The sequence below is a fragment of the Phyllobates terribilis genome, unplaced genomic scaffold (assembly GCF_046119375.1).
Source record: "Phyllobates terribilis strain yellow unplaced genomic scaffold, ASM4611937v1 Scaffold_1__5_contigs__length_1240528914, whole genome shotgun sequence".
NCBI lineage: Eukaryota > Metazoa > Chordata > Amphibia > Anura > Dendrobatidae > Phyllobates > Phyllobates terribilis.
Window position 1 is genome coordinate 543,298,684 of NW_027362761.1, and position 144,179 is coordinate 543,442,862.

Here is a 144,179-nt window from a genome sequence, read left to right on the forward strand (position 1 = left end):
CAAATCTACAGATAGCTTGGGAGTAGGGAATAGTTGTGATTGCAGTCCTTTTAAGGACTAGGTTACAGCATTTCCTACGACTTTTATCAGGCAGGTCTGTGCTCTTAAATAGATAGATTGTGGGAGTAAAGACTAATTGTAATTGGAGTCCTTTTCAGGACTAGGTTACATCAGTTCCTATCAGTTTTTGCCAGGCAGGTCTGTGCCAGTGCTGTGCAAGTTTATTTCACAGCATTTGGCTGAATCTAGCAAAGCTAATCCTTTTTGGCCTATTGCAGAGTGTGTTAGTCAGTGGAGTAGCCTATCTGTGTTGCAAGATATACCACCTGTGTATAGAATACCAATTTTTTTACTGCACCTAGTGAAGTAAAATCTTTTGGGCATAGCATCATTCTATTAGTCCATCTATACTGACCTCCTTCAGGTTGAAAATTGAATATAATTTTTTTCTGCATCTAGCTCTGAAAAAATATTGGGCTTCTAGCTGTGTGTGGGACTTGTTGTATTAGTCCATCTATACTGACCTCCATCAGGTTGCAAACTGAATATATTTTTTTCTGCATCTACCTCTGAAAAAATATTGGGCTTCTAGCTGTGTGTGGGACTTGTTCTATTAATCCATCTATACAGACCTCCATCAGGTTGCAAACTGAATATATTTTGTTCTGCATCTACCTCTGAAAAAATATTGGGCTTCTAGCTGTGTGTGGGACTTGTTGTATTAGTCCATCTATACTGACCTCCATCAGGTTGCAAACTGAATATATTTTTTTCTGCATCTACCTCTGAAAAAATATTGGGCTTCTAGCTGTGTGTGGGACTTGTTCTATTAATCCATCTATACAGACCTCCATCAGGTTGCAAACTGAATATATTTTTTTCTGCATCCACCTCTGAAAAAATATTGGGCTTCTAGCTGTGTGTGGGACTTGTTGTATTAATCCATCTATACAGACCTCCATCAGGTTGCAAACTGAATATATTTTTTTCTGCATCTACCTCTGAAAAAATATGTGGCCTTCTAGCAGTGTGTGGGACTTTCTCTATTAGTCCATCTATACTGACCTCCATCAGGTTGCAAATTAAAAATAATTTTTATCTGCATCTACCTCTGAAAAAATATTTGGGCTTCTAGCTGTGTGTGGGACTTGTTCTATTAATCCATCTATACAGACCTCCATCAGGTTGCAAACTGAATATAATTTTTTTCTGCATCTAGCTCTGAAAAAATATTTGGCCTTCTAGCAGTGTGTGGGACTTGTTCTATTAGTCCACCTATACTGACCTCCATCAGGTTGCAAATTCAAAAAAATTTTTTGTCTGCATCTAGCTCTGAAAAAATATTTGGCCTTCTAGCAGTGTGTGGGACTTTCTCTATTAGTCCATCTATACTGACCTCCATCAGGTTGCAAACTGAATATATTTTTTTTCTGCATCTACCTCTGAAAAAATATTGGGCTTGTAGCTGTGTGTGGGACTTGTTCTATTAATCCATCTTTACAGACCTCCATCAGGTTGCAAACTGAATAAAACATTTTTCTGCATCTACCTCTGAAAAAATATTTGGGCTTCTAGCTGTGTGTGGGACTTTCTCTATTAGTCCATCTATACTGACCTCCATCAGGTTGCAAATTAAAAATAATTTTTATCTGCATCTACAGTACCTCTGAAAAAATATTTGGGCTTCTAGCTGTGTGTGGGACTTGTTCTATTAGTCCATCTATACTGACCTCCATCAGGTTGTAAATTGAATATAATTTTTATCTGCATCTAGCTCTGAAAAAATATTTGGCCTTCTAGCAGTGTGTGGAACTTTCTCTATTAGTCCATCTATACTGACCTCCATCAGGTTGCAAATTAAATATAATTTTTATCTGCATCTAGCTCTGAAAAAATATTTGGCCTTCTAGCAGTGTGTGGGACTTTCTCTATTAGTCCATCTATACTGACCTCCATCAGGTTGCAAATTAAAAATAATTTTTATCTGCATCTACCTCTGAAAAAATATTTGGGCTTCTAGCTGTGTGTGGGACTTGTTCTATTACTCCATCTATACTGACCTCCATCAGGTTGCAAACTGAATATATTTTTTTCTGCATCTACCTCTGAAAAAATATTGGGCTTCTAGCTGTGTGTGGGACTTGTTGTATTAGTCCATCTATACTGACCTCCATCAGGTTGCAAATTAAAAATAATTTTTATCTGCATCTACAGTACCTCTGAAAAAATATTTGGGCTTCTAGCTGTGTGTGGGACTTGTTCTATTAGTCCATCTATACTGACCTCCATCAGGTTGCAAATTGAATATAATTTTTACCTGCATCTAGCTCTGAAAAAATATTGGGCTTCTAGCTGTGTGTGGGACTTGTTGTATTAGTCCATCTATACTGACCTCCATCAGGTTGCAAACTGAATATATTTTTTTCTGCATCTACCTCTGAAAAAATATTGGGCTTCTAGCTGTGTGTGGGACTTGTTCTATTAATCCATCTATACAGACCTCCATCAGGTTGCAAACTGAATATATTTTTTTCTGCATCTACCTCTGAAAAAATATTGGGCTTCTAGCTGTGTGTGGGACTTGTTGTATTAGTCCATCTATACTGACCTCCATCAGGTTGCAAACTGAATATATTTTTTTCTGCATCTACCTCTGAAAAAATATTGGGCTTCTAGCTGTGTGTGGGACTTGTTCTATTAATCCATCTATACTGACCTCCATCAGGTTGCAAATTAAAATAATTTTTATCTGCATCTACAGTACCTCTGAAAAAATATTTGGGCTTCTAGCTGTGTGTGGGACTTGTTCTATTAGTCCATCTATACTGACCTCCATCAGGTTGCAAATTGAATATAATTTTTATCTGCATCTAGCTCTGAAAAAATATTTGGCCTTCTAGCAGTGTGTGGGACTTTCTCTATTAGTCCATCTATACTGACCTCCATCAGGTTGCAAATTAAAAATAATTTTTATCTGCATCTAGCTCTGAAAAAATATTTGGCCTTCTAGCAGTGTGTGGGACTTTCTCTATTAGTCCATCTATACTGACCTCCATCAGGTTGCAAATTAAAAATAATTTTTATCTGCATCTACCTCTGAAAAAATATTTGGGCTTCTAGCTGTGTGTGGGACTTGTTCTATTAATCCATCTATACAGACCTCCATCAGGTTGCAAACTGAATATAATTTTTTTCTGCATCTAGCTCTGAAAAAATATTTGGCCTTCTAGCAGTGTGTGGGACTTGTTCTATTAGTCCACCTATACTGACCTCCATCAGGTTGCAAATTCAAAATAATTTTTTGTCTGCATCTAGCTCTGAAAAAATATTTGGCCTTCTAGCAGTGTGTGGGACTTTCTCTATTAGTCCATCTATACTGACCTCCATCAGGTTGCAAACTGAATATATTTTTTTTCTGCATCTACCTCTGAAAAAATATTGGGCTTGTAGCTGTGTGTGGGACTTGTTCTATTAATCCATCTATACAGACCTCCATCAGGTTGCAAACTGAATAAAATTTTTTTCTGCATCTACCTCTGAAAAAATATTTGGGCTTCTAGCTGTGTGTGGGACTTGTTCTATTAGTCCATCTATACTGACCTCCATCAGGTTGCAAATTGAATATAATTTTTTTCTGCATCTAACCCAGCCAATAGTTTTAGCCTAATACCACAGTTTGGCCACTCAGCTCTGCTCGGTTCCCATCCATTGTTTTTTTGTGCAAACAACTCCAGAGTTGTGAATTAGTTAACCACCAAAATGAGTGGAAAAAGGCCTGCTGCTGGTGGAAAGGGGAATAGGCGTGTTGGGAAGGGGAAAAAAGGTTGTGTCCGTGGGGTAGGTGTTAAATCAACAGTAACATCTGCAGAAGAAAGACCATCTTCCAGCCAAACTAAAATGTCTACTTCTTTTAGCGGACAATGTGATAAGATCCCTTTCTTACGGCCACGCCAATCGCTACAAATTCCAGATGAGGCACAAAAACAGCAGGTGCTTCAACGGATATCAAGTGCTCCTTTAAGTGGGCTCTCCTCCACATCAACTTCAACATCACAAATACTCCAGTCCTCAAAGGTGTCACCCCAATCGCACTTGCTTCCTCACAGCTCCCAAATCTCCAGCTGCCCGTCTGAGTATGAGGACGACGGGTGTGATAACGCACAGGGTGATGATGATGAGGTTGGAGATCCCACTTACTGTCAACCCACAGTCAGCCAAGAGATGAGGTCAGCAGAGGAGGTGGAGGAAGATGCTAGTGACGACGAGGTCAGGTTGCGCCTTCCTGGACAGAGACGTAGTACTGGAAGCACGTCAACAACTGCATCCTCAAACACAACTCTGCCTCTCACCACAAGTCGTGGTGGCTCTTCAGGTCGCATGGGTGCTAAGCCTTGCATAGCCTGGGCATTTTTTCAAATCGATAAAGATGACCCAACTCGTGTTATCTGTAACATTTGTCAGCAAAAGCTAAATAGAGGCCAAAAAATACATAGTTTGAGTACTTCATGCATGAACCGGCACATGGACATGAAGCATAAGTTGCAGTGGGAAGCTCAGTGTGCTACAATGCGGCCTAGCCGGCCGGGCCAACCACCGTCTGCCATATCTTGTGCATCCGCGGCCTCTTCATCCTCTGTGATTGGGGGGACAGCAGTCACACCTGTTTTGGGGCGCAGACCTGCCACCTCTTTACCCGCAACAGCCAGCGTGATTGGCAGGTCATCATTTTCTTTGGAGGTGGTAACACCAGCTGGTGTTGAGCGCTGTCCGACATCGATAGCACCACCTTTGGATCAAGGCAACCTAACATGTCCGCCTGCATCTTCCTCACGGACCGGCAGTTTGCCGGGGACACCCTTATCAACCCCGTCTAAGCACAATAGCCAGCCCTCGGTCCCTCAGATGTGGACAAGTAAAAGACCATTTCCTCCTAGCCATGAGAAAGCTAAGAGGTTGAATTTCACCATCTGCAAGCTGTTGGCTACAGAAATGCTGCCTTTCCGCCTGGTGGACACAGAGGATTTTCGAGACCTTATGTCCATCGCAGTGCCCCAGTACCAGATGCCCATTCGGCACTACTTCTCAAAGAAATGTGTGCCTGCACTCCACCAGCATGTTGCACACAACATCACCGCTTCTTTGAGAATCTCTGTGTGTGACAGGGTGCATTTCACCACAGACACTTGGACGAGTAGGCATGGACAGGGGCGTTACATGTCGCTGACTGGGCACTGGGTAACTATGGTGACAGCAGGACGAGGGGCTGCTGTCCAAGTCTTGCCGTCCCCACGAGTTGTGCGTCAATCCTCTTTATGTCAAAGTTCCTCCACTGCTTCTGCCTCCTCAACCTCCTCTCGGTCTTCCACCTGCACCCAAAGCCTGTCTGGTCATGCCACAAGCTTTCTAACTGCGCAGAAGGGATCCTGCACACCTCCTTACTATGCTGGCAGTAGGGCTCAACGTCATCAGGCGGTTTTTACATTGAAATGTCTGGGAAATGTGAGTCACACAGCTGAGGAGTTGTGGTCAGCTCTGGAGAACCAATTTCATGAATGGTTGTCTCCACTGGACCTGAAACCAGGGAAGGCCGTGTGCGACAATGCTGCAAACCTGGGTGCGGCCCTTCGCCGGGGCAATGTCACACACGTGCCTTGTATGGCTCACGTGTTGAACCTGGTTGTCCAGCAATTTTTAGCCCACTATCCCAGACGAGATGGCCTTCTGCAGAGGGCACGGTCGCTGTGTGCTCACTTCCGCCGTTCGCATCCCGCAGCTCAGCAACTTACATCTCTACAGAAGTCGTTGGGCCTGCCACTTCACCGGCTAAAATGCGATGTGCCTACCCGGTGGAATTCAACTCTGCACATGTTGCAGCGACTGTGGCAGCACCGACAAGCCCTGGTGCAATACGTTCTGACGTATAGCCTGGGCCAACGAGATCCAGAGGTGGGGCAAATCACGCTGGAGGAGTGGTCTCAGATCAGGGACCTATGCACCCTTCTGCACAGTTTTGAAATGGCGACGAAGATGTTTAGTGCTGACGATGCCATTATCAGCATGACTATTCCGGTGATTTACATGCTGGAGCACATGTTAAACAGAATTCGGAGTCAGGTGGTGGCACAAGAGGAGGTGGGGGAAGTAGAGGAGGAGGAGTTGTATGCGGAAGGGCTAACATCTGCAAGGTCCAGACGGTCGGCAGCACCAAGGCGGCAGGCATGTGAGGGTGGGGGAGATGGTTTTACCAGGGCGCATGGTAGCAGCCAAACTAGTGAGGAAGGTGCAGGAGCCCAGGAAGAAGTGGAGCACGAACTGATGGAAGACTCATCAGATGAGGGAGACCTTGATCACATTTCTGTTGTGCGAGGTTGGGGGGAGAGGACAGAGGAAGGAAGCATGATTGTTACCTCGCCACCAACACAACAGGGACTTGGTGCTCCTGGATGCGCAACACACATGAGTGCCTTCTTGCTGCACTACCTGCAACATGACCCTCGAATTGTGAGAATTAAAAATAATCCTGACTACTGGGTTGCCACACTGTTAGATCCCCGGTACAAAAGTAAATTTGCAGAAATTATTCCTGCCATAGAAAGGGATGCACGCATGCAGGAGTATCAGCAGAGACTGTTGCAGAATCTTACATGTGCTTTTCCACAAAATACCAGTGGTGCACGTAGTGAATCTCACAGATCCAACTTGCCAACCGTGGGACCGTCAAGTGTTCAGCACTCAAACCGTAACAGAACCACAGTATCTGCTGGTAACATCAATTTTGCGGAATCATTTCACCACTTTTTTAGCCCATCCTTTGCAAGGCCACAGGAGACAAGAAGTCTGACACATAGTCAACGCCTAGAGACGATGGTACAGGAGTATCTCCAAGTAAACATTGAAGCCATGACTGTGTCACTGGACCCTTGCTCTTTTTGGGCTTCCAATCTGGATAAATGGCCGGAGCTAGCCACTTACGCCTTGGAGATCTTGTCATGCCCCGCAGCCAGCGTTTTGTCTGAACGTGTGTTCAGCGCTGCTGGTGGTGTGCTGACAGATAAGCGCACGCGGCTCTCCACTGATAATGTAGACAGACTCACGTTCATAAAGATGAACAAATCATGGATCCGAAACGACTTTTCTACCCCTGTGTCATCCTGGGGAGAGTAAAAGCTTAATGATTGGTTAAAATCACCCTACCAACCGTTTTAAGCTTTCAAATTACTAATCATGTTTATCTGTATCTTGGCTGGAAAATAATTTGGGCTTTGTAGCAGTGTGCAGCACTGATTCTATTAGGCCATCTATAATAAGCTCCACCAGATTTAAAATTACTAATCATGTTTATCTGTATCTTGACTGGAAAATAATTTGGGCTTTGTAGCAGTGTGCAGCACTGATCCTATTAGGCGATCTATACTAAAGCTTCACCAGATTTAAAATTAATAATAATTTTTAGCTGCATCTAGCCCGGAAAATAATTTTGGGGCTCCGAGATGCGTAAGACACATAAGTGCCTTCTTGCTGCACTACCTGCAGCATGACCCTCATATTGTCAAAATTCGAAGTAATCATGACTACTGGGTTGCCACACTCTTAGATCCCCCAAACTTTTCGATCAACCTTTTCATTTTAATAAAGACCAAAAAAATGGTCATTTTTGAAATTATAAGCATTAGCAGGTTGTTAGAAACTGAAATCAAACAGTTTTCAACTCAAAACTTTATTCTAGGTGATGTTACATTTTCACATAGGACCCCTTGTTCGAAAGGAGCTTCTGAACTCTCTCGTCCATTGAATTTGTCAGGTTTGGGATGGTTTCTGCTTCAATTGTTTTGCATGAGGACAGAATACCCTCCCAGAGCTGTTGCTTAGATGTGAACTGCCTCCCGCCATCATAGACACTCCTTTTAATGATGCTCCAAAGGTTCTGAATGGGGTAGAGGTCAGGGGAGCATGGGGGTCACACCATAAGTTTGTCCCCTTTTATGCCCATATCAGCCAGAGATGCAGATGTTTTATGTGCAGCATGAGATGGTGCATTATCATGCAAAAAAATGATCTTGCTGTGAAATACACGGTTCTTCTTCTTGAACCATGGCAGGAAGTGCTGTTTGAGAAAATCCACATACATTATGGAGTTCATCTTTAGCGCCTTCAGGGATCCTAAAGGGGCCGACAATCTCTCTCCCCATGATTCCAGCCCAAAACATTACTCCACCTCCTCCTTGTTGGCGCTGTAGCCGTGTTTGCGTGGGGTGTCCATCAACCAGCCATCCTCCACTCCATCCATCTGGACCATCAAGCGCTGCACGGCACACATCCGTGAACAAAACAGTTTTGAAATCAGTCTTCATGAAATGTTTGGCCCACTGGAGCCGTTTCTGCTTGTGTGAAGTGGATAGAGGAGGTCGACAGGATGGCGTATGCACAGCTGCAAACCTCTGAAGGACCCTGCATCTTGTTGTTCGGGGGACGTTGGAGGCACCAGCAGCTTCAAAAACTTGTCTGCTGCTATGACAAGGCTTTTTTGCCGCTGCTCTTTCAACCTGACGTAATTGCCTGTAGGAAAGAGTCCTCAATTTGCCCTTATCAGCACGCACACGTGTGTACTGTGAATCAGCTACATACTTCTTGATTGCCAAGACACTTCATCCTGATCATCGCACAATGTTGATTGTAGTCATGCCTTGACCTAAACACTCCACAATTTGTTGCTTCTCAGCAGCCGACACATCCTTTTTCTTTCCCATTTTGGCAGAAAATGTAGGCTGCTTAATAATGTGAGACAGCCTTCTTAAGTATTCTTGCCTTTCATTGGACACACCTGCCAAACTAATTAGCACAGGTGTCTGCAATTGCTTACAGTGATATAAAGAGCCCTGACACACATCACCATCAATGAGTTTAACTGACAAACAAACAAATTCTTCCCTTATCACTCCTAAACACTTTTTGCATAATAATTTGGAACACAGTGTACATGTGCTTTTCCACAAAACACCAGTGGTTCACGTAGTGAATCTTACAGTTCTAACTTGCCAACCGTGGTCTGTATGGAGTTGTTCAATAAAGGGCCCAAAATTAAGATAACATAGATGGGAGAGGTCTCTATGAATAGGAATTCCTAAGTATTTGATACCCTGTGAGGGCCAGGCAAAGGGAAAGTTGGGCTGGATGGAATCCTATATGGAATTGGGGAGGGAGACATCGAGGGCCTCAGACTTCGCTGCATTGATTTAAAAATTTGACCATGTAACAAAGTGATCTATTTCAGCCATAACAGCATGGATGGATATATGTGATTGAGTGATATATACTAGGACATCATCAGCAAATAGAGAGCACTTGTACTCGGTGCCTCCCACCTCAATCCACCTAATATTGGGGTTATGGCGAATTGATGAGAGCAGGTGCTCCGTCACTAGGATGTATAAGAGAGGGGACAGAGAACATCCCTGCCTTGTCCCATTGGTGATTGTGAAAGGTGATGAAAATGTTCTGACGCGCCCCCTGGGCCTTGGGACTCCCGGAGCCGGACCCTTTTTGGTGGATGCTGGTGGTTGTAGTCTCCGTGGCGGCGACCCGGTTCCGTGGCTCAGGGCGGTCAAACCAGTGGCGGAACTATTTATGTGGTTTTGATGTTTAAATGTCCGACTACGCCACCCGTGGATTGCGGTCAGAGTGAACCGCCACTCCAGGGCAGACCGCTGAGGCTGGTGTTGTGGGTGCAGCAGAGCGTAGCATAACTCCCCACGGGAGGAGTATAGCCTCAGGGCAGTGTATGCGGAGGATGGGGGTGATGGTGCAGGGCAGCAGCAGTAACGACACGGAGTCAGTGATGCAGTCCAGGGCCTTTACTCACAGTTCTTATTATCCAGACCACGTCTGCAGGTAACGGCTGCCCACGTCGTACTGTGCTCACCAGGTGAGGGGCTCAGACAACTCCCAGATAACTTGGGAGCGCTTCACAGAACCCCCTTTGTGTGTCCTTTGTCTGGCCTTTCTTATCAACCCTTCTGTCCGGCTGCCTCGGGCCTCCTCTTGGTAAACTTGGCGCCAGTTTCCCTGACCCTATGTGGTGCCTTCCTAGCGGGTGTAGCGAGGGGCTGCGCCACATAAAATGTCACAGCCTCCTGTTTCTAGCTGAGGGTCGTTTCCTGCCTCCACTAGTTTCGGGGACCGGTCTCCCCCTTTGGCCTGACCCCTCCACGCAGGTGGATTCGGGCGTGCGGTGGCGACTCGCCCGTCCGCACCCCTGGGATCCCTTCGTTCCTCGTTCCTGGAGCCTTCTCCGCTCCTCTTCCTTCCTTCTCCCTCTTCCAGGCCTGGGCCTCTGTTACTAGGCCCGCCTCCGGAGCAGAGCTCATGCAGAGCCCCTGCTCCCTGCCACTTCTGCTCAGACTTCTCTGCACTGAACTAAGATGGTGCCCACCTTTTATACTCCCTTCTCAATGCACCCAGGAACTGATTCCTCCCTGCTCCTGCACTACAGGGTTCCCCTTCCTCAGTGTTCCCTCCCCCCACTCCAGCCAGGGACAGGGACTGTCGTGCCCATCTCAGGGGCATATTGGTCGCCCTGCCCCACGGCAATGTGGTGTAATGCATGCAGGTGTCAGGTCCTGATCCACACTACATCCTTACCTGAGAGTGAGATATCACACCTCTGGGTGAGGTGCAATACCTCTGTAGCAACCGAGCCCTCAGGGTGCTACAGTTCCATTTATCTTCAGCCTAGGTGACGTATTGCGATACAGGGCCGTGATTTTGGCTATAAAAGGGTCCCCTAGACCCCTACCCCAAGCTTTTTAAGAGAATCATATATGGCGTGCCAGGAGACTCTATGGAATGCTTTCTCAGCATCCAACGAGAGTATCTAATTACAAATTTTTAACTGCATCTAGCCCAGGAAATACTTTGTGCCTAGTAGCAGTGTCTGCTAGTCAGCGGATTATCCCGGCTGTTAAGCAAGCTACACCACCTGTAGTTTGGACACTTAATTTTTTCAAAGGAAATGCTTCGGGACCACGGGATACTCAGTGAAGAGCATCAGGAGGCACCCCAAGGCATAGGGGCTGGGACTGGCAGTAGGATGCCTTGCGGTGGACAGCCGAGCTCGATCCTTATAAAAGCTTTTTAACTGCAGCAGCTTTAGTGGACGCTACTGGAGCTGGAATTACGCGGCTGCTGGCATGAGACTTGCCCTCCAATAGATCCTTGTAAATGGATTTAAAGTGTATTCATTCAAATTAGAGAGACAATTTAAATTAAAAAGCTTAGAGCTGCCTCCACCACAGGGGGGGCTCGCTCGACCCACCAGCGGACAGGCACCAGTATTGGGAGAGGGGGGCTGGCCGTCAGGGTTCACCGCGGCTCTGGCACAAACCCGGTGACGCGGAGGTGGCACGGGCAGGAGCGGACTGAATGTGTCGGCTCTCACTTTTTGGATTTTAGAAGGGCATGACATGCCTATATCTGTGTCTCCCCCTCCTTTTACTCCTCCACCTCTTTTCTTTTCGCATGACTATATGTACTTGTCACTTTTCCATGTGTTAGTTGTGTCTTCTGAGCAGTTTGTCAGCTTTTGGACACCTTTGAAGGTGTTTTCTATGTGTTTCTATGTGTTTTTGTTTGCCTGCCATTGGTTTTAACGGTGTTCGAAGGTGTTCGACGAACAGTTCAACGAACAGTTCGGCGAACACACGGGTGTTCGACGAACCGAACCGAACTCGAACACTACGGGGGTGGCTCAACACTACTGACCAGTCAGGGAGACACTATTACTGTTTTTTTTACGGCAAAAAATGCCAAAAACAGGATAATACAGAGACTTGACCCGTGGAACTGCAAAACCACAGTTATAGTTATGTGGCTTACACCAGAATCTTTCAAACAGATATATTTGTGTCTGAACAGTCAGGGAGACACTATTACAGTTTTTTTTTACGGCAATAAATGCCAAAAGCAGGATAATACAGAGATTTGACCCGTGGAACTGCAAAACCACAGTTATAGTTATGTGGCGTACACCAGAATCTTTCAAACAGATATATTTGTGTCTGAACAGTCAGGGAGACACTATTACAATTTTTTTTACGGCAAAAAATGCCAAAAGCAGGATAATACGGAGATTTGACCCGTGGAACTTCAAAACCACAGTTCTATTTTTCTAGCCTACACCATACTCTTTTAAACAGATATATTGGTGTCTGAACAGTCCGGGAGACACTATTACTGTTTTTTTTTTCTGCAAAAAATGCAAAAAGCAGGATAATACAGAGATTTGACCCGTGGAACTGCAAAACCACAGTTATAGTTATGTGGTGTACACCAGACTCTTTTAAACAGATATATTGGTGTCTGACCAGTCAGGGAGACACTATTACAGTTTTTTTTACGGCAAAAAATGCCAAAAACAGGATAATACAGAGATTTGACCCGTGGAACTGCAAAACCACAGTTATAGTTATGTGGCGTACACCAAAATCTTTTAAACAGATATATTGGTGTCTGACCAGTCAGGGAGACACTATTACAGTTTTTTTTTTACGGCAAAAAATGCCCAAAACAGGATAATACAGAGATTTGACCCATGGAACTGCAAAACCACAGTTATAGTTATGTGGCGTACACCAGACTCTTTTAAACAGATATATTGGTGTCTGACCAGTCAGGGAGACACTATTACAGTTTTTTTTACGGCAAAAAATGCCAAAAACAGGATAATACAGAGATTTGACCCATGGAACTGCAAAACCACAGTTATAGTTATGTGGCGTACACCAGAATCTTTTAAACAGATATATTGGTGTCTGACCAGTCAGGGAGACACTATTACAGTTTTTTTTTTACGGCAAAAAATGCCCAAAACAGGATAATGCAGAGATTTGACCCATGGAACTGCAAAACCACAGTTATAGTTATGTGGCGTACACCAGACTCTTTTAAACAGATATATTGGTGTCTGACCAGTCAGGGAGACACTATTACAGTTTTTTTTTACGGCAAAAAATGCCTAAAACAGGATAATACAGAGATTGAGCCGTGGAACTGCAAAACCACAGTTCTATTTTGCTGGCCTACACCAGACTCTTTTAAACAGATATATTGGTGTCTGACCAGTCAGGGAGACACTATTACTGTTTTTTTTACGGCAAAAATGTCAAAAACAGGATAATGCAGAGATTTGACCTGTGCAACTGCAAAACCACAGTTATAGTTATGTGGCGTACACCAGACTCTTTTAAACAGATATATTGGTGTCTGACCAGTCAGGGAGACACTATTACAGTTTTTTTTTACGGCAAAAATTGCCCAAAACAGGATAATACAGAGATTTGACCCATGGAACTGCAAAACCACAGTTATAGTTATGTGGCGTACACCAGAATCTTTTAAACAGATATATTGGTGTCTGAACAGTCAGGGAGACACTATTACAGTTTTTTTTTTACGCCAAAAAATGCCCAAAACAGGATAATACAGAGATTTGACCCATGGAACTGCAAAACCACAGTTATAGTTATGTGGCGTACACCAGACTCTTTTAAACAGATATATTTGTGTCTGAACAGTCAGGGAGACACTATTACTGTTTTTTTTACGGCAAATTATGCAAAAAGCAGGATAATGCAGAGATTTGACCCGTGGAACTGCAAAACCACAGTTATAGTTGTGTGGCATACACCAGACTCTTTTAAACAGATATATTGGTGTCTGACCAGTCAGGGAGACACTATTACTGTTTTTTTTACGGCAAAAATGACAAAAACAGGATAATGCAGAGATTTGACCCGTGCAACTGCAAAACCACAGTTATAGTTATGTGGCGTACACCAGACTCTTTTAAATAGATATATTGGTGTCTGACCAGTCAGGGAGACACTATTACAGTTTTTTTTTACGGCAAAAAATGCCCAAAACAGGATAATACAGAGATTGACCCGTGGAACTGCAAAACCACAGTTCTATTTTGCTGGCCTACACCAGACTCTTTTAAACAGATATATTGGTGTCTGACCAGTCAGGGAGACACTATTACTGTTTTTTTTACGGCAAAAATGCCAAAAACAGGATAATGCAGAGATTTGACCCGTGCAACTGCAAAACCACAGTTATAGTTATGTGGCGTACACCAGAATCTTTTAAACAGATATATTGGTGTCTGACCAGTCAGGGAGACACTATTACAGTTTTTTTTTTACGGCAAAAAATGCCCAAAACAGGATAATACAGAGATTTGACCCATGGAACAGCAAAACCACAGTTATAGTTATGTGGCATACACCAGACTCTTTTAAACAGATATATTGGTGTCTGACCAGTCAGGGAGACACTATTACTGTTTTTTTTTACGGCAAATTATGCAAAAAGCAGGATAATACAGAGATTTGACCCGTGGAACTGCAAAACCACAGTTATAGTTGTGTGGCGTACACCAGACTCTTTTAAACAGATATATTGGTGTCTGACCAGTCAGGGAGACACTATTACTGTTTTTTTTACGGCAAAAATGACAAAAACAGGATAATGCAGAGATTTGACCCGTGCAACTGCAAAACCTCAGTTATAGTTATGTGGCGTACACCAGACTCTTTTAAACAGATATATTGGTGTCTGACCAGTCAGGGAGACACTATTACTGTTTTTTTTACGGCAAAAAATGCCAAAAACAGGATAATACAGAGACTTGACCCGTGGAACTGCAAAACCACAGTTATAGTTATGTGGCGTACACCAGAATCTTTCAAACAGATATATTTGTGTCTCAACAGTCAGGGAGACACTATTACAGTTTTTTTTTACGGCAAAAAATGCCAAAAGCTGGATAATACAGAGATTTGACCCGTGGAACTGCAAAACCACAGTTATAGTTATGTGGCGTACACCAGAATCTTTCAAACAGATATATTTGTGTCTGAACAGTCAGGGAGACACTATTACAGTTTTTTTTACGGCAAAAAATGCCAAAAACAGGATAATACAGAGATTTGACCCGTGGAACTGCAAAACCACAGTTACAGTTATGTGGCGTACACCAAAATCTTTTAAACAGATATATTGGTGTCTGACCAGTCAGGGAGACACTATTACAGTTTTTTTTTTATGGCAAAAAATGCCCAAAACAGGATAATACAGAGATTTGACCCATGGAACTGCAAAACCACAGTTATAGTTATGTGGCGTACACCAGACTCTTTTAAACAGATATATTGGTGTCTGACCAGTCAGGGAGACACTATTACAGTTTTTTTTTTACGGCAAAAAATGCCAAAAACAGGATAATACAGAGATTTGACCCATGGAACTGCAAAACCACAGTTATAGTTATGTGGCGTACAGCAGAATCTTTTAAACAGATATATTGGTGTCTGACCAGTCAGGGAAACACTATTACAGTTTTTTTTTTACGGCAAAAAATGCCCAAAACAGGATAATACAGAGATTTGACCCATGCAACTGCAAAACCACAGTTATAGTTATGTGACGTACACCTGACTCTTTTAAACAGATATATTGGTGTCTGACCAGTCAGGGAGACACTATTACAGTTTTTTTTACTGCAAAAAATGCCCAAAACAGGATAATACAGAGATTTGACCCGTGGAACTGCAAAACCACAGTTCTATTTTTCTGGCCTACACCAGACTCTTTTAAACAGATATATTGGTGTCTGACCAGTCAGGGAGACACTATTACAGTTTTTTTTTTACGGGAAAAAATCCCCAAAACAGGATAATACAGAGATTTGATCCGTGCAACTGCAAAACCACAGTTATAGTTATGTGGCGTACACCAGATTCTTTTAAACAGATATATTGGTGTCTGACCAGTCAGGGAGACACTATTACAGTTTTTTTTTACGGCAAAAAATGCCCAAAACAGGATAATACAGAGATTTGACCCATGGAACTGCAAAACCACAGTTATAGTTATGTGGCGTACACCAGAATCTTTTAAACAGATATATTGGTGTCTGACCAGTCAGGGAGACACTATTACACTTTTTTTTTTACGGGAAAAAATGCCCAAAACAGGATAATACAGAGATTTGACCCATGGAACTGCAAAACCACAGTTATAGTTATGTGGCGTACACCAAACTCTTTTAAACAGATATATTGGTGTCTGACCAGTCAGGGAGACACTATTACTGTTTTTTTTTACGGCAAATTATGCAAAAAGCAGGATAATACAGAGATTTGACCCGTGGAACTGCAAAACCACAATTATAGTTGTGTGGCGTACACCAGACTCTTTTAAACAGATATATGTGTGTCTGACCAGTCAGGGAGACACTATTACTGTTTTTTTTACGGCAAAAATGACAAAAACAGGATAATGCAGAGATTTGACCTGTGCAACTGCAAAACCACAGTTATAGTTATGTGGCAAACACCAGACTCTTTTAAACAGATATATTGGTGTCTGACCAGTCAGGGAGACACTATTACTGTTTTTTTTATGGCAAAAAATGCCAAAAACAGGATAATACAGAGACTTGACCCGTGGAACTGCAAAACCACAGTTATAGTTATGTGGCGTACACCAGAATCTTTCAAACAGATATATTTGTGTCTGAACAGTCAGGGAGACACTATTACAGTTTTTTTTTACGGCAAAAAATGCCAAAAGCAGGATAATACAGAGATTTGACCCATGGAACTGCAAAAAAACAGTTCTATTTCTCTGGCCTACACCAGACTCTTTTAAACAGATATATTGGTGTCTGAACAGTCAGGGAGACACTATTACTGTTTTTTTTTTTACGGCAAAAAATGCCAAAAGCAGGATAATACAGAAATTTGACCCATGGAACTGCAAAATCACAGTTATAGTTATGTGGCGTACACCAGAATCTTTTAAACAGATATGTTGGTGTCTGACTAGTCAGGGAGACACTATTACAGTTTTTTTTTACGGCAAAAAATGCCAAAAACAGGATAATACAGAGATTTGACCCAAGGAACTGCAAAACCACAGTTATAGTTATGTGGCGTACACCAGACTCTTTTAAACAGATATATTGGTGTCTGACCAGTCAGGGAGACACTATTACTGTTTTTTTTACGGCAAAAAATGCCAAAAACAGGATAATACAGAGACTTGACCCGTGGAACTGCAAAACCACAGTTATAGTTATGTGGCGAACACCAGTATCTTTCAAACAGTTATATTTGTGTCTCAACAGTCAGGGAGACACTATTACAGTTTTTTTTTTACGGCAAAAAATGCCAAAAGCTGGATAATACAGAGATTTGACCCGTGGAACTGCAAAACCACAGTTATAGTTATGTGGCGTACACCAAAATCTTTCAAACAGATATATTTGTGTCTGAACAGTCAGGGAGACACTATTACAGTTTTTTTACGGCAAAAAATGCCAAAAGCAGGATAATACGGAGATTTGACCCGTGAAACTTCAAAACCACAGTTCTATTTTTCTGGCCTACACCATACTCTTTTAAACAGATATATTGGTGTCTGAACAGTCCGGGAGACACTATTACTGTTTTTTTTTTCTGCAAAAAATGCAAAAAGCAAGATAATACAGAGATTTGACCCGTGGAACTGCAAAACCACAGTTATAGTTATGTGGTGTACATCAGACTCTTTTAAACAGATATATTGGTGTCTGACCAGTCAGGGAGACACTATTACAGTTTTTTTTTACGGCAAAAAATGCCAAAAACAGGATAATACAGAGATTTGACCCGTGGAACTGCAAAACCACAGTTATAGTTATGTGGCGTACACCAAAATCTTTTAAACAGATATATTGGTGTCTGACCAGTCAGGGAGACACTATTACAGTTTTTTTTTTACGGCAAAAAATGCCCAAAACAGGATAATACAGAGATTTGACCCATGCAACTGCAAAACCACAGTTATAGTTATGTGGCGTACACCAGACTCTTTTAAACAGATATATTGGTGTCTGACCAGTCAGGGAGACACTATTACAGTTTTTTTTACTGCAAAAAATGCCCAAAACAGGATAATACAGAGATTGACCCGTGGAACTGCAAAACCAAAGTTCTATTTTTCTGGCCTACACCAGACTCTTTTAAACAGATATATTGGTGTCTGACCAGTCAGGGAGACACTATTACTGTTTTTTCTACGGCAAAATGCCAAAAACAGGATAATGCAGAGATTTGACCCGTGCAACAGCAAAACCACAGTTATAGTTATGTGGCGTACACCAGATTCTTTTAAACAGATATATTGGTGTCTGACCAGTCAGGGAGACACTATTACAGTTTTTTTTTTACGGCAAAAAATGCCCAAAACAGGATAATACAGATATTTGACCCATGGAACTGCAAAACCACAGTTGTAGTTATGTGGCGTACACCAGAATCTTTTAAACAGATATATTGGTGTCTGAACAGTCAGGGAGACAATATTACAGTTTTTTTTTTACGGCAAAAAATGCCCAAAACAGGATAATACAGAGATTTGACCCATGGAACTGCAAAACCACAGTTATAGTTATGTGGCGTACACCAGGCTCTTTTAAACAGATATATTGGTGTCTGACCAGTCAGGGAGACACTATTACTGTTTTTTTTTACGGCAAATTATGCAAAAAGCAGGATAATACAGAGATTTGACCCGTGGAACTGCAAAACCACAGTTATAGTTGTGTGGCGTACACCAGACTCTTTTAAACAGATATATTTGTGTCTGACCAGTCAGGGAGACACTATTACTGTTTTTTTTTTACGGCAAAAATGACAAAAACAGGATAATGCAGAGGTTTGACCTGTGCAACTGCAAAACTACAGTTATAGTTATGTGGCGTACACCAGACTCTTTTAAACAGATATATTGGTGTCTGACCAGTCAGGGAGACACTATTACTGTTTTTTTTACGGCAAAAAATGCCAAAAACAGGATAATACAGAGACTTGACCCGTGGAACTGCAAAACCACAGTTATAGTTATGTGGCGTACACCAGAATCTTTCAAACAGATATATTTGTGTCTGAACAGTCAGGGAGACACTATTACAGTTTTTTTTTACGGCAAAAAATGCCAAAAGCAGGATAATACAGAGATTTGACCCATGGAACTGCAAAAAAACAGTTCTATTTCTCTGGCCTACACCAGACTCTTTTAAACAGATATATTGGTGTCTGAACAGTCAGGGAGACACTATTACTGTTTTTTTTTTTACGGCAAAAAATGCCAAAAGCAGGATAATACAGAGATTTGACCCATGGAACTGCAAAATCACAGTTATAGTTATGTGGCGTACACCAGAATCTTTTAAACAGATATATTGGTGTCTGACCAGTCAGGGAGACACTATTACAGTTTTTTTTTACGGCAAAAAATGCCAAAAACAAGATAATACAGAGATTTGACCCATGGAACTGCAAAACCACAGTTATAGTTATGTGGCGTACACCAGACTCTTTTAAACAGATATATTGGTGTCTGACCAGTCAGGGAGACACTATTACAGTTTTTTTTTTATGGCAAAAAATGCCCAAAACAGGATAATTCAGAGATTTGACCCATGGAACTGCAAAACCACAGTTATAGTTACGTGGCGTACACCAGACTCTTTTAAACAGATATATTGGTGTCTGACCAGTCAGGGAGACACTATTACAGTTTTTTTTTACCTCAAAAAATGCCCAAAACAGGATAATACATAGATTGACCCGTGCAACTGCAAAACCACAGTTCTATTTTTCTGGCCTACACCAGACTCTTTTAAACAGATATATTGGTGTGTGAACAGTCAGGGAGACACTATTACTGTTTTTTTTTAAGGCAAAATATGCAAAAAGCAGGATAATACAGAGATTTGACCCGTGGAACTGCAAAACCACAGTTATAGTTGTGTGGCATACACCAGACTCTTTTAAACAAATATATTGGTGTCTGACCAGTCAGGGAGACACTATTACTGTTTTTTTTACGGCAAAAATGCCAAAAACAGGATAATACAGAGACTTGACCCGTGGAACTGCAAAACCACAGTTATAGTTATGTGGCGTACACCAGAATCTTTCAAACAGATATATTTGTGTCTGAACAGTCAGGGAGACACTATTACAGTTTTTTTTTACGGCAAAAAATGCCAAAAGCAGGATAATACGGAGATTTGACCCATGGAACTGCAAAACCACAGTTCTATTTTTCTGGCCTACACCAGACTCTTTTAAACAGATATATTGGTGTCTGAACAGTCAGGGAGACACTATTACTGTTTTTTTTTTTACGGCAAAAAATGCCAAAAGCAGGATAATACAGAGATTTGACCCATGGAACTGCAAAATCACAGTTATAGTTATGTGGCGTACACCAGAATCTTTTAAACAGATATATTGGTGTCTGACCAGTCAGGGAGACACTGTTACAGTTTTTTTTACGGCAAAAAATGCCAAAAACAGGATAATACAGAGATTTGACCCATGGAACTGCAAAATCACAGTTATAGTTATGTGGCGTACACCAGACTCTTTTAAACAGATATATTGGTGTCTGACCAGTCAGGGAGACACTATTACAGTTTTTTTTTACGGCAAAAAATGCCAAAAGCAGTATAATACGGAGATTTGACCCATGGAACTGCAAAACCACAGTTCTATTTTTCTGGCCTACACCAGACTCTTTTAAACAGATATATTGGTGTCTGAACAGTCAGGGAGACACTATTACTGTTTTTTTTTTTATGGCAAAAAATGCCAAAAGCAGGATAATACAGAGATTTGACCCATGGAACTGCAAAATCACAGTTATAGATATGTGGCGTACACCAGAATCTTTTAAACAGATATATTGGTGTCTGACCAGTCAGGGAGACACTATTACAGTTTTTTTTTACGGCAAAAAATGCCAAAAACAGGATAATACAGAGATTTGACCCATGGAACTGCAAAATCACAGTTATAGTTATGTGGCGTACACCAGAATCTTTTAAACAGATATATTGGTGTCTGACCAGTCAGGGAGACACTATTACAGTTTTTTTTTACGGCAAAAAATGCCCAAAACAGGAAAATACAGAGATTTGACCCGTGGAACTGCAAAACCACAGTTCTATTTTTCTGGCCTACACCAGACTCTTTTAACAGATATGTTGGTGTCTGAACAGTCAGGGAGACACTATTACTGTTTTTTTTTACGGCAAATTATGCAAAAAGCAGGATAATACGGAGGTTTGACCCGTGGAACTGCAAAACCACAGTTATAGTTATGTGGCGTACACCAGACTCTTTTAAACAGATATATTGTTGTCTGACCAGTCAGGGAGACACTATTACTGTTTTTTTTTACGGCAAAAAATGCCAAAAGCAGGATATTACAGAGATTTGATCTATGGCACTGCAAAACCACAGTTATAGTTATGTAGCGTACACCAGAATCTTTTAAACAGATATATTGGTGTCTGACCAGTCAGGGAGACACTATTACTGTTTTTTTTACGGCAAAAAGTGCCAAAAGCAGGATAATACACAGATTTGACCCGTGGAACTTCAAAACCACAGTTATAGTTATGTGGCGTACACCAGAATCTTTTAAACAGATATATTGGTGTCTAATCAGTCAGGGAGACACTATTACAGTTTTTTTTTTACAGCAAAAAATGCCCAAAACAGGATAATACAGAGATTTAACCCTTGGAACTGCAAAACCACAGTTATATTTTTCTGGCCTACACCAGACTCTTTTAAACAGATATATTGGTGTCTGAACTGTCACAGACACACTCAATTTATTTTTTTTTTGCTGGGGGGGGGGATACCAAAAGGTTAATAAGACGCGTATTTGGACAGTCTGACTGAGGAAAAAAAAAATACAGGATTTAGTTGAAAAAAAAAAAATTTTTCCTGGCCCCTGAAACCGGGGTGATAAGTCTAGCAATTTGAGCAGTGGTAGCACACAGGACTGTAATGCAGCGTTTGCTGGTATAACCACTGCGTCTCCTTTACAGCCTGCCTGCCTGATATCTGGGATGGATATTAGACCTGAGAAGGACTGTTTGTTTGATTTGGCAGGCTTTACAGACCCTACACTACCTATTTCGCACTATATATCTCTCCCTAACTCACCAGCACTGACCCTACACTGGCTGATCCGTGGCGACTGTGTCAAAGATGGCGGCGCCCGGTTTTAAATACTCGAAGTGACGCTGTGCGGCCAGCGAATCACTGTAATGCCCACAAACAACATGGCTGCGGCATTACAGTGACTGGCTGGCAATCCCTGCATGTTCATTGGCTCTGTAAAGAGCGCCAAACATGCAGGGCGGAGACCCGAGCTTCCACCCGAGTAACCCGGAAATGCTCGGTGCTCACCGAATATCCCGAGTAGCGTGATGCTCGGGCGAGTAACGAGCAGTGTCGAGCACGCTCGCTCAACACTAGTGATAACCACAACTCCCAGGAGTTAATGGCAGCAATATGTACAGTCTAATTTATTTTAGAGATGTTAATGTTTATGTCAGTCCTCCTAGCTGCGGCCATGTTTCCCTTGTCATTAAGGGTGCTAAATCATTCAGTAGTCTCCCTTTTTAAAACCGTTCATTGTGTGCAGAGGCGTAGCTAGGGTTTTGGTTCAGGGGTGGCAAAACTTCTGAGTGGCCCCTAACCAGGTAACCCTGATTACAACTATAGTGGCGCTCCCAGATAATGGATGTAGGAGAACCTCAGCAGATGACCACGCTGTTACTAAAAATAATCTCTATACAAAGACCAGCACTGATATTACCGCCATATGGTGACATATATTGATAGATGCAAGTCCTGCAGAACATATGAGAGATCACAGCACAGTTATATATAGTATCTTACAGCTGACGTTCTTTCTGATTAAATTGTTCACTTTTCCCGTCTTTTCCATCTGGCCCAGACCGACACAACAACTTATATCAGCTCCTACAGTTTATTGCACTGTTATGTTCGCAAAACAGGGACGCAGAGTCACTAAACAATGATGTTTGCTAATATGTTGATTATGCCTTATACCAGCCCATGCAGCTTGTTGACTTGCATTGCTTGGGTATTTATAGTTTGCAAGTCAACATGGGGGGAAGAACTGCGTATGCTCAAGCAATCCTAGGTAATATCAATACCCCTTTCTCTTGATCTGTGAATGTGTAATAGTGGGGAAGGACGTAGCCTTCCTTTTGGCACTGAAGTAGTTAAAGGGAGTGTTCCTGTAGTTAAACCTCTCAGAACTGTTGGTAGGCCAAGCTAAGAGGTTAGCATCAGTGGTCCAGTCAGTAGAGTAGAGGGGGAACTTAGTGCCCTGACCAAAGCTTGAGTGTTGTAGAGCTTGGTCCCGGCCTAATGCCTTGTGGGCTGCAGTACCTGTAATCAGCCACAAGATGCCACTGTCCTGCGTGCAGATGTTAGGTTGAGTCTGCTACCAGTGTTGCAGACAGTGATGGGGTTAATGCTGTGTGATGACAGTCCACAGAGGGTGGGCACATTAGTAAAGTCTCTGCTTATTTTCCAGAAGCAGGAAGTGATGAGTAGTAAGTGATAGGACAGTGAACTGTACGGGCAGCCTGACTATATGGTGGCTGCTAGGGTAGACGGAAGCTCCATACCCTCAGACAGTGGGATCACCAGTGTAAAAGTCTCCCAAAGCAAGAGTCCTGTTAGCCGGCTGGAGAAACTCAACAGAGGTATTGAGGACCCGGGGCACTTCTAGTCTGCAGGAAGCAGAGGAAGATAAATAGGACTCCAGGCTAAGACGTGGGGGAGATATTGGATCCGGAACACTGTTGGTATTGCAGAAGATTCTCTTGGGCCAGAGATTAGAGTCACAGAGATGCTTCACTTAAAGAGGGAACCAGGGCTGAAGATGTTGCCAGCGCCTGTGAGGGAGATAATAACCTGTCGGGCCTTATCCATTATATCTGCCTGTAAATATTGTACATATTCCTCTTCCCCAAGTAAAGTCCAAGTTCTGGTTAAGAACCTCGTGTCCTCTGAATTTATTGCTGCCCTGGTCCCAGAAGAGAAATGCCTGGAGACAGCCGCGATCGGATGGTTTGAAGTAAGTGGAGAGCACCACATACACAGCCACACATCAGAGAGAGGACACGTATTGTCTGTAGGGTGCCAGAGCGAGCAGGGGCTACAGCTCGCCCACGACTACCTCGCTGGGGCACCTTACAAATGTTGGCTTGAATGACAGTTGTGGACTATAAAAAAGGGGATCTGCTTCTGTTCCAAGTGACTCTACAGGATGTCAGCTTAAGGGACCACGGCTACAACTGGAGGAATACAGATCTGATCCATTGACGATTGCTGAATTCTGAGACGTTTTGATGAAATACATGTTAGGACAATGATGTCACCTGGTCACGTACCTCCATGGTCTGTAAACCTCCTAAGCTAAAGTGGGGTGCCACTGGTAGTCACCCCTGGAAGCCCCAAAATCGCAGCGGCTTTAATCCCGGCTGTGAGACCGTGTAATGTTGTACCATCTTGGGTATTATACTGTGGCGCCCCTGCTGTGCATCAGTGCCACAGATCCTAGAGGGGTGCATGAACGGATTTCTCCACAAGAGGCCCCCACAGCATACACACACTTCCACCTTCCACCTCAGACCACCAAAGGGAGCCCGGATAGGGAGGGTGGAGTTAGGCAGTTCAGTTCCTAGCCTGCTAGAGTACAGAGCAGCTAGGGAGTTCCTGCTCAGACACAGAAGGAGTCAGTGCAGTCAAGCCAGAGCCTAGCAGTTCCTGCAGAAAGAGTTCAGTACAGTCTGTAGAGTGAGTCCAGACTACAACTCACAGAGCTCAGGATAGAGAGCTAGGAGTGTGCCAACACTCTGCGAGCGGCGAAGAAGAGCAGCGTCCCGTGTGTGTAGCCTAGTGAGGGCCCGAGTGGGGCCGAAGGCAAGTGGAAGGAAGTAACATAGGGGGCAGAGGAGCTTTACAAGCTCACCCCAGAAGCATATACCGGACACCGGGTCCGAGTCTACGTGTATCTTCATGACCAGTAGAAAACAACCGGAACCCCTGGCGAACTACATGTCCCAGGATCACCAAAAGCTGATACATACCAGGGTCAGGAATCACGGAGGCCCCGCAAGCTGGGAGTGCGTACTCCAAGAGAAGGCCCTACCACAAAGTCAGCCGGTGCAGGACAGAGACAAAGTTAGGCCTAGCTCCAGGCAGGTCAGAAACTTACTACACAAAGGCAAGAAACAGGAGGCCCTATACCCGCTCACTGGGGACGATCCTGATATGCACCCTTCACCCTACAGTACTCCGGATTGTGCCTTGAATAACATCAGTAAAAGGTACTGAAGTGACTATCGTGTCTGTCCCTGTTCTTGCTCTGACCTGGCTGGGTCACCTCTGTCCTGCATCCCTGCATCCCTTCTCCTACGCTGCCCTGAGGCATAGCTCCACCTGTGGGGAGCTATACCACCCAAGCTGCCTTAACACCGGCCTCAGTGGGTTGCCGCAGCGCTGGTGAGCCTCACGAGACACCACAGGTGGCGTCACGAACTTTGACATTTCTATTCCTCTTTTTCCTATTCCCTATCCATCTAACTACCCCCCTTTTAGTTGACCGCCCTGGGCCACGGGCCGGGCCAGCCACCGTGATACCCCCCAAACTTCTGAAGGCCCGGTGCCGAGTACCCCACGGCCCCGGGGGCGCGACAACTTCTGGCGTCATGAACAGGATTGCGTGCCCGCTGCAATGACGGAGTGTTATGCCCGTTGCCACCGGGTACTGTGCGCCTTTAATCAAAAACTGTTTATTAAACTGTGGCGAAGGATGCCGCCATTGTTGGGCCGCTGAGCGGGAAGAAGGGCGTAACTGCGGGAAACTGAGGGGCGTACCTGCAAAAGCGCGCAAAGTCTCGGACACGCCCCACGCCTCGATGTCAAACCAGGAAGCGCCAGATCCTGGAAGGAGCGTCGCTGAACGCTCTGACGTGGAACGCAAGCGACGCAAGGTCCTGAAGAAGACCGTCACCTGCGGGGCTGCGGCCTACCGGAAGAAAAGAAAAGAAGGTAGGCCACGGTTCGCTAGGGGGGCGCCAGGATGTCGGAAGGGCAGCCCAACGCCGGAGCCCCGGTGAACAGCCCCGATGCTCCACCCGCGCCCAGTGCTGAGCAGGCCCAGGCAGCCGCTCCACCAGTGGGGCCTGTCACCTCAGTCATACCCATGGCCCTACCATATATGCCGGGAGCAAAGTGACTCCCCCCGTACCGCGGCAAACCGGATACCCTGTCGGGGTTTAAGCGGAAGATCTGCGGTATGATGGACATGTACTCTATGACCGGCAGACACAGAGCCGCCGTTGTACTGGGACAAATGACTGGTGCTGCGGAGAGAGAATAGAGAGACTCTGTCTGTGTAAATAGTTGCCCTGGGGCATATATTGTGCATTTTCATGAATATTTATTTCTTAATTTGTGTTTTTGCCTTACAAATGGACATTTTCTTATTTCCAGTTACCCATAAGGGTCTATATACATGAACTCTGTGGCTGAGGACTTTGAGCAGCCCAAAGACTTTTCCCTGTAAATATTTGCGTTCCCTGGAGTGCCCCATTGAGCAACCTCTCCGGAAGAGACTTGGACTTTTGAGGTTGCTTATTGCCATGTATTATATGATGTATACATTGTAATGTTTAAGAAGGTGCCTCCCATAAAGGGAAGATTGTTATTGTTCATGTTTATTCAAAATTTACTTCAGCCCGGGAGTGCTGAGCTTTGCTAGGGGGGAATGTGGCGCCCCTGCTGTGCATCTGTAGCGCCCCGAGGGTTCGGTCGCTACAGAGGTATTGCATCTCAACCAGATGTGCGATATCTCACTTCCAGGTAAGGATGGAGTGTGGATCAGGACCCTGACACCTGCATGCATTACACCACATTTCCGGGGGGCAGGGCGACCGATATGCTCCAAGTAGAGCACGACAGTCCCTGTCCCTGGCTGGAGTGGGGGGAGGGAGCACCGAGGAAGGGGGACCCTGTAGTGCATAGGAGGGAGAGGGCAGTTCCTGGGTGCACTGAGAAGGAGGTATAAAAGGTGGGCACCATCTTAGTTCTGTGTTCAGTCAGAGAGAAGAAGTGACAGAGTAAGGGCCTCTGCATGGGGCTCTGCTCCGGAGGCGGGCCTAGCCTGTGAGGCCCAGCCAGCACTGAAAGAGCAAGGAGAGAGGGTTGAGAGTAAGAGGAGAAGACAGGGAGCAGAGGCTCAGACCGAGCTCAGCTTCGCAGGCAGGCCTGAGAGAACGGCCGGAGCCTGGAGGAAGGAGAAGGAGGGAAGAGGAGCGGAGGAGGCTCCAGGAACAAGAAGACTGAAGGGACCCCAGGGGTGTGGACCAGCGAGTCACCACCGCACGCCCGAATCTACCTGCATAGGGGGGTCAGGCCAAAGGGGGAGACTGGTTCCCGAAACTAGTGGAGGCAGGGAACTACCCTCAGCTAGAAACCGGAGGCTGTGACATTTTATGTGGCGCAGCCCCTCGCTACACCCGCTAGGAAGGCACCACATAGGGTCAGGGAAACGGCACCAACGTTTACTCGAGAAGGCCCGAGGCAGCCGGACAGAAGCGAGGTCACTGGCGGGGTATGACAGGCCAGAGAAAGGACACACAAAGGGGGTCCTGTGAAACGCTCCAAAGTTATATGAGAGTAGGCCGAGCCCCTCACCTGGTGAACACAGTGCGACGTGGGACGTTATGACCAGCTGTAGTAACGTGGATAAAGAACTGTGAGTAAATACCCTGGACTGCATTACAGGACTCTGTGTCGTTACCACTGCTCCCGCGCGCCATCACCTCCAACATCCACACTTGCTGCCCTGAGGCTATACTCCTCCCGTGGGGAGTTATACTATCCTCTGCTGCACCCACAATACCAGCCTCAGCGGTCTGCCCTGCAGCGGCGGTTCAATCTGACCGCAATCCACGGGTGGCGTAGTCGGACATTCAGCATATAGACTGCCATTTGGTTTGACCGCCCTGGGCCCGGACTGGGTCGCCGCCACAGAGACTACAACCCCCAGCATCCACAAGAGGTCCTGTTCTGGGTATCCCAACACACACACGGCCCAGGGGGCGCGTCACATCAGTGCCACAGATCCTAGAGGGGTGCATGAACGGATTTCTCCACAAGAGGCCCCCACAGCATACACACACCTTCACCTTCCACCTCAGACCACCAGAGGGAGCCCGGATAGGGACATATATAGGCAGGTTGGAGTTAGGCAGTTCAGTTCCTAGCCTGCTAGAGTACAGAGCAGCTAAGGAGTTCCTGCTCAGACACAGAAGGAGTCAGTGCAGTCGAGCCAGAGCAAGAGTTCAGTACAGTCTGTAGAGTGAGTCCAGAGCTCAGGATAGAGAGCTAGGAGTGTGCCAACACTCTGAGAGCGGCGAAGAAGAGCAGCGTCCCGGCTGCAGTGTGTGTAGCCTAGTGAGGGCCCGAGCAGGGCCGAAGGCAAGTGGAAGGAAGTAACATAGGGGGCAGAGGAGCTTTACAAGCTCATCCCAGAAGCATATACCGGACACCGGGTCCGAGTTTACGTGGATCTTCATGACCAGTAGAAAACAACCGGGACCCCTGGCGAACTACATGTCCCAGGATCACCAAAAGCTGATACGTACCAGGGTCAGGAATCACGGAGGCCCCGCAAGCTGGGAGTGCGTACTCCAAGAGAAGGCCCTACCTCAAAGTCAGCCGGTGCAGGACAGAGACAAAGTTAGGCCTAGCTCCAGGCAGGTCAGAAACTTACTACACAAAGGCAAGAAACAGGAGGCCCTATACCCGCTCACTGGGGACGATCCTGATATGCACCCTTCACCCTACAGTGCTCCGGATTGTGCCTTGAATAACATCAGTAAAAGGTACTGAAGTGACTATCGTGTCTGTCCCTGCTCTTGCTCTGACCTCTGTCCTGCATCCCTGCATCCCTTCTCCTATGCTGCCCTGAGGCATAGCTCCACCTGTGGGGAGCTATACCACCCAAGCTGCCTTAACACCGGCCTCAGTGGGCTGCCGCAGCGCTGGTGAGCCTCACCAGACACCACAGGTGGCGTCACGAACTTTGACATTTCTATTCCCCTTTTTCCTATTCCCTATCCATCTAACTACCCCCCTTTTAGTTGACCGCCCTGGGCCACGGGCCGGGCCATCCACCGTGATACCGCCCAAGCTTCTGAAGACCTGGTGCCGAGTACCACACGGCCCTGGGGGCGCGACAGATTTAATCCCGGCGAGCCAGCAGAAGGGTGAGACTGTGTAATGTTGTACAATCTTGGGTATTATGTGACATACAGGAGTAGTGCTGTTACAGAGTGTGACATGCAGAAGTAGTGCTGTTGCTTTAAAAGCATTCAGCAACTATCAGAAGTAACACAAGCACATGAGACAGGAAGTATTGTGCTCCAGAATCATCCAGCAACTAGAAGGGTTAACACAGTCACAGGAGAAGGGGAGTGTTTTAGCAGAGCCCCAGGGGGGTTGTGGGGAAGTTGTTTACTGTCTGGCTGGAGCCGAAGAGAAAGGTGGTGTGTGTGTGTGTTCTGTATCTCACAGAAGCGACCCCACAAGTAAAAAGGATTCAAGTCAGGAGTGAAGCTAAGCACAGGTCAGGTAGAGTTCCTGAACTAGCAGTGCAGAGTATTGTCAAGTAGAAAGATAAGGACTGTAAGAAATGGTGTCAAAGGGATCATCTCCCTCAGCAAACCCTCCCCCCTCCTCCATCTCACTGTGCTGTAAAGAATGCTGTGTTCATTAATGTGTCTTTGCATTAGAACTGTGCTGTCCTGTACTACTGGGAAGCCTGTGAACTGCTGTGCTTCTAAGGAAACTGTACTGTTTGTCACTGGAGCCTGTTGCTCATAATACTTAACTTGCACTGGCTGTGCGGCTTCTTATTAAATGCTACTGTTCTACAGTTTAATATGTAAAAAAGAGAGAGAACAGGGCGCAATGGGTGACTCAGTAATAAAATTTGTAGGGGGGTGTGGGAATGGCTACTAACCTTATGGAGTTGTGCACCTCTGCACAAACCCCAGTGTAAAGCTCCTCAAGCTCCACACCGTTCGTGGCTGTCATAAGCTTTCAGCGGCGTTCACAGATCCTGATCTCGCGATGGTGGGTCACGTGGTCAGGTTAGTTGCGCTTACCGCCGAGATGGACGCCCAGCTTCACCACCACTCCCGGCAGCGTTCCGGAGGGGTTAGGGCAGTGCAGCTTGGAAACCAAAGTAGTGACTACTTAATTATCTTCATCCCACAGGTGGATGAACAGGTAAAAGGAGGCAGCTCTATCGCACCCCAAACAGGGGAAAAAAACAATCAGTGAATGTGAATAGCGGTATCAGAGCGCCAATAACAGGGCAAAAATTAAATTAAAATAACTGGTTTATTAACACACTTTTGGGTAAAAAATAAAAATAAGGGACTTTAAATTTTTTAATGTCTGAAATGGATTTTTCTAGGGCCTCAGAATTCTAGATGACTCAAACTATTATATGAAATTGGAAACAGACCCATCTGTAACCATTTTTTTGGAGTACAGAGGGCTTGTAGCCAGGGCCTCTACAGCTGGCTTCCTCAATAAAAAAGAAAAATTCTTTTTAGACATTAAAAAATTGAAAGTCCCTTATTTTTCTTTTTTTCCCAAAAGTGTGTTAATAAACCAGTTATTTTAATTTAATTTTTGCCCTGTTATTGGCGCTCTGATACCGCTATTCACATTCACTGACTGTTCTACAGTTTGAGGACTCTTGTCAAGTGTGTCTGGTCAGCAAGTGAAACAACCTACGTGTCTGTGCCTGAGGGTCAATACCCTTGTGTGCCTGAGAGAAGCTGCAGCACATGGTCTATGGTCGACCTGAGTAACGGTTCCCCCAGGATTCCAAAGAATTTATGTAACCTGTCTCGCCCCTATCTGAACCTAGCGGCGTGCATATAACACTGGTGGCCCGTACGGGGAGTCCTGAGCAGGAATTAGCGTGTAGAGGGACAAGAGGAAAAGTGTCTGGAAAAATACAGCAGCACCGCTCCTCAACTCAACTCTGCTACACCAGTTAAAGGGGACCAGCCCTAAAGAAAACTCACTGGCAACAATGGATGTGGAAATACAAATGGACACAATTAGTGAGTTGCTTCTGTTAACCTGTGAAGAATTGAGAACAGTAGCAGAACATATAAAGATGTCAGAAGAACAGATTTCTAAAGCACACAACTGCAGGCAACTGTTAGCTGCCATTAATGCAAAAATGGATGAGCTGGGGGAGAAAGAAGCTGAAGACATCATGGGGACATTCCTCCAAGAACTAGCACAGTTTCTAACCAGGTTGAAGTTGGAGGATGGAGGGGCGGCACCAATTACCAAAAGCGGGAATCTCCGTCCACAGACTGAACTACAGTAATTGAAAGAAAAATTCACAGCCCTAACAACAGCCCTGCAGGAATCAACCAAAACCTCTGAACGGGTGACAGACTCAGACAGGAACTTTAACCTGCTCGAGTTAGATAAATCAGAGAGACAATCCTCTAATACCACAAATCACCATAAGGAAAGAATTCAAGATCCTGGGACAGATTGGAGAGTGTGAACAGAAAGAGAGACTGTCTTATATTAACTTGTTGCACCAGATCGATGCAGGCTTACAGAAAGGCTACCAGCCAGATGAGATAGTTGAGGGGGTGGTGAAAGCGATCAGCCCAGGACTGAACCTCCGTAGTATGCTAGAAATGAAAAGTCAATTGACCTTGCAACAGCTGAAGATGATTTTAAAGGAGCACTATAAAGAAGAGAGTACTTCAGAATTGTTCCACCGACTCATTAACCTCTCAAAGAAAAATAATGAAGAACCCCAAAGTTTCTTGTTCAGAGCAATTGAACTGAAGGATAGACTGTTGTTTGCATCCAGAGATGTAGAAGCGAAAGAGAAGTTTGATGCTGGACTACTCCAGAAGAAGTTCTTGAGATCATTGGGAACGGGGTTAATCAGCAAAGACATCAAGTTGCAGCTGAAACAGTACCTAGAAGACCCTGGCATTCTGGACGAAGTCCTAATTGAAAAAATGAATGAGGCAGCTAGTTTGGAGTCAGAGAGCGAACAGAAGTTAAAGAAAGGCTCTGCTCCTAAAATCACCAAAATGAGTCAGCTGAAGTTGGAGACCCCCAGTGGCCAGTTCGAAGATCATCATGGAGACCCTCCAGTGCCGCCCCCGAGAGGGAACCTTAAATCACCAACAAAAGAAAGAACCGCCAACGCTGACTGGGAGGAAGTAATAGGAGAACTGTGAGCCGAGTTGATTGAGGTGAAAAAGTTGATTCGTTCCAGGCCAGAACTTGTATCCCTCAGACCCAGGAGTGGGTTCCAAAACAGAAGATACCCGACTTGTGAAGCGTGCTGTTCATCAAATCAGAGTACGGTGTGTGTCCACTGTCTAAGATGTGGTGAGGAAGGACATTATGCCTAGGAATGCCAATGGTCATGGCCGTTTGGGTTAAAAGACAGGAGGTTGCCAGTGCGGGGCTACTAGTAACTGCGACACGGAGGAGGCCCTAGAAGCAAATCCAAATCTCACCAAACCCCAGAATGGCGCATGAGGTGTAACGGCTGCGTCAGTACTATCCCCAAGTGTGTTCCCATCTACAACAGCTGCAAGAGAGACAGGGGCATCAGTTACTTAATGCCCAGTGTGGAGGTCAAACGATGTACTCCTGGGAGGAGGATTCCTCGGTCAGTAAAGATAGCCTCATCAGCCTAATCGGTGAAAGGTGCTTTATACAGTGCCAGCTAGATGGACTCCTGGTAAAAGCACTGTGGGATACAGGAGCCCAAGCAAGCCTTTTAAATTAAGAATGGAGAAGGCCCTACCTGCCACATACCTGCCTTCGGTCGCTAAAAGAACTCTTAGGACCATTGGAACTCCATGACAAAGCTGTCAACCAGACCGAAATCCCTTTCATAGGCTGGGTGGAAGTGACTTTCCAACTGAGGGCCACGAAGACCGGAAACACCATTGAGCTTTTGGTACCTTTTCTTGTGACCAGTGATCAGAACATGGCAGAGGATCCTATCCTGGGTTATAATGTAATCAGTGAGGTCATCATGAAACACAAGTCTGGGACACTGGTGGTGGATGCAATTGCCACATCACTTGCCATACCCAATGCCTTGGCGGAAAATGTGATTCACAGAGTAAAGAAAGCACAGAATACAATGGACCTAAAAGAAGTCAAGGTAGGCTGGCGCCCAGCCATCATCCCTGCAAACCAAATGGTGGGGGTGAGGTATGGAGTCCGGGTAGAACCGGGAAGAAAAGTCCTGAAAAGACTGTTCGTGCCAAAAGACTCCTCAGAACTTCCGGAAGGCCTAGTTCGAGGTGAGACTGTGCTTACAATTCCTACTGGTGGGTTTGTTCGAATGACAGTACCGGTGATGAATACTACGAAACACAAAACTACACTGGATCCAAAGACTCTGTTATGTCACATTGAAACCATTAAAACGGTATATCCAGCCAGTGTGAGACCCACCCAGGGGTCTAAAGTGAATTCAGTCTCCCCACCAAGGAGCAGGAGTTGCCCAGGGGAAGAAATTGTATGACCCACCTCTGAGTCCTGGGATCCCCCAGTACCCCTGGAACACTTGTGTGCTGAAGATCGAGCGGTAGCAAAACAGATGCTGAGAGAAGAGTGTCATGCATTCTCCAAAGATGACTCTGATATAGGCGGTATCCCATCGTTGCAGTTGAAAATCAATATGAAAGACACGACCTCAGTAACTAGAAGATATGTGTCTGTGCCGAAACCATTACACAGTGAAGTGAAAGAGTATTTACAAGACCTAATCAACAGAGGTTCGGTCCAAAAGTCAAAGCGTCTTATTCCTCTCCTATTGTTTGTGTTAGGAAGAAGGACGGTACGTTGAGACTCTGCTGTGATTACCGGGAACTAAACCGAAAGTCAGTACCTGATCGGCACCCAATACCAAAGATACAAGATATGCTGGATAGACTGTCAGGAAATACCTAGTTCTCTGTCCTCGATCAGGGTAAGGCATACCAGCAAGGGTTTGTCGAAGAGCCCAGTAGACAACCTTGACAGTATTCATCACACCGTGGGGATTATATGAGTGGATTCGTATACCGTTTGGGCTCAGTTCAGCTCCAGCGGAATTCCAGAGGAGGATGGAGACATGCTTAGAAGGATTGAGGGACAATATCTGCCAGCCATACGTGGATGACAATGTGGTACACAGCAAAACCTTCCGTGAGCATGTTGAACACGTGAGGACCGTATTACAACCGATTACAATGGACCCAGCAGAAATTGCTCCTGTACTGGCCTTAAAAGACAAGCGGCCCTCTACCGTCGGGGAGTTGAGGCAGATATTAGGATTCCTCTCCTACTATCATACTTACATTCGGAACTTCTCCAGGATTGCCGCTCCACTATACCTCCTCTTGGGGGAGGACGACAGAGATGACAACACCCACGGAGAAAAAGAAGAACGCGGGTAGAACCGGGCTTAAAAGAAACAACACTGTTTCGTCCCATCAGCCCATTCTCTGGACAGCAGACCACCAGGAAGTATTGGAAGAACTAGTAGACTACCTGGTAAAACCACCCATCTTGGGATATTCTGATTTCAATTTACCATTTGTTCTTCATTGTGATGCTTCTCAAGTTGGACTGGGAGCTGCCCTGTATCAACATCAAGATGGAAAATTGAGAGTTATCGGTTACGGTTCTAGAACATTGACAGATGCCGAGAAGAATTACCATCTACATTCCGGAAAATTGGAGTTCCTGGCACTTTAATGGGCTATCTGTGAACGATTTAGAGATTATCTCTACTACAGCAAAAAGTTTGAGGTATACACTGACAACAACCCTTTGACCTATGTCCTTACTACAGCCATACAGAATGCAATGGGTCAGAGATGGGTCGCTGAACTCTCTGACTTCAATTTTAGCATTAAGTACAGGCCAGGAAAATGCAATGCAGATACTGACAGATTGTCAAGAATGCCACTAGAGCCTGAGGAGTTCATGCAAGAATGCTCAGAGGAAGTCAGTCTGGAAGCATTTGAGAGCACTACCCAAGCAGTACAAGCTTATCAAGAGGAACACACACCATGGTGATGTCCCTTGACGGTGGAAACCACCATAAAAGCTAGAGAACAAAATCATCCCCGGTCAATTCAACAACTACCAAAAGGGAAAATCCGTAGAGCACAACAGGAAGATCAGATAATTGGTAGAATACTACTTTGTGGCCCAAAATCAGTTTCCAAGTAAACAGGAGAGAGACAATGAGTCACCAGCAGTGTCTGTTTTAATTAAAGAATGGACGAAGCTCTATCTCAGTGAAGACGGTATCCTGTATCGTAAAGGAGGACAAAACCGGCAGTTGGTACTACCCAGAGTATTCCGTAGGTTGATCTTCAAAGAACTCCATGAAAACATGGGACACCTGGGAGTGGAAACGACAACCAACTTGATCCGTGAACGTTTCTTCTGGCCGTACATGCAGAGAGATATTGAGAGGTAATTGACCAGGGAATGTGGGTCTCTGAAAGATAAACGTCCCAACACATCAACCCGGGCACCAATGGGCAACATCCAAACTACGTATCCATTTAAGATGGTCTCAATAGACTTTCTACATCTCGAGACGTGCAAGGGTGGTTAGGAATACATCTTGGTGGTGATGGACCATTTCACTCGATTTGCTCAAGCATACGCCACCCCCAATAAATCAGGTCGAACAGCGGCAGAGAAGATCTTCAATGATTTTGCTTTGAAGTTTGGGTTCCCTACGAGGTTACACCTTGACCAAGGAAGAGAATTTGAGTACCAGCTCTTTGCCAAACTAGGAAAGTACTATAGAATTCAGAGATCGCACACAACGCCCTATCACCCAGAGGGTAATGGACAAGTGGAACGTTTTAACCGGACATTATTGTCAATATTGCGCACTTTAACAGCTGATGAGAAGAAAGACTGGAAGAGTTCTCTGTCAAAAGTGGTACATGCCTATAACTCAGTGGTTCTCAACTCCAGTCCTCAAGACCCACCAACAGATCATGTTTTCAGGATTTCCTTAGTATTGCACAGGTGATGGAGCAGAATTGCCCCGTCTCATGCTGCACATAACACAACTGCATCTCTGGCTGCTATGGGCATAAAATGGGACAAACTTATGGTGTGGCACCCATGCTCCCCTGACCTCAACCCCCTTGACAACCTCTGGAGCATCATCAAAACGAGTGTCTATGATGGCGGGAGGCAGTTCACATCTAAGCAACAGCTCTGGGAGGGTATTCTGTCCTCATGCAAAACAATTAAAGCAGAAACCATCCAAAACCTGACAAATTCAATGGATGAGAGAGTTCAGAAGCTACTTTCGAACAAGGGGTCCTATGTGCAAATGTAACATCACCTAGAATAAAGTTTTGAGTTGAAAACTGTTTGATTTCAGTTTGTAATAACCTGCTAATGCTTATAATTTCAAAAATGACCATTTTCTGTTCTTTATTAAAATGAAAAGGTTGAAAACTCTGCTGTGCATAATAATTTGGAACATGCATTTTGAGTGCAGTTTGAGTTTTTTATTTTTTAAAAAAATATACTGTTATCATAGGCAGTTTGTACAAAAACCTTTCAATTGTACTCTAATAGTTATTTGACTGGAAAATTACAATGACTGGAATTCATATAGGTAATTTGGGAAAATCTGAGAAAATATTATTTGCATAATAATTTGGAACACAGTGTAATATTGCATGGTGAAAGGTGTAATAAAAAAAATGCACAATTGCTGTTTGTTTTTTTTCCATTTCCAGATAAGAAGATAATAAAAATTTATCAATAAGTTATAAGTAACCTGAAATAGTGTCATTGAAAAAGAAAACTCATCCTGCAAAGAAAACCCGTCATTTATAGTAGTCAACAGAATAAAATCAACTTTTGGAAGGCCAAAGTGACAAACAAACAAACATAAAAAATATAGCTGCGCTATATAGGTTAATACTGAGGGTAAGATGTTAAAGCGTAGCTGCTCTATGTGCTGCATCAGAATAGTGATATATGGTAAAGCATATATTTGCAATTGGTAAAGTTAGCCTTATCCAATTTTTGGGTTAAACCTTGAAGTATGAGCACTGGGCACTAGTCCTTTACTTTTAGACACCTATGAAGGACTCAATGGCCTTTGGCATTTCCGCTCATTTCCAGCACGATTTCTTCTGGCGCTGTTTGCAAAGTGCTGGCCGCTTGTCCTGGTCGTGCAGCGTTAACTCCCAATCTGAAATGAAAAAACGCTGTTAATATGGGCACGGGCCATTATCCTGTACTTTTATGCAGACATGCTTCATTGGCAGAAATTGAAGCACACTACTGGGTCACGGTGTATGGCAGAACTCTTTATGATATATTAAGGAATCCGGTCAGCTAGAAAAGTCCAGAGTTGTATTTTATTAGACGACAGGTGAATAGTAATCATGAAGAAGCCACGAGCGGGCTAATCACGGATGCTGGGCTCGGAAAATCCTGTAAATCCCCTTTCGAGGTGTCCTTGATCTGTATAACAAGCTTTACTGTATAGGTCCATATACAATTTGTTGTTTGAGGCTTAAAGAGAATCTCCACATTTTATCATCATGTCATTTTCAGTTTCAACATTCTGAACTGATTCCTTAATTCCTTAATAACAGGTATATGTACGATGCTATTTACAGTACCTGCCGTAGCCACTGACTGACTACATAAATGCTTAACCACTTCCCATTGTATACAATTTTAAAATTTTGTCCTTTCTTTTTTTCGCTTCTCTTCATCCAAGAATTACAGGCCCAGATTCATCAAGACCGAGGTACAATTTTTGGGTACAGATGACGCTTTAATAACTTTTTATTGCATTTCTTTGTGCTAGGAGCAGAGGTCCAAAAACAGCAATTCTTTCAATTTTTTTCTTTACATTGTTTACGAGAGATGAGCAGATAAGGCAAAATTTGAATTTGCCTGTTGACGTACTTTTTTCCCCAGAAAATTCTATTAGAATTTAATGTCCCTCATTATGCTGTGGGGTCTTTTTAGACCCCAGAGCATCATTTACGTAATATTTAAAAAATAATAAGAATCCTTACACTCACCTTAAGGCTCATCTCTCTGGCCCCTCCGCTCATCACCGCCACCCGTCTGGTCCTTGTCGTATTTTCATAATACAACAATAAAGTGATTACACCCCTTTAGGGATGGAAATTTTTTAAACACCTAATTACCCAAAGGGTAAATAAATTCCTCCTAAGGGATGCTAATGTGACGCCCTGCTGCGCATGGAGTCACAGACCCTGGAGGGGTGCATTTCAGGATTTCTCTACAAGAGGCCCTCAGAGCATACACACACCTCCACCTTCCACCTCAGACCACCAGAGGGAGCCTGATAGGGATATAAATAGGGATGGTGGAGCCAGGCAGCCCAAAAAGTGACTCAGCAGTTCCTGCTCAGACACAGAAGGAGAGAGTCTGTGAGTTAGTTCTCCTCAGGAAGAGAGTGGAGGCAGAACAGTCTGGAGTCCACAGCCAGTTCCTGCAGAGTGAGACACAGAGAAACAGATCAGTCTGCAGTGGAGCTCAGTCAGACTCAAGCAGCTCGAGTTAAGTGAGCTAGGAGCGTTGCTGATGCTCAGAGAGCAGCAGAAGAGGCAGCCACCTAACTGCCAGTGTGTATAGCCTAGTGAGGGCCCGAGTAGGCCGAAGGCTAGAGGAGTGAGTAACATTGGGGGCAGAGGAGCTTTACCAGCTCACCCCAGAATCCATATACCGGACACCGGCTCCGAGTCTGCAGGGATTCTTTACACCCAGCAGAAAACGACCAGAATCCCTGGAGAACTACATGTCCCAGGATCACCAAAAGCTGATACGTACCAGGGTCAAGAATCACAGAGACCCCAAAGAATAGGGAGAGTGATCTCCAACAGAAGGCCCTACCACAAGGTCAGCAGGTGCAGAACAGAGACAAAGTTAGGCCTAGCTCCAGGCAGGCCAGAGACTAACACTAAGCGGCGAAGAAAGAGGAGGCCCTACACCTGCTCACTGGGGAGAGTCCTGCAGTGCACCCCTCACCCTACAGTGCTCCTGACGGTACCTGCATTTCCACCAGTAAAAGGTACTGAAGCAAACCGTGTGTGTGTGTGTCCCCTGTTCTTCCTTGGACCCGGCTGGGTCACCGCCATATCGTGCACCTCATCAAACATCATTGCCCTGAGGCCTAGCTCCACCTGTGGGGAGCTACACCATCAAAGCTGCCGTAACACCGGCCTCAGTGGACTGCCGCAGCGCTGGTGATCCTCACCACACACCACAGGTGGCGTCACGAACTTTGACATTTCATTTTGCATAGTTTGTAAAGCCGAATAAAGACTTGCGTCCATCAAGTTCGACCTGTTAGTTCTGTAATTGCTAAAGTTGATCCAGAGGAGGGCAAAAACCCCAAATGATTTGGCCAATCTTCACCTGAGGAAAAATTCCCTCCCGACTCTGAAACCAGCAGTCAGAATAAATCCCTGTATCAACCTACTATTTTATTTTATTTTTAAGTATACGCTGAAATCTGCCTGGTATCTAGAAATGCATCCAGTCCCCGCTTGAACTGGTTTAGTGAATCCGACATTACCGTCTCCTCACTCAGTGAATTCCATATTCTCACTGCTCTTACCGTAAAGAACCCCTTCCTATGCTGGTGCTGAAACCTTTTCTCTTCCAGTCTTAGTGAATACCCTCTTGTTACCGTAATATCCCTCCTTTTGAACAAATCCCGGGCAAGATCTCTATACTGTCCCCTAACATATTTGTACACATTTATTATGTCCCCCCTCAACCTTCTCTTTTCCAGGCTGAATAGTCCTAGTTTTGCCAACCTCTCTGGGTATTGCAGTCCCTCCATTCCCTTTATTAATTTTGTTGCCCTCCTTTGTACCTTTTCAAGCTCATTTATATCCTTTCTATATATTGGGGCCCATAACTGAGCACAGTATTCCAAGTGTGGTCTGACCAGTGCTTTGTACAGTGGAAGAACAATGTTCTCATCCTTTGCAGCTATACCTCTTCTGATACATCCCATTACCCTGTTTGCCCTTACAGCAGTGGCCTGACTTTGGGCACTCCAATTTAGTTTGCTATCAATCAAGATGCCCAAGTCTTTGTCCATCTCTGAATTCCCCAATGATTTCCCATTCAGTGAGTACTGGTGACTTCCATTTTTCCTTCCCATATGTATGACCTTACATTTGCCTTCCTCACTTTTTATCGGTCCAATATTATCCGATTTAATCCTTTTACTATTTATATACGTAAAGAACAGTTTGGGATTTGATCTACTTTCCCTAGCAATACGTTTCTCTGTTTCCTCCTTCGCTATTTTTATTTGTTTTTTACAGGTTCTCGTTTTTTCCTTGTAACACATTAGTGCCTCCTTACTGTTTTCCTGTTTTAATCTCTTGAATGCCTCTTTTTTGCTATTTAACGCCCCTTTTACGTTCTTGTTCAACCATATTGGTTTCCTCTTATTTCTGGCCCTTTTATTCCCATACGGTATATACCTCTCGCACTGAATATTCAGAATTCTTTTGAAGGTTTCCCATTTACTATTCGTATTCCTTTGATTAAGAACTTTGTCCCAGTCAATAAGTTGAAGGTTTTCTTTCAGCTGATCAAACTTCGCCCTCCTAAAGTTTAATGTTTTTGTTGTTCCCTTATTGATAACCCTACTGAAGGGCATTTTGAAGTCGATAATATTATGATCGTTATTACCTAGGTGCCCCCCTATCTGTACCTCAGTTATTCTATCAGGCCTATTAGTCAATATTAAGTCCAACACGGCCTTCCCTCTCGTTGGTTCCTGCACTAGTTGGGAGAGATAATTATCCTTAATATTTGTCAAGAACCTTTTTCCTTTCTGAGATCTACAGGTTTCTGTTTCCCAGTCAATATCCGGGTAGTTGAAATCCCCCATTACAATCACTTCATTATGTTTTGCTACTTTGTCTATTTGTCCTAATAGCAGATTCTCATTCTCCTCTGTTATATTGGGTGGCTTATAGCAGACCCCCAGTAATATTTTATTATTATTTTTAGTTCCCTCTATCTCTACCCACATGGACTCGACCCCCTCTTCTCCCTCTCCTATATCTTCCCTTAGTCTGGGTTTTAGACATGACTTTACATATAAGCAGACTCCTCCCCCTTTCCCCTGTTTCCGGTCCCTTCTAAATAAACTATAATCTAATAAATTTACCGCCCAGTCGTAGCTATCGTCTAGCCAAGTCTCTGTTATACCTACGATGTCATACCTCTCCTCTGATATAAGCGCCCGCAGCTCATCCGCCTTATTGGTCTGGCTTCTTGCGTTGGTCAGCATGCAAGATAAAACTTTGGGGTTATTTAGCATCCTATTCTTCTCTAACGATCTAACTGTACTATCCCCACCCCCCTCTCCACCCTCATTATATTCACTTCTCCCCTTCCCCCTTTCTTGCCTCACATCTCACCTATTTCCTTGGTTCCCCCCCCCCCCGTCTCTAGTTTAAAAACTCCTCCAACCTATTAGCCATCTTCTTCCCCAGCACCGCTGCACCCTCCCCATTGAGGTGCAGCCCGTCCCTACGGTAGAGCCTGTAGCCGACCGCGAAGTCGGCCCAGTTCTCCATGAACCCAAACCCTTCTGCCTTGCACCAACTCTTTAGCCACTTATTCACCTCCCTAACCTCCTGTTGGCGCGCCTGTGTGGCTCGCGGGATTGGTAGTATTTCTGAGAAAACTACCTTGGAGGTCCCTGCCCTAAGCTTCCTACCTAGGTCCCTGAAATCATTTTTAAGGACCCTCCATCTACCACTCACTTTGTCATTGGTGCCGATGTGGACCATGACCGCCGGGTCTTCACCAGCCCCACCCAGTAACCTGTCAACCCGATCCGCGATGTGCCGGACTCGAGCGCCAGGGAGGCAGCACACCGTTCGGCGATCCCGGTCTTTGTGACAGATTGCCCTGTCTGTCCCCCTAATAATAGAGTCACCCACTACCAGAACCTGTCTTGCCTGCCCTACACTTCCCCCCTCCCCCTCATTACTGGAGCATACACTCCCCCGGCGGTCAGAGGATCTGTCGTGCTCCAATAATGCCGGTTCTGAACCAGCCTTCCTATACTTCTTCCCTCTATCCCTCCTAACTGTTATCCAGCTCCCTGCCTGTTCAGCCTGCACTTCCCCTCTATGCTCCACCCCCAGTATTGACCCATTGAGTGTCTGCTCGGTGAGCAGCAAACTCCGTTCCATGTTGTCGATGCTCCTCAGTACCGCTATCTGAGCACTTAGATCCAGAATTTGGGCTTCCAAGTGCACGATATGCTCACATCTCTCGCAGCAGTATGGATCCTCGAGCGGGTGCTCACGGAATGCATACATTGCGCAAGATGTACACTGCACGGCTCCGGCCAACATGGACGTCATTCTAAATATGGGGATACAGTCAGTATATATATACAAGTACAAAACACAATTATTTATATATAGGTGTGTGGACGGGGATCAATTTTCCCCCTTTTTAAGAGAGACCCCAGGGTACGGGCCCGGGAGCCGACCACCGCGACATCCCCCAAGACCAGGCATTAAGGCCCGGGCGCCGAGTAGTCCCCATCCCCTGGGCGCCACATCTCTCTAACTGGCGTCACAAACAGTATTGCATGCCCGTTGCCACCGGGTACTGTGCGCCTTAAGAAACTGTAAAACTCACAGTGGTGAAGCTTTTCCCGCCGTTTTCTGGAGTTTCCCACCACTGGCCGCCATTTTTCCGGTTTCCACGCCGGAGGAAGAAGAGGGGCGTAACCGCTGGAAGCGCGCAAAGTTGAGGACACGCCCCACGCACTGACGCAGCGTCAGGTCCTGGCAGGAATCCCCATCGAACGCACTGACGTGGAACGTAAGCGACGCAAGGTCCTACCAGAAGACCGTCACCTGCGGAGCTGCGGCCTACAGAAGGAAGGTAGGCCACGGTTCACTAGGGGGGCGCCAAGATGTTGCAGCAACAACCCGACGTCGCGGCCTAGGCTGACAGCCCCGATGATGCACCCGCGGCCGCCGCGCAAGATGGGGCAGCCGCTCCATCACCAGGGCCTGTAGCCCCTATCGTACCATTGACTTTACCATACATGCCTGGATCAAAGTGGCTCCCCCAGTACAGCGGCAAGCCAGACACCCTGTCTGGATTCAAGCGCAAAATATGCAGCATCTTGGACATGTATTCTATGACTGGCAAACAAAGAGCTGCAGTAGTTGTGGGACAATTGACTGGTGCTGCGGAGAGAGAAGTAGAGACCTGGTCGGCCGCAGACCAGTAATCAGTGTCTGCAATTTTCAAAAAGTTACAGACTGCCTTTGAGGACCGCACTGAGGCAGACCTCCGGCTGAGGTTCTACCAATGCTCTCAGAAACCGGAGGACAGCGTCCGGGACTATGCCTGCCATTTACAAGGGGCCCTGCGAGCTCTAAAACAGGTTAGTCCAAATAGCATAACTAATGAAAGTAAAATGCTAAAAGAACAATTTGTCCGGGGGCTGAGGTCCCAAGCGGAGAGCAGGACTGTGCATTGGTGGTCCTTGGACCATCCAGATGCTACCTTTGACACCCTTAAGGACATGGCTATCAAGGGACTGCAACCCCTGGAGACAGCAGATACATCTATCCAGCGTTACCAGGGTGGTCCCACTCTAATGCCAGCACCACCCACCTTTTCCCCGCTGGCTGCTGAAGCCAAAGCGCAGGCAGCGCCCCCTACTGAGCTGGACTGTCTGCGCTCAGAAGTGCGCCAGCTGACCAAAAACCTGGCCACTGTGATGAGTGCCCTGCAACTACGGACGGAGCCAGAGACGGAGGGAAAGATCCTGCTAGCCGACTGCCCTGAGGATGTCCCCTGGATGAACCGGAGGAGAAGGAGGACGTTGCCACCCCGGAGGAGGACATCGCCACCCCGGAGGAGGACAACGCCGCCCCCAGGAAGGACCAACAACCAGCGCCATTCTCATCAAGAGTTCGTCTGCCACCGCTGCCAGAAGGCAGGTCACACAGTGCACCAGTGTCCTTTAAACAAGCAAACCCTGGGTCCGAGGGCCAGCACCCAGGAATAGACTCAGCAGGCCCCTCAGACTGGCACCGCAGGTTCGTGGGAGGAAGACCTTTCCTATCCATCATACTGGACTGCATTGCGATACCTGCCCTGCTGGACACCGGATCCCAGATAACAATCATACCTGATATCCTCTATAGCAAATACTGGTCCATGGACAGTCTCCAACCACCAAACCCAGACTTTTCAGTATATGCCTCTAACGGCCTCCCTCTTGACCTACTTGGAGTTAAGAATGTAGCAGTATAAATGGGGAGAGTGGAGTTAAAGTACCAGGGACTCATTGTAGTAAAGACTGTCAATGAGGAAAATGGACTGAATGTGGTACTAGGCACTAACATTGTTGGTAACTGTTTGGAGGAGGTTGTGTTTTTACTCCAACAGCTCACTGACGTTGCCAGACCAGGGCAGAAGAGAGCGATCCAGAAGGAGATCCGAGCCCTGATGTACCAGCAGCAAGTGAAGCTGACCGGTGGTGAGATTGGTAATGTGCGGGTAACAGACCCCATACCCATTGTGATTCCCCCGATGAGTGAAATGCTTATCTGGTGTAGAGCAGCAATAGGTCTTAAAGGACAGAGCTACCAGGCGGTAGTAGAGCCCTTAGCTCAGAGCACAGACCTACACTCTTAACTGCCAGGGGGGTAGTAGATGTACGCAATGGGAGGGTGCCCGTCCGTCTTCTCAACTATGGGGAAGACGAGGTCAGACTACCACGTTATGCCACTGTTGCCAAACTGTACACTGTAAATAATAACTGTAGCATCGGCGTCTCTGCCTCCTGCCAGGCAGAGACGCCGTCCCTCTCACCTCCCCGCTCCCCGTGCGGCGTTCTCCTGTGCTCCTCTTCCTGCAGCGTCCGGCGCGCGTTCTTTCCCGGGCGCTATGCTTAGGGCGCGTGCGCTCCCTCTCTCTTAAAGGGGCCGCGCGCGCCGTCCTAAGGAGTCCCCGGCCAATAGCCGGAGGACCTCCCATATTTAAGGCGCCTCCTCCAAAATGGAGGTGCCCGAGCAAAAGTTGTTGCACAGTTACTTATCTCTGCTTCAGCCCTCAGGTCCCGCTGCTAGCCTGACTCCTCGTCCTGCCTGCCAGCCTGTTATCTGCCCGTTACCTGCCGAGCCTGCCAGCCCGCTCACCTTGAGCGCTCACCTGTTACATGCCTGTTACCTGCCTGGCCTGTCAGCCCGCTCACCTGGGAGCACCCGCCTGTTACCTGCTGTGTCCGTCAGCCCGCTCACCTGGGAGCACCCGTCTGTTACCTGCTTGCCTACCTGGAGGCTCCGCTGTCACTTGCTGTGAACACCTGCCTGGTAAACCTAGAGACTACTACTTGCTCTGCTGTCACGTACCGTGACCACCTGTCAGCTAGCCAGAGACTTCTGCCTGCTTGCTGTGTCCATCCGTCATACCGGTCAGTCCCAGCCATCTGACCCGTGGGAGCCACCTGCTCTCTTACAAGGTCGTCCCCAGAGTAGCACCTGGTCCCTCTGCCCGGATCCTCCCTGGTCTCAGAGTCGTTAGCCGCCGTCCGACCAGGGTCGGTTCGGGTTGATACTTAATCACGCCCCTCTGGGTCCCTCCTTGCACCGCGGCACAGAGGTTCCATCACCCGGACCCGTAACAGTTTGCTCGTGCCATGGAACCCGGTGGCCCCCAGACCTCCGCAATCTTCGACCTGCACCAGGAAGTCTTTTGTCAGAGAGCTCAACAGGAGTCGGTCCTGTCCTTCCTGCGGTCTGTTAACTCTCGCCTGGGCGCATTGTCTGACTCGTCTGTGTCTACCTCCGGTCCAGTGGTGCCTGTTCCTGCGGCACCGCAATCCAGTCCCATTATGGCACCCGACTATGGACCTTGGCTCCTGGCACCTCCACGTTTTGCTGGCGACCCCGCTTTAGCCCGGGGCTTCATAAACCAGTGCACCCTGCACTTTGAACTCTTGGCATATCAGTTCATCTCCGACCGGGCCAAGGTGGCCTTCATCATGTCCCATCTCACTGGGGAGGCACATGCATGGCTAAATCCCCTGTGGGAGAGAGGGGATCCCCTGGTGTCCAACCTGTCGTCTTTCCTCGCTGCTTTCCGGAAAGTCTTCGATGAACCAGGACGGAAGACCTCTTCTGCCTCCTCTCTACTACGTCTCCGCCAAGAGAGTCTCACCGTGGGCCAATATGCCATACGGTTCCGTACCCTCGCTTCTAAGCTTGCCTGGGAGAACGAGGCTCTGGTGTCTGTCTTCTGAGAGGGTCTTTCCGGTCGGATTAAGGACGAATAAGCCAGTCGGGACATTCCGACCACCCTGGATGACCTGGTGTCACTAGCTACCCAGATCGACATCCGGTTCCAAGAACGTACCAAAGAGACTACTCGGGACAGAGAGGTTTCCCGCCTTGCTCCTACTTTCCAGAGACCAGCCTCTCAACCAGTCATTCCCCGGGCGTACTCGCTCGAACCTATGCAGATCGACCAGACCAAGATGGTCAAATCTCGCCAAGAGTCACGCCGAGCCGAGGGAGGCTGTTTCTATTGTGGCTGTAAGGAGCACTTCATCCGTTCCTGCCCGGAGAAGCCTGGAAACGCCAGTGTCTAGGACCGCTCAGAGAGGTTGTCCTAGGCAAAAGTAAGCCCTCTCCATCCCTGACTTTGTCTGTCTCTATCTCCTGGGGAGAGAACCATCACTTTGAACTCGCCCACCTGGATTCTGGAGCTGCTGGAAATCTCATTTCCCAGTCCCTGGTTGAGAAATACTGTATTCCCACCAAGTCTCTGGCTGAACCATTGTCAGTCGCCTCCGTGGATGGAAGACTCCTTCCGGTGACCATCCTGCTCGTCACGGAACCCATAACCCTGCAGGTGGGAATGCTGCACTCTGAGAAAATCTCCTTCCATTTGCTACCCGGACTCTCTCAATCCCTATTGCTAGGCCTACCTTGGCTCCAGACACATGAACCCGTGTTGAACTGGCAATCCGGTGAAGTACTCCGGTGGGGGCCGGACTGCCATAAGACCTGCCTGGTTCCGGTTCGTCCGGTTCGTCCACCACCTACCCCAGCTAATTTACCCGGTCTTCCGGCTCCTTACTGACCCTATGCTGACGTCTTCGGTAAAAAGGAAGTGGAGACATTGCCACCTCATAGGCCATATGATTGCCCGATCGACCTGGTACCTGGCGCCACTCCACCCCGTGGCCGTATTTACCCGTTGTCTGCGGCCGAAACCCGGGCCATGTCTGAGTACATTGAAGAGAATCTGGCTAGGGGATTCATCCGGAAGTCTACCTCCCCGGCTGGAGCCGGATTCTTCTTTGTCAAAAAAAAGGATGGCTCGCTACGCCCCTGTATTGACTATAGAGGACTCAATCAGATCACGGTAAAGAATAAATACCCCCTGCCACTCATCTCCAAGTTGTTTGACCGCCTTAAAGGTGCCAGGATCTTTTCCAAGCTGGATTTACGTGGAGCATATAACCTGGTCCGTATCCGGCAAGGGGACGAGTGGAAGACGGCATTCAATACCCGGGACGGTAACTATGAGTACCGTGTGATGCCCTTCGGTCTTTGCAATGCTCCCACCGTCTTCCAAGAACTGGTCAACGACTTCTTCCATGATCTTCTTTACTCCTGCGTGGTGGTATACCTGGACGACATCTTGGTCTTCTCTCCGGATCTTCCCACACACCGGAGGGATGTTCGTCAGGTCCTGCTTAGGCTCAGGCAGAACCACCTCTATGCTAAATACGAGAAGTGTCTCTTCGAACAGACCTCTCTTCCATTCCTGGGCTATGTTATCTCCCAGACAGGCTTGCGAATGGATCCCGAGAAACTCTCGGCTGTCCTAAAGTGGCCCCGTCCGGAGGGGTTGAAGGCGATTCAGCGATTTCTGGGCTTCGCCAATTACTATCGTCTCTTCATTCCACACTTCTCGTCCCGGACGGCTCCCATATCTGCGCTCACCCGTAAGGGGGCAAATCCCAAGGTATGGTCGCCTGAAGCCGAGGAGGGCTTCCTTTCCTTAAAGCAAGCCTTCTCCTCTGCCCCAGTTCTGCACCATCCGCACTGTAATAAACAATTCTACCTGGAGGTTGATGCTTCCTCCTCCGGAGCCGGAGTGGTGCTCACCCAAAAATCTTCTTCTGGGAGAATGGTAACCTGCGGCTTCTTCTCCAAAATCTTCTCCTTATCTGAGCGCAACTACTCCATAGGAGACCGAGAATTGCTAGCCGTCAAATTGGCGCTGGATGAGTGGCGCTACCTGCTTGAGAGGGCTCTATACCCGGTGATCATCTATACCAGGGGTCTCAAACTCAGCTGGGCATATGGGCCGCATACGGAAAAACATTTAATTTGGAGGGCCGCATTATTTGTATGACAAAGTGACATTTTTAGTGATACCATTTTATTTTCTATACACCTTTTGAACTGGTCCTCCTCTTGCAGACATGGTCTCCCCTCCAGGTCCCCCATACTGCAGACATGGTCTCCCATCCAGGTCCCCCATACTGCAGACATGGTCTCCCATCCAGGTCCCCCATACTGCAGACATGGTCTCCCATCCAGGTCCCCTATATTGCAGACATGGTCTCCCATCCAGGTTCCCCATAATGAAGACATGGTCCCCCTTCCAGGTTCCCCATATTGCAAACATGGTCCCCCATATTGCAGACACGGTCCCCCATATTCCAGACATGGTCCCCCATATTGCAGACATGGTCCCCCATCCAGGTCCCCCATATTGCAGACATGGTCCACCATATTGCAGACATGGTACCCCATCCAGGTCCCCCATATTGCAGACATGGTCCCCAATCCAGGTCCCCCATATTACAATCATGGTCCCCCATACTGTAGACATGGTCCCCCATCCATGTCCTCCATATTGCAAACATGGTCCCCCATATTGCAGACATGGTCCCCCATCCAGGTCCCCCATATTGCAGACATGGTCCCCCATATTGCAGACATGGTCCCCCATCCAGGTCCCCCATATTGCAGACATGGTCCCCCATCCAGGTCCCCCATATTGCAGACATGGTCACCATATTGCAGACATGGTCCCCCATCCAGGTCCCCCATTCAGGTCCCCCATATTACAGACATGGTCCCCCATCCAGGTCCCCCATATTACAGACATGGTCCCCCATCCAGGTCCCCCATATTACAGACATGGTCCCCCATATTACAGACATGGTCCCCCATCCAGGTTCCCCCATACTGCGGTCAGGGTCCCCATCCCCCCATACTGCGGTTAGGGTCCCCGTCCCCCTATACTGCGGTCAGGGTCCCCATCCCCCCATACTGCGGTCAGTGCCCCCCTGTGCTGTATTTCACATGACAGAGGGAAAAAAAAAAAGAGATTCTCACCTGTCCTCCATTCCCTCGGCGTCCTTTCTGCACCTGTGGCCCGCAGGCACAGACCCCGTAATGATTGCGGCTCTCTCCAGCAGCCGCCAACATCAGCGCTGTAGTCCAGTGTATTGCCGCGCAGAGACCGGCTCTCTGCACAGCAATACCAGTGTCAGCCGCCGGCCTATCAGAGGCCAGCAGCTGACATCTGCGCATGGCAGTGACGTCATATGCCGCTGCGCTGGGACGCAGACGTCAGCTACTGGCCTCTGATAGGCCGGCGGCTGACACTGGTATTGCTGTGCAGAGAGCCGGTCTCTGCTCGGCAATACACTGGACTACAGCGCTGATGTCGGCGGCTGGAGAGAGCCGCGATCGTTACGGGGTCTGTGCCTGCGGGCCGCAAGAAGCAGCTGGAGGGGCCGCATGCGGCCCGCGGGCCGCGTGTTTGAGACCCCTGATCTATACGGATCACAAAAATCTGGCATATCTGCAGAATGCCCAAAGACTCAATATGCGTCAGGCCCGGTGGTCTTTGTTCTTTGCCCGCTTCGACTTCATCCTACATTTCCGCCCGGCGGACAAGAATGTCAAAGCCGATGCCTTGTCCCGATCCTTCTTGTCCTCCGATCAAGAGGAGGAGCCTATGCACATCATCGAACCCCTCCAAAGTGATGAATGTGGCCCCCTTGGAGGTAACTTGTCTTCCACCCGGTAAGACGTTTGTAGCGGTTCCAGACCGTGAGAAGGTTCTTCGCTGGGGCCATTCTTCTAAACTAGCTGGCCATGCTGGCCAAAAGAAGACCTTCCAGCTCATTACCCGGCATTACTGGTGGCCTACCCTGCGTAAGGATGTGGTAGACTTCATCTCAGCCTGTTCATCTTGTGCCCGCAACAAAGTTCCCAGCCGGTCATCTCCTGCCTCTTCCCGTACCTGCTGCCCCGTGGCAACATATTGCTATGGACTTTACACTGTGTTCCAAATTATTATGCAAATAAATAATGCACCGTCTCATGCTGCACATAACACATCTGCATCTCTGGCTGCTATGGGCATAAAAGGGGACAAACTTATGGTGTGGCACCCATGCTCCCCTGACCTCAACCCCATTGAGAACCTCTGGAGCATCATCAAAAGGAGTGTCTATGATGGCGGGAGGCAGTTCACATCTAAGCAACAGCTCTGGGAGGGTATTCTGTCCTCATGCAAAACAATTGAAGCAGAAACCATCCAAAACCTGACAAATTCAATAGACGAGAGAGTTCAGAAGCTCCTTTCGAACAAGGGGTCCTATGTGCAAATGTAACATCACCTAGAATAAAGTTTTGAGTTGAAAACTGTTTGATTTCAGTTTGTAATAACCTGCTAATGCTTATAATTTTAAAAATGACAATTTTTTTGTTCTTTATTAAAATGAAAAGGTTGAAAACTCTGCTGTGCATAATAATTTGGAACATGCATTTTGAGTGCAGTTTGAGTTTTTTATTTTTTTAAAAATATACTGTTATCATAGGCAGTTTGTACAAAAACCTTTCAATTGTATTCTAATAGTTATTTGACTAGAAAATTACAATGACTGCAATTCATATAGGTAATTTGGGAAAATCTGAGAAAATATTATTTGCATAATAATTTGGAACTACCGAATTACCGATCTCCCTGTTTCTGCCGGTTGTACAGTCATTTGGGTGGTCGCGGACCGCTTTTCTAAAATGGCCCACTTCATTCCTCTGCCTGGTCTCCCGTCTGCATCTGAGCTGGCTAAGGACTTCTTTCACCATATCTTTCGTCTCCATGGCCTACCCCTCCACATCGTGTTGGATCGAGGGGTTCAGTTCACCTCACACTTTTGGAGAGCTACCTGTAAGCAGCTGGATGCCATCCTGGATTTCTCCTCTGCTTACCACCCCCAGTCCAATGGTCGAGTAGAGTGGATCAACCAGATCCTTACCAGCTACCTCCGGTACTTTGTCAATGCCCACCATACTGATTAGGTGGACCTCCTACCATGGGCTGAATTCTCTTATAACAATCATGAGAGCGAATCCACTTCCAAGTCCCCGTTCTTTATTCTCTACGGCCAACAACCCCGGATTCCATTTCCCGTCTCCGCTTCTGTGGACAACCCTGCTGCGGAGTCCCTGGTCAGTGATTTTTCCACTATTTGGGAGAGTACTAGTTCCGCACTTCTTCAGTCTTCCGAGCGGATGAAGAGATTTGCTGACAAAAGACGACTGGATCTGCCTCAATTCTGTCAGGGAGACAAGGTTTGGCTCTCCTCCAAACATGTGCGGCTCAAAATACCCTCCTACAAGCTGGGTCCTCGGTTCATCAGTCCATTTGAGGTCCTTAAACAGATCAATCCAGTGGCCTACAAGTTGAGGCTTCCACCCTACGCATTCCCAACTCCTTCCACGTATCTCTCCTCAAACCTGCTGTCTTTAACTCTTTCTCCAATAATTCAGTTACTCCTCCTGCTCCGGTTGCTGCTGAGGACGTTTTTGAGGTAGAGAATATTCTGGCCACCAAAAGGGTAAGAGGGAGAACCTTTTTTCTGGTGGATTGGAAGGGGTTTGGCCCAGAGGAGAGAACTTGGGAACCCAGGGAGAACATCCACGCCCCGCTTCTCCTTGAAAAATTTCTTGCCAGCCTAAAAAAGAGGGGGCGTAAAGGGGGGGGTACTGTAGCATGGGCGTCTCTGCCTCCTGGCAGGCAGAGATGCCGTCCCTCTCACCGCCCCGCTCCACGCGCGGCGTTCTCCTTCGCTCCTCTTCCTGCAGTGGCCGGCGTGCGTTCTTTCCCCTGGCACTGTGCTTAGGGCGCGCGCGCTCCCTCTCTCTTAAAGGGGCCGCACGCGCCGTCCTAAGGAGTCCCCGGTCAATAGCCGGAGGACCTCCCATATTTAAGGCACCTCCTCCAGAATGGAGGTGCCCGAGCAAAAGTTGTTGCACAGTTACTTATCTCTGCTTCAGCCCTCAGGTCCCGCTGCTAGCTTGACTCCTGGTCCTGCCTGCCAGTCTGTTATCTGCCCGTTACCTGCCGAGCCTGCCAGCCCGCTCACTTGGAGCGCTCACCTGTTACCTGCCTGTTACCTGCCTGGCCTGTCAGCCCGCTCACCTGGGAGCACCCGCCTGTTACCTGCTGTGTCCGTCAGCCCGCTCACCTGGGAGCACCCGTCTGTTACCTGCTTGCCTACCTGGAGGCTCCACCGTCACTTGCTGTGACCACCTGCCTGGTAAACCTAGAGACTACTGCTTGCTCTGCTGTCACGTACCGTGACCACCTGTCAGCTAACCAGAGACTTCTGCCTGCTTGCTGTGTCCATCCGTCATACCGGTCAGTCCCAGCCATCTGACCCGTGGGAGCCACCTGCTCTCTTACAAGGTCGTCCCCAGAGTAGCACCTGGTCCCTCCGCCCGGATCCTCCCTGGTCTCGGAGTCGTTAGCTGCCGTCCGACCAGGATTGGTTCGGGTTGTTACTTAGTCACGCCCCTCTGGGTCCCTCCTTGCACCGCGGCACAGAGGTTCCACCACCCGGAACCGTAACAATAACTCTATTCACACGGCGGAGTCCTTAGCCTCCCCAGACCAAGTGGAGGATAATGACCCCGCAACCCAGGTGGAGGATTGGTGTCAGCAGATCCATGTTGGGACAGACACCACTCCAGCCCACCAGAAACAGGGAGTACACCGGGTGGTTCAGGAATACGCGCAGGTATTCAGCAAACACCCACTTGACTTTGGGAGGATTAAGGGGGTACAACATCACATCCCCACAGGCAACCATCCCCCCATCAAGGAACGATACAGGCCTATACCTCCAGCACACTACCAGAAAGCCAAGGAGATCTTGCATGACATGAAGAAGGCAGGGGTAGTAAGGGATATGTAATGCACACGCCCGGACTGACTGGCGTGTGCGTGTTTAGTGGTTCCACTGTGCCATGAACCAGAATGTGCCTGGAGGGGCGTAACTAAGTATCTGCTTGATCCAACCAAGGTCGCACGACGGCATACGACGCCAGTGCACCAGGGAGGAACCGAGCAGAGGGACCAGGGTCTACTCCAGATCAGACTCCGGACACGGCTGTTGACCCACACCGGGGAATACTGGAACAGGCAGGCTAGAGCACAGGCTGGGTAGGGTCCAGTACAGACTGGGAGACGAGCCCAGAGCCGCAGATGCGGTAATCAAACAGAGCAAAGCGAAACCGCAGGTGCGGTAGACAAGGCTGAGCAGAGCAAAACCGCAGACGCGGTAGACAAGGCTGAGCAGAGCAGAACCGCAGACGCGGTAGACAAGGCTGAGCAGAGCGAAACCGCAGACGCGGTAGACAAGGCTGAGCAGAGCGAAACCGCAGACGCGGTAGACAAGGCTGATCAGAGCGAAACCGCAGACGCGGTAGACAAGGCTGAGCAGAGCGAAACCGCAGACGCGGTAGACAAAGCTGAGCAGAGCGAAACCACAAAAGCGGTGGACAAGGCTGAGCAGAGCAAAACCGCAGACGCGGTGGACAAGGCTCAGCAGAGCAAAACCACAGACGCGGTGGACAAGGCTGAGCAGAGCGAAACCGCAGACACGGTGGACAAGGATGAGCAGAGCGAAACCGCAGACACGGTGGACAGGGCTGAGCAGAGCGAAACTGCAGACGCGGTAGACAGGGCTGAGCAGAGCAAAACCGCAGACGCGGTGGACAAAGCAGAGCAGAGCGAAACCGCAGACGCGGTGGACAAGGCAGAGCAGAGCGAAACCGCAGACGCGGTGGACAAGGCAGAGCAGAGCGAAACCGCAGACGCGGTGGACAAGGCTGAGCAGAGCGAAACCGCAGACACGGTGGACAAGGCTGAGCAGAGCGAAAACGCAGACGCGGAGGACAAGGCTGAGCAGAGCGAAACCGCAGACGCGGTGGACAAGGCTGAGCAGAGCGAAAACGCAGACGCGGTGGACAAGGCTGAGCAGAGCGAAACCGCAGACGCGGTGGACAGGGCTGAGATAAATCGCCGAAGGGGTAAACAAAGGCAAAGCAGAGGGGATAGGGCTCTGTTCACACGGAACAGAAAGAAAGGCAGAACCAGATACACACTAGATACTTGCAAAGAAGTAGCGAGAGGACTCCAACTCACAAACGGAAGTACAGCGACAACGAGAAGGAGTTAGGTGCAGGTTCAGACAACTCAGGAAAAGGGAAGGGACGAACATAGAGACGAAACAGGTAAAAAGTAAGGAGACAGTTCAGACAGGAACTGTAACTGCAACAAAATACAGGAACGAGCCAAGGCAAAGCCAAGTGCTGGTTTAGACAAAGCAGGAAAAAGGGAAGGTACGGACATAGAAAGAAACAGGAAGCAGGTTAGGAGACAGTTCAGACAGGAACTGTACTGCAACAAGTACAGGAGCGAGTCTGGGTATGCGGCCCCCAGAGGGCAAGACGAACAGGCTAAGAGCGTGTTCAGACTGGTCTGGAAATACAGCCTCCAGGAAGGCGGACAGACAACAGGCTAGAGTGCACAGACAGGACACATTACAGACACGGGAACTGATACCGATAGGCAGGAAACATAGACAGGACCTGGCATGTCAGCGACCAGAAGCCAACTGACAGAACAAGATGCTCAGGCAAGGATTCCAAGGAGGAGCTGGGTTAAATACCAGGTGACAGACAGCAATAGGCTGAGGATGCATCAGGGGAGTGTCAGCAGCAGCTACAAGAAACAGGAAGTTCAGCGGGCGTCCCCCTAAGCAGCTAGAGCAAAGCAAAGCAGACAACATGGAAAGAAGCCAGAGTGGCAGTCTGGACTGGAGATCAAGTGCGAGCTCTTGCACAGTGGGAGATGGACCACTATGCAAGGACGCCGCCAGGTATGTTACAGGATAGTTGTAGTCCCTGGGCAGCTCCCCTAGTCCTAGTCAGGAAGAAGGATGGGAGCATGAGAATGTGTGTAGATTACAGACAAGTAAATCGCATTACACATAAAGATGCATACCCTTTACCCCGTATTGAGGAATCCCTGGCTGCCTTGAAGTCTGCAAATTACTTTTCCACCCTTGACCTCACTAGTGGGTACTGGCAAGTAGCTGTGGCTGAGGAGGATCGGGAGAAGACGGCCTTCACCACCCCAATGGGACTCTGCGAGTTCAACAGTATGCCGTTTGGACTCTGCAATGCCCCCGGAATGTTCCAGAGATTGATGGAGTGCTGCCTGGGACACCGCAACTTCGAGACTGTGTTACTATACCTGGATGACTTGATTGTGTACTCCAAAACGTATGAGGACCACTGAAAGCACCTGGCGGAGGTTTTTGAGTCACTCTCCCGGTATGGGATGAAGTTGAAGCCCTCAAAGTGCCTCCTGCTCAAGAAAAAGGTACAGTACCTGGGGCACATTGTTAGTCCAGAGGGAGTAGCACCAGACCCGGAGAAGGTCACTGCCATCCAGAAATGGCCGGAGCCGAAGAACCTCAAGGAGGTGCGTCAGTTCCTGGGACTGATAGGATACTGCCGGAGGTTTGTACAAGATTACACTAAGAAAGCAGCGCCTCTGCAAGACCTCCTGGTAGGACAGTCCCCCAAGGGCAGAAATCCCCCATTCCACTGGGGTAAAGAACAGGCTGAATCATTTCAAGAAATGAAGGAAATTCTGACAGGTGATGAGATCCTAGCCTACCCTGACTACAGCCAACCGTTCCTGCTGTATACTGATGCCAGCAATGAAGGATTGGGAGCTGTCCTAAGTCAGAAGCTGAATGGCCAGGAGAAAGTCATCGCGTATGCAAGCAGGAAGCTCCGCCCGACTGAGAGGAACCCAGAGAACTGTAGCAGCTTTAAGTTAGAGTTCTTGGCCTTGGTCTAGGCCATCACAGAAAGGTTCAAGCACTACCTAGCCTCCAGCAAGTTCACTGCCTACACTGACAATAACCCCTTAACTCATCTTGAAACAGCCAAGCTGGGAGCCATGGAACAACGATGGATGGCTCGGCTGTCAAACTACCAGTTCACAATTAAGTACCGGGCAGGCCGCAAGAACGCCAACGACGATGCCCTGTCCAAGATGCCTCACCAGTCAGACACAGAAGAAGAAGTGGATGACCTGGAGGAGATTGAGCTACCTGCCTTTCATCGGAATGGGATGATCCACGAGCAACGAGCTTCCAGGAGGCAGCGTGGTAAGACGTTAAACCCTTTGCCTCACCACAGCTGGAAGGAGACCCAGGACAGTGACCCTGTTGTCAGCCGTATCAAGGAGCTGATAACCCAAGAAGGTTCCTCCCTGGAGAAGGATGCGTCTCTCCAAGCAAAGCAGCTGTGGAATGAGAGAAGCCGGCTGTTTATCTACCGTGAGAAGCTGTGCCGGAGGTACGTCAATCCGAAAACCCATGAGATGGTATAGCAGATAGTGGTCCCTAAGATGGACATCCAGATGGTGTTGGAGGCCTACCACGATCAGGCGGGGCACTTTGGCTGGAAAAAGCTAGAGACCCTGTTGAAGTGTCGATTCTACTGGGTGGGAATGCGCAGCTCCATTGAGAGGTGGTGCAGAGACTGTGGACCCTGTAGTCTAAGAAGAAAAGACTACAGCAGCCAGAAGGCACCCCTGCAACCCATCAAGACGACTCGACCCCTGGAGATCGTGGCCCTGGACCATGTCAAGCTGTCACCCAGCAGGTCAGGATACTCCTATGCCCTGACCATGGTGGATCACTACTCCAGGTTCCTGGTGGTCGTCCCTGTCAAAGACCTGACAGCAGAGACGGCAGCGAAGACGTTCCAAGCGTACTTCTGCAGACCCCATGGATACCCTGAGCAGGTACTGACTGACCAAGGCCCGGCCTTTGAGGCTGAATTGTTCAAAGAGTTCTGCCATCTGTACGGGTGTAAAAAGATCAAGACTACACCGTACCACCCCCAAACTAACGGTCTCTGTGAAAAGATGAATAACATCATCATTGACCTGCTGGAGACCATACCACTTGAGGAGAGAAACCAGTGACCAGACCTACTACCTGACCTAGTAGACCTGTACAATCATATACCAGTAAGTTCCACCAACTGCACTCCGGCATACCTAATGCGGGCAAGACCTGGGAAGTTGCCCTTGGACCTGGAGCTTGGTGTTGTAGAACCTGAAGCTGATGTGACCACTGAGGACTGGGACACGACCAGACAGGAGCAGTACAGAAGAGTACAAGCCTGTGTCGAAGACAGTCTCTCTCGGGTGAGGGATAAACAAGAAGCACAATACAACAGAAGTGCACCAGCAGAACCCTTCACACCAGGAGAAGTGCTATTGAAAAGGAAGCGGAGGAACCACAAGCTTGATGACCAGTGGGAGAGAGAACCCTACACTGTGTTGAATTCAAGGTTTGACAACAGGAAGACGTGTCTGATCAGCAAAGATGTAGGAAGAACAACTGCAACAGTATCTAGGGACCACCTGAAGTTGTGTCCAGATCTGCTAAAACCCCAAGAAGAAGTGCCTCTCATTTTCCCGGAGGAACCTGATGAAGCAGTAATACATACTGATTTAGGAGACTTCCTGGCAGATTGGCCTCAAATCGGAGGAGCAGTCATAATTCCAGTACTCCAATTCTTCCAACAGCCAGAAGACCCTCCACAGCAAGTTGAACCTGTAAGTGCTGCAGAAGAGCCTAGTGCCACAGAAGAGCCTGCTCAGGAAGGATCCCCGGCAGAAGCAGAGCAAGAAGGCCCAGCCAATGGTGAATTTGCCAGCCCAGTAGCGAGGTTAAGGCAGTTTTTCAATACCATCGCTAATAGAACTAACAGGGTAGCTGAGAGAAACACTGACACTACACAGACCACCGCACTACGCAGATCTACACGTAGCACGAAAGGTCAACTCCCTGTCAGGTACACTAAGTAAAATAGTTAAACCTTGACAGATGTAGATAGTTACCCCTGAGGTATTGTATTGTATTGTATAATACTGTATATTATTGCATTATCCTGTATATGTATTGCTATGTATTTATTGCCTTTACATGCCTTTAACTTATATTTTGCCCCTCTAATGGACAATCCAAGTCAAACGGACATTTTATTTGCTTCCCATTACCCGCTAGGGTATCTAAGAACTCTGTGGCTGAGGACTATGTGCAGCCCAAAGACTTTACATTGTAAATATTTGCACTCCCTGAGTGCCCCTTTGAGCAACCTCTCCGGAAGAGACTTGGACTTTCTGGTTGCTCATTGCCTACTGCTTATTGAACTATATATGTGTATTTATCCATGTTCTGGTTATGCAACGTTCAAATGTCCTAACCTCTCATAAAGGGAAGCTTGTTATTGTTGTTGTTACAAAATGTGCTTCAGCCCGGGAGTGCTGAGTTCAACTAGGGGGGAATGTGACGCCCTGCTGCGCATGGAGTCACAGATCCTGGAGGGGTGCATTTCAGGATTTCTCCACAAGAGGCCCTCAGATCATACACACACCTCCACCTTCCACCTCAGACCACCAGAGGGAGCCTGATAGGGATATAAATAGGGATGGTGGAGCCAGGCAGCCCAAAAAGTGACTCAGCAGTTCCTGCTCAGACACAGAAGGAGAGAGTCTGTGAGTTAATTCTCCTCAGGAAGAGAGTGGAGGCAGAACAGTCTGGAGTCCACAGCCAGTTCCTGCAGAGTGAGACAGAGAAATAGGTCAGTCTGCAGTGGAGCTCAGTCAGACTCAAGCAGCTCGAGTTAAGTGAGCTAGGAGCGTTGCTGATGCTCAGAGAGCAGCAGAAGAGGCAGCCACCTAACTGCCAGTGTGTATAGCCTAGTGAGGGCCCGAGTAGGCCGAAGGCTAGAGGAGTGAGTAACATTGGGGGCAGAGGAGCTTTACCAGCTCACCCCAGAAACCATATACCGGACACCGGCTCCGAGTCTGCAGGGATTCTTTACACCCAGCAGAAAACGACCGGAATCCCTGGAGAACTACATGTCCCAGGATCACCAAAAGCTGATACGCACCAGGGTCAGAAATCACAGAGACCCCAAAGAATAGGAAGAGTGATCTCCAACAGAAGGCCCTACCTCAAGGTCAGCAGGTGCAGAACAGAGACAAAGTTAGGCCTAGCTCCAGGCAGGCCAGAGACTAACACTAAGCGGCAAAGAAACAGGAGGCCCTACACCTGCTCACTGGGGAGAGTCCTGCAGTGCACCCCTCACCCTACAGTGTTCCGGACGGTACCTGCATTTCCACCAGTAAAAGGTACAGAAGCAAACCACGTGTGTGTGTGTCCCCTGTTCTTCCTTGGACCCTGCTGGGTCACCGCCATATCGTGCACCTCATCAAACATCACTGCCCTGAGGCCTAGCTCCACCTGTGGGGTGCTACACCATCAAAGCCGCCGTAACACCGGCCTCAGTGGACTGCCGCAGCACTGGTGATCCTCACCACACACCACAGATGGCGTCACGAACTTTGACATTTCATTTTCCCCCTTTTTAATAGAGACCCCAGGGTATGGGCCCGGGAGCTGACCACTGCGACATCCCCCAAGACCAGGCATTAAGGCCCGGGCGCCGAGTAGTCCCCATCCCCTGGGCGCCACACTAAAACGTGACTGTTATCAATTATGCATTAAAAGCTGGTCATAACACAAAAACTTAAAATGATTGCTAAAGCAATTCTATATTGGGCTATCTATGATTCTTTGAATAGATTCAGTATCCCAATCAACAGATCTCCCTATTAGTCTTACCTATATATTATATATCACGGCTGCAGTCCGTGATCATACTTTAGTTCATGATCAAGTCTCAGTACTGTTGCCATACATCAGGATCGTTAATCAGCTAAACATACTCATAGCCACCCAACAAGTTTTGCCTTAACAGGCTTCCTCACAGGACAGGGGCTATAATGTCCTCGTCATATCTTTGGATCGAAGTCATCAGTGGTGAAATCCCCGGGCCTCCGTCGCCAAGCCTAGGCTGGTGTATTTGTTTAGTCCATGAGGGCTCTGCTTATGTGCCCACATGGGATGCAGCGTACACGGTGACATCACATGTCTCAGTGTGGGACATCACCTTTGTGGATGCATATGCAGAATTTGGAAGCCTCAGCCGCTAATCCCCGGGGATTTCACTGTCTATTTTCATATTGATCTTAAGAAGCGACGAGGAGGCGGTGAGGAACGGAAGGGGCCAGAGAGTTGAGTATAAGGGTTTTTTTTTTTTAATTTTAAATATTATGATCGTCTTTTATGGTTCAGAAAAATGGCCGTCATTTTGCTCAATTCACACAAAGCGAATTACAAAAAAATCTGCATTTCGGCAAATGTGGATGTAGCGCCCCGAGGGTTCGGCCGCTACAGGGGTATTGCACCTCAGCCAGAGGTGTGGTATTCCACTCCCGGGTAAGGATGGAGTATGGACCAGGGCTCAGTTAGCTGCACACATATACACTCCTCATTTCCGGGGGACAGCTCTACGGTGCTCCCATTAGGCACGACTGACTATGTCCCTGGCTGGAGTGGGGAGGGGGGGAACCCTAGTGATGTGGGAGCAGATAGGGGCTGGTTCCTGGGCATAGGAAGGAGCTCATTGTTTGCAGGTCACCTGGGCTCAGACACAGAGGAGGAGGTATATAAGGTGGGCACCATCTTAGTTCTAGAGAAGAGAGAGAAGTTCAGTCTGTGAGGAGGAAGTGAGAGTGGAGGAGGAGGGGAGCAGAGGCTCCGCTGGAGTTTTGCTCTAGAGCCAGGCCTAGGACACGGGCAGGGCAAGAGGGAGAGAAAGAAAGGAACAGAACAGAAAGAGAAAGGAACCGAAGAGAAAGGCTCAGGAACATGAAGGAAGAAGGGACCCTAAGGACCCAGGATATTACGGGTGACGGGTCAGGCAAGGAAAGGGTACCGGATCCCAAGTTGGTGGAGGCAAATAATCCTCAGCCAAGAACCAGAGGTCGTGATCATATATTGGTGCGACACCTCACTAAACCTGCTAGGAAGGCACCATATAGGATAGCGGGAAACGGGGCCCACGTTTGCCCGCATAAATCCGCGGCAGCTGGACAGAAGTTTGGTCACTGGTGGGGCATGAGCCAGAGAAAGGACAGAATGGGGTCCTGTGCCATGCTCCTGAATCGCCTGGGAGTTGACCGAGCCCCTCACCTGGTGGACGTGGCACGGCTTGGGCAGTCACTACCTGTACAGAAGTGGCTTGGAGTATGCAAAGTGTGAGTAAAAGACCCTGGACTGCAACATGTTATCTTTGTGCTTCTTACTTCGCCAGCACTAACGGTACTGGGACTCCCTGCACCATCACCCCCACCATCTACTACACTGCCCTGAGGCTACACTCTTCCCGTGGGGAGTTATACTAACTCAGCTGCACACACCATCAGCCTCAGGGGACTGCCTTGCAGCGGCGGTTCATAATAGCCGCAATCCACGGGTGGCGTAGTCGGACATTGCAAAACATATAGAAGACTGCCATTGGTCTGAACACCCTGAGCCTTGGACCGGGTTGCCACTACTACCCCCATCATTGCCCTGTTGCCCGGATCCGAGTGCCCCACGGCCCAGGGGGCGAGTCATGGATTTTTGTAAAATTCAAGTACAACAAGCATTCCTCACATGTATTAAAGCTGTCAAACAGTCGCAAATCATGCACATGGTAGTGATTCAAATATATCACCGAGTACGCTGAAGATACTCGGTACTAGCCCGAGCATACTCGCCGAAAGGGTTAACCGAACATACTCGCTCACCAGTACAATTCAATGCCAAATTTATTCGCTCATCTCTAGTGTTTACCCAACGGGTGAAATAATTTTACATGTTAACAAATTGGACTTTTGCGGATGTGGCGATAGCAAATATATATAATCTTTTTATTAGTTTATTTTTTGTTAATTTCTTAATTTTTAATATTGCAGTGTATAGTAAAAATCATGGTCTCCTATGATGCTCGGCCTGTGGAAGAGGCGTTCATATAAGGTTCATCCCACTGTTCCTCACCTCAGGTGTTAATACATTCTCCAGGACATTTCTCCCCTTTTCACTCTTCCTTGCCAATGTGAAATCAACCTTAGCATTTACTCAACTTTATGCCTTTTGTTTCTGATAATAGAGAGAGGAGGTGACTTAAAATACGGAATTGAACCGTTGCTCCTTAAATAGAAAAATTATAAAACAACCAGAGAAAATCACAATTTTTTAAAAAAAAATTTCCAGCAATTTTTTATTTTCTACTGTTATTTCAGCTATTGTCCAGTTTTCCATCCTAGTAACACCAATATTAATAGCCAGTCCTGAATAAAATATTTTCGCACATAATTTTATTTTGCTGTGCCCTCTGAGCGACTTCATTAAAATTCCGGGAGTTATTTGAGCACGTATATCCATTGTTAGATCGATGAATTTATTCATTAAGGTTAAGACCCTCAAAAAGTATCAACGGTGTGCTACTATTTGTGTCAGTCCTCATTTGCAATTTGTATGTGGCTCATTTTCCAAAGTTACCTTGCCGAGGTGTCTCACAGGGTTCTCTCCTCTATTAACATTCATACAGTTACGGGGAGAATTGCTTTCTTGGCCGTATCCGGATCTTATAGGAGGCCATATTTACATTTCATGATGTTATTCGAACGGAACTGAAATATTCTATAGGTGAAGCCATATCTGGAGTTAGCCAAGAACCTGTTATCAAATTTCATAGATACAAATCTTGACACTTCCTCTTGGACAGAAAGTTCTCAATCTTGATAAATCATTGTGCTTCTATAACTATTAACAATGTATTTTGGGCATCGGGGGTTTTACATAGAGAGAAGGTGGTCACAAAGCAAAAGAATGCAAATAGGACCCCTTCTTGGGGATAGTGGTTGACCAACTCCTTACTTTCACAGACCGAAAGGCAGGATAGCTGTCAGATTGGTTCCCTCTTCCTTACTTTCTAACATTATAATGCCTGCAGGGAGTTGACGACTTGCGTAATAATAATAAAAAATAAATAATAAGAATAATTATATTTGAATGGGAACTATTTATTCTGCTTAGTACAAAAGTGTCAGTATTTTATAACAGTAAAATAAACAGCTCTCTCTTCCCCTCTCTCAGCAAGAAGTCCCAGCATGATCCTTAGCAACAATAGACAACTGAATTAGGGACTATTTTCAACCAACAAGGTAAATATAACATTCTACTGTAATAAACAGACAGTTTACATCACCTATGAGTTACCCACCAGGAGAAAGGTTGGCTCAGGAAGGCAGTCAATATTTTTGCTTTGTGGGTATTAGTCTACTTTTTTGGCTTTACAGACACACTTAACTGTTCATTGTACTGTACTTGATCTCATTTGATAATGTGACGAATAGACAATCTACAAATCACTGAATTTGAAAATAATATTTTAAAGGGGTTGTCTCCTGTTAATGAACGAGATGCCTTCTGGCTTCGGGTATGTGCCCACGATCAGGAAATGCTGCGGGTTTGATGCTGCGTGTTTATGCAGCGTCAAACCCGCAATGTCCAGATGTCACAGTATAGTGGATGTATTTCTAGAAATCCCATGTTCAGTATGTGTCTCTGTGTACCTGAGGCTCACCTGCGGAAACTGACATGCGGCGTGTCTTTCAGGACCACAGCATGTCAATTTTTCTTGCGGGTACGCATGGGGACTTTCCCCATAGACTAACATCAATGAGGAAAGTTCGCATGTGAAAAAGAAAAATCACGGCCGCTAATTTGCATAATGCGGGCAGAAGTGGTGCGGCTATTCTGCAGCATCAGGGTCGTAGTGGCTCCTGATCGTGGGCACATACCTTTCCTGTTTGCCGGGATGCAGTGCACTCCTGAGTGATTAACCCTTCACCCCCCAAGTTTGTTTTCATCTTCATGACCAGGCCAATTTTTACAATTCTGACCAGTGCCACTTTATGAGGTAATAACCCTGGAACGCTTCAACGGATCCCACTGATTCTGAGACTGTTTATATATATATATATATATATATATATATATATATATACATATACACACTGTGCGCCGAATTATTAGGCAAATGAGTATTTTGATCACAGGATACTTTTTATACATGTTGTCCTACTCCAAGCTGCATAGGCTTGACAGCCAACTACCAATTAAGTAAATCTGGGGATGTGCATCTCTGTAATGAGGAGGGGTGTTGACTAATGACATCAACACCCTATATAAGGTGTGCTTAATTATTAGGCAACTTCCTTTCCTTTGGCAAAATGGGTCAGAAGAGAGATTTGACGGGCTCTGAAAAGTCCAAAATTGTGAGATGTCTTGCAGAAGGATGCAGCAGTCTTGAAAATTCCAAACTTTTGAAGCGTGATCACCGAACAATCAAGTGTTTCATGGCAAATAGCCAACAGGGTCGCAAGGAGCGTGTTGGCCAAAAAAGGCGCAAAATAACTGCCCATGAATTGAGGAAAATCAAGCGTGAAGCTGCCAAGATGCCATTCGCCACCAGTTTTGCCATATTTCAGAGCTGCAACGTTACTGGAGTATAAAAAGCACAAGGTGTGGGCTACTCAGGAACATGTCCAAGGTAAGGAAGGCTGAAAAATGACAACCTTTGAACAAGAAACATAAGATAAAACGTCAAGAATGGGCCAAGAAATATCTTAAGACTGATTTTTCAAAGGTTTTATGGACTGATGAAATGAGCGTGACTCTTGATGGGCCAGATGGATGGGCCAGAGACTGGATCAGTAAAGGGCAGAGAGCTCCACTCCGACTCAGACGCCAGCAAGGTGTAGGTGGGGTACTGGTATGGGCTGGTATCATCAAAGATGAACTTGTGGGACCTTTTCAGGTTGAGGATGGAGTGAAGCTCAACTCCCAGACCTACTGCCAGTTTCTGGAAGACAACTTCTTCAAGCAGTGGTACAGGAATAAGTCGGTATCGTTCAAGAAAAACATGATTTTCATGCAGGACAATGCTCCATCACATGCATCCAACTACTCCACAGCGTGGCTGGCCAGTTAAGGTCTAAAAGAAGAAAAAATAATGACGTGGCCCCCTTGTTCACCTGATCTGAACCCCATAGAGAACCTGTGGTCCATCATAAAATGTGAGATCTACAGAAAGGGAAAACAGTACACCTCTCGGAACAGTGTCTGGGAGGCTGTGGTGGCTGCTGCATGCAATGTTGATGGAAAACAGATCAAGCAACTGACAGAATCTATGGATGGAAGGCTGTTGAGAGTTATCATAAAGAAAGGTGGCTATACTCATCACTAATTTTTTTGGTTTTGGTTTTTGCATGTCAGAAATGTTTATTTTTAAATTTTGTGCACTGATATTGGTTTACCTGGTGAAAATAAACAAGTGAGATGGGATTATATTTGGTTTTTATTAAGTTGCCTAATAATTCAGCACAGTAATAGTTACCTGCACAAACAGATATCCTCCTAAGATAGCCAAATCTAAAAAAAAAACCCTACTTTAACTTCCAAAAATATTAAGCTTGAATATTTATGAGTCTTTTGGGTTGATTGAGAACATAGTTGTTGATCAATAATAAAAATAATCCTCTAAAATACAACTTGCCTAATAATTCTGCACACAGTGTATATATATAGATATATATATCTATATATGTACAGTACAGACCAAAAGTTTGGACACACCTTCTCATTTAAAGATATTTCTGTATTTTCTTGACTATGAAAATTGTACATTCACACTGAAGGCATCAAAACTATGAATTAACACATGTGGAATTATATACTTAACAAAAAAGTGTGAAACAACTGAAAATATGTCTTATATTCTAGGTTCTTCAAAGTAGCCACCTTTTGCTTTGATGACTGCTTTGCACACTCTTGGCATTCTCTTGATGAGCTTCAAGAGGTAGTCACCGGAAATGGTTTTCACTTCACAGGTGGGCCCTGTCAGGTTTAATAAGCGGGATTTCTTGCCTTATAGATGGGGTTGGGACCATCAGTTGTGTTGTGCAGAAGTCAGGTGGATACACAGCTGATAGTTCTACTGAATAGACTGTTAGAATTTGTATTATGGCAAGAAAAAAGCAGCTAAGTAAAGAAAAACAAGTGGCCATCATTACTTTAAGAAATGATGGTCAGTCAGTCCGAAAAATTGGGCAAACTTTGAAAGTGTCCCCAAGTGCAGTTGCAAAAATCATCAAGCGCTACAAAGAAACTGGCTCACATGAGGACCGCCCCAGGAAAGGAAGACCAAGAGTCACCTCTGCTTCTGAGGATAAGTTTATCCGAGTCACCAGCCTCAGAAATCGCAGGTTAACAGCAGCTCAAATTAGAGACCAGGTCAATGCCACACAGAGTTCTAGCAGCAGACACATCTCTACAACAACTGTTAAGAGGAGACTTTGTGCAGCAGGCCTTCATGGTAAAATAGCTGCTAGGAAACCACTGCTAAGGACAGGCAACAAGCAGAAAAGACTTGTTTGGGCTAAAGAACACAAGGAATGGACATTAGACCAGTGGATATCTGTGCTTTGGCCTGATGAGTACAAATTTGAGATCTTTGGTTCCAACCACCGTGTCTTTGTGCGACGCAGAAAAGGTGAACGGATGGACTCTACATGCCTGGTTCCCACCGTGAAGCATGGAGGAGGAGGTGTGATGGTTTGGGGGTGCTTTGCTGGTGACATTGTTGGGGATTTGTTCAAAACTGAAGGCATACTGAACCAGCATGGCTACCACAGCAACTTGCAGCGGCATGCTATTCCATCTGGTTTGCGTTTAGTTGGACCATCATTTATTTTTCAACAGGACAATGACCCCAAACACACCTCCAGGCTGTGTAAGGGCTATTTGACCAAGATGGAGAGTGATGGGGTGCTACGCCAGAAGACCTGGCCTCCACAGTCACCAGACCTGAACCCAATCGAGATGGTTTGGGGTGAGCTGGACCGCAGAGTGAAGGCAAAAGGGCCAACAAGTGCTAAGCAACTCTGGGAACTCCTTCAAGATTGTTGGAAGACTATTTCCGGTGACTACCTCTTGAAGCTCATCAAGAGAATGCCAAGAGTGTGCAAAGCCATCATCAAAGCAAAAGGTGGCTACTTTGAAGAACCTAGAATATAAGACATATTTTCAGTTGTTTCACACTTTTTTGTTAAGTATATAATTCCGCATGTGTTAATTCATAGTTTTGATGCCTTGTACTTCATGTTAGTGGTAACATTTCTTCGATATGACTTGCATTTATTTGTGAAAAAAAAAAATTTTGGGCAAAAATGTAGAAAATTTTGCAATTTTCAAACTTTGAACTCTTATGCCCTTAAATCAGAGAGATATGTGACACAAAATAGTTAATAAATAACATTTCCCACATGTCTACTTTACATCAGCACAATTTTTGAAACAACATTTTTTTTGTTGTTAGGAAGTTATAAGGGTTAAAAGTTGTCCAGCGATTTCTCATTTTTCCAATAAAATTTACAAAAACATTTTTCTTAGGGACCACATCACATTTGAAGTGACTTTGAGGGGCCTTTATGACAGAAAATATTCAAAAGTGACACCATTCTAAAAACTGCACCCCTTAAGGTGCTCAAAACCACATTCAAGAAGTTTATTAACCCTTCAGGTGCTTCACCGGAATTTTTGGAATGTAGAAGAAAAAAATGAACATTTAACTTTTTTTCACAAAAATTTTACTTTATACCCAAATTTTTTTATTTTTGCAGGGGTAACCGGAAAGAACGGAACTCAAAATTTCTTGTGAAATTTCTTCTGAGCAGTACCCCATATGTGGAGGAAAACCACTGTTTGGAGAGCCCCTGATAGGATGTTCATCCAGGGATGCAGTGAGCATATTGACACCACATGTGCCTCACAGAAATTTATACAATTTGGCGGTGAAGAAGGAATAATTACCTTTTTACCACCAAAATTTTGTTTTAGCCCCAGATTTTACATTTTCACACAGGGAAATGGGTAAAAATGGCAACAAAATTTGTCCCACAATTTCGGTTGAATGTAGAAATACCCCATTTGTGGCTGTACAGTACTGCTTAGCCACACAGCAAGACTCCGGAGAGATGGAGCGCTATCTGCCTCCTGGAGTGCAGATTTTCCTAGAATAGTATGCGGACTCCATATACAGAGCCCCTAAGTGCTAGAAGAGCAGAATACCCCCTCAAGTGACCAGATTTTGGAAATTATACCCCTTTGGGAATTTGATCTAACTACCTTGCTAGTGCCTGGTGACCGTCATGACGACATAAGGTCACCATGGCAATGATTGGGACCCCCCGATACAAGAGCAGAGGGGCTTCAGTCCCTCTCTTTGCTCGCTGCTGCAACAATCGCATCATTTAGGGGGTTGAAGTGCCGGTAGCGGTATGGGCACCGCTCCTGGCACTGAGTGCCGGGTGTCAGCTGTCAGAATCAGCTATCACGCGCACATAGCCTCTGGGCTGGCAAAATAGCCTGGTCGTATCCATTCGTCCAAGGTCGGTATGTACCAGGCCACATTGACGTATGGATATGTCCAAGGTCAGAAAGGGGTTAAAGAAGCACTCTCATCAAAATTTTTATCCTTTTAATATATTGCAATCATCCTATTATATAGCACTGTGTACTTACAATTGCTAATTTTTCCCTTCTATCCAGATAATTCTTCTCTTTTCCATTCGTTCTATGACATCATGTCATTAATACCGACTAGCTGAATCCTTCTAAGCTCTATGTTGAAACAGGAAGTCACTTTTCCCTGCACTAGATCTATAATCCTATATCATTGAAAAGTCCCTGGCAGGGGGAGGAGCGTTGCAGCTGTGTCAGGAGTTGAAGAGGAAGTGGAGCTGGGTTGACAGGGACTTTGCAATGATGTAGAATTGTTGTTCTAATGATGACTCATGCAGGGAAAAGTGTCATAGATCTTAGAAGGATTCAGCTAGTTTGTTTTAAATCATGTGATGTCGTAGACCTAATGGAAAAGAGAAGAATTAGCTGGGTAGAAAGGCAAAATGAGCAATTGCAAGTACACAGTGCTATATAATATGATGATTGCAAAATATTAATAGAAAAATTAACAACTTTAATGGGAGGAGTGCTTCTTTAATACATTGGACCAGTAGCATGGTCACACTGCTGGCTGGAACTGTGTGCTCTCTGAGGCTGAAAACAGAAGTAGCTTTGCTCCTACAGCATTGGAGAAGCGCAGTGCTCTGATTGCTGGAAAACTGCCCGTTATCAACTGTAATCCATCTTTGGTAGCATAGGCACCAAGACGGAAGTAGAAGAGGGTACATTTTTAAAAGAAGTGGGGGAGATTCTTTGTCACTCTGCTCTTGCTCTCCTGTTGACAAAACTAGAAACAATACATAACAGAGAGGAGGGCTTTCAGTTCAAGGTGTGCAAGACACTGGACAAAGATAGGTACAAGCCATGCTGTAAAGTGAGGGAAAAGAAGTTCCAGAACCTATCGTGCTGGCAGAATGGCGATGAAGAGGAAGTACCTACTGAACAGAAGTGAATAACAGGTACAATCCATGCTGGAAAGTGAGGGAAAAGAAGTTCCAGAACATATTGTGCTGGTAGAATGCTAATGAAGAAAAATTGCATACTGAACAGATGTTCCAAAACCTATTGTGTTGTCAGAATGTTGATGAAGAGGTAGTGCCTACTGAGGGGAAGTGAATGATAAGTTACGGAGCACAAGAATCAGGATGCTTCCTGGACTTATTAGACGGGTACGTGCACTAAAAATCAGTTTTACCTTATTATGTCAGATGAGGGCTGCAAGACCATAGTTTTACTTTGTTTTTGTGTAAAAGGAGAGATAATAGTGTTGCTCAGTTTACCTATTACAGATTTTGAATAGCTAAACATTCCATTTAATTGTGGACTTGTCACTTTACCCATAAGTATTACATTTTTGATATATTAATGGTCCACGTTTTTATGCTTAGCTTTGCTAGTTTATACAATTTTTACATTTTTTATACTGTATTTTAATTAGGATGCGGCTTTTATATAATGGCCTGCAGATCTTTTTTTTCTTGGATCTAATTTTTTTTTTAAGTCCATTACAAAGCAGAGAAACTTTCTCTCTGCGCAGATTGCTACAACATCTAAGAAAGTTTTTTTTGTGTGTGTGTTATTTCAGGAAACAAATCTAAATATCCTTTCGTCGGTGTCTTCGGTGTAGTGACACGGTGTAATTAATTAGGAGTAATGAGCATTTATTTTGGCTGAATGCCTCCGATATGTGATCTCTCTTTGATTTCGTGTTGTACATAACAATTTTTTTGTCAGGGAGGCTCTGAAATAAGCCGCTATCCGAAGGATAAAAACCATTTGCAGCCCTGGAGACGCCACAGACGGTTGACTAAATATTTACTCAACTTCCATAGAAAGGAGAAATAAAAGCTTTTTCATTTATTTGATGCAAACATTTATTTTATTAATGTTTCACGCAACGTGGGGAAAGCCATTTGTGAGAGCATAACACAGCGTTATTCCTCGATATATAATAACACGAGGCAGCACATTACTGGACCAAACAGCATAAAGCAGAGAGAAGGGAATAAAACAGAAGGAGACCAATTAAAAGCTAAGCCTTGCTAATGCCTGTTAATCTAGCAGCCAAGCTCAGCCTGACAGCCACCGGTGTCATAAAGTGCTGTACGATGACGAGAAGCCTGAATGCAAAAATTCTATACTGCATTCCAGGGATGTGGAGTTAGTGCTGGCAGGAGACAGATCAAACCGGAGAGCAGGAAACTGCATTAAGACGTTGCATGCCAGGACTGTAACGTTAAGGCCTCGTTCACACGTCCGTTTTTTGCGTACAAGTGCTAGCCGTGGTTTTCACGGATAGCACTCCTACCCATGATATAATATGGGTCCATTCACATGTCCGTTTTTTCCTTGGATTGAGCTGGTCCGTGGCAAATTTCGGAGACGTGTCCGACTTTGATCCGATGGTCGGATCAAAATTGGTAATGCAAGTCAATGGGTCCATGAAAAAAATTCAATTTTCACGGACTCTCAGAATGGAGAACGTGGAGAAATAGTTTTTGTTTTTTTTCATTTCTTCACGCACAAGAAAATTGGATGACACTTGTACCACACTCTGATCAGAGTCTAATCAGAATAATCGATCAGACTATTGACGTGTAAATGAGGCCTCAATGTGAGGGTTGTCTAATGTAGGCTAGACCCTGCCACTGACACATGGCCCCCTCTGATTAGGGCCAGACTGCTTTTAATGGGGTATTCCCATCACCAAGATCCTATCCCAATATGTAGTAGGTGTAATAATAATAATATTAGCAAATATCTCCAATTAGAAAGGTAGTATAGTATTTTTGATTCACTATCTCTCTTTCCTCATGTGCAGGCATTGCAGGACCTTAGGTATCCATGGTTACGCCCGGAAGTGCGGCCTACATCGCGCTCACAAACCAGAGGCAGGCCTGCACAGGAAGCCGGGCCTTCACAGCGGGCGCTGCTCTCGCTGGATGTGCAGGCTGCACCGGAAGAGTGGCCTATATTGCGGTCCCGTGCGGGAGCCAGGACAGCACAGGATGATGGGCCTTCTCAGCATACGGGGCAGTCAGCACAGCGGAGAGTGACAGCAAGGAGCAGGCGCAGAGAATGCAGTTCCACAGCAGGTACACCCGGCGATGCTCCTGTCGGTGTGCCTGCTAGTCACAACAGCCAGGATGCGGTGCGAGGATGGTCAGCAGGCAGACGGCAGTTTTTCCTGGACCCGCAACCTGCTCGTGCTATCCGGAGTGTGGCATGCGGGGCGGCGGGCGGCAACAGGGAGCTGCCTGGCTTCACGGACCAGGCTGGACCGTCTGGGTCTATAACCGTTACTAGGAGCGGCGCATCGAGGCGATCGGTGGTTCGTGGTGATGAGGGCGCTGCAGGATCTGTTCGGGTCCCCTCTGGTGACGAGGAGGCTGGGAGCGCGGGCCTTGAACAGCATCAGGAGACGGAGGAATCTGATTTTGGTGAAGATGGCGTTGATGGAACTGATCGATGGGAGTCGGGAATTACGTCTTGTGGGGACACAGCACCTGCACAGCTCGGTGAGTATGCTTCAATGTCTGATCTGTTACCGGTTGGTTTAATGTCTTTGGGAATGGAGGGTAGTCAGTTGGGTGGGCCTAGCGGGAGTAATGTTACCAGAGTAACTGGGACAAGCGTACCTGGGTTTAGAGATGTTTTATCGCAGGTTTTGGCAAGGTTGGATGGTAGGTCAGCGATTGGGGCAAGGGTTTCTCCTGCAGGGGCTTGGGTTCCCGGTCAGTTGGTCACGCCATGAGTCTGTGGGGAGGTGAGCATGGCAGTGGCGGGGGTGGATCGTGCATCCTCGGGTGTGTCTGTGTCCGTGCAGACGGAAAAAGAAAAAGGTGAGGCCGTTAAACTTGACGATCGAGCGAAAGGGGAGGTTTACGTGTGCTTTGAGGGTCCGTTGGGGGCACACTTGAAGAAGGAAGTGAAAGAAAAAATTTGGAAGGATGAATATGTGGAATTTTTTTTGCTCCTCCCTCTGGAAAAGTTTAATTTGGATAAGGGGAAGAAGGATGATAGTAAAAAAGAAGAGGAGGAGAAGCGGAGGTGGAGGCTGATTCCTCAGACATTCGTAAACTGGCTGTAAGCCTTTGCGATACTGGCTAGTGTTATTGGGGAAAAAGCACCGGAAAATTGCTTGGGCCTTTTTTGTTACCAGGACTCTATTGGGGAGGCACATCGTATTTATGGTGGGCAGACATGGTTAAGATACGTTGAGCAGTTTCGGCAGAGGAAGGCAGTAAGGCCTGAGATTAGGTGGGATCATAAGGACATAGGGCTGTGGCTAAAGGTTATGGCTCCAGCGAGGTATGGGCAGTCCTTTCACGGGAACGGAAGCAGTGGGGCACAAGCAGTTGGTCATGGAGGAAGCAATCAGGGGGCACAAGGTTCAAAAGAGAAGACAGGAACATGCTGGCAATTTAATGACGGCCAGTGTAAGTATGGGAGCAGTTGCAAATTTAAACATGTGTGCTCCCATTGCAGCGGTAGCTCACATGGGGCATCAAAATGTTTTAAAAAAGGGAAAGGGAAGTCTTTAGTGGGTTCCAGTCAAAGGGATGACTCCAGTGAGACCTCACGCGATGGCCCCCTTTCTAAATAGGTACCCGGATCGGTTGAAGGCCGCTGTTATTTTTGAAGGTTTTTCGGAAGGTTTTAGGATTCCGCCACCCAGTCAAAGTGTCCCCTTTTCTGTTAAAAATTTGAGGTCGTGTCTCTTTACCCGGGAGTGGTTAGCGAGAAGTTGAGGAAGGAGGTGGAACTGGGAAGGATGGCGGGTCCTTTTCAGAGTTTACCGCGGGATGACGTAATTATTTCTCCGTTGGGGGTGGTACCTAAGAAGGAACCCAATAAGTTTCGGCTGATCCAACATTTGTCTTATCCAAAAGGGCTTTCGGTTAATGACGGTATCGCGCAAGGGTTATGTTCAGTGGAGTATACGTCATTTGATGCGGCGGTGCAATGGGTCAGGAGATACAGGCCTGGGTCATGGTTAGCTAAGACTGATATTGAGTCGGCTTTTCGGCTGCTGCCTGTGCACCCAGAGAGTATTGTGTTGTTAGGTTGTTTTTGGAATGGCGAGTATTACGTGGATCGATGTTTGCCGATGGGTTGCGCAATTTCCTGTTCTTTGTTTTAAAAGTCTTTGAGACTTTTAGTACCTTTTTGGAATGGGTGGTGAGGGAAGTGGCTTCCGTGCAGTCGGTCATTCATTACTTGGATGATTTTTTGTTTATCGGCCCTCTGGAGTCGCTCGTATGTAGGAATTTGTTGGCAACAATGGTGTGGATAGCAGAACAGTTTCGGGTTCCTTTAGCGAAGGAGAAGACGGAAGGTCCTTGCACGGTTATACGTTTTTTAGGGATTTTAATTGATTCGGATAGGATGGAATGTCGCTTGCCAGAGGATAAACTGAGTCTCCTAAGGCAAGAGGTGGTCAGAGTTGAAAAGTTACACAAGGTGACTTTGAAAGAGTTGCAGTCACTGTTAGGTAGACTGAATTTTGCGTGCAGGATTATGCCAATGGGCAGGATTTTTTGTCGTAGATTGTCACAGGCAACAGCTGGGGTGAGGGCGCCCCACCATTTCATCCGGTTAAACAAGGAACTGAAGGGAGATTTGAGAGTTTGGAAGTCATTCTTGGAGAATTATAATGGTAGGTCTTTAATTCAGCATAAGTTTCTCAACAGTTTTGACTGTGAGATTTATACAGATACGGCTGAAGGCGTCGGGTACGGGGCCTATTGTAAGGGTTGGTGGAGTGTTGGTGAATGGCCGAAGTCGTGGATAGAGAAGGGCTTTACTAAGAAGCATATTCTTTCCCCTTTCTTGGACCAGCACTCCTCACATTTGGCACAGGTGATTTTAATTAGCAGGAGACTGCAAAGAGGGTCTAGCCTATTTTTGCTCTCATTTGAGAGCTTGAGGAAGGTGAGTCACAATGCTCCTTTCTTGTGGTGTTGGTGCAATGTGTCGGCCATTGTTGCTGTGGTTTTGCGCTAGTGGGACGGCGTGACCTGGAGTCATGGGGACTCGGTCTTGCAGCATGGGTGCTGTGAGGCACCAGGCCACCCGCCCTGCTGGTGCATTGTCGCTGTGGCGGTGGATGGCGCACGGCTCCACTCCCGTTCAGGTAGAAAATGTTAGCACCCACTACGAGGTTTGCCGTGACGTGGCAGTGGGCTTCATACAGTCTGATCAGAATGTTAAACTAAGTTAGATATATTTTTGCCGAGAGGCATTAGATCAAATGTATGATTTTTGGAGGTGCGGTCTATGCTCCTTTTTTTTGCTTTACTAAGAACCTAGCTCTGTTGGAATTATTTCCTATTATTGTAGCAGTTTCAATTTGGGGGGAGAATTTTGCAAATAGGAGAGTGCATTTCCATTGTGACAATATGGGAGTGGTGTCAGTAATTAATAGTTTGTCTGCATCATCTCCTCCAGTTATTAAGTTGGTTATGGAGTTGGTTCTTCATTGTCTTGAATTGAATGCCTGGATTACAGTGGTCCATATACCAGGTGTACAGAATTCTATTGCAGATTCCTTGTCTTGTCTTGATCTTTGGGCCTTGGCTATCCACGAAGGGATTGAGAGGGCTTTGGTGGTTTTAGGGGTTCTCACGAGCCTAAGGTGTCAGGGCTGTTCGTGGTTGGCGGGGGGTGGGGTTCTTGGAGTTGGGTAAATGAATTGGAATTGACGGTGGAACAATTTTGGTACAATCACAGACAGTTTTAAATGGAATGGGGGGATCTGGCATTTGTTTTTGGCTCTGGATGGGGTTTTACCCTGGGAGCTTTTTTGGTGGATAATCTTTCACGTAAGTTTGGTGCCCTCGAGCTGGTGGTGCATGGCTGAGGGTAACATGGCGGTTTGAGTTTTAGTTTTATTCATGCCAGATCTATTAGCTCCAAGAACCCTCCCCTCATATTTATTTGTTTTATAACACTGTTAAGTATTTTATGTTGTTTGTTAATAAAATGGCCGCTGTGGCCAAATTTATCCAAATTAAAAGTAGCAGTGTTTTATTTGGGGGAAAAAAGAAGATGAGTGTCTGGAGTGGGGAAAAGGATGAATTCGAAAGACGGAGCCGGATTGGCCGTACACAGTCATGGACAGTCTGAATTGAGGAGACAGGGATGGGTGGGTCCGTCGAGTTCAGCCGGTTTGGGTATCGGAACGGTACCCGTACTTGATCTAAAACCCAGACCCCATTCAAGTGAATGGGGGGCTTGAACATCCAGTGATTCCCATGCAGTCCTCTGTGTGACAGTGTGGGAAACGCTGGCTCTGATTGGCGGTAACCTTACTGAAGTCACCGCCGGTCACAGCCGCTGGATATCAAGGACCGCTGAGTGTTCCCACGCTGTCACACAGAGGACAGCTTATTAGCCAGTGGCTGTGACCGGCAGTGAAAAGGTTACCGCCGGTCAGGCGTCAGTTCATGACTACTACTGTCATCTTCGTGCTCCTGGTCTCGCTTATAGCAGCGAGAGCAGGCGACACTGATGAGAGTATTCACGAGCCGGCGCCTGTGCATTGTAATAAAGATATCAGTGTGATATATAATAAGTGCAGTGCGTGTGTAGCTTACTGTACATGTACTTAGCTAATAATTAAAGAAAAAAAAAATGGCATGGGGTCCCTCTTATTTTTAATACCCAGCTGATGGAAAGCAGACAGCCTGGGGTTGGTTGTATTATACTGGGAAGAGGCCAATATCCATCTGCCCACACTGGAAAAGCTTGTTGATTGGCTGCGCATTGGCAGCATTTCAACAAGCTTTACTCGGGCTGCCAAACCCAAACAGTAACCCTCCCGGAAGTGCGTGTTCCGGTTCCGTGCACGGACACTATGTGTCTGGTATGAACCCTGAACTTTACCGTTCGGGTTCACCCATCATTAGAAATGGAGAAACTTTTCTTTTTAATTCTCCATATCTGAGAAAATCGGATCCCACTCTGATTAAACTCTTATAAAAATCTGATCAGAGTGTGATTAGCATAATCAAACCGTTTTTCTCGGATGGAGAACATACGGTCATCTGCACCTGCAGTATGAAGCAGTGTTGGTATACAAACCCCAGTAGACTAAATATAACATTGACCCTCTCCTGTCATACTTAAATTAGTAAGATAAATGAGTCCAAAATATTAAACTTTATTTTTTTAAATGAAGAAAATTATTCAATATTGTTAACCTCGCACACGGACTAACTGGCGTGAGCTTGATTAGTGATCCCACTGGACCATGAACAGAGGAGTGCCTGAAGGGGCGTAACTAAGTATCAACTCGGTCCGACCAAGGTCACACGGCGGCACAGTTGACTCCGTGAACCAGGGAGGAACCGAGCAGAGGGACCAGGTGCTACTCCAGGTCAGACCCCGGTCACAGTTGTTGACCCACACCGGGGAATGCAGGAACAGGCAGGTTAGGCTGGCATACAGACAGGTGGGTACTGGCTGGCACGGCTGGTATGAAGACAGGTGGGCATTGGCAGGCATGGCTGGTATGCAGACAGGTGGGCACTGGCAGGCACAGCTGGCATGCAGACAGGTGGGCACTGGCAGGCACGGCTGGCATGCAGACAGGTGGGCACTGGCAGTCACGGCTGGCATGCAGACGGGCGGGTACTGGCAGGTAGGAACGCAGGCAGGATAGGGACCAGTACAGACTGGGACACAGGAACGGAGCCGCAGGTGCGGTGGACAGCAGAGCAGAGCGAAACCGCAGATGCGGTGAACAAGCAGAGCAGAGCGAAACCACTCTTTTTGTTCACCGCTCCGGCGGTTCTGCTCTGTTTGTTCACCACACTGGCGGTTTCGCTCTGCTCTGCTTGTTTATTGGCGGTAAACAAGCAGAGCAGAGCGAAACCGCCAGTGCGGTGAACAAGCAGAGCAGAACCGCCGGAGCGGTGAACAAACAGAGCAGGGCGAAACCGCAGGTGCGGTGAACAAGCAGAGCGGAGCAAAACCGCAGGTGCAGTGTACAAGCAGAGCGGAGCGGAACCGCAGGTGCAGTGAACATGCAGAGCAAAGCGGAACCGCAGGTGTGGTGAACAAGCAGAGCGGAGCGGAACCGCAGGTGAGGTGAACAAGCAGAGCAGAGCGGAACCGCAGGTGCGGTGAACAAGCAGAGCAGAGCGGAACCGCAGATGCGGTGAACAAGCAGGGCAGAGCGGAACCACAGGTGCAGTGAACAAGCAGAGCAGAGCGGAACCGCAGGTGCGATGAACAAGCAGAGCAGAGCGGAACCGCAGGAGAGGTGAACAAGCAGAGCAGAGCGGAACCGCAGGTGCGGTGAACAAGCAGAGCAGAGCGGAACCGCAGATGCGGTGAACAAGCAGGGCAGAGCGGAACCACAGGTGCAGTGAACAAGCAGAGCAGAGCGGAACCGCAGGTGCGATGAACAAGCAGAGCAGAGCGGAGCCGCAGGTGCGGTGAACAAGCAGAGCAGAGCGGAACCGCAGGTGCGGTGAACAAGCAGAGCAGAGCGGAACCGCAGGTGCGGTGAACAAGCAGAGCAGAGCGGAACCGCAGGTGCGGTGAACAAGCAGAGCAGAGCGGAACCGCAGATGCGGTGAACAAGCAGGGCAGAGCGAAACCGCAGGTGCGGTGAACAAGCAGAGCAGAGCGGAACCGCAGGTGCAGTGAACAAGCAGAGCAGAGCGGAACCGCAGGTGCGGTGAACAAGCAGAGCAGAGTGGAACCGCAGGTGCGGTGAACAAGCAGAGCAGAACAGAGCAGAAGGTGCAGGCAGACAGGACAGGGCTCTGTTCACATGGAACAGACTGGAAAATACAGGAAGATGGTTAGAACACAGGAGGTAAATACGGAGGCAGGGAAAGGGGACAAGCAGAACCAGATACACACAAGGTACTTACAATGAATTAGCGAGTGGACACAAAACTCACAAACAGAAGTACAGAGATAACGAGTTGGAGTTAGGTGCTGGTTCAGACACTGCAGGAAAAGGGAAGGTTCGGACATAGAGACAAACAGGTAACGGGCTAGGACACAGTTCAGACAGGAACTGAACCAGGAACAAGATACAGAAACCAGCCTGGGAACTCAGCCCCCAGGGTGGCGGAAACAGACTAGAAGTCACAGATAGGTAACAGGCCTGGGTATACAGCCCCCAGGGGCAGAAACAGACAAGATACAGGACGGGACCTGGCAACTCAGTTGCACAGAACACACTCAATGAATGTGTTGCTCAGGCACCTTCTACTGGGTGGAGGGGGTTTAAGTATCCAGTGATTCACAGCAATAGACTGGGGACGCATTAGGACGGCGCACACTGTAGCTTTAAGAATCAGAAAGTAACAGCGCCGCCGCCCTAAGCCAGCAGACAAGAGACATATAAACAGCAGGTACTGGAGCAAAGTGTGCAGCCTGGCCTGATAGGCAAGATTGCGGTCTTGCATGGTGGGAGGTGGTAAGCCATGTAAGCATGCCGCCAGGGATGTTACAAATATCACATGTCTGTGAGTGGCAGAACTATGTTATCCTTTGCTTTCTATATCTGGTGTGAATGCCTTAGGCAGCAATAGCTGCAACTAAATGCTTTCCCTTTAGACCTTCACATTGGCTTGGAGGAATTTTAGCTGATTTCTCTCAACAAAACAGCTTCAGCTCTGTTATGTTGGTGTTTCTCTCTCATGAGCTGCTTATTTGAGGTCCTTCCACTATATTTCTAATGGAGTAAGGTCAGGACTTTTGTAACGGGTCCGGGAGGCGGAACCTCTGAGCTACTATACAAGGGGGCGGCCCTTGTAAGGGAGCGGGTGGCAGTCTCTGGATGAACGGACAGGGAGATACGGCAAGTGATCAGGGCAGTCTCTGGGTGAACGGACAGGGAGATACGGCAAGTGATCAGGGCAGTCTCTGGGTGAACGGACAGGGAGATACGGCAAGTGATCAGGGCAGTCTCTGGGTAAGGGGTAGGTACGACCTGTGATGGCAGAGCCTCCGGGTAGGCTAGCAGGCAGATGGTAGATGGGTGCTCCCAGGTGAGCAAGCGAGAGTCTCAGGAATAGCAGGTGGTCACGGCACGTGACAACGGGACCTCCGGGCTGGCAAGCAGGCAGGTAACGGAGATGCGCTCCCAGGTGAGCGGGCAAGAGTCTCTGGAATAGCTGGTGGTCACCGCACGTGACAACGAGACCTCCGGGCTGGCAAGCAGGCAGGTAACGGAGATGCGCTCCCAGGTGAGCGGGCAAGAGTCTCTGAGATAGCTGGTGGTCACAGCACGTGACAACGGAGCCTCCGGGCTGGCAAGCAGGCAGGTAACGGAGAAGCGCTCCCAGGTGAGCGGGCAAGCTGGTCCATAGACAGACTGACCGGAGTAGTAAGGCAGACCGTCGGACCTCAGGCAAGCAGGCAGGTAGCTGATATGCGCTCCCAGGTGAGCGGGCAGGCTGGTCCTTAGACAGACTGACAGGAGTAGTAAGGCAGACCGTCGGACCTCAGACTGGCAGACAGGTAACAAGTATTCAGACAGGAATCAGGCAGGTAACTGGCAGGTACTGGCAGGTAACTAGCAGGAAACTGGCAGGTAACTGGCAACGGGACCTGAGGGCTGAAGCACAGGTGAGACACAGGTGCAAACAACATTGCTCGGGCACCTCCATTTTGGAGGAGGTGCCTTATATATGATGAAGTCCTCCGGCCATTGGCCGGGGACTCCTTAGGACGGCGCGCGCGGCCCCTTTAAGAGGAGGGGAGCGCGCGCGCGCGCGCCCTAAGCACAGGGGCCGGGAAGGAGCGCGCGCTGAGAGCAGAGCGGGAGGAGGACGCCGGGAAGGAGCGCGCGCTGACAGCAGAGCGGGGAGAGGACGCCGGGCACGGAGCAGAGCGGTGAGGGGAGCAGCGTCCCTGCCTAGCAGAGGGCAGGGACGCCAGCGCTACAGTACCCCCCCCTTTAGGCCCCCCCTTTTTTAGGCCAGACAGAAATTTAGCTAGGATGAGAGGGGCATGGATGTTCTCCCGGGGCTCCCACGTTCTCTCCTCAGGACCAAACCCCTTCCAATCTACCAGAAAAAAGGTCTTTCCTCTTACCCTTTTGGTGGCAAGAATGTTCTCTACCTCAAACTCGTCCTCAGCAGAAACCGGAGCAGGAGGCGTACCTGTAGACTTGGAAAAAGAGTTAAGCACCACAGGTTTGAGGAGAGACACATGGAAGGAGTTAGGGATCCGTAAGTTGGCCGGGAGTTTCAATTTATAGGCCACCGGGTTGATCTGACTGATGACCTCCAGTGGGCCGATGAACCGAGGCCCTAACTTATAGGAAGGGATCTTGAGCCGGACATATTTGGACGAGAGCCAGACTTTATCCCCAGGGCGGAATTGAGGAGGGTCCATCGCTAAATGCTGCCAGGGGGCAGCAGGTACTGGCAGAGGAAGAAGGCGGCCGGCCGACAGGTGTCTCGGAACTTTGTTGCGGGCGCAGGACACACAGGCAGAAACAAAGTCCATAACATCCTTGTGCAGGTTAGGCCACCAGTAGTGTCGGGTAATAAGCTGGAGGGTCTTTTTCCGACCGGCGTGGTCAGCTAGTTTAGACGAATGACCCCAGTGTAGGATTCTCTCCCGATCAGGTACCGATACGAACGTCTTACCAGGAGGGAGACAATTTAGACTCACGGGAGCCACCTGCATTACTCTGGCGGGATCGATGGGGCAGTCACATGGTCTATGAGGTGGTGATGTCTCTGCCTCCTCCTTAACAAAGACATCAGCACTAGACCAATAAGGAATCGGAAGTCCAGGTAGATTAGCTGGGATAGGAGAGGGACGGACGGAATGGACGGGAACCAGGCAGGTTTTATGACAGGCCTGTCCCCAGTGAAGGACTTCTCCGGTTTGCCAGTCAAGCACGGGTGCATGTCTCTGGAGCCAAGGCAGACCTAGCAAGAGGGCGTGAGGGAGACCAGGCAGAACGTGAAAGGAGATACTCTCTGAATGCAGCATTCCCACCTGCAGAGTAATGGATTCGGTGATGAATTGGATGGGGCAAGGTAAGAGGCCCCCATCCACGGCAACAACAGACAAGGGTACAGCCAGAGGTTTGGTGGGGATGCGGAATTTCTCCACCAGGGACTGTGAAATAAGATTTCCGGCTGCTCCAGAGTCAAGTTGGGCTAGTTCGGAATAACGATTCTCCCCGCAGATGATTGAGACTGACAACAGCAGGGATGGAGAGGATTTATTTTTGTCTAGACCGACCCCTCTGAGTGAACCTAGATACAGGCGTTCTCCCGACCTCTCCGGGCAGGCACGGATCAGATGCTCCTTACTGCCACAGTAGAAGCAGCTCCCCTCGGCACGGCGGAAATCCTGACGGGATTTGACCATCTTGGTCTGGTCGACCTGCATAGGCTCAGGAGAGTGTACCTGTGGAGAAACGGAAGGAATGACGGGTTCCTGGAAAGTAGGAGCTAGACGTGGAATCCTTCTCTCACGGGTGACCTCTTTGGCACGCTCCTGGAACCGTAGGTCAATCCGGGTGGCAAGGGTTATTAGATCATCGAGAGTGGTAGGAATGTCCCGACCAGCAAGTTCATCTTTAATACGGCCGGACAGACCCTCCCAGAAGACGGATACCAGGGCTTCGTTATCCCAGGCCAGCTCCGAGGCAAGGGTACGGAACCGTATGGCATATTGGCCCACGGTGAGGCTTCCCTGACGGAGGCGAAGCAGAGAAGATGCGGATGAGGTCCTCCGTCCGGGTTCGTCGAAGGCTTTCCGGAAAGCCGTGAGAAAGGCAGGCAAGTCGGACACCAGGGGGTCTCCTCTCTCCCACAGAGGATTTAGCCAGGCCAGAGCCTCCCCGGTGAGATGGGACATGATGAATGCAATTTTGGCTCGGTCGGAGTTAAACTGGTGGGATAATAGTTCAAAATGCAGGGTGCACTGATTTATGAAGCCCCGAGCCAGGACGGAGTCGCCTCCGAAGCGAGGAGGTGCAGAGAGCCGGGGTCCGGAAAAGGATACCATGGTACTGGCGGAGGTTGTTGCAGGATCAGACAGGGTGTTCAGGCGAGTATTAACATTCCGCAGATGACCCAGGATGGCCTCCTGTTGGGACTTCAGACGGGACAGTTCAAGACAGAGGTCCGAGAGCGAGGGAGCTTGAGTGCCACCGGGTTCCATGGCCCGAGCAAACTGTAACGGGTCCGGGAGGCGGAACCTCTGAGCTACTATACAAGGGGGCGGCCCTTGTAAGGGAGCGGGTGGCAGTCTCTGGATGAACGGACAGGGAGATACGGCAAGTGATCAGGGCAGTCTCTGGGTGAACGGACAGGGAGATACGGCAAGTGATCAGGGCAGTCTCTGGGTGAACGGACAGGGAGATACGGCAAGTGATCAGGGCAGTCTCTGGGTAAGGGGTAGGTATGACCTGTGATGGCAGAGCCTCCGGGTAGGCTAGCAGGCAGATGGTAGATGGGTGCTCCCAGGTGAGCAAGCGAGAGTCTCAGGAATAGCAGGTGGTCACGGCACGTGACAACGGGACCTCCGGGCTGGCAAGCAGGCAGGTAACGGAGATGCGCTCCCAGGTGAGCGGGCAAGAGTCTCTGGAATAGCTGGTGGTCACCGCACGTGACAACGGGACCTCCGGGCTGGCAAGCAGGCAGGTAACGGAGATGCGCTCCCAGGTGAGCGGGCAAGAGTCTCTGAGATAGCTGGTGGTCACAGCACGTGACAACGGAGCCTCCGGGCTGGCAAGCAGGCAGGTAACGGAGAAGCGCTCCCAGGTGAGCGGGCAAGCTGGTCCATAGACAGACTGACCGGAGTAGTAAGGCAGACCGTCGGACCTCAGGCAAGCAGGCAGGTAGCTGATATGCGCTCCCAGGTGAGCGGGCAGGCTGGTCCTTAGACAGACTGACAGGAGTAGTAAGGCAGACCGTCGGACCTCAGACTGGCAGACAGGTAACAAGTATTCAGACAGGAATCAGGCAGGTAACTGGCAGGTACTGGCAGGTAACTAGCAGGAAACTGGCAGGTAACTGGCAACGGGACCTGAGGGCTGAAGCACAGGTGAGACACAGGTGCAAACAACATTGCTCGGGCACCTCCATTTTGGAGGAGGTGCCTTATATATGATGAAGTCCTCCGGCCATTGGCCGGGGACTCCTTAGGACGGCGCGCGCGGCCCCTTTAAGAGGAGGGGAGCGCGCGCGCCCTAAGCACAGGGGCCGGGAAGGAGCGCGCGCTGAGAGCAGAGCGGGAGGAGGACGCCGGGAAGGAGCGCGCGCTGACAGCAGAGCGGGGAGAGGACGCCGGGCACGGAGCAGAGCGGTGAGGGGAGCAGCGTCCCTGCCTAGCAGAGGGCAGGGACGCCAGCGCTACAACTTTCACTTGGCCATTCCAAAACTTTAACTGTATTGTACTTTAACCATTCTTTAGTGGGGCGACTTGTGTGTTTTGGTTTGTTGTCTTGTTAGATGACCCTCATAGCGCCATCATGTTTCACAGCGCTTTACAGACATTATACCGGCACTGTCCTCATTGGGATTCATAATATAAATTCCTTATTATTATTATTATCTCTTTTCAGTGTGGGAGGATACCCACACAAACAAGAAGATCTTTGAAATGCATTGCAGATGTTGTCCTTGGTGGGAGTTGAACCCCTGACCCTAGCTCGCAAAGCAACACTGCTAATCACTGAGTCACCGTGCTGCCCTTATATCTCGATATTCAGCTCATAAAACAGACATTTTCTTTTAGAATTTGCTGATAAGATTCAGAATTCATTGTTCCATCAATGATAGCAAGACGTCCTGGCCCAGATGCAGCAAATATGTTCAAACCATGTGTGGAGACACGAGGGTCAGTTGGTGCTCTCGTCCGCTGGCCCCGCTGCCTTTAGAAAGACCGCAAGGACTAGGGCTCATCCCACTGAATACCCGCACTCCTTTCCCATGGGCATAATACTATTCAGACAGCAAACGGGGAGGGTAAAACAGTGTGGCAATACTTTATTGAACCACCAACAGACAGCAACATATAGAACAGTCCCAGCAAATACACAAGATGGTGCAAATTACAGAGTCTCACCCTTCCGCTGGCTCGCCGGGATTAGAGCAGCTGCGACTTCAGGGCTTCCAGGGCTGACTACCCCCACCATGGCAATCCGCTTTTGGCGGACACCCACAGAGAAGACGTAACGACAAGCTAAGGAAGCTTACAGCCAATTGAGGTACGTGGCCAGGTGACCTGATTTTCCCAACCTGGTTGCTGCAAACACCTTGAAGGGGCCAGGTGACCGGATGATCTCAAACTGGCTTCTCCGAACATTTTCATGGGTTCAGTGATGGTTAATGGAGCAGATCTGTATTCCTCTAGTTGGAGCCATGGCGTCTTGGCTACTGCCAGCTACAGTCTCAAACCATGTCTCCAGTTGGAGACATGGTTCTCTGGCTGCTGTTTTGTAGAGTCTCTCTGCAGAAGGATAGAGGGCCCTTTTTTACCCACATCTGTCCTTCAGGCCATCATCCATATGTCAGGGGGAAGGTGGGATGAGGTCAACTATAAGTATTCAATCAATCTGCATAGTTTGTCGGTCAACAAACTGCATGGACTGTTACAATGGTCAACATTTTAGCAAACATCAATTATTCAGTTATCCTGTGTCCCTCTCTCCCAAGGCTAAACATCAATTCAAGAGTCAACGTTCAGGCTCATATGAACAACGGTCTATGTCTCCTGACCTATACATCAGGCCTAATTAAGAATAAATGCTGTGTAGTCACACCATGATACTACAAGCACCACCACCATATTTTACAGTTGGTATGAAGTTTTATGCTGTTGGTCTCGTCTTTCCACAAACATTTTTCCCAACAGCCTCCGGTCTTTAGCAAACTAAAGTAGATCAGCAATATTCTGTCTGGAGAGCAGTCACTTTCTCCTTGCAATCCTGCCATATTCACCATTGTTGTTCACTGTCCTCTTCATGGTTTACTCGTAAACATTAATGTCAGCTAATGTGAGAGAAGCCTTTAGTTGTTTAGAGGTTAACTTGGGATTCTTTGTGAGCTTGCAGACTATTATATTCTTTAAAAAAATGCTCAAGCAAAAAATATAGTGCTCAGACACCTTTAGTTTTAGATTAATGTACAGGTGCACAAATACGCTATGTGACCAATATACAAACAAATACATACAAGGTGCATCAGCGCACTACGATTAATGAATACATGAACTCAAATATTGCTGTAAACATTAAAAGTGTAAGATACTCAATTAGCGTTTTTTGCATCTAAGAGCCATCAGGCTCACATGACCGGAGTCCACAGTTCCTGCCTGCTGGAGTGTGCAGTATAAACAAGCACTGAAGATATATTACACACCACAGAAGTGTGAAGCTATTAACTTCACTTAATATTTCCAGAACTTCTGTGCTGTGAAATTTATCTTCAGTACTTATTTAGGCTGCACACTCTGGCTGGCAGAGCATGTGGACTCAGATCATGTGACCCTGATGACATCACTACAGTTCCTTCTACACTTCTATGTTGCTGCTTGCTTATGATTGGTCAGTGTCATACGGGAGGCAGAAATACACGCCTTCAGTGCAGAATATTTAATTACACTTACTTGAACTTAACTAAAATTAACTCACTAGATGCCAAATATTTGATTGCTAATAATAACTCTGCAATGGAGAGGCGAAATAAAAAAAAAAAGAAAATGTTTTATTTTGCCCTGCAACCGTTATTGCATCATGTGTCCAGCTCAATATGAACAATTTAGTGAATGGTCCTCTTAACCCCTTTACCCCCGAGGGTGGTTTGCACGTAAATGACCAGGCCAATTTTTACAATTCTGACCACTGTCACTTTATGAGGTAATTACTCTGGAATGCTTCAACGGATTCCCCTGATTCTGAGATTATTTTTTCTTGACATATTGTACTTCGTGATAGTGGTAAAAATTCTTCGACATCACTTGCGTTTATTTGTGAAAAAAATGGAAATTTGGCAAAAATGTTGAAAATTTCCCAATTTTCAAACTTTGAATTTCCATGCTCTTAAATCAGAGAGATATGTCACACAAAATAGTTAAAAAATAACATTTTCCACATGTCTACTTTAAATCAGCACAATTTTGGAACCAATTTTTTTTTGTTAGGGAGCTATAAGGGTTAAAAATTGACCAGCGATTTCTCATTTTTACAACAAAATTTACAAAACCATTTTTTAAGGACCACATCACATTTGAAGTGACTTTGAGGGGACTTTATGACAGAAAATACCAAAAAATGACACCATTCTAAAAACTGCACCCCTCAAGGTGCTCCAAATCACATTCAAGAAGTTTATTAACCCTACCGGTGCTTCACAGGAATTTTTAGAATGTGGAAGAAAAAAATGAACATTTATTTTTTTTCACAAAAATGTTACTTTAGACCCCAATTTTTTATTTTTGCAAAGGTATCATTAAAAAATGAACCCCAAAATTTGTTGTGCAATTCCTCCTGAGCATGTTGATACCCCATATGTGGGGGAAACCCACTGTTTAGGCACACGGCAGAGTTCAGAAGAGAAGGAGCGCCATTTGACGTTTTGAATGTAAAATTTGCTTGAATAATTAGCGGACGCCATGTTGCGTTTGGGGAGCCCCTGATGTGCCTAAACAGTAGAAACCCCCCACAAGTGACCCCATTTTGGAAACTAGACCTCCCACGGAACTTATCTAGATGTGTGGTGAGCACACTGAACGCCCAGGTGCTTCACAGAAGTTTATAACATTGAGTCGTAAAAATAACATTTATAACATTTCCAACAAAAATGTTTTTCAGCCCCCAATTTTGTATTTTCATAAGGGTGACAGGAGAAATTGCACCATGCAGTTTGTTGTGCAATTTCTCCTGAGTAAGCTGATACCCCATATGTGGGGGAAAACCACTGTTTGGGCGCACGGCAGGGTTCGGAAGGGAAGGAGCGCCATTTGAGTTTTTGAATGTAAAATTTGCTTGAATAATTAGCGGACGCCATGTTGCGTTTGGGGAGCCCCTGATTTGCATAAACAGTGGAACCCCGCAAGTGACTCCATTTTTAAAACTAGACCCCTCAAGGATTTTATCAAGGGTTATAGTGAACATTTTGAATCCAGAGGTACGACACAGAATTTGATAACATTAGGTCATCATATTGAATAAGTTGTCATTAGTCTAAGCGCTAATGTTGAGCACAAGTGCTTGCTACTTGAGTTTGCATCGGGTATTCGGGTATGCACCAAGTATCGCGGGTGCTCAAGTGACATGCTCGAGTCCCCACCTCGCATGTTTCATGGTTATTAGACACTCAAAAAAAAAACATGCGGGGATCGCTCGTGCATGGCAGGCAATCCCCGGAAGGTTTTTTTGAGTGTATAACAGCTGCAAAACATTTGTGGCAGAAACTCGAGCATGTCACTCAAGCACCCGCTATACTCGGTGCATACCCGAGCACCCGATGCAAACTCAAGTAGCGAGCACTTGCGCTCAACATTAGTTGCCACATCGTCGTCATTTTTTTTCTTTGCTTCTGAAAAAATCCCAACCCCAACACGAGCCTAACTCCAACCCTAACCCTAGCCCAACCCTTACCCTAGCCTAACCCTAACCCTAGCACAACCCAACCCCAGGAACAACCCTAACCCTAGCACAACCCTAGTCCAACCCTAACCCTAGCCCAACCCTAACCCTAGCCCAACCCTAACTCTAGCACAACCCTAACCCTAGCATAATCCTAACCCAAGCACAACCCTAACCCTAGCACAACCCTAACCCTAGCACAACGCTAACCCTAGCACAACCCTAACCCTAGAGTTTATTTTTTATGCCATTCCTCGTGCGGTATAAGTGATTAGACAACTTTATTCTTTGGGTCAGTGCAATTACAGCGATACTAGATTCATATTGGGTTTTTATGATTGGCAGCTGTCACACACTAAAAAACACTTCGTTTTATGTTTAGTTTTTTTTTTTTTTTTTTTACCGTGTTCACTAAAGGGGTTAACTAGCATGACAGTTTTATAGGTCAGGTTGTTCCAGACGCAGCAACACCAAATATGTGTACTTTTATTGTTTTTTATTCATAAGATTATTTATTTATGGATACAATATATTTTTATTTTTTTTATTATTTTTTTCATTTTTTAAAAATATTTTTAAAATTTTTTTTCATTTTTTTTTTTCCACTTTCTGACATTTTTATTACTTTTACACATTGTCCTACTATGGGACTTTCACTTTTTGCAGCCTGATCGGCTGTATAGCACAGGAATGCAGCACCATCCCTGTGCTATGCATCCTGTCAGCGCTGCATAGGGAGAAGTTACTTTGGTCGCCCACTGCGCATGACTAAAGTAACTTCCTGCCTCCTGGTGACCCGAATAATGTCATGATGACATCGGGTCACCATGACAACATCCGGGACCGGACACAGATGCCGCGGGACGCCGTCAGAGAAGGTAAGTATAGAGCTTACCTCCTCTTGCCACCGGAATGCTGTGATCGATTTTGAGCACTTCGGGGGTTAATGTGCAGAGAGCGGTGCGCGACCGCTCCCTGCACATAGCACCGAGTGTCAGGTGTCAGTTGTGACAATCAGCTGACACCCGGCGGCGATCGCCAGGGCGTACTAATATATATCTGGCCCGTAAGGCCCAGGGCACAGGGACGTATTACTACACCCTGGGCTAGAAAGGGGTTAAGCACCTGTACAGCAATAGTTGAGTTCATATTGTATATACATACTATACGCTTTCCCCACGGAGTGATCTTTGTTGGTCAACCAGTCTTGGGTCTAATATTATTTGTGTGATTTGGTTCTCTTTTTCTACTTTTTGGCCTTGTGTGAAAATCTGGTGTAGTTTTAGGTTAAATTTATGCAAAAAAATAGGAATATTCTGAAGGGTTTACAAACTTTCAAGCACCACTGTACCTTCCCAACAATGTCAAATACCACAGTGGAGCGCAACATATATATCACTCCAGCTATGTCAGATACCACAGTAAAGCACAAACTACCATCTCAGGAGAAACAAATACCACAGTGCAGCACTAACTATCATCTCAGGAGAAACAAATACCACAGTGCAGCACAAAATACCATCTCAGGAGAAACAAATACCACAGTGCAGCACAAAATACCATCTCAGGAGAAACAAATACCACAGTGCAGCACAAAATACCATCTCAGGAGAAACAAATACCACAGTGCAGCACAAAATACCATCTCAGGAGAAACAAATACCACAGTGCAGCACAAAATACAATCTCAGGAGAAACAAATACCACAGTGCAGCACAAAATACCATCTCAGGAGAAACAAATACCACAGTGCAGCACAAAATACCATCTCAGGAGAAACAAATACCACAGTGCAGGACAACAAATCACCCCAGTAATGACAAATACCACAGTGCAGCACAAATTACCATCTCAGGAGAAACAAATACCACAGTGCAGCACAAACTACCATCTCAGGAGAAACAAATACCACAGTGCAGCACAAAATACCATCTCAGGAGAAACAAATACCACAGTGTCGAACAGTGTGCTGCCTACTTGGCGCTCGAGTCCGGCACATCGCTGATCGGGTTGACAGATTACTGGGAGGGGCTGGTGAGGACCCAGCGGTCATGGTGCACATTGGCACAAATGACAAAGTTAAAGGTAGGTGGAAGGTCCTTAAAGATGATTTCAGGGAATTAGGCTGCAAGCTGAAAGCAAGAACCTCCAAGGTGGTATTCTCTGAAATACTACCGGTACCACGTGCCACGCCAGAGAGGCAATGGGAGATTAGGGAGATAAATAAGTGGCTCAAGAACTGGTGTAGGAAGGAGGGATTTGGGTTCCTGGAGAACTGGGCCGACTTCTCAGTTGGCTACAGACTCTACGCTAGGGACCAGCTGCACCTTAATGGGGAGGGTGCAGCTGTGCTGGGGGAGAAAATGGCTAGAAGGTTGGAGGAGTGTTTAAACTAGGGATTGGGGGGGTATTCATTTTAAAGGTGGGGAAGATAGTGCAGATAGTGACCTGGGCACAAATAAAGAAATTGGGGGTGGGGTTAGAACAGTCAATAAAGTAAGAAGGAATAGAGGTACAGAGAGATACATAAAATGCATGTACACTAATGCCAGAAGCCTCACCAACAAAATGGAGGAATTAGAATTAATTTTGTTGGAAAATAATTATGACATGGTAAGGATATCTGAGACGTGGCTGGACGAGAGCCATGACTGGGCAGTTAATGTACAGGGCTATAGTCTGTTCAGAAATGACCGTACAAACAAGCGAGGGGGGTGTTTATACGTAAAATCATCCTTAAAACCTGTCTTGCGGGAGGATATATGTGAATCTAATGAAAATGTAGAGTCCCTGTGGGTGAAGATAAGGGGAGGGGGGGGAATAATAAATTACTGATAGGGGTTTGTTATAAGTCTCCAAAAATAATGGAAGTAGCGGAGAATATCCTCATAAAGCAAATAGATGAAGCAGCGACTCAAGGAGAAGTCATTATTATGGGAGACTTCAACTACCCTGAAATACATTGGGGGACAGAAACATGTAGTTCAAGCAAAGGTAATAGGTTTTTGACAACTATGAGAGACAATTACCTTTCACAACTGGTTCAGGACCCAACTAGAAGGGGGGCACTGCTAGACCTAATATTAACCAATAGGCCAGACCGCATATCAAATATACGAGTTGGGGGTCACTTGCGTAATAGTGATCACAAAATAATACGTTTTCATGTAACCTTTAATAAGATGTGTAGTAGAGGGGTTACAAGGACACTAAACTTCAGGAAGGCAAATTTCCAACGGTTAAGAGATGATCTTAGTGCAATAAACTGGGATGATATCCTGAGACATAAAGCTACACAAAGCAAATGATAGACATTTATTAACATCCTGAATAGGACCTGTGCACAATATATACCCTTTGGGAATAAACATGCTAGAAATAGGAGGAAACCACTATGGCTAAATAGAGCTGTAAGGGGCGCAATAAGTGACAAAAAGAAAGCATTTAGAGAACTAAAGCAAGTAGGTAGTGATGAGGCATTAAATAAATATAGAAAATTAAATTAATTATGTAAAAACCAAATCAAGGCAGCAAAGATTGAGGCAGAGAGAATCATTGCCAGAGAAAGTAAAAATAACCCCGAAATATTCTTTAACTACCTAAATAGTAAAAAACTAAAAAATGATAGTGTTGGCCCCCTTAAAAATAGTCTGGGTGAAATGGTGGATGAGGATGAGGAAAAAGCCAATATGCTAAATGATTTTTTTTCAACTGTATTTACACAAGAAAATTGCATGACAGAAAACATGATCAGTGATGACAAAAATTCTCCATTAAATGTCACTTGCTTAACCCAGCAGGAAGTACGGCGGCATCTAAAAATCACTAAAGTTGACAAATCCCCGGGCCCGGATGGGATACACCCGCGAGTACTGCAGGAAATAAGTAATGTCATAGATAGACCATTATTTTTAATCTTTAAAGATTCCATAATAACAGGGTCTGTACCACAGGACTGGCGTATAGCAAATGTGGCGCCAATATTCAAAAAGGGGACAAAAACCGAACTTGGAAATTCTAGGCCAGTAAAGCTTAACCTCTACTGTGGGTAAAATCCTGGAGGGTTTCCTAAGAGATGCTATACTAGAGTATCTGAAGAAGAATAACCTCATGACCCAATATCAACATGGGTTTATGAGGGACCGTTCCTGTCAAACTAATCTGATCAGTTTTTATGAGGAGGCAAGTTTTGGACTGGACCAAGGAAATGCAGTGGATGTTGTGTATATCGACTTTTCAAAAGCTTTTGATACGGTTCCACACAAAAGGTTGATACATAAAATGAGAACAATGGGGATAGGGGAAAATATATGTATGTGGGTTAAGAATTGGCTCAGTGATAGGAAACAAAGGGTGGTTATTAATGGAAAACACTCAGACTGGGTCTCAGTTAACAGTGGGATACCACAGGGGTCAGTATTGGGCCCCTTCTTTTTAACATATTTATTAATGACCTTGTAGGGGGCATACAGAGTAATATTTCAATATTTGCAGATGACACTAAACTCTGCAGGGTAATCAATACAGAGGAGGACAATTTTATATTACAGGAGGATCTATGTAAACTAGAAGCTTGGGCTGATAAATGGCAAATGAGCTTTAATGGGGATAAATGTAAGGTAATGCACTTGGGCAGAGGAAATAAAATGTATAATTATATGCTTAATTGTAAAACACTGGGCAAAACTGTAACTGAAAAAGACCTGGGTGTACTGGTGGACGACAAGCTCACGTTTAGTGGCCAGTGTCAGGCAGCTGCTGCAAAGGCAAATAAAATAATGGGATGCATTAAAAGAGGCATAGATGCTCACGAGGAGAACATAATTTTACCTCTATACAAGTCACTAGTGCGACCACACTTAGAATACTGTGTATAGTTCTGGTCTCCGGTGTATAAGAAAGACATAGCTGAACTAGAGCGGGTGTAGAGAAGAGCGACCAAGGTTATTAGAGGACTGGGGGGTCTGCAATACCAAGACAGGTTATTATTATGCCCCCCTGGGCCGTGGGGCACTCGGAACCGGGCAATAGGGAGACAATGGGGGTAGTAGTGGCGACCCGGTCCCGTGGCTCAGGGTGGTCAGACCAGTGGCAGTCTTTTAGATGTTATAGATAATGTCCGATTACGCCACCCGTGGATTGCGGTTATTAAGAATCGCTGCTGCAGGGCAGACCGCTGGGGCCGATGATGTATGCAGCTTGGATGGTGTGACTCCCCATGGGAAGAGTGCGGCCCCAGGGCAGTGTAGTGGATGGTGGGAGTGATGGTGGTGGGAGTCCCAGTACCGTTAGTGCTGGAGGAGCGAAAGAGCACACAGACAACGTACTGCAGTCCAATGTCTTTAACTCACAGTTCAGGTACTCCGGGTCACTTCTGTACAGGTAGTGACCGCTCGAGCCGTGCTGCGTCCACCAGGTGAGGGGCTCGGTCAACTCCCAGGCAGCTCAGGAATATGGCACAGGACTCCCTTCTTTCCTTTCTCTGGCCTGCCTCACCAGTGACCCACTTTTGTCCAGCTGCCGGGGACTTGTGCGGGTAAACGTGGGCCCCGTTCTCCGCTGTACTATATGGTGCCTTACTAGCAGGTTTGATAAGGTGTCGCACCAATAAATGATCACGACGTCCGGTCTTTGGCTGAGGGTAGTTTCTCTTCCACCAACTTGGGATCCGGCACCCTTAATCTGCCTGACCCTTCACCCTGTATTCTCGTGGGTTCTTAAGGTCCCTTCCACCTTCTTGTTCCTGAGCCCTTCTGTTTCTCTGTCTCTTCTTCTCCTTTTCTGTTCCTTCCTGTTCCTTTCTGTTCCTTTCTCGTGGAGCTGGGATGAGACTTAATCACAGCTCCCTTTCACCTCCTCTCTCTCTCTCTTCCACTCTCCTCCTCGGCCTCTCTCTAGGCCCACTCTGGAGTAGAGCTCCTACAGAGCCTCTACTCCCTGTCTTCTCCTCAGTCTGCACAGACTAACTGAACTTCACTTCTCCCAGAGCTAAGATGGTGCCCACCTTTTATACCTCCCTCTGACCATGAGCCCAGGTGACCAGCAACCAATGGGCTCCTTCCTACACTCAGGAACCAACCCCTATGTGCCCCTACAGCACTGGGTATTCCACCCCCCTCCCCACTCCAGCCAGGGACATAGTCGGTCGTGCCTGCACTTCTGTCTAGTGGGAGCACCGTTGAGCTGTCCCTCGGAAATGGTGTGTGTGTGCTGTATGCAGCTAACTGAGCCCTGGTCCATACTCCATCCTTACCTGGGAGTGGAATATCAGACCTCTGGCAGAGGTGCAATACCCCTGTAGCGGCCGAACCCTCGGGGCGCTACAATTACACTTGGGGTTATTTACTGTGGAAAAAAGAAGGCTTAGGGGTGATCTTATTACTATGTACAAGTATATGAGGGGACAGTACAAAGACCTTTCTACTGATCTTTTTACTCTGAGGCCTGAGACTGGGACAAGGGGGCATCTTCTACGTCTGGAGGAAAGAAGGTTTAATCATAATCACAGACGGGGATTCTTTACTGTAAGAGCAGTGAGACTATGGAACTCTCTGCCGCATGATGTTGTAATGAGTGATTCACTACTAAAATGTAAGAAGGGCATGGATGCCTTTCTTGAAAAGTATATTACAGGTTATAAATACTAGATTCCTTGATAGGGCGTTGATCCAGGGAACTAGTCTGATTGTCGTATGGAGTCGGGAAGGAATTTTTTTCCCCAATGTGGAGCTTAGTGTTTGCCACATGGGTTTTTTTTCCCTTCCTCTGGATCAACATGTTAGGCTATGGGTTGAACTAGATGGACTTAGTCTTCCTTCAACCTTAAAAACTATGTTATGTTACAGTGCAGCACAACAAATCACCCCAGTAATGACAAATACCACAGTGCAGCACAAACTACCATCTCAGGAGAAACAAATACCACAGTGCAGCACAAAATACCATCTCAGGAGAAACAAATACCACAGTGCAGCACAAAATACCATCTCAGGAGAAACAAATACCACAGTGCAGCACAAAATACCATCTCAGGAGAAACAAATACCACAGTGCAGCACAAAATACCATCTCAGGAGAAACAAATACCACAGTGCAGCACAACAAATCACCCCAGTAGTGACAAATACCACAGTGCAGCATAGCTGGCAACATCATGGCCTCCCTACTCGCTCTTACCCCAGGTAGTAGCATCGATTCTACCTGTAGGATGTTGGTCTAATCTGGACAATAGTGGTTTAAACCTGGACTATCGTTATCTAACCTTAGAAGACTGTGGTCTAAGACGCCATCTTGGCCAATGTAACATAGTTCTCCATTACTATAGTCTAAACAACTTGTCATATTTCTCTTGAAAGCCGCAAACATCAGAGGCAGAAATCCGGGCACTTTGTTGAAGAGTTTTATTTTATTGCACACTGACAAACTCCAGATGGAATAGAAGTCACGCTGCAGGGCTCAAGCACAAAATATTTCTATTCAGGGATTATAGGGATCTCGTAAAGCATGGAAAGGAAGCTCTAGTGGTTTGAAATGCAGCCGGACCCTCCAGCTAAAGACACCGTGGAGTTTTACTGCCATTGAAATGTTGCTCTGTACGGATTGTAGCTCTGAGGCTCTTTCTTTCTACTCCCTGGACGCAGATCTTGGACGTGAGTGAGAGCCGATGTCCACAGTAAAGCCTCAAACACTTCATTGTTTTTCTTTTAACTTTTTTGTATTTTTAGACTTGTCCTCCTCTTCTCGTCTGGCCCTTCGGCAGCGGCCCTGCGGTGAAGACAGAGAGGACACATCAATGTCAAGCGAAATTTGTTTTTTGTCTATTTTTTTTTTGTGTGTGTGACCTCTCGTTGCTTTTTATGTTTTGAAGAAAACTTGACTGTTTCTTCCATCACCTCATACAACTTCACAACCTAATACTGATTTTATAGGTCTGGCTCCTCGGCTTCTACTGAAAGGGAGATAGGAGCAAAAAAAAAAGAGAAGATTTTGTGATTATTACTCCTTCTTCTGCTGTTGTTATATGTTCTAATGCATTTTTTGCCTTAATATTAATATTAGTAATGTTATTCACACCAGCAGAGTTGAGTTTGTTATATGGCACTGCGCAATGTAATTGGTTTTTCCATAGGAAAGCTACTACACTTTCATTCAATAATGTATTACTATGCAAAAAAATATTCACTTACAGTATGTGGTTCACCATTTTTCATCTGTATATTTAGTTATATCACTGCTCTATCATTTTTCAGTTTTTTTGGATACCGGGTATGAGAATACTCGAGGTTCAGCTTCAATCCTATGCAACACCACAGATCATGATATCATAGGAGAATATGCCAAATGATCGACTCAACCCTGAGACACCTGTACTGTATGAGAAAAATGACTGACAGGTCTCCAAATCCCAGAGAGATCACCCTCAGTCAATCCGATGGCTAAATGTCAAGAGCAATCAATGGAGCAGATAGTAAACCATCTGTACTGACAGCTTTAGACTGGCATCAGCTGCTGCCCCCTACGGTGCAATCTGCATGAACTGGTATAGGAGAAGCTACTGTACCGGTATTACTCGACATTCGACCTCGATGTACAATAATGTTCGAGCAGAAGTTCTCACTCACCTGGTTTTAAGTAAATGTTCACGTACTTGTGTCATCAAATTGAAGATTTCACAAACTTTGTAGAACTATTTGCATCCCCATCTATTATTACAAAGTAAGACCCCCTAAATTCTTTCTGACCCAAAACCAAACCCCTAAAATTATTTTGGACATTAGTCCAGACCCTAAAATGAATTCAGACCAACACCATAAAATTAATCTGACCAGAGGCTAACCACTAAAATTAATCAGACCCAAAAACCAACTTCCTAAAATTACTTTGACACCAAACCAGACCCCCCCCCTAAAATAACTAGACCTCAGTTCTCTAAAATAACCTAGACACAACGGCAGCTAAAATAATCAGACTCCAGACCAGATCCCTGAAATATTAAGACTCTAAAATTAATTTAGACACCAGGTAAAATACAAAAACTAAAAATATACACTCAAAGAGATTACATGGCACTCCTAGGAGGGTGCACGGATAGGATTCCCACTCCTCATGAAACAAAAAGAAGAATCCGGCACTCCAGAAATTGTTGCAAAAAATTGAAAAAAAATCTTTATTGCATACAGTATCCTCAGATTTGCATTTTTTAACATTTCAGCCTGAATTAGCCTTCCTCAGAATTACAAAATAATAAAGAACCAAAATTACAGATGAATATACCGTACATATCAATGGAGTACTAGATTCTTAGATCATCATGCAAAACAGGAACCACAACTTAATAAGATTTACAAAATGTATGTATTATTAGCAAAACATTGAATTACAGATACATGTGTAACATCCCTGGCGGCGTGCTTGCATGGTGCACCACCTCCCACCATGCAAGACCGCAATCTTACCTGTCAGTCCAGGCTGCACACTTTGCTCCAGTACCTGCTGTGTCCATGTCTCTTGTCTGATTGCTTAGGGCGTCGGCGCGGTTTCTGCCTGTTTCTTATAGCTACTGTGTGCACAGTCCTAATGCGTCCCCAGCCTATTGCTGTGAGTCACTGGATACTTAAACCCCCTCCACCCAGTAGGAGGTGCCTGAGCAACACTTTCTTACAGGGTGTTCTGTGCAACTGTGAGTTGCCAGGTCCTGTCCTGACTCTAGTCTGTTCCCGCCACCCTGGGGGCTGAGTACCCAGGGCCGCTACCTGTATGTCTGACTTCTAGTCTATTTCCGCCACCCTGGGGGCTGAGTACCCAGGCTCGTTCCTGTATCTTGTTCCCGGTTCAGTTCCTGTCTGAACAGTGTCCTAGCCCGTTACCTGTTTGTCTCTATGTCCGTACCTTCCCTTTTCCTGCAGTGTCTGAACCTGCACCTAACTCCAACTCGTTGTCTCTGTACTTCTGTTTGTGAGTTTTGTGTCCACTCGCTACTTCATTGTAAGTACCTTGTGTGTATCTGGTTCTGCTTATCCCCTTTCCCTTCCTCCGTATCTACCTCCTGTGTCTGTCTGCACCTTCTACTCTGTTCTGCTCTGCTTGTTCACCGCTCCGGCGGTTCCACTCTGCTCCGCTTGTTTACCACACCTGCGGTTCTGTTCTGCTCTGCTTGTTCACCGCTCCGGCGGTTCCGCTCTGCTCCACTTGTTTACCGCACCTGCGGTTCTGTTCTGCTTCTTCACCGCTCGGCTCTGCTTGTTTACCGCACCTGCGGTTCCGCTCTGCTCTGTTTGTTCACCGCTCCGGCGGTTCCGCTCTGCTTGTTCACTGCACCTGCGGTTTTGCTCCGCTCTGCTTGTTCACCGCACCTGCGGTTTTGCTCCGCTTTGCTTGTTCACCGCTCCTGCGGTTTTGCTCTGCTAGTCCACCGCACCTGCGTCTCTGTTCCTGTATCCCAGTCTGTACTGGTCCCTATCCAGCCTGCGTTCATACCTTCCAGTATCTGCCTGTCTGCATTCCAGCCATGCCTGTCAGCACCCGCCTGTCTGTATACCAGCCGTGCCTGCTAGTACCCACCTGCCTTCATACTAGCCGTGCCTGCTAGTACCCACCTGCCGTCATACCAGCCGTGCCTGCCAGTACCCACCAGTCTGCATACCAGCTAAACTGCCTGTTCCTGCATTCCCCGGTGTGGGTCAACAGCTGTGACCGGGGTCGGACCTGGAGTAGCACCTGGTCCCTCTGCTCGGTTCCTCCCTGGTTCGCGGAGTCGACTGAGCCGCCGTGCGACCTTGGTCGGACTGGGTTGATACTTAGTTACGTCCAAGATAAGTTACTCACCAAGGGAGCATTAGAGCAGTGTGTACACGCCTATAGTTACCGTGCTGGGGAAATGGAGCTAAGGGAGTGAGATCTGTGGCCTTTTTAAATAGAACGCCGCGCACAGATACGTGATGTATATTCGGTCTTAAAAGATCACGCGATACCGGCATGTATGCGTCACCGGAAGTGACGCGCTAGGTGGAGAGTGTTGCCTGCAGGCGCCATATTGGTGGGTAATATGAATGGGGAAATAGTCTGGCTTGCGAGCATCAATTTCTGAAGAGCGATTTAAAGACATAGAGCACCTATTATGCCATAATAACCTGGAATAGAGCTATAAATACATTCATTCCATCCTTTTATGTACAAGATACACAAGAGTATACGAAAATATTGGCACTTGCTTCAAGATAGTTACCCCAAAATTGAGGAATTTAAGTTACCCTTTCTACTATGTTTTTGGCAATCAACAAATCTCAGTGACAAATTAGTACATGCAGACATAGGCTCTAGGAAAAAACTTCTGGTACAGATGACGCGCCCCCTGGGCCGTGGGGTACTCGGTGCCGGGCCAGTCGGTGCAGGGGATGTCACAGTGGCAGTGACCCGGTCTGTGACCCAGGTCGGTCAATAAAAGGGGATTATAGTTTTTATAGTTTATTGTTCGTGACGCCACCTGTGGTACGCGGCTATAAGGAGCCGCCGCTGCGGTGCAGATCCCTTGGAGCTGATGGTGACGCAGCAGAGTTGGTTCAGCTCTCCACAGGTAGAGCTAAGCTCCAGGGCAGTGCAGTGATGATTAATGAGGTAGATATTACTGTGCAGTGTAGTGCAGGGGATGGCGCAGATAATAATTCTAGGACACAGTGGGGTGCAGTCTTCAAGGTTTACTCACAGTTGTTCAAGACTCCAGGTTACCAAGGCCAGTGTGTAACCTCTCACGTCATCCTGTGCTCACCAAGAAAGGGGTTCAGCAGCTCTCAAGTATTTCAGGAGTACTTAAACGGGACCCCGTTCTATGTTCCTTCCTCGGTCGTCTTCCTGCGCAGGCTCTCACCCTCCTGCCCTGCGCCATACAATCAGTGTCCCAAGCCAGTAGCCTCGGATCTTGTCGGGCGACCTGCAGTCCCCTTTACCCTATGCGACCACCTTTTCGGCGATATAATTGTGGTAGTGGGCAGCTGCACCTTGAAGGTATAGAAGCCTCCGGTTTCTAGCTGAGCCTTGTAGTTCTCCACTAGCTAGGGGCTGGTCCACTCTGCAGCCTGATCCCTCCACGTTCCTGCAGATTCGGGTGCACGGGTGGCTTCCTGCACTTCCCGTGCCCCTAGGATCCCCTCTGTCTCTGGAGCCTTCCCTCTGCTCCTGTCCACTCTCTCTCCTGGGCCTCTCTTACTAGGCCCCTCTCCTCTCAACTCCTGCTCCAAGCACTGGAGCCAGGAGCCTGGACCTCCTCCACTGCTCTCCTGAGCAGGACTCGACTCATCTAGATGGTTCCTTGCTTTCTTATACTCCTATTGAAGTGCTCCCCTAAACTACTTCCTCCACCCACACCCACTACATGGTTCCACCCTTCAGCCAGGCACCCGGGACTGTGCTATCCCTTAGGAACAATCTCGTCGCCCTTCCCTCTGAAGTGGAATGGATGCAAGTGTGTGGGTCCCGGGCAGTACTCCATCCTTACCTGAGAGTGGGATACCATACCTCTGGATGGGATGCAGTACCTCTGTGGCGACTGAACCCGCAGGGGCGACACATACCCCCCTGGTAAAACACAGCACGTCTGCGGGCTGGAACAGTGTAAAAACAAGGTATTTTAGACATACAAAATTTTTTAGAATGCATTCGCATAGAAGAATAATACATAACTTTTTCTTCCCTTTATGGGAGGCACATTTCTTGAACGTTACATGTTTCTTATCAGCTTATAAAACATTATAAAACTTCTTCCAATTAAATTCTCTTCACATCAATAAAACATTTTTCATATTAAACAATTTTCAGCTCAATACAGCGAGATCCATAACCTGGTGTCCATCTCACTGAAGAAAGTCCAATTTGAGGGACCCGTCCGAAAACCCTCAACGTAGGCCCTGGGCGTGGCTGCAGGGCATAGGTGATCCAGCTGTTGGACCATGTCTTCGGCCATGCCAAACGGGTTTTTGTTCTGTGGTCTGTATAAAACCAATAACCAGAAGCACCTTAAGAAGTGCAAACTATAGTTTTTAAGGTTGAAGGAAGACTAAGTCCATCTAGTCCAACCCATAGCCTAACTTGTTGATCCAGAGGAAGGCAAAAAAAAACCATGTGGCAAACACTAAGCTCCACATTGGGGAAAAAAATTCCTTCCCGACTCCATACGACAATCAGACTAGTTCCCTGGATCAACGCCCTATCAAGGAATCTAGTATTTATAACCTGTAATATTATACTTTTCAAGAAAGGCATCCATGCCCTTCTTAAATTTTAACAGTGAATCACTCATTACAACATCATGCGGCAGAGAGTTCCATAGTCTCACTGCTCTTACAGTAAAGAATCCCCGTCTGTGATTATGTTTAAACCTTCTTTCCTCCAGACGTAGAAGATGCCCCCTTGTCCCAGTCTCAGGCCTCAGAGTAAAAAGATCAGTAGAAAGGTCTTTGTACTGTCCCCTCATATACTTGTACATAGTAATAAGATCACCCCTAAGCCTTCTTTTTCCACAGTAAATAACCCCAAGTGTAATAACCTGTCTTGGTATTGCAGACCCCGAAGTCCTCTAATAACCTTGGTCGCTCTTCTCTGCATCCGCTCTAGTTCAGCTATGTCTTTCTTATACACCGGAGACCAGAACTGTACACAGTATTCTAAGTGTGGTCGCACTAATGACTTGTATAGAGGTAAAATTATGTTCTCCTCATGACCATATATGCCTCTTTTAATGCATCCCATTATTTTATTTGCCTTTGAAGCAGCAGCCTGACACTGACCACTAAACGTGAGCTTGTCGTCCACCAATACACCCAGGTCTTTTTCAGTTACAGTTTTGCCCAGTGTTTTACAATTAAGCATATAATTATACATTTTATGTCCTCTGCCCAAGTGCATTACCTTACATTTATCCCCATTAAAGCTCATTTGCCATTTATCAGCCCAAGCTTCTAGTTTACATAGATCCTCCTGTAATATAAAATTGCCCTCCTCTGTATTGATTACCCTGCAGAGTTTAGTGTCATCTGCAAATATTGAAATATTACTCTGTATGCCCCCTACAAGGTCATTAATAAATATGTTAAAAAGAAGGGGGCCCAATACTGACCCCTGTGGTGCCCCACTGTTAACTGAGACCCAGTCTGAGTGTTTTCCATTAATAACCACCCTTTGTTTCCTATCACTGAGCCAATTCTTAATCCACATACATATATTTTCCCTTATCCCCATTGTTCTCATTTTATGTATCAACCTTTTGTGTGGAACCGTATCAAAAGCTTTTGAAAAGTCCATATACACAACATCCACTGCATTTCCTTGGTCCAGTCCAGAACTTGCCTCCTCATAAAAACTGATCAGATTAGTTTGACAGGAACGGTCCCTCGTAAATCCATGTTGATATTGGGTCATGTGGTTATTCTTCTTCAGATACTCTAGTATAGCATCTCTTAGGAAACCCTCCAGGATTTTACCCACAGTAGAGGTTAAGCTTACCGGCCTATAATTTCCAAGTTCAGTTTTTGTCCCCTTTTTGAATATTGGCACCACATTTGCTATACGCCAGTCCTGTAGTACAGACCCTGTTATTATGGAATCTTTAAAGATTAAAAATAATGGTCTATCTATGACGTTACTTAATTCCTGCAGTACTCGCGGGTGTATCCCATCCGGGCCCGGGGATTTGTCAACTTTAGTGATTTTTAGACGCCGCCGTACTTCCTGCTGGGTTAAGCAAGTGACATTTACTGGAGAATTTTTGTTATCACTAATCATGTTTTCTGTCATGCAATTTTCTTATGTAAATACGGTTGAAAAAAAATCATTTAGCATATTGGCTTTTTCCTCATCCTCATCCACCATTTCACCCAGACTATTTTTAAGGGGGCCAACACTATCATTTTTTAGTTTTTTACTATTTATGTAGTTAAAGAATATTTTAGGGTTATTTTCACTTTCTCTGGCAATGATTCTCTCTGCCTCAATCTTTGCTGCCTTGATTTGGTTTTTACATAATTAATTTAATTTTCTATATTTATTTAATGCCTCATCACTACCTACTTGCTTTAGTTCTCTAAATGCTTTCTTTTTGTCACTTATTGCACCCCTTACAGCTCTATTTAACCAGAGTGGTTTCCTCCTATTTCTAGCATGTTTATTCCCATAGGGTATATATTGTACACAGGTCCTATTTAGGATGTTAATAAATGTCTCCCATTTGCTTTGTGTAGTTTTATGTCTCAGGATATCGTCCCAGTTTATTGCACTAAGATCATCTCTTAACCGTTGGAAATTTGCCTTCCTGAAGTTTAGTGTCCTTGTAACCCCTCTACTACACATCTTATTAAAGGTTACATGAAAACGTATTATTTTGTGATCACTATTACCCAAGTGACCCCCAACTCGTATATTTGATATGTGGTCTGGCCTATTGGTTAATATTAGGTCTAGCAGTGCCCCCCTTCTTGTTGGGTCCTGAACCAGTTGTGAAAGGTAATTGTCTCTCATAGTAGTCAAAAACCTATTTCCTTTGCTTGAACTACATGTTTCTGTCCCCCAATGTATTTCAGGGTAGTTGAAGTCTCCCATAATAATGACTTCTCCTTGAGTCGCTGCTTCATCTATTTGCTTTACGAGGATATTCTCTGCTACTTCCATTATTTTTGGAGACTTATAACAAACCCCTATCAGTAATTTATTATTTTTTCCCCCTCCCCTTATCTTCACCCACAGGGACTCTACATTTTCATTAGATTCATATATATCCTCCCGCAAGACAGGTTTTAAGGATGATTTTACATATAAATACCCCCCTCGCTTGTTTGTACGGTCATTTCTGAACAGACTATAGCCCTGTAAATTAACTGCCCAGTCATGGCTCTCGTCCAGCCACGTCTCAGATATCCCTACCATGTCATAATTATTTTCCAACAAAATGAATTCTAATTCCTCCATTTTGTTGGTGAGGCTTCTGGCATTAGTGTACATGCATTTTATGTATCTCTCTGTACCTCTATTCCTTCTTACTTTATTGACTGTTCTAACCCCACCCCAATTTCTTTATTTGTGCCCAGGTCACTATCTGCACTATCTTCCCCACCTATAAAATGAATACCCCCCCCCATCCCTAGTTTAAACACTCCTCCAACCTTCTAGCCATTTTCTCCCCCAGCACAGCTGCACCCTCCCCATTAAGGTGCAGCCGGTCCCTAGCGTAGAGTCTGTAGCCAACTGAGAAGTCGGCCCAGTTCTCCAGGAACCCAAATCCCTCCTTCCTACACCAGTTCTTGAGCCACTTATTTATCTCCCTAATCTCCCATTGCCTCTCTGGCGTGGCACTGGTACCGGTAGTATTTCAGAGAATACCACCATGAAGGGCCTTGCTTGCAGCCTAATTCACCTGAAATCATCTGTAAGGACCTTCCACCTACCTCTAACTTTGTCATTTGTGCCAATGTGCACCATGACCGATGGGTCCTCACCAGCCCCTCCCAGTAATCTGTCAACCCGATCAGCGATGTGCCGGACTCGAGCGCCAGGTAGACATCACACTGTTCGACGATCCCTGTCTTTGTGACAGATTGCCCTATCTGTTCCCCTAATAATTGAGTCCCCCACTACCAGCACCTGCCTGGCCTGCCCTACTCTCCTATTTCCCTCTTTACTGGAGCTGACACTCCTCCGGCTTTCAGGGGACATGCCTTGCTGCAGTAGTGCTACCCCTGTACCGTCACTCCCCTCATCTGCCAACTTTGCACACTTATTGGGGTGTGCCAGATCAGGACTAGCCTCCCTGGCACTCTTCCCTCTACCACCCCTTCTAACTGTCACCCAACTAGCGACCTCACTGTCCTGCAGCTCCTGACTACCACCCTCCCCCACATCTACCCCAGTGAGCTGCTACTTAGTGAGCAGCAGACTCCTTTCCATGTTGTCAGTGGATCTCAGTATTGCCAGCTGCTCATTTAGATCCAGTATCTGGGCTTCGAAACGCACAACGTGCACACATCTCGCGCAGCAGTAAGCAACCTCGACCGGCTGTTCAAGGAATACATACATGTGGCAAGATGTACACTGGATAGCATTGTCAATAATGGAGCTCATTTCCTAATGTGGATTGCAGTATACAGACTGTTAAGTAAAAAGTAAAGTAAAGAAATTAATGAAATACAGTCAGCAATTCAGTCCAAAGTCCTCCCTTCCAAAATCCCTGAATACAAAGTCACTGAAAAACAAGTCACACACTTACTTTCGTTCGCACTTACGCTCCGGACACACGCAGCTCGTTCACACTCGCAAACTAAGAGATTTAAAGAGTTTTTTTTTTTTGTATGTTTGTTTTTCCCTTTTCCAGCAATCCACCCTTCACCTCAATGCACTTCCAAAGAACTGAATGCCCAACCAGCTGCCCCTTATAAACCCTTAATTATGACCCCTTCCCCTTTATTAACCCCTTGTGAGTAAAGCTACACCTCAGGATTTTAGTGCAATGTAGTTAACCCTTAAATACACAGGTAGTAAACTAAGAAACTAAAACTGTAGTGAGAAAATAGGTTTTAAAAAGCCCAATAAATCTAAACAGGTAGAAAAGTACTCAGCAGGTCACAATGCAGCACTCACCGCAATTCACACAGGTATTTTCTGCAGGATTCCCAATACCTCTTCACTGAAAAACAAGTCACACACTTACTTTCGTTTGCACTTACGCACCGGACACACGCAGCTCGTTCACACTCGCAAACTAAGAGATTTAAAGAGGTTTTTTTTTTTTTTTTTTTTCTCCCTTTTCCAGCAATGCACCCTTCACCTCAATGCACTTCCAAAAGTTTAAAAGTTTTTGGCTGCTCACAGTCCTCAGCCTGTCAGTTTTTATACCCTTACCAGGTAACTAAGTAAGCACACACAATCTTTTCCAGTTCACTCAACAATGATGTACCCTTCTGTGTAACTATATACAGTTTCTTTATTTTTAACTAACAGTTCAGCAGTGGGGCCCCCTCCGGGGAAACATTGACCCACCATTAGATGACCCAGCCGGGTCATCTTCTTCGGATGGCAAGGGTACACTCTCCTCCACCACCCTGTGAACATGGAGAGCGTACCAGCCCCACTCTCCGCTGTGCCTGGTGTAGGTGACCTTGTCACCAGGGTACAGATCCCGTGCCAGATGTCCCTGCTGTAAATGGGATTCCACGTCCCGCCGATTTACAAAGAGGTCCATGCCAAGTTGGGGCTCCCGGATAAAGCCCCATCCTCCATCCAGGTCGAACTTGACCATGATTCCCTCTACTCGTGGATCAGGCGTGGCTGGCTTTGCTTTGCGGGCCCGGGTATTCTCCTCCATATTGCGGGCCTCCATCCTCTCTCAGCGCACCCGCCGGGTGCGCTGCTCCGCCTCTAGCTGAAGGAGTTCTCGCCGGCAGTGCTCTTCTCTGCGTGCGGCCTCCTTTTGGGTCTCCCCGGGAAATCCCATCAAGTCTCCCGCCGGGTTATCCCATCTAAATTGGTCTCCATCATCTCTCTGGGCAACCGAGGGTGCGGGAGCGGGCAGCAAAGGGAGGCTCTGGTCCTCAACTTATGCGGACTAATCCCAGACCGCACGTCCATACACCCATTCAGTTGTGGGGGCAGGTGGCTCCTGCAGGGGGGCCAGGAGCAGGTCGGTGTTGGAGGCGCCCGGGGAAGGAGGTTCCTGTAGGGGGACCAGGAGTAGATCAGCGCCACTGGAGCCCGGGACAGGGATGCTTCTCCTACCTGCTCCCACGGTCGCTCCGGCACTGTCCATCACCTCCTGGTCCAGGAGTAGCTCCGCCGGGGCTGGGGTGCTGCTGGTCGCATGCAGCGCAGACTGCTGCCGGTTCAGCAACTTCTCTAGTAGCTTGGCTCTCCAGACGGCGACGGCAGCCTGCTGGGCCTCCTCCATCCTTCTGCCCAGCTCTTGTACCTCATCTCGGAGGAACCCAGTATCCTCCAGGGACAGCTTTGTTAGGACCCCTTCCTGGTTGAGGGATGATTCATTAGGCTGCAGGCCACGGCCTGGAGTCTCAGGCTGGTCTCCGTCCATGTTGCCTGCCGGGTGCGGTCTGTCTGCTCTGCTGGAGACTCCGCCCTGTCTCCAAGGTCTCTCTTCTCCACTCCCCTTTCTGGTGCGGTCCCATGGCTGCTTGCTGTCGGCCACACCTGAGGACGGCCTCCCCAGACTGATGGACAGGTCTAGGTATATGGCCACAGACGCATGGGGCGGGCTGCGCTTTTGACGCCATTCTGGGACCCGGCCCACGATGGGAGGTTTCTTGTCATCCTTGATAACGCACATAATGGCGTCTGTTCTTCTGGGGCAGGTGCCACATTCAGTATACAACACAGTCTCTAGGTGCACAATACCCGTTATAACGGGTTGGTGCATATCCTGTTCGTGACGCCAAGTTGACGCGACCCTGGGCCGTGGGGTACTCAGTGTCGGCCGATCTGTGCAGGGGATGTCACAGTGGCAGTGACCCAGTCCGTGACCCAGGGCGGTCAATAAAAGGGGATTATAGTTTTTATAGTTTAATGTTCGTGAGTGACGCCACCTGTGATATGCGGCTATATGGAGCCACCGCTGCGGTGACGATCCCTTTGAGCTGATGGTGACGCAGCGGAGTTGGTTCAGCTCTCCACAGGTAGAGCTAAGCTCCAGGGCAGTGCAGTGATGATTAATGAGGTAGATGTTGCTGTGCAGTGTAATGCAGGGGATGGCGCAGATAATAATTCTAGTACAAAGTGGGGTGCAGTCTTCAAGGTTTACTCACAGTTGTTCAAGACTCCAGGTTACCAAGGCCAGTGTGTAACCTGCCCCGTCGTCCTGCATTCACCAAGAAAGGGGTTCAGCAGCTCTCAGGTATTTCAGGAGTACTTAAACGGGACCCCGTTCTATGTTCCTTCCTCGGTCGTCTTCATGCGCTGGCTCTCACCCTCCTGCCCTGTGCCTCACAATCAGTGTCCCAAGCCGGTAGCCTCGGATCTTGTCTGGCGACCTGCAGTCCCCTGGACCCTATGCGGCCACCTTTTTGGCGATATAATTGTGGTAGTGGGCAGCTGCACCTTGAAAGTACACTCCACGTTCCTGCAGATTCAGGCGCACAGGTGACTTCCTGCACTTCCCGTACCCCTAGGATCCCCTCTGTCTCTGGAGCCTTCCCTCTGCTACCGTCCTCTCTCTCTCCTGGGCCTCTCTTACTAGGCCCCACTCCTCTCAACTCCTGCTCCAAGCACTGGAGCCAGGAGCCTGGACCTCCACCACTGTTCTCCTGAGCAGGGCTCGACCCTTCTAGATGGTTCCTTGCTTTCTTATACTCCCACTGAAGTGCTCCCCTAAACTTCTTCCTCCACCCACACCTACTACATGGTTCCACCCTCCAGCCAGGGACCAGGGACTGTGCTCTCCCTTAGGAGCAATCTCGCCCTTCCCTCTAAAGTGGAGTGTAATGGATGCAGGTGTTAGGGTCCCGGGCAGTACTCCATCCTTACCTGAGAGTGGGATACCACACCTCTAGATGAGATACAGTACCTCTGTGGTGATTAAACCCGTAGGGGCGCCACACAGACGTTTCTCAATACTCCAAAGAGAAGAACATTCCCTACATTGTCCTCTATGTGGTAATGTTCAGAAGGGTGACAAGTTTTTCACCCCCACACAGGTGAGGGTATTGATATTCAAGGTTTCTTTACTTGTGATTTCTCTTATGTAATTTAGGCTATAAAAGGTCCATGCGGTCTCGTATATGTGGGTGAAACCACCCAGCATATATGAGACTGCAGGTCACAGCATAAGACCTGCATCCGGTGTGGTAAGACATTTTTGCCTATACCTCATCACTTTGAAAAACAGAAACACAATATTTCCCAATTAAAGTTTCAAGTTCTTGAACATAATTAAAACACTTAAATGCCACGAATCCTTCTGGATTCATAGGCTGGATACTCTTGAACCCAAGGGATTGAACAGAGATTATGAAATTCTCTGCTTTATCTGATTTAATGCTTTCCTATGCTTTCTCTTAACAGACACGTATAGGCTGACTTTTCTCCTTCTACATCACGTAGACTGGTATGGTGGCACTTTATTTTTCACTCTTCTTTCTATAGGTTATATATATGAGTTACACGCTTTTCCCTCTCTGTAGTGTATTATTTCTTCATCCCTCATTTGTCCTAATAACCCGTGTTTTTTCTCCCCCCTCCCTTTCTTCCCCTTTTCTTCCCCATTCCCTTTCTTTCTTTCTTCCTTTCTCCCCTTATATCTTGATATTCAGCTCATAAAACAGACATTTTCTTTTAGAATTTGCTGATAAGATTCAGAATTCATTGTTCCATCAATGATAGCAAGACGTCCTTGACCAGATGCAGCAAATATGTCCAAATCATGTGTGGAGACACGAGGGTCAGTGGGTGCTCTCGTCCGATGGCCCGGCTGCCTTTAGAAAGACCGAATGTCTTTAAATTGCTCTTTAGTAAATGTTGTTTGCAAGCCACACTGTTTCCCCATTCATATTACCCACCAATATGGCGCCTGCAGACGACACTTTGCACCCGGCGTGTCACTTCCGGTGATGCACACATGCTGGTATCATGTGATCTTTCAAGACCGGATATACGTCACTACCAGGAAGTATCTGTGCGCGGCGTTCTATTCAAAAAGGCCACAGATCTCCCTCCCTTAGCGCCATTTCCCAGCATGGTTGTGCTTTTCCTAGCAGTACGGTCACTATAGGCGCGTACACACTGCTCTAATGCTCCCCTGGGGAGTAACTTATCTTGGACCTACATACAGAAGCTTCTATATGCTGACAACTCACAGTAGGAGCTCTATATAAAATGATATGCGTTATTTTTCTTTCAATATCCACAACTTTCTTGAATTTCGCTGAGCAGCACCCTGGTAAAAATGATTTCTCTCTCTATATATGATTCCTTATTATGTCATGATGGTTTGCGTTGTCCTGCAATTATAAGGCATATGGTAACTAACAAACTATATTGTAGGATGTATGCCTGTGGGTCATATCTATTGTGTTTTCTGATGGCCATTACTTCGAGTTCACATGATTGGCATCCATGTATCTGTAATTCAATGTTTTTTGCTAATAATATATACATTTTGTAAACCTCATTAATTTGTGGTTCCAGTTTTTAAATGATGAACTAAGAATCTAGTGTCTCCATTGATATGTACGGTATATTCATCTGTAATTTTGGTTCTTTATTATTTTGTAGTTCTGAGGAAGGCCAATTCAGGCCGAAACGTTAGAAAATGCAAATCTGAGGATACTGTATGCAATAAAGATTTTCATTCAATTTTTTTGCAACAAATTCTTGAGTGCCAGAATATTCTTCTTTTTTTTTAAATATACACTGCCATCTTACAAAGCGTCTATGATGGCGCAGGTCTGTAAGATTCGTGATCCCCATATTGAGTATTCCATACTCATCAACTGTCCAGAATTTACCAGGACTCTCCAGAATTTTTGGATACAAACAAGCCAAAACCTACCATCGCTTTCCTGGGATGCCGAAAGCGAATGTTCACTTGCGGGTCGAGGAGAGTAGGGGCAGGACTCCGAGCAGAACTTTTTCCTGTGTATTTATTTCTCTTTCAGCAATTTGACATACGTCTAGATATACGGTGAGAGGTCTAGTGTTAATTTATTGGCTTTATTTAGGAAAAATATTTCTTAAATCTAGAAATATTAAGGTATTGATATCTTAGCTTCCTCGGTCAGATAGGCGGTCCACCACTGACCTACACCTAATACTTCCCTTCACAATAAAACTCTGTTTACCCACAGACATAACTGGGGAAAGGTCATTCAAGACAAAAATATTTCAGCTGCTGTTGCATTCAATGATAAATCTGCAAGCTGTGAGCTCTTAATATAGTGGCAGCAGGCAGAATTTTACAACTTAAAGGGGTTGTCTGGCCATGGCCTACACTAACAAGGGAGGATTTTGTATACTTGTATTTGCATTGTAGGTAGTGAACCAACAGGTAGATTATACCCATACATAGAGATATGTCTGTACATAGCAGTGTATTTCTATGTTCTATATTTTAGAGGTGAAGAAAAAGTCAGAATTTTTTTTCGGTAAAATTACTAAAATAATTATGAAAAACAATTATATAAATGTAATTTTTTCTTCTTGAGAGCTGGTCTTCCCTAGAATCAAATTCATAGCCTATATAAATATAGGCAGCACCTAAAACTATGAACCACAGCCTACAATGATCAGCACTGGAGAACTTTGTATACTTGAAGTTGATTGCAAACTCTGAACCCACAGGCAGATAATACTGGTACATAGAAATACATCTGTACATAGCAGTGTATTTCTATGTCCATGTATTTTAGAGGTGTATAAAAAGTCAGATTCTTTTTCTTCTTATAAAATTACTACAAAGCAATAAAAAACAATTACAATATTGTAATTTTTAATGCGCTTTTTAAAAAAAAAATAAAAATAAACATCACAAATCAGAAAATAACAGACATATTTGGTGTTTCTGTAACCGTAAGAATACGCACAACACAGCCATCAGATTATGTATGGTGATCGGTAGAAATTACTTAAAAAATGGTGTCATTGATTTATTTTTTCTCCATTAAACCCATAAAAATTTAACAAAAGTGTAACGCTGAGACCATGTTCACTCATAGCATAAATGCTTTTTTTCTGCACGTTTTTTGCCAGTGTTTGCACCACACGACGCAATTACAATCTTCTCTGATTATTGCATTTTTACTGTGTTTGCTTTATGTGTTTCCTCCCTTATTATAAGTGTTTTTGGTGCAGATTTGAAGCAGCGTTTTTACCTCTTTTTTAATAGTACAGAAAAGCTTTGATTCTACACTTAAAAATGCAACTGCTTTTTTTCAGGTTTTTTTTTTACAGGCGATTTTTCAAGCTCCACAGAGAAGCCTATATAGGAAAATAGCACCAAAACTGCACAGTACAGCAGAGGGCAGGAGTTTTTATGAAATCACATCCATTTTGTCTGGACATTTAAGGCTGTGTTCACATGTAGCGTAAATGCTTAGTTTTTCAGCTACTTTTTTTGCACAGAAATTCTGCTGTGTTTAACTGTTCAAGCAAACTGGATGTGAATTAATGAAAATTGTGCCTCCTGTGGGTCTAAAGATGCTGCTGAACTGTGCGGTTTTGGTGCTTTATTCTCTAGAGGCTTCTATGTGGAGCCTAAAGAATTGCATATAAAAAACTGCAGTTACTTTTTTTTAAATGAAAAAAAAAACCTACAAGAAGAAAAATGAAAATAAACCCTGCTGTAAATAAATAAAAAGCAAGTGCATTTAATAAAATAGGGTTCTTAGTAACACTGTTTTTGATCAAAAATAGTATGAAAGCTATCCCACCATGACAAGGTGAACCCGTTCGGGATAGAACCTACTCTGTCTAATATTAAAAACCTTACCATGTGTCAAAGTTGACCTCTGTGTGAATAAGGGCAGACTGAGGCCCCGGTCCCAAACTAGGAACACCAGCCAAGGGAAGCTTTTCAAATGTGTTGTCCAGCTCTAGGAAGGGAGGCCACACCTAGGTTTGCACAGAATGCAAAATATACAAAGAAAAAAACACAAAATTGGAGCTTGGTTTGAAATGGTATACATGCAGCACATAAATGCATGTTTCACAATGGCCATGACTCAGAAAACCGGGGCCTCAGTCTGCCCTTATTCACACAGAGGTCAAGTTTGACACATGGTAAGGTTTTTAATATTAGACAGAGTAGGTTCTATCTCGAACGGGTTCACCTTGTCGTGGTGGGATAGCTTTCGTACTATTTTTGTTCAAAAACAGTGTTACTAAGAACCCTATTTTATTTAGATGCACTTGCTTTTTATTTATTTACAGCAGGGTTTATGTTCATTTTGCTTCTTGTAGGTTTTTCTGATTCATGGCCATTGTGAAACATGCATTTATGTGCTGCATGTATACCATTTTAAACCAAGCTCAAATTTTGTGTTTTTTTTTACTTTTTTTATATGCAGAATCAAAGCTTTTCTGTTTTATAAAAAGCACGTACTGTATAAAACGCTGCGTCAAATCTGCACCAAAAACGCATGTAATGTAAATGTAATTAAGAAATGGCAGTTAACAGGAAAAGTGAAGGTCAAAATAAGGTCTGGAAGACCAAGTACAATTTCCGTGAGAGCTGCTCATAGGATTGCTAGAGCAGCTCTATTTTTGTTTGCACAGTTTGGTGACGCCATATATCCTGGTCATTAACGGCAGTGTCCAGGATTAGACAAACATGGCTGCTTTGTTTCAGAAACAGCGCTGCCCCTGACTACAGATTGTGCTAAGTATTGCACCTTCGCTCCATTGAAGTGAATGGAGCTTTACTGTATTATACACACAACCTGTCGACAGGGGTGGCGCAGTTTCTGGCAGTCATGTCTTTTTAGTCCTAATATGAAACCTTATATTTTCCAACTTGCTCCTCTCTAGCTTTGGCTAACCTATAACTCCCAGCTGGAATGATTGTCCTGCTGATGACAGCGTCACGATGACAGGTCAAACCATGACCTTTTTGCAACTATTAGATGTGATGTTGCATTGTAGCACCCTGATCTGTAAAACTTCGACAGCCCTACAATGTTAAGGTCCGTCACTGAGCTTGCCTACAATGGGCCAGCACATTAGTATCAAAACTCGACCCCGGCGCAATAAAAGAAGTGGCCCGATCTGATGAATTGCATTACGCGAATGTGTGTACGGGATTTATTTATCTAGAGATGAGATGGCACCAGTGACTCGCCCCCTGGGCCGTGGGGCACCCGGAACCGGGCTTCGGTGCAATGTTGGGGGTAGTAGTGGCAACCCGATCCCGTGGCTCAAGGTGGTCAGACCAAATGCTGTGGCAGTCTATTTGTAGGGTTTTGAATGTCCGACTACGCCACCCGTGGATTGCGGTCAGGGATGACCGCCGCTGCAAGGCAGACCGCTGAGGCTGATGTTGGTATGCAGCACAGGGATAGGATAACTCCCCACGGGAAGAGTGTAGCCTCAGGGCAGTGTAATAGGATGCTGGGGGTGATGGTGCAGGCCGCAATAATAAGGGTTCAGAGTCTGCTTCAAACAGTCTAGGGTCAACAGTTTATCAGTGTTCTGCACGCTTCCAGGGTCAGCTTGCTTTATTGCTCCCAGAGCTTCTTGCAGGTTAAAGGCATAGTCTCTGATACTATCTTGGGCTCGCTGTTTACAGCCATAGAACCGCATTTTGATTTCTGCTGAGGTACGGGTATCAAAGGTACCCCGCAGCCGGGTCAGAATGTCCTTTACAGTCCTTTTCTCCTCATCTGACCATGATTTCACTTCCCGCTGGGCTGCACCGGTTAGCTGCCCCGTCAGAATGCTGACTTTCTGTTCTTCTGTCAGGGGATAAACTTTAAATAAACTGTGCAGTGTTTCCTTAAAGTCAGTTAACGTATGGGATTCCCCTGAGTATTGGGGCAGCCAGGCTGCTCCGGGGATGTAGGGCATAGAGAACAGCAGCATTCACCGCTGCTGCAGCCACGCTGGTGGTAGAAGGTCCCTCCGCGTCCATCATCTTCCTCCCCCCTAGTTAAGTGTGGCCTACCTTCCCTTGATCCTCTTCTGTAGGCCGCGGCTCCGCTGGTGCTGCTCCGGGCGAAGACCTTGCGTCGCGTCCTGGTGACGTCAGCGTCGCTCTCTCTCCTTCCAGGACCTTGCGCAGCGTCGGTGCGTAGGGCGGGGCTTCAGATCTCGTGCGGTTTGGACGTCCACGCCCCTCTTCTTCCCGCGCGGCGTCCTGAAGATGGCGTCCGATGGGGGGAAAACGGCTGAAGATGGCGGGAAACGACTGAAGATGGCGGGAAACCTCTTTTTCAGGTAAGTGTACAGTCTTTTTCAGGCACGCAATAGGGTTGGTCACAATCCTGCCGACTACGCCAAAAGCTGACTCGCCCCCTGGGCCGTGGGGCACCCAGAACCGGGCTTCGGTGCAATGTTGGGGGTAGTAGTGGCAACCCGATCCCGTGGCTCAGGGTGGTCAGACCAAATGCTGTGGCAGTCTATTTGTAGGGTTTTGAATGTCCGACTACACCACCCGTGGATTGCGGTCAGGGATGACCGCCGCTGCAAGGCAGACCGCTGAGGCTGATGTTGGTATGCAGCACAGGGATAGGATAACTCCCCACGGGAAGAGTGTAGCCTCAGGGCAGTGTAATAGGATGCTGGGGGTGATGGTGCAGGCCGCAATAATAACGGTTCAGAGTCTGCTTCAAACAGTCCAGGGTCTTTATTGTAGTTAGAACTAATGACCCAACAGGAGTACAAGGTAGAAATGGGCCTGGGTGTCTGAGAGCTTTCGGGCAAGCCCCACTGGTCAGGGTGAGTGGGTAGGCCTACCGTTCTCTCTCTGCCCTTGCTGACTATCCCCCTTTTCGTGGTGTGATAGCCCACGTCCCTAAGCTATACTCCTGTATGGCTTGCGACTCGGGCCTTAGGTACCTGTTGCTTCTCCGTGCTGTACCGGTCCCTCTGTGTGGCGGAGCCTCCAGGCTTCTTAGGCCAAGGAACCTGAAATCCCTTGCGGGTTGGTTATCTGCTGCCGGGCTTGCAACCCTGACAGCCTCGGACCCCAATGTCCGGTTGTGTAGTTCTCTTTCAGCCAGGACCGGCTCTCGTCGCCTCTGTCCCTAACTTGCTGTTCCTACTCTGCCTCCCGGACTCCTCAGCTGCTGCTGACCTGTCCCTTTCCTCTGGGAACCCTTCTGGATGCTTCAGAAGTGGGTCCTGGTCTCTCTAACCCTGCCCTCAGTTCCAGATTTTATAGGGGCAGCCTGCTCCCCCTACTGGCCTGGGACAGGAGGTGCTGCATGCTAATGGTCCCTGTCCAGGGAACCTCCCTCCTGCTCTCAGACACAGCCTTTAATATTTGTGGCATCCAGGCCTGGGGTGACACACCAGCAGGAAGCACTATGGCAGGAAGACAGCTTGGGTCCTCTCATTATATGATGGGGCACTGTGACTGATAATGTGATGAGGCCCTGCAACTGTAATGTGATGGGGCACTGCGGCTGGTAATGTGATGGGGCACTGTGGCTGGTAATGTGATGGGGCACTGCGGCTGGTAATGTGATGGGGCACTGCGGCTGGTAATGTGATGGGACACTGCAGCTGTAATGTGATGGGGCACTGCGGCTGGTAATGGGATGGGGCACTGCGGCTGTAATGTGATGGGGCACTGCGGCTGGTAATGGGATGGGGCACTGCATCTGGTAATGTGATGGGGCACTGTGGCTGGTACTGTGATGGGGCACTGCGGCTGGTACTGTGATGGGGCACTGCGGCTGGCACTGTGATGGTGCACTGCGGCTGGTAATGTGATGGGGCACTGCGGCTGGTAATGTGATGGGGCACTGCGACTGGTAATGTGATGAGGCACTGTGACTGATAATGTGATGAGGCCCTGAAACTGTAATGTGATGGAACACTGCGGCTGGTAATGTGATGAGGCACTGCGGCTGGTACTGTGATGGGGCACTGCGGCTGGTACTGTGATGGGGCACTGCGGCTGGTACTGTGATGGGGCACTGGGGCTGGTAATGTGATGGGGCACTGCGGCTGGTAATGTGATGGGGCACTGCGACTGGTAATGTGATGAGGCACTGTGACTGATAATGTGATGAGGCCCTGAAACTGTAATGTGATGGAACACTGCGGCTGGTAATGTGATGAGGCACTGCGGCTGGTACTGTGATGGGGCACTGCGGCTGGTACTGTGATGGGGCACTGCGGCTGGTACTGTGATGGGGCACTGCGGCTGGTAATGTGATGGGGCACTGCGGCTGGTAATGTGATGGGGCACTGCGGCTGGTAATGTGATGGGACACTGCAGCTGTAATGTGAAGGGGCATTGCGGCTGGTAATGGGATGGGGCACTGCGGCTGTAATGTGATGGGGCACTGCGGCTGGTAATGGGATGGGGCACTGCGGCTGGTAATGTGATGGGGCACTGCGGCTGGTACTGTGATGGGGCACTGCGGCTGGTACTGTGATGGGGCACTGCGGCTGGTAATGTGATGGGGCACTGCGGCTGGTAATGTGATGGGACACTGCAGCTGTAATGTGAAGGGGCACTGCGACTGGTAATGTGATGAGGCACTGTGACTGATAATGTGATGAGGCCCTGAAACTGTAATGTGATGGAACATTGCGGCTGGTAATGTGATGAGGCACTGCGGCTGGTACTGTGATGGGGCACTGCGGCTGGTACTGTGATGGGGCACTGCGGCTGGTACTGTGATGGGGCACTGCGGCTGGTACTGTGATGGGGCACTGCGTCTGGTAATGTGATGGGGCACTGCGGCTGGTAATGTGATGGGACACTGCAGCTGTAATGTGAAGGGGCACTGCGGCTGGTAATGGGATGGGGCACTGCGGCTGTAATGTGATGGGGCACTGCAGCTGGTAATGGGATGGGGCACTGCGGCTGGTAATGTGATGGGGCACTGCGGCTGGTACTGTGATGGGGCACTGCGGCTGGTACTGTGATGGGGCACTGCGGCTGGTAATGTGATGGGGCACTGCGGCTGGTAATGTGATGGGACACTGCAGCTGTAATGTGAAGGGGCACTGCGGCTGGTAATGGGATGGGGCACTGCGGATGTAATGTGATGGGGCACTGCGGCTGGTAATGGGTTGGGGCACTGCGGCTGGTAATGTGATGGGGCACTGCGGCTGGTACTGTGATGGGGCACTGCGGCTGGTACTGTGATGGGGCACTGCGGCTGGTACTGTGATGGTGCACTGCGGCTGGTAATGTGATGGGGCACTGCGGCTGGTAATGTGATGGGGCACTGCAACTGGTAATGTGATAAGGCACTGTGACTGATAATGTGATGAGGCCCTGAAACTGTAATGTGATGGAACACTGCGGCTGGTAATGTGATGAGGCACTGCGGCTGGTACTGTGATTGGGCACTGTGGCTGGTACTGTGATGGGGCACTGCAGCTGGTAATGTGATGGGGCACTGCGGCTGGTAATGTGATGGGGCACTGCGACTGGTAATGTGATGAGGCACTGTGACTGATAATGTAATGAGGCCCTGAAACTGTAATGTGATGGAACACTGCGGCTGGTAATGTGATGAGGCACTGCGACTGGTACTGTGATGGGGCACTGCGGCTGGTACTGTGATGGGGCACTGCGGCTGGTACTGTGATGGGGCACTGCGGCTGGTAATGTGATGGGGCACTGCGGCTGGTAATGTGATGGGACACTGCAGCTGTAATGTGAAGGGGCACTGCGGCTGGTAATGGGATGGGGCACTGCGGCTGTAATGTGATGGGGCACTGCGGCTGGTACTGTGATGGGGCACTGCGGCTGGTAATGTGATGGGGCACTGCGGCTGGTACTGTGATGGGGCACTGCGGCTGGTACTGTGATGGGGCACTGCGGCTGGTAATGTGATGGGGCTCTGCGGCTGGTAATGTGATGGGTTACTGCGGCTGGTAATGTGATGGGGCACTGCGGCTGGTAATGGGATGGGGCACTGCGACTGGTAATGTGATGAGGCACTGTGACTGATAATGTGATGGGGCACTGCGGCTGTAATGTGAAGGGGCACTGCGGCTGGTAATGGGATGGGGCACTGCGGCTGGTAATGTGATGGGGCACTGCGGCTGGTACTGTGATGGGGCACTGCGGCTGGTAATGTGATGGGGCTCTGCGGCTGGTAATGTGATGGGTCACTGCGGCTGGTAATGTGATGGGGCACTGCGGCTGGTAATGGGATGGGGCACTGCGACTGGTAATGTGATGAGGCACTGTGACTGATAATGTGATGGGGCACTGCGGCTGTAATGTGATGGGGCACTGCGGCTGATAATGGGATGGGGCACTGCGGCTGGTAATGTGATGGGGCACTGCGGCTGGTACTGTGATGGGGCACTGCGGCTGGTACTGTGATGGGGTACTGCGGCTGATATTGTGATGGGGCACTGCAGCTGGTACTGTGATGGGGCACTGCGGCTGGTACTGTGATGGGCCACTGCGCCTGGTACTGTGATGGGGCACTGCAGCTGGTAATGTGATGGGGCACTGCGGCTGGTAATGTGATGGGGCACTGCGGCTGGTAACGGGATGGGGCACTGAGACTGGTAATGAGATGGGGCACTGTGGCTGGTACTGTGATGGGGCACTGCGGCTGGTAATGTGATGGGGCACTGTGACTGATAATGTGATGGGGCACTGCGGCTGGTAATGAGATGGGGCATCGCGGCTGTAATGGAATGGGGCACTGCAGCTGTAATATGATTGGACACTGCGGCTGTAATGTGATGGGGCACTGTGTCTGGTACTGTGATGGGGCACTGTGTCTGGTAATGGGATGGGGCACTGCGGCTGGTAATGTGATGGGGCACTGCGGCTGGTAATGTGACGGGGCACTGTGACTGATAATGTGATGGGGCACTGCGGCTGGTAATGAGATGGGGCACTGCGGCTAGTAATGTGATGGGGCACTGCGGCTGGTAATGTGACGGAGCACTGTGACTGATAATGTGATGGGGCACTGCGGCTGGTAATGAGATGGGGCACTGCGGCTGGTAATGAGATGGGGCACTGCGGCTGGTAATGTGATGGGGCACGGCGGCTGGGGCTGGTAATGTGACGGGGCACTGTGACTGATAATGTGATGGGGCACTGCGGCTGGTAATGAGATGGGGCACTGCGGCTGGTAATGTGATGGGGCACTGTGGCTGGTAATGTGACGGGGCACTGTGGCTGTAATGTGATGGGGCACTGTGGCTGGTAATGTGATGGGGCACTGCGGCTGGTAATGTGATGGGGCACTGCGGCTGGTACTCTGATGGGGCACTGCGGCTGGTAATGGGATGGGGCACTGCGGCTGGTAATGTGATGGGGCACTGTGGCTGGTAATGTGACGGGGCACTGTGACTGATAATGTGATGGGGCACTGCGGCTGTAATGTGATGGGGCACTGTGACTGATAATGTGATGGGGCACTGCGGCTGGTAATGAGATGGGGCACTGCGGCTAGTAATGTGACGGGACACTGCGGCTGGTAATGTGATGGGTCATCATTAGTGTTGAGCGATACCTTCCGATATCGGGAAATATCGGATCGGATTGGATCGGACCGATACCGAAAAAGTATCGGATATCGCCGATTCCGATACCGGAAACCAATGCAAGTCAATGGGACAGAAATATCGGAATGAAAATAAACCCTTTCTTTCCTTGTAGGTTAATTCTACATGAAGGAAAACAACTAAGAATAATGTAGAATGTATTGGGGGAGGTGGGGGAGACAATAAAGGCATAGAGGTTTAGACCAATCAAATGGAATAGCAGGAATTAATATTTTTTTTAAGACGTTCTGAGTTATGGAAATATTGACTATGTTAAGTATTTTTATATTTTGTCAGATATTTATGTTTCACTACTTCCATGCTCTTCACCTTCTTTTTTACTTCTCCCACACTTTCTCCTTCATCATCCTCAGCATCTTTTTCATCCTCTTCTTCTTCACCTTCTTCATCTTCTTCTTCTTCACCTTCTTCGTATTATTCTTTTTTTTTACATTCTTCATATTCTACTTCTTCATCTTCTTCATCTTCTTCTTCTTCATCATATTCTTATTTGTGGCAGGCATTCCTGTAGTTGTTATCTATAAAAGGTTGGACATTACACCTTTCGTTCTGCCCGTCACAAAAGATTTACAACAGGATTTGTCCGCGTTCAGTTTGGCCTGCAGCAGCAGGTCTTTTCCAGTGGCACCACGAGGAGGAACGGACTCACCCCCATACACTGCTTAGTCATCTTCTGCTTATAATTTAGATATTATCTTTTGCTCTGATTTTTAGTCTTATGCTTAATGTTCTTCCGCTTTTTGTTCTGCAGCTTCTTGTATTTCTGCTTCTTGGTTTTCTGTCTCTTGTTCTTCTGTATCTTGGTGCTTGTCTTCTCTTCTTTGTCCTCTTGGTCAACTTCTTCAGGGTCATCTTCTTGGTCTTCTTCGGGGTGGTCTTCAGGGTCGTCGTCTTCGGGGGTCCTCGTCTTCGGGGTCCTCGTCTTCTTCGGGTTGGTCTTCTGGGTCCTCGTCTTCGGGGTCCTCGTCTTCTTCGGGGTGGTCTTCAGGGTCCTCGTCTTCTTCGCGGGGGTCTTCAGGGTCCTCGTCTTCTTCGGGGTGGTCTTCAGGGTCCTCGTCTTCTTCGGGGTGGTCTTCAGGGTCCTCGTCTTCAGGGTCGTTGTCTTCGGGGTCCTCGTCTTCTTAGGGTTGGTCTTCAGGGTCCTCGTCTTCAGGGTCCTCGTCAGGGAGATCCAGAGTGATTACCAAGAACCATTTCAAAAAGCTTGAACTTGGAAATGTAGCAGAAGGTACAAGAAAGCTGAGGAACTACCGAGAACCAGCTGACGGTACTGGAACCCGGATGGGTAGCAGAAGGTACAAGAGCCAATGGAACTGCCGAAGACCAGCTGACGGTACTGGAACCCGGATGGGTAGCAGAAGGTACCCATGTAAAAAAAAGTTCAAGGCCGCGAGCCGGCCGCAGTTACCAAAACCCACAGTCCTACAGGGGGTGCTTGTCCTATTGGCACTATGGAACCAGCCTTCATTGCCTGATCCCGCAGCCCACATAGGAGTCACCTAAACTGCAGGCACCATAGAGTCGGCTAACCCGACCGCAACACGACAGGACAACGCATTGGAGGCAAAGTGACGTTGACACTACCCGGAAACAGCTGGCGTGCTGGAACCAGGCTGGGCAGGAGGGAGTACCCGTGCCAAAGACACTGCCGAGAACCAGCTGACGGTACTGGAACCCGGATGGGTAGTAGAAGGTACAAGAGCCAATGGAACTGCCGAAGACCAGCTGACGGTACTGGAACTTGGTTACTAAGCAGGAGGTACCTGTGCCAGAAAGCACTACCAAGGACCAGCAGACGTTGGTGGAACTTGGATACCGAGAAGGAGGCACCTAATCCAAAGGCACTGCCGAGAACCAGCTGACGGTACTGGAACCCGGATGGGTAGCAGAAGGTACCCATGTAAAAAACAGTTCAAGGCCGCGAGCCGGCCGCAGTTACCAAAACCCACAGTCCTACAGGGGGTGCTTGTCCTATTGGCACTATGGAACCAGCCTTCATTGCCAGATCCCGCAGCCCACATAGGAGTCACCTAAACTGCAGGCACCATAGAGTCGGCTAACCCGACCGCAACACGACAGGACAACGCATTGGAGGCAAAGTGACGTTGACACTACCCGGAAACAGCTGGCGTGCTGGAACCAGGCTGGGCAGGAGGGAGTACCCGTGCCAAAGTCACTGCTGAGAACCAGCTGACGGTACTGGAACCCGGATGGGTAGTAGAAGGTACAAGAGCAAATTGAACTACCGAGGACCAGCTGACGGTACTGGAACCCGGATAGGTAGCAGAAGGTACAAGAGCCAATGGAACTGCCGAAGACCAGCTGACGGTACTGGAACTCGGTTACTAAGCAAGAGGTACCTGTGCCAGAAAGCACTACCAAGAACCAGCAGACGTTGGTGGAACTTGGATACCGAGAAGGAGGCACCTAATCCAAAGGCACTGCCGAGAACCAGCTGACAGTACTGGAACCCGGATGGGTAGTAGAAGGTACAAGAGCAAATGGAACTACCGAGAACCAGCTTGCGGTGCTGGAACCCAGGGTAAATACTAAAAACAGAGTGGAGCCAGAGGTGTAATTGGAGCAAGTTTTAAATCAGTAGTACAGTGGATGTGGACAAAGCAGGAGAATTTGCCGGACACACAGCAGGGGAACAGCTGACGTTACTGAACCCCAATAACACTGGAGCAAGCGTTGACTGTGCAGACGGCACTTCTGAGCAGCAACTAGCGGTATTGGAGCCCAGGGTAAATACTAAAAACAGAGGAGCCAGAGGTGTATTTGGAGGAGGTTTTAAATCAGTAGTACAGTGTATGTGGGCAAAGCAGGAGAAATTGCCGTCCGCACAGCAGGGGAACAGCTGACGTTACCGAACCCCAATAACACGGCAGCAAGTGTTGACTGTGCAGACGGCACTTCCGAGCGCCAACTGGCGGTGTTGGAGCTCAGGGATAATACTGAAAACAGAGGAGCCAGAGGTGTATTTGGAGGAGGTTTTAAATCAGTAGTACAGTGGATGTGGACAGAGCAGGAGAAATTGCCGTCCGCACAGCAGGGGAACAGCTGACGTTACTGAACCCCAATAACACGGCAGCAAGTGTTGACTGTGCAGACGGCACTTCCGAGCGCCAACTGGCGGTGTTGGAGCTCAGGGATAATACTGAAAACAGAGGAGCCAGAGGTGTAATTGGAGCAACTTTAAAATCTGTAGTAGTGAGAATGTGGACAGAGCAGGAGAAATTGCCGTCCGCACAGCAGGGGAACAGCTGACGTTACCGAACCCCAATAACATGGCAGCAAGTGTTGACTGTGCAGACGGCACTTCCGAGCGCCAACTGGCGGTGTTGGAGCTCAGGGATAATACTGAAAACAGAGGAGCCAGAGGTGTATTTGGAGGAGGTTTTAAATCAGTAGTACAGTGGATGTGGACAGAGCAGGAGAAATTGCCGTCCGCACAGCAGGGGAACAGCTGACGTTACTGAACCCCAATAACACGGCAGCAAGTGTTGACTGTGCAGACGGCACTTCCGAGCGCCAACTGGCGGTGTTGGAGCTCAGGGATAATACTGAAAACAGAGGAGCCAGAGGTGTAATTGGAGCAACTTTAAAATCTGTAGTAGTGAGAATGTGGACAGAGCAGGAGAAATTGCCGTCCGCACAGCAGGGGAACAGCTGACGTTACTGAACCCCAATAACATGGCAGCAAGTGTTGACTGTGCAGACGGCACTTCCGAGCGCCAACTGGCGGTGTTGGAGCTCAGGGATAATACTGAAAACAGAGGAGCCAGAGGTGTATTTGGAGGAGGTTTTAAATCAGTAGTACAGTGGATGTGGACAGAGCAGGAGAAAGTGCCGTCCGCACAGCAGGGGAACAGCTGACGTTACTGAACCCCAATAACACAGCAGCAAGTGTTGACTGTGCAGACGGCACTTCCGAGCGCCAACTGGCGGTGTTGGAGCTCAGGGATAATACTGAAAACAGAGGAGCCAGAGGTGTATTTGGAGGAGGTTTTAAATCAGTAGTACAGTGGATGTGGACAGAGCAGGAGAAATTGCCGTCCGCACAGCAGGGGAACAGCTGACGTTACTGAACCCCAATAACACGGCAGCAAGTGTTGACTGTGCAGACGGCACTTCCGAGCACCAACTGGCGGTGTTGGAGCTCAGGGATAATACTGAAAACAGAGGAGCCAGAGGTGTAATTGGAGCAACTTTAAAATCTGTAGTAGTGAGAATGTGGACAGAGCAGGAGAAATTGCCGTCCGCACAGCAGGGGAACAGCTGACGTTACTGAACCCCAATGACATGGCAGCAAGTGTTGACTGTGCAGACGGCACTTCCGAGCGCCAACTGGCGGTGTTGGAGCTCAGGGATAATACTGAAAACAGAGGAGCCAGAGGTGTAATTGGAGCAACTTTAAGATCTGTAGTAGTGAGAATGTGGACAGAGCAGGAGAAATTGCCGTCCGCACAGCCGGGGAACAGCTGACGTTACTGAACCCCAATGACACGGCAGCAAGTGTTGACTGTGCAGACGGCACTTCCGAGCACCAACTGGCGGTGTTGGAGCTCAGGGATTACAGTTCAGGTGGTAGAAACATGAACAGAACAGGAGACCTGGATACTTTTGCCAACAATTATTTATTCTGGAAGAGGACTGGCAAATTCATGAGAGATCCAGGCCTTGTTCATTTTGAGAAAAGTAAGCCGGTCAACATTATCGGAGGATAGTCGCATGCGACGGTCTGTTAGTACACCACCTGCGGCACTAAAGACGCGTTCCGATAATACACTAGCAGCAGGGCAAGCTAGCACCTCCAATGCATACTGACTTAGCTCTGGCCATGTATCTAGCTTACAGACCCAAAACTTGAAGGGAGAAGAGCCGTCTGGGAGTACACTAAGAGGGCAAGACATGTAGTCTGTCACCCTCTGACGGAAACGTTGCCTCCTGCTGACTGGAGCCGTCTGTGATGGTGTAGACATTTGTGGCGGCGGGGACACAAAACTTTGCCACATTTCGGCCATACTGGTCTTGCCTTGTGCTGAGGAGCTGCTTCTGCTCCCTCTTTGTGCAGAGCTTCCTCCACTGCCTCGACGCACTGAGCTGCTTTGTAAAGCACTAGCAGCACTGCTCTCGGTTGGAATGGAGAACATGATGGAATGCACCAGTGCGTCTTGGTACTCCCGCATTTTACGCTCCCGGTTCAACGGTGTTATGAGGCTTTGTAAGTTGTCCCGGTAGCGAGGATCTAGGAGGGTGGACACCCAATAATCAGCCATGTTGAGAATGTGGGCGATGCGGCGGTCGTTTCTCAGGCACTGCAGCATGAAATCAACCATGTGCTGCAGACTGCCAACTGGCCAAGAAATGCTGTCCCCTGCTTGAGGCGTGATCTCTGCCTGCTCTGCATCACCCCACCCTCGCTCTAGATACTGACTACTAGAGCATTGTGTACCTCCCTCCTCTGGACAGATGTCTTCCTCATCCATTGACTCCTCCTCATCCTCCTCACAAAGTGTCCCCTGCCTAGGCCTTTGTGAGGAACCACGTTGCGCAGACTGTAGAGAAGCAGATGGCATTTGTGACTCCTCATCCTCCACCTCTTCCAAAACCTCGTCCCTTAGTGCTTGCAGTGTTTTTTCAAGCAGGCAGATAAGGGGGATAGTCATGCTGACTAGTGCATCATCTGCACTCGCCATCCGCGTGGAATAATCGAAGGCACGCAAAACGTGGCAAATGTCCTTCATAGAGGCCCACTCAGTGGTGGTGAAGTGTGAACGGCGCGCACTGCGACTTGTTTGCGCCTGCTGCAGCTGGTACTCCATTACTGCTGCCTGCTGCTCACAACATATGTAACGTTGAATTCCACCTGGTGGGTAGGTCACATATGACGCGATGTTCCGGAAGACGTAATCGGCGCTGCAGAGCTGCAATGCGTGATCTTGCATTGCTGGAACGCCGCAAGTGAGCGCACTCTATGCGGACCTTGTGAAGCAGTGCATCAAGATCCGGATAGTCCCTCAAAAAACTCTGCACGACCAAGTTGAGCACATGTGCCAGACATGGGATGTGAGTGAGGTTGCCTAGGCCCAGAGCTGCCACCAGATTTCGGCCATTGTCACACACTACCATGCCTGGCTGGAGATTCGCTGGCACAAACCACACGTCGCTCTGCTGCTTGATGGCATTCCAGAGCTCCTGCGCTGTGTGGCTTCGATTCCCCAAAGAAATTAATTTTAATACGGCCTGTTGACGTTTGGCCATGGCTGTGCTCATATTGGTCACCATAACAGGTAACCGTTCACGGGTCGATGTGGAGGTAGACCGTGACGGCTCCTGCAGCGCTGATTCAGAGGAACTGGACTATGAGGAGGAGTCAATGTGTACAGACTGGATTCCTGCAATCCTTGGAGTTGGCAGAACACGTACAGCGCCACTCTCAAGATCTGTACCCGGCTCCACAACATTTACCCAATGGGCAGTGAGGGAAAGGTATCGTCCCTGTCCATGCTTACTGGTCCACGCATCGGTGGTTAGGTGGACCTTGCTACTGACGGCGTTTTGTAACGCATGTTTAATTTTTCCCTCCACATGATGTTGCAGGGCAGGGACTTGCCTGCTGAAATAAAATCGGCTGGGCACGTTGTATTGTGGGACTGCCAATGCCATAAAGTTACGGAATGTGTCAGTCTCCACCAGCCTGAATGATAGCATTTCAAGGGCCAGTAGTTTAGCAATGCCAGCATTCAGAGCCTGTGCTCGGGGGTGGTTTGCCGAGTATGGGTGCCTTTTCTCCCATGCCTGTGCTAACGATGGCTGTAGACTGGCCTGGGAGTGTGAGGATGACTGGGAAAGTGGTGCTGTGGGTGGAATTACATTGTGTCTCTGTACAACAGTGCCAGAGATTCTTCCATGGCGATCCTGTGAGGAAGCCGAACCAGCTGTGTGTGAGCTGGAGGAAGAGGCTACAACACGAGCTGAAGAGGTGGTAGGTGGCGCTGTAGGTTGGCCTAGGTCTTCAGTGTGTTTTTGTAACTCCACCACGTGCTTGGTCCGCACATGTTTCCACATATTTGTGGTATTGAGGTTGCTGACACTTTTCCCTCTTTTCACCTTCTGATTACACAGCTTGCATTTGACAAAGCAAATGTCATCTGCAACTGTGTCAAAAAAGGACCAGGCACTGCAAGTCTTGGGAGCGCCCGCTTTGGATTTTGGAAGAGCCATGCTCCTAATGGGTGCCGAAGTGGAGGCTACAGGCAACCAAGTCTGCCCCCTCCCTCTCCCTCCTTTTTGGGCTGTTCGGGGAATCTCTTCCTCAGAGCTGCTCCCACCACCTTCCTGTCCCTCACGCCATGATGGGTCAAGGACCTCATCATCTACACCACCCTCTTCAAACAACTGCTTCTCCTGGGTAGTCTCGACAGCACAGTACGCACCAGAAAGTGGCACCTGAGTCTCATCATCAGATGCGTACTGAGGTGTGCTGCTGACCATAGGCACTGGCCCGCCCACCTCTTCAGATTCAGAGAGACAAAACGGTTGCGCATCACTGCATACTACCTCTTCTTAAAATTCTCGAATTCTGCTTGGCTGGCCCCTCTTTCCAAGCCAAGAGATTCAGAGAACAGAAGTAGAGATGGCTCCTGTCCAGGGCTCTCTGACTGCCTGGGCAATTTGGCAGGTGGTGAAGAGACAGATGGGTGCTCTTCAGTGCTCAGGACCTGAGAGGATCTGGAACTAATTGAAGTCGATGCGTTAGCTGCCATCCATCCGACAACGGCTTCAATTTGGTCCTCCCGCAGCAGTGGGGTACGGCTAGCTCCTACAAAGCTGCGCATAAAGGACTGTTCCCTGGTAAAACTGGGGGATGCTGAGTCACTGGTGCCTGCAGCAGGCACAGAATCCCCACGTCCTCTCCCTGCAGGCACAGAATTCTCACATCCTCTCCCTGCAGAAACTCCACACCCACGCCCACGACCACATGCCTTACTCCCTGCCTTCTTCATCTTGGTAGACTGATAAAGATAGGCAGAAAAGTACTAAGGGCTTAGTGTGCTTATTCCTGAACAGCTGCTAACAGGTATAAGAAACACTAATTTTATAAAGTGTGGACTAGACTTTAATATGAGCTAATGTGGCCTACACAACTGTAAAGTGGAGTGTTTGGTGAACTTTATTTAGGTTTTTTTTGTCACAAAAAGACACTGGATGTGCCTAAAGATGTAATAACGATAGTATCACAAACTTTTTGTAGCTATTACAATGTAGGAAGGTAACCTACAATGCAATAGATGAGGCTGCAAAAAATAGGCTAATACTAATCTGGCTGGGGCTGCAGGGCCCAATGCTGCAGAAATGCTCCTCTAACTACTCCTATATAGTGTGTTTGGAAGCAATCTAGCTGGAAACGGATGGAACCACCACACTAATAGGAGAAATCAGGAAAAATTATGAATTGGCAAAAAAGGACAATGTATGAGGCAGTGACACACACTGAGTGTGACGCGCCCCTGGGCCTGTGTCGCGCTGCGTTGCGCACGCGGGAGCTTACCCGGAGCCGGATCTCTTGAGGGTTGTAGTCTCGTGGCGGTGATCCGGTCCGTGCCCAGGGAGTCAGACTAAGTGGCGCTGTATATTAGCAGTAGATGTTGGATGACTACGCCACCCGTTGAATGCAGCTTTGGAGCTGCCGCTGCAGGGCAGACCGCTGAGGCCGGTGGAAGGATGGTGCAGCGGGGATGGTATAACCCCCAACGGGAGGGGTATGGCCTCAGGGCAGCCGACGTGGATGATGGGGGTAGCAGGAACCACTCGGAGACGGTACGGTGTAGTTCAGGGTCTTTACTGGTGACAACGATAGACCCTCCCGGAGTACTGGCTAGCGATTGGGGCCTGGTCAGTCCTTGAGCAGATGGGATCTCCCCTGGCCAGGCGGAGTTGTAGGCCTCCCAAACTAACGATACTCTTCTGGCTACCTTGCTAGAAGCGGGTATAAGTAGCCCACGTCCCTGAGTGTACCGTGTGGTGCTCACCCGTATGGCCGGTGACTCGGGGCCTTCTAGTAGCTTCCGCTCCACGACGGCGGTGCTGGTCCCATGCGTGTGACCGTGCCTTCGGGTTTCTTGGCCAGAGGACCTGAAATCCCCTGCCTGACGGATTCTGCTGCTGGGTAGGAGTTAGTCCCCACAGCCTCGGACTCCGGGTCCGGTAAGAAATCTTCTCAGTCAGGGCGAGCTCTGCAGCTGCCAGCCCCTGACTCCTTGTAACACTGCTCCCACAGAGCTCCTGTTGTTTCTTCCCATAGCTGCTTCTCTTCTCTGTCTCTACTTCTGGCATGGCCCAGGAGCTGGGCCCAGCCGGAGCCACAGCTCCCTGTCAGCCCTCCTGGCCGAACTTTCCCTCTGAACTCCCTAACCCTGCCTCAGCCCCAGGTTTATCTAGGGGAAGTTCTTCCCCTCCCAGGACTGGGCAGGAGGTGTGGCATGCATAGGATTCCTGACCAAGAGACCTCCCACCTGCTCTCAGACATAACATTGCCGTTACTGTGGAAACCAGACCCCTGGGGTGCCACATTCCCCCCTAGTGAAATTTAGTACTCCGGGACTAAACATATTTTTAGAAAAACATAACAAGATAATAACAATAATAATACAATAAGAAAAACACATAAAGATGGTTACGGCGTGTCCGCAACCGGGCGCAGTCTTTGAAGAAAAGCAAGGTGTCCATTTCACCAAAACAGGGAGACGTAACCAGGTAGGGGTCTGTCCTGCCCCGAGTCCTTAACAGTCTTTAGTCCATTCCTGGGTTACGCTCCAACCATGTACAAAGGATTCCCGGTAAATCCACCAAAGACTCCCATAAATTACTAGAAACACATAATTATTTACAGGATATGGCCGCTCTCAGTCCTCGGCCAGTGGGGATAAGGAATGGCTGCTCACAGTCCTCAGCCTGGTTTAAGATAGGGGCACATGGGGAACAATTCACTAATCCCAACGGGGACCATATTTTAATTAGCAGCAGTCCTTGTACCCTTACGGGTAACTATTTACAGCTCTTTATTCACGCTACTTCCCTTCAGTAGCTATGTCCTCTTTGTGCTCCCTCCTGAGGGTAGTCCTCAGACCCGTCCGGGTCCTCTTGGCTTTCCTCGTATTGGTAGTACTGCAGCTCCTCCTCGGTTAGCTGGGTTAGTATCTCTGCGACAGTCCTCCTCCCAGGTGGCCAGGACTTTACCTCCCTTTGGGCTGCCCCGGTTAATTGGGCCACCAGGATGCTCACTTTTTGCTCCTCTGTGAGGGGGTACACCTGGAAGAGGCTATCCAGCTTTTCTCTAAAGTCATGCAGGGTATGTGACTCCCCTGAGTACTGGGGTAGCCAGGCTGCCCCCGGGATATAGGGCATGGTGAAAGGCATGACCGCAACAGCGGTGGCGCTGGCGGGGGTTGAAGCGGTGAAGCTCTCCTCCGTATCCGACATCCTTCTCCCCCCTAGTGGACCGTGGCCTACCTTGCGATGATCCTCTTCCGTAGGCCGCGGCTCCGCAGTGGATCGTCAGGGTTGAGGACCTTCCGTCGCGCTCCTGTGACGTCAGCGTCTGCTGGGCTCCTTCCAGGACCTTACGCAACGTCCGGACGTGAGGCGGGGCTTCAGTTCTCGCGCGCTTTCGGAGTCCACGCCCCTCTTCTTCCCGCGCGGCGTCTTCAAGATGGCGTCCAACGGCGGGAAAACTCCACGGAAGGCGGGAAGAAGGCTGAAAATGGCGCCGGATGGCGGGAATCTTCACCGATGGCGGGAAGAAGGCTGAAGATGGCGCCGGATGGCGGGAATCTTCACCGATGGTAAGTTTAAAAGTCTCTTTTTTTTTTTTCCAGGCACGCAGTACCCGGTGGTTGCGGGCACGGAATCCTGCCGACTACGCCAAAAGTTGACGCGCCCCTGGGCCTGTGTCGCGCTGCGTTGCGCACGCGGGAGCTTACCCGGAGCCGGATCTCTTGAGGGTTGTAGTCTCGTGGCGGTGATCCGGTCCGTGCCCAGGGAGTCAGACTAAGTGGCGCTGTATATTAGCAGTAGATGTTGGATGACTACGCCACCCGTTGAATGCAGCTTTGGAGCTGCCGCTGCAGGGCAGACTGCTGAGGCCGGTGGAAGGATGGTGCAGCGGGGATGGTATAACCCCCAACGGGAGGGGTATGGCCTCAGGGCAGCCGACGTGGATGATGGGGGTAGCAGGAACCACTCGGAGACGGTACGGTGTAGTTCAGGGTCTTTACTGGTGACAACGATAGACCCTCCCGGAGTACTGGCTAGCGATTGGGGCCTGGTCAGTCCTTGAGCAGATGGGATCTCCCCTGGCCAGGTGGAGTTGTAGGCCTCCCAAACTAACGATACTCTTCTGGCTACCTTGCTAGAAGCGGGTATAAGTAGCCCACGTCCCTGAGTGTACCGTGTGGTGCTCACCCGTATGGCCGGTGACTCGGGGCCTTCTAGTAGCTTCCGCTCCACGACGGCGGTGCTGGTCCCATGCGTGTGACCGTGCCTTCGGGTTTCTTGGCCAGAGGACCTGAAATCCCCTGCCTGACGGATTCTGCTGCTGGGTAGGAGTTAGTCCCCACAGCCTCGGACTCCGGGTCCGGTAAGAAATCTTCTCAGTCAGGGCGAGCTCTGCAGCTGCCAGCCCCTGACTCCTTGTAACACTGCTCCCACAGAGCTCCTGTTGTTTCTTCCCATAGCTGCTTCTCTTCTCTGTCTCTACTTCTGGCATGGCCCAGGAGCTGGGCCCAGCCGGAGCCACAGCTCCCTGTCAGCCCTCCTGGCCGAACTCTCCCTCTGAACTCCCTAACCCTGCCTCAGCCCCAGGTTTATCTAGGGGAAGTTCTTCCCCTCCCAGGACTGGGCAGGAGGTGTGGCATGCATAGGATTCCTGACCAAGAGACCTCCCACCTGCTCTCAGACATAACATTGCCGTTACTGTGGAAACCAGACCCCTGGGGTGCCACAAGTGCACTACAACCAGACGTGGTTGAAGCACACACTACAGGGTGAGCTGCACTCACACACCAGACCTTGCAGACAGCGGTGAACAGTACAGATGCAGAGCACTGTGCACTAGCGCTGCAAGACCAAAAAAATTTCTCTATCTACTCCTATATAGTGTGTTTGGAACCAATTTAGCTGAATACGGATGGAACCACCACACTAATAGGAGATATCAGGAAAAATTATGAATTGGCAAAAAAGGACAATGTATGAGGCAGTGACACACACTGAGTGCACTATAACCAGACGTGGCTGAAGCAGACACTACAGCGTGAGCTGCACTCACACACAGAGACCTTGCAGACAGCGGTGAACAGCACAGAGAACTGTGCACTAGCGCTGCAAGGCACAGCGATTTATAAAGTAGCTTTGGTAAAGCAGAATAGACCAAATAGGTAGCTAAAACTGTCCCTCAGAACAACAGCATCCTATCCCTAACTGAATTCACAGCAGAGTGAGCTCAAAATGGCGGCGGCGGCTTTTATAGTGCATCATGACATCATTTCAGCAGCCAATCACAGCCATGCCATTAGTTAAGATGCCTACATGCCTAACAGGATGTGCCCACACTTCTTAGGATCCTCATTGGCTGAATAAAATGAAAATGGCTCATTGCATTATGGGAACTTCCGATTCCGGTATACGATATTGCAAAAGTATCGGAATTAAGTATCGGAATTCCGATACCGCGAATATCGGTCGATACCCAATATTACAGTATCGGAATGCTCAACACTAGTCATCATTCCTAACATTTTCAGAGGGTGCTGTGTCTGGCAATATAATGAGCTATCGACCTATTTTATTATATGATTTGTCTGTGCCATAGCAACTGAATATCACCTATAGGAAATATAAAGTAAATATATTGGGCCCACTTCATCAGGACGGACATACTGCACGCCAATCTTGATGAAGGTTGAGTAAGAAGCGCCAAATTAATTAAGAGGCGTGGGAACTTTAATGCGTCTTTTAATTACTTTTGTGCATCTTCCTGCTGCCATTCGCTACTGCAAGAAATGTACTCCAGCCGGGGAGTCCCGCTGTTAATGCTGCTGTCAGAGCTGTCAGAGGCAGATGATGGCTGAATGACACCATCATCTGCCGGCAAGAGAGTAGGCTCAGGTCTCTAAGTATGCTTCATAGAAAAGGACCCGACCTTTGATGTAAATGTATGTTATATGTCAGAAAGGGGAAATGGTTAAGGCGTTAACCTAAAAGGTGGGGTATAACAAGCAGTTCACTTGTTTCCCACACAATATAATATGGATGTTGACGTCTCATTCAGACGTCCATTGATCACGCACGTGTTCTATCTGGGTGTCTTACACATACCCATTATACTCTATGGGGCTATCATCATTTCCGTGGTGTTTTTTGTTGCAGGTTGTATGTCTGACATGTCTGTTTTTAATCCTGATTAAAGCCTGCCACATAAGTTTTTGGTCTGTGACAATCCCGGACAGCGCACATTGCCATCCGTGTGCAATCTGAGCGCTGTCCAATCTTAACATTGTAATGGGCAGGAGAAGTTCTGCAAATTTTTTATTTGTTTTTGGCACACCAGAGAATTCTGATCATTTAGAATAATTTGACTTTTTTTCTTTGCTTCTGCTGAATTAAGGAATTTCACCGGACTAAATGTCCCAGTTATCTTCTTCTGGGTATTTATTTCCCATTCCCAGAAGTCCGAACCATAAATTTACCGGGATGTGATAATACGGAATTAGGAGACGTGGCATTTTATCGCTATGTAAACTGAATGTACTGGAATGTATGAAACTGGTAATGAGTGTGAGTTCATGTATTTTGGCCAAAATATCTATTAAATTTATCACGATTATTAATAATGTAGGGTCAGCGAGGGCGGAATTGTTCTTGTGGAATAAAACTTATTACACAATCTCAGACTTCAACACAATGGTTTTAGAACTTGTCCAACATTTCATTTAATAAATTCATAATTTTAATAAAGTATTTAACAGTGACGGCTATGACAACCAATCAGATCAAAAGGCCACGTGGCATCATAATGTCACATGATGGCGACAACTGTCGATGACATCACTGCCTTTTATATAGAAGCAGAAAAAACTGACCAGCACATCCAAAACAAGAAATAGGTGTGTACAGGTGCTTACTAGGAGCATCTACCTCCGTATACAAATAAAAAACAGAGTAGTACACTGTAAATGCTAAGTATGCGAACATGAAATATATGAAATTTGAATAGCATTACTGCTCTAGAAAATAGAAATAAATGAGAAATCTTAGCCCATAAATTGGCCAATTCATGTGTACCTGCTAGCCACGTTAAGGCGTTTCTCATCATACCAGGAACCTGCCTGTGTGAACTCCTCTGTAAGAGACATATGTCTGCTTGTGTGTGGGAAGGCAAGAACCTGCTGCAATTAAAACCACTTGAGGCGGAGTGCTCAGTCAAAGCTTATACATAGACAATCATGATTTTCTCTATATATAGTAGTGCTGATGCACAAGCGATATCATATTGTAAAGGACATATTGATACTCATGCTAGAGCAACTCCATTTTGTCTGCTTGCTTTAAAATCATGTTATTATCACTCCTTGCATAACATACTTCTTTCTTTCTTTTCCCATGGAACTTTCTCACACTAACTTTTTATCTCAAGAACATTTTTTCAGACACTCTGCTCCTGTTATCTAACTAGTCTAGGCCAAGATTGACCTTATAAATTTCCAGCGTGCTTTGAACTAACGATAATATGACCATATATGTGTTTCCGTAATAATTGTACTAACATTGGTTCAAGCCTGTAGTACGACAGTAGATGATTGGACATTAATAGACTCAAAACAATATAAAATGCAAAGCAAAATAAACGGGATCAGAGATTCTTTGAATCCTCCTAATACAGAGCACGCATTGCCTCCGTTTGGTTTTCTGTGGATTGCGCAATCAACATAATAATTTGACACTCACTTGGTCAACCGTGAAGGGTTATTGCCCTCCCTCAACAATATGATCGCAGCTTCAAGTCCCCTAAGGGGACTATTAAATACAGTAAAAGGTTAAAAGGAATATTTTTAAAAGTACAAAAAATGTATAAAAAACACACAAAATTTCAAATCACCCCCTTTTGCCACATTAAAAATAAAACAAAAAAATTCCACATATTTGGTATCGTTGCATTCGTAAAAGTCCGATCTATCAAAATATAAAGTTAATTAATACGATCTGTAAATGGCATACCGAGAAAAAAAATAAAACGGCCAGAATTAGGGTTTTTTTGGCAGCCGCAACATTGCAATAAAATGCAATAAGATGCGATCAAAACATCATATCTGCCCCAAAATGGTATCATTAAAAATGTCAGCTAGGCGAGCAAAAAATAAGCCTTCAAACAGGCAAATAACCAGAAAATTCGAAACATTACTGCTCTCAGAAAATGGCGACACAAGGAAAATATATTTTATTATTTTTTTTTTTTTACAAATTTCCAATTTCCTTTTCACCACTTAAATAAAAAAAAACTATACATCTGTGTAATCGTACTGACCTGGAGAATTGTATTGTATGGTCAGTTTTACCATATAGTGAATGGGATAAATAAACCCTACCCCCCAAAAAATTTACAAATTCAACGCACTTGGAATTTTTTTCTTGCTTTCCAGTGCATCACATGATAAAAGGAGTGGCGTCATTTAAAAACACAACTTGTCCCACAAGAAACAAGCCCTCATATGGCTATGCGTGCAGTAAATACAAAAGTTCACTGCATGTGTGATGGCAGGTTCAAGTCCCCTAGAGGAATAAATCTAAAATGTACAAGCGTTTTAAAAAAAACAAAAACAAAAAACAAATATAAAGTAAATATATTGGGCCCACTTCATCAGGACGGACATACTGCACGCCAATCTTGATGAAGGTTGAGTAAGAAGTGCCAAATTAATTAAGAGGCGTGGGATCTTTAATGCGTCTTTTAATTACTTTTGTGCATCTTCCTGCTGCCATGCGCTACTGCAAGAAATGTACTCCAGCAGGGGAGTCCCGCTGTTAATGCTGCTGTCAGAGCTGTCAGAGGCAGATGATGGCTGAATGACACTATCATCTGCCGGCAAGAGAGTAGGCTATATATATATATATATATATATATATATATATATATATTACCGTGGAAACCAGAGGTTTACACTATATAAAAAGACACATATGCATGTTTTTCTCAATATCTGACATGAAATCAGAATAAACATTTCCCGTTTTAGGTCAATTGAGATTACCATCATTTTTAATATTTGCCAGATACCGGAATAATGAGAGAAAGAGAATGTTTTAAGGCATTTTTATTACTTACTGCAAAGTCAAAAGTTTACATACACTAAGATTACTATGCCTTTAGCCAATTCTGGACTGCCCATATTATGATGTCATGTGTTTGGAAGCTTTTTGGCAACATCTGGGTTAATTAGAGACACACCTGTGGATGTATTTTAATGCACACCTGAAACACACTGCTTCTTTGTGTAGCATCATGGGAAAATCTAAAGAAATCAGCCAAGATATCAGGAAGAGAATTGTGGAATGGCACAAGTCTGGCTCATCCTTGGGTACAATTTCAAGATACCTGAAGGTGCCTCGTTCATCTGTACAAACAATTATACGCAAGTACAAACATGATGGGAATGTCCAGCCATCATACCGCTCAGGAAGGAGACGGGTTTCGTGTCCCAGAGATGAACATGCTTTGGTCCGACATGTGCATATCAACCTAAGGACAAAAGCAAAAGACCTTGTGAAGATGATGGCGGATACTGGTAAGATTGTGTCAATATCCACAGTGAAACGAGTACTGTATCAACATGGACTGAAAGGCCACTCTGCCAGGAAGAAGACATTACTCCAAAAGAAACATAAAAAAGCCAGATTAATGTTTGCAAATGCACACAGGAACAAAGACCTTAATTTTTGCAGACATGTCCTGTGGTCTGATGAAACTAAAATGTAACTTTTTGGGCATAATGACCATCGTTACATTTGGAGGAAAAAAGGAGAAGCTTGGAAGCCTAAAAACACCATCCCAACTGTGAAACACGGGGGTGGCAGCATTATGTTTTGGGGGTGTTTTGCTGCAGGAGGGACTGGTGTACTTCACAAAATAGATGGCATCATGTGAAAAGAAGATTATGTGGCAATACTGAAGCAACATGTCAAGACATCAGCCAGGAAGTTAAAGATTGGGCGGAAATGGGTCTTGCAAATAGACAATGACCAGAAGCATACTGCCAAAATGGTAGCAAAGTGGCCTAAGGATAAAAAAGTCAATGCTTTGGAGTGGCCATCACAAAGCCCTAATCTCAATCCTATTGAAAATTTATGGGCAAAACTGAAAAGGCAGGTGCGAACGAGGCGACCTACAGACCTGGATCAGTTACACCGATTTTGTCAGGAGGAATGGGTCCAAATTCCGACCAACTATTGTGAGAAGTTTGTGGAAGGATATCCCAAACGTTTGACCCAAGTCATTCAGTTTAAGGGCAATGGTACCAAATACTAATGAAATGTATGTAAACTTTTGAAGTTGCAGTAATTAATAAAAATGCCTTAACCATTTCACCCCCGGGCCATTTTCCGTTTTAAAGTTTTCGTTTTTTGCTCCCCTTGTTCCCAGAGCCATTGTGTTTTTATTTTTTGGTCAATATGGTTGTGTGAGGGCTTATGTTTTTGCGGGACGAGTTGTACTTTTCAACGCCATTACTAGTTTTACCATATCGTATACGGGAAAACGGGAAAAAAATTCCAAGCGCGGTGAAATTGCAAAAAAAGTGAAATACCACAGATGTTTTTTTTTAATTTTTTTTACCACGTTCACTGAATGCTAAAACTGACCTACCATTATTATTCTCCAGGTCATTACGAGTTCGTAGACACCAAACATGTATAGGTTGTGAAAAAATAGCGTCTCCATTTTTTGGGATATGGGCCAAGGGGAGGGCTTATTTTTTGCGAACTGAGCTGAAGTTTTATTGATACCATTTTGGGGTAGATCTGATGTTTTGATCGCCCGTTATTGCATTTTATTGCAATTTTGCGGCAACCAAAAAACGTAATTCTGGCGTTTAGAATTTTTTTCTCGTTACGCCGTTTACCGATCGGATTAATTCTTTTTTATATTGATATATCGGGCGATTCTGAACGCGGAAATACCAAATATGTGTATGTGGTTTTTTTTTATTATTATTTTATTTTGAATGGGGCGAAAGGGGGGTGATTTAAACTTTTATATTTTTTTAATTTTTTAAATATTTTTAAAACATTTTTTTCACTTTTTGCATGCTTCTATAGTCTTCATAGGAGACTAGAAGCAGCAACTGTCCGATCGCCTCTGCTACATACAGGGGACGAGCAGATCCCCTGCATGCAGCAGAAATGGTCCTGTGGTATGAGCGCCGACCACTAGGTGGCGCTCATAGCGACCAGCTCATGACAACCACAGGCGTCTGCTACAGACCCTGGGTTGTCATGCCCACCCATCGGTGACCTGCGATCACGTGACGGGGTCGCCGATGGGCGGAGCTTATGACGCGCTTCCAGGAAGCGCGCGTTAAATGCCGCTGTCGGAGATTGACAGCGGCATTTAACATGTTAACAGCCGCTGGTGGATCGCGATTCCACCCGCGGCTGTTGCGGGCACATGTCAGCTGTAAGAATCAGCTGACATGTGCTCGGTTCAGTGAGGGCTCACCACCGGAGCCCTCACTGAACCGGGGGTGATGACACAGGGCTTACTAATATGCCCTATGTCGTAAAGGGGTTAAAACATTCTCTCTCTCATTATTCTGGCATTTGGCAAATATTAAAATTTATGGTAATCCTAATTGACCTAAAATGGGAAAGGTTTATTCTGATTTCATGTCAGATATTGAGAAAAACATGCATGTGTGTCTTTTTATATAGTGTATGTAAACTTCTGCTTTCAACTGTATATACCAGGATGGGGGACATATATACCAGGAAAAATCTTAGGATGGAGGACATATGTACCATGATGGGGGTCATATATACCAGGATGGGGGACATAAATACCATGAAGGAGCTCAGAAATGAGGACATATACAGTATAACAGGATGGGGGACATAAATACCAGGAAAGAGCTCAGGATGGGGGGACATATATACCAGAATGGGGGCCATATATACCAGGAAGGAGCTCAGGATGGGGGACATATATACCAGAAAGAGGCCCAGGATGGGGGACATATATACCAATTTGGGGGACGTACTATATATATATATATATATATTTATATATGAAATAAAAACAAGATAAGTAAGCAAGTGATAGTGAAGTTTAACCCCTTCACGACATCTGCTGTACATGTACGGCGCCACTATTTCCGGTCAACACACTGCATCATGCTGTGACTGAGTTAAGATGGCTGCTGACAGCAGACCATCCATGCATATCACCCCGGGGGGCTGTACCACCCCCCACCCTCGCAATCAATTCTGGCCAGCCAATCACAGGGATGTTACAATAAAGTTACAAAAAAAAATAAAAAATCAATGTAACACGCTGTGATTGGTGACAGCACCAATCACAGCTGTCACAATGGATGGGGTGATCGCAAAGTCACCTCTGCAGATTAACCCTTTTGGTGCTGATTGGTTGAACAATAGTTACCAATCAGACGCCAAAGGAATGGATTTAAAATAATGATCACCGCTCTGCAAGCCGTCTTTTCTCAGATCTAGCATGCAGAGCGGTTGTGTGGATCCTCTGTTACCTGAGAAAAAGATTTTGTATTGGTGGCCAGTGCGATCCTATTGCGATCTATCTCCTGCGATCCTGTGCTGTGCTCTGTGCTGTCTATGTGATCGATCTGTGATAATAAATCTTATTGTCACCCAGACAAATTTGTATGCCCATATGTGGCGCCCCTGAGGGTTCAGTCGCCACAGAGGTACTGCACCTCACCCAGAGGTGTGGTGTCTCCTTCTCTCAGGTAAGGAGGGAGTGCTGCCCGGAACCCCAACACCTGCATCCAACACTACACTGCTCCAGGCCGGCTGGAAGGGCAAGATGCAATGTGTTTTCCTGCTGAGCCCTGACCCTGGCTGGAGAGGGGGGAACCCAGAGGTAGGGGGAACCAGTAGTGGGTGTGGGTGGAGGAAGAAGTTTAGGGGAGCACTATAGTGTGAGATATATAAAGGGAAGCCATCTTAGGGTGGCAGTTCAGTCAGTGAGAGGAGTGAGTGAGGACAGTCAGTCAGGGAGCAGAGTCTCTCTAGGAGCTCTGCTCCACAAGTTGGGGCCTAGTGATAGAGGCCCAGAAGGGAAGCAAAGGAGTAGGCTCCGTTCTACTAAAGGGGATCCCAGGGGGTACGGCGAGTGCAGGACGGCACCCATATGCCCCGAATCTGCCAGAAGACAGAGGGATCGTAGGCCGCAAGAAGGGGACCGGCCCCTGGGCCAGCCGTGTAACTCCAAGTCTCGGCTGGGAAAACCGGAGGCTTCTGGCTTATACAGTCAGTTGCCGAAGCCTCATTCTAATCTCCGTGAGGGTCAAGCTGGTCTGGGAACTCCAGCAAGACAGGAGGGACCTCAGAGAACCCGAGCGGGATTGAGGGTGGGGAAGCGCAGGGCAGGAGGGAGAAAGACCCAGAAAGAAGACGGTCTAGCTAGGAACACAAGAAAGTGGGGTTCTGTCAGGTACTCCTGATCTGCCTGAGGAAGTGCTGAACCCCTGCCTGGTGAACGCAGCGCGACGTGGGAGGCTGACACCTGTACAGTGCACCAGTGGAACTGTCATACAGAACTGTGAGTAAAAACTCGGATGACTGCACCGTACTGCCTCCGTCCCTTCTTTCATCTGCGCCCTTCTGCCCCCCGGCACTACAACGCCCAGCGCAACTTGCACTACCTACACTGCCCTGGAGTTAGCTCTACCTGTGGAGAGCCACATCATCCCTGCTGCCGTAACACCAGCTCCAGAGGTCTGCTCCGCAGCGGTGGCTCCCTTTGGCCGCATACCACAGGTTGCGTCACAAATTTTCCAAATCCCCTGTAAATATTCCCCCTTTTTGATTGACCGCCCTGGGCCACGGACCGAGCCAGCCACCGTGATATCCCCCATCGGCATCCAGAGGCCCGGCTGCTGAGTACCCCACGGACCTGGGGGCAAGTCACATATATTTTTCACCCAAAATCCCAAGTCATCATACGCCAGATGGACCCCTGTAAATGCAGCAGAAGTGATGACATTTTGGGCCATTGTGCTGCAAATGGGCAAAGTCAGAAAACCAGAGCTTCAGCAATACTGGAGTACTGATATTTTCTACAGCACACCGGTACTCCGTATGGCCATGACAAGGACACGATTTGAAGCGATCCAAAAATGTTTGCATTATCGTGATAATAAGTGTCCTCCCCAAGATGATCCTAACTTTGATCGTCTATACAAAATTCGGCACACTTCAGCAGAACATTTGCTGAGGCGTACAATCCCCAAAGGGACCAAGGTTTAATCCCCAAAGGGACATCTGATTCATTTCAAAGGGAGGCTAAGATTATGACAATACCTGCCCAGTAAGAGGGCCGGCTATGAAGTTAAACTGTACAAGCTGTGTGGGAGTACCTCAGGGTACACCCACAAATTTAGGGTTTATGAAGGGAAGGACACCCAGATTGATCTCCCTGAATGCCCCCTGTCCTAGGTGTGAGTGGGAAAATTGTGTGGAAATTGTTGCACTGTTGGATAAGGGTTATCACCTCTACGTAGATAATTTTTACACCAGCATCACACGCTTCAAGATCCTCTCTGCCAGAGGTATAGTTGCATGCGGCACCGTACGATGAAATCAGAGAGGCCTCCCTAAGCCACTAATTGGGCACCTACTGAGAAAGGGCGAAAGCAGAGCCCAGTGCAGCAACAACATGCTGGTGGTCGAGTATAAGGACAAGAGGGATGTCTTTATCTTGACCACCATACACTGTGACAATAGCTCCCATATCACTGTCCGAGGTCCCACAACAAAAGTCCCAAAGCCAGATTGTAACCTGGATTATAATAAGTACATGGGGGGTGTAGATCTCTCAGATCAAGTCCTCACACCATACAGTGCCATGCGAAAAGCTAAAGTGTGGTACAAAAAGTTGTCAGTGCACATTGTATAGACGGCACTTTACAATGCTTTTGTGCTGTTTCGATGTGCATGCAATACGGGGACCTTCCTTCAGTTTCAGAAGGTAGTCATCAAGGCCCTAATGTTTGGTACTCAGGAAGGTGAGGGTCCCAGTACTTCTGAAATTGATGGTGCCCCTATAATCCCAGGTCAACACTTTCCTGGTATGGTTCCCCAAACACTGAAGAAGGGAAGAGCACAAAAATGGTGCAGAGAATGCTCCAAGAGGGGAATACGAAAGGACACAATTTACCATTGTGAAACTTGCCCTGAGAAACCTGGCCTTTGCTTTAAGGATTTCTTCAAAGCGTACCACACGTCCACAAATTAATAACATTTGGTTTTACTCTGTTGACACAACACACTTTTATAATCTGATGTTCTCCGCACAACTTACACGTACCACCACATTATAAATTCATACACCAGTAAAACTAAAAGCATTGTTGTTATCATTACTATAAGTATGTCTCTAGATAAGTCCTTGAGTGGTGTAGTTTTCAAAAATGGGGTCACTTGTGGGGGATTTCCACTGTTTAGACACATCAGGGGCTCTCCAAACGTGACATGGCGTCCGATCCTGATTCCAGCCAATTTTGCGTTCAAAAAGTCAAATGGTGCTTCTTCCTTTCTGGGCACTGCCGTGGACCCAAACAGTAGTTTTCCCCTCACATGGGGTATTGGCGCACTCAGGAGATATTGCACGGGCTAAAGTAACATTTTTTTGAAAAATAGTAACATTTTAATTTTTGTCCTTCCACATTGCTTTAATTCCTGTGAAGCACCTGAATGGTTAATACATTTCTTGAACGTGGTTTTCAGCACCTTGAGGGGTACAATTTTTAGAATGGTGTCACTTTTGGGTATTTTCTGTCATAGAGGCCTTCAAATGTGATGTGGTCCCTACAAAAAATGGTTTTGATGTCTCAGTGTGTCAGTGAAGCCGGCAATGCACATTAGATGGCTGTTGGCTGAAAGATCTTTCTGCTGCTGGCCATTGCAGCCAACTCTCCCATATACAGAGGTGCTTGTTCAGCCGAGCGCTCCTCCATTCTCAATGAGAATGCTGTTGGCTGATATGTTGGCCAGCGGCTTACCTCAGGGAGAACTGCAATCGGCAGTCCAAAATCGGGTTCATCTGATATAAGTTTAATGTGTATGGCAAGCTTTACTCTGGGGATAATTTGCTGCAGGATATGGTTCT